General features: G+C 46.1%; 7 protein-coding genes and 3 non-coding genes across 11 annotated transcripts in view; 6 read left to right on the top strand and 4 right to left on the bottom strand.

Annotated features, from left to right (window-relative positions):
• LOC132567255 (zinc finger protein OZF-like) overlaps positions 1 to 4,684 on the bottom strand; it is an 8,667-nt gene extending 3,983 nt beyond the window's left edge. Inside the window, exons 1-2 of the mRNA XM_060232943.1 lie at positions 4,561 to 4,684; positions 3,480 to 3,599 (exon numbers count right to left, since the gene is read on the bottom strand). Of these exons, the coding sequence (XP_060088926.1) occupies positions 3,480 to 3,599; positions 4,561 to 4,594 (154 nt within the window). The 5' untranslated portion in view covers positions 4,595 to 4,684. The remainder of the gene's footprint in view (positions 1 to 3,479; positions 3,600 to 4,560) is intronic.
• A 17,084-nt stretch (positions 4,685 to 21,768) lies between these two features.
• Positions 21,769 to 34,021, bottom strand: LOC132567538 (oocyte zinc finger protein XlCOF6-like). Its single transcript, XM_060233221.1, has 7 exons — positions 33,946 to 34,021; positions 31,498 to 31,972; positions 28,865 to 28,979; positions 27,446 to 27,516; positions 27,127 to 27,253; positions 25,672 to 25,791; positions 21,769 to 25,169 (listed from the first exon to the last, which is right to left on the bottom strand). Exons 2-7 carry the CDS (start codon positions 31,918 to 31,920, stop codon positions 23,452 to 23,454), a joined length of 2,574 nt encoding a protein of 857 aa, XP_060089204.1. The 5' UTR covers positions 31,921 to 31,972; positions 33,946 to 34,021; the 3' UTR covers positions 21,769 to 23,451.
• Positions 34,022 to 34,231: 210 nt separating this feature from the next.
• LOC132566022 (zinc finger protein 420-like) lies at positions 34,232 to 51,464 on the top strand. Its single transcript, XM_060230672.1, has 7 exons — positions 34,232 to 34,333; positions 38,653 to 39,134; positions 40,805 to 40,901; positions 42,254 to 42,324; positions 42,528 to 42,654; positions 43,345 to 43,464; positions 49,050 to 51,464. The coding sequence occupies exons 2-7, from the start codon at positions 38,712 to 38,714 to the stop codon at positions 51,017 to 51,019; spliced, it is 2,808 nt and encodes a 935-aa protein (XP_060086655.1). The 5' UTR covers positions 34,232 to 34,333; positions 38,653 to 38,711; the 3' UTR covers positions 51,020 to 51,464.
• A 14,307-nt stretch (positions 51,465 to 65,771) lies between these two features.
• LOC132567254 (oocyte zinc finger protein XlCOF6-like) lies at positions 65,772 to 72,975 on the top strand. Its single transcript, XM_060232942.1, has 3 exons — positions 65,772 to 65,834; positions 66,344 to 66,470; positions 70,751 to 72,975. Exons 1-3 carry the CDS (start codon positions 65,811 to 65,813, stop codon positions 72,973 to 72,975), a joined length of 2,376 nt encoding a protein of 791 aa, XP_060088925.1. The 5' UTR covers positions 65,772 to 65,810.
• Positions 72,976 to 80,529: 7,554 nt separating this feature from the next.
• Positions 80,530 to 103,333, top strand: LOC132567253 (zinc finger protein 19-like). The gene is made up of 10 exons (XM_060232941.1): positions 80,530 to 80,624; positions 82,149 to 82,630; positions 83,870 to 83,984; positions 85,803 to 85,873; positions 86,079 to 86,205; positions 88,528 to 88,647; positions 89,147 to 89,826; positions 100,911 to 101,025; positions 101,990 to 102,060; positions 103,256 to 103,333. Exons 2-10 carry the CDS (start codon positions 82,193 to 82,195, stop codon positions 103,331 to 103,333), a joined length of 1,815 nt encoding a protein of 604 aa, XP_060088924.1. The 5' UTR covers positions 80,530 to 80,624; positions 82,149 to 82,192.
• An 83-nt stretch (positions 103,334 to 103,416) lies between these two features.
• LOC132567252 (gastrula zinc finger protein XlCGF57.1-like) lies at positions 103,417 to 105,219 on the top strand. The gene has a single exon (XM_060232940.1). It carries the CDS (start codon positions 103,417 to 103,419, stop codon positions 105,217 to 105,219), a length of 1,803 nt encoding a protein of 600 aa, XP_060088923.1.
• An 8,768-nt stretch (positions 105,220 to 113,987) lies between these two features.
• Positions 113,988 to 126,818, top strand: LOC132566021 (zinc finger protein 420-like). 2 transcript variants are annotated; one of them, XM_060230671.1, is made up of 7 exons: positions 113,988 to 114,037; positions 115,346 to 115,821; positions 119,315 to 119,384; positions 120,847 to 120,917; positions 121,124 to 121,250; positions 121,796 to 121,918; positions 124,131 to 126,818. In XM_060230671.1, the coding sequence occupies exons 2-7, from the start codon at positions 115,405 to 115,407 to the stop codon at positions 126,239 to 126,241; spliced, it is 2,919 nt and encodes a 972-aa protein (XP_060086654.1). In that variant the 5' UTR covers positions 113,988 to 114,037; positions 115,346 to 115,404; the 3' UTR covers positions 126,242 to 126,818. The 2 variants fall into 2 exon arrangements, with proteins under 2 accessions (XP_060086654.1, XP_060086653.1); XM_060230670.1 differs by having other exon boundaries at positions 124,128 to 126,818.
• A 4,289-nt stretch (positions 126,819 to 131,107) lies between these two features.
• On the bottom strand, positions 131,108 to 131,223 carry LOC132567848 (U5 spliceosomal RNA). The gene has a single exon (XR_009555121.1). It is a non-coding gene; the product is annotated as a U5 spliceosomal RNA (small nuclear RNA).
• A 1,233-nt stretch (positions 131,224 to 132,456) lies between these two features.
• LOC132567850 (U5 spliceosomal RNA) lies at positions 132,457 to 132,572 on the top strand. The gene has a single exon (XR_009555123.1). It is a non-coding gene; the product is annotated as a U5 spliceosomal RNA (small nuclear RNA).
• An 805-nt stretch (positions 132,573 to 133,377) lies between these two features.
• On the bottom strand, positions 133,378 to 133,489 carry LOC132567854 (U5 spliceosomal RNA). Its single transcript, XR_009555127.1, has one exon. It is a non-coding gene; the product is annotated as a U5 spliceosomal RNA (small nuclear RNA).
• Positions 133,490 to 140,516: the final 7,027 nt, after the last annotated feature.

Here is a 140,516-nt window from a genome sequence, read left to right as displayed (position 1 = left end):
CTACAGCTTGAAGAGCCAGGTCCAGATTTTCCGGGGTACAGTCGGACTGGCCACCCATCAATAGATAGAGCTGGGTGTCGTCTGCATATTGGTGACAACCCAGTCCTTACCTCCTGACAATCTGGGCAACGGGGCGCATATAGATGTTAAATAACATCGGGGACAGAACTGCACCCTGAGGCACACCATGTATGAGTGAGTGCCTCTGGGATGACTCCTCCCCTATCACCACCCTTTGTCCCTGATCCTGGAGAAAGGAGGTCAACCATTGTAAGGCGCACCCCTGAATCCCCAGGTCGGCAAGGCAGCCAGTCAGTAGCTGATGATCGTATCAAAAGTGGCTGACAGGTTCAATAATAGCAGCACTGCTGAGCCGCCCCAATCCAGATGTCGCAGGAGGTCATCCATGAGAGCGACCAGAACTGTCTCCGTCCTGTGACCTGGTCGAAAGCCGGACTGGAATGGATCCAGTGCAGAAGTGTCCTCCAGGAATCCCTGTATCAATCAATCAACCTTTAATGGCATGTAAAAACAGGTTAAAAGAACAATGGGTTGAAAAACAGAAAATAGGTTAAAATACTGGACATCAGGATTAAAGTACATTTACATAAGATCACAGTTAAATGGGACAACAAGACTGTTCCTTGTCTTGACGAATCATTTTGGCCCAGTACAGAAGTAAGGCAGTGTTTACAGTTATGTCAGGAGTAACATCCTTCAAAAGAAACTGGACCTTATCTGGATCAGCCAGACCCATCTTATTTAAAAGAATAGGATCCAAAAATCGACCACGAATACTTAGATAAAAAGGACAATACAGGAGAATATGTGAAATGGTTTCAATAGATCCAGACTTACATGGACATAGTCTGGCCGGGTAGGGTATGTTATGATATCTGCCATATAGAACTGCTGATGGCATAACATCAAATCTTGCCAATGAAAAGGCCCTACGCTGTTGAGGACTTTGCAAAGAATAGAGATAGGAAGCCATGTGGCCAACATCAAACGAAAACCCTAGTCTCACGGGAGAACAAGTTTTATTAGCGGCGCTGTCGAGATTTTGTAATTCAATATCCAGAATTCTGGTTTTAATCATACGAAATGCCTCCGTTTGTGAGAGCATGGATAATGACTCTAGAGATAAACCAACAGTGCTAATCTTTTTCTCGATGGAGTCTAGCCAATTAGAGTAACTAGATTCTGAGAGCATTTGAAAGATAAGACTGGAAGGATCGAAGTTATAGTGTATTCGCAACCAATATTTAACAGTTAAGAGCCATGCCCTAGTTTCAAGTGGGACCTGCCCTGATTCTAGGCATAGGGCTGCATAAGGCACGCAACATGGCATTCCCAAAATTTTACGAAGAAATTTGGCTTCTATTTGCGTTTTATCAGGGATCTGTTGATAATACCTTGTAGTGGTTCACGTAGCATCGTCTGGCTAGCTTTTATAAGCCAGGACGGGCACGGATCCAACCTATAAGTCGTAGGGCGTACAGCTAAAAGGATCCTGACAACTTCCTCCAGGCTGAGTGGACTGAAGGAATCTAGAACTGGACCAGAAGATGCACTCGGTGCCCCAAGTTCTTTCACTGTATCAATTATGGCGGGAAGGTTGCGTCGGAGCGACGAGACTTTATCTGCGAAAAAACTCACAAAAACCTCACAGCCTATTTCCAATTCTCTAATATTTTGTTTACCATGCGGTAAAATTGTTAATGACGGACTTATACTAAACAATTGTGCTGGGCGCGACGTTGCAGATGCAATCCAGGATGCAAAGTAAGTCTTCTTTGTGGCCTGGACTGCCATCTCATAGGTCCGCATAAATGACCTATAAGATGTTCTCGTAGCTTCATCGCGAGTATGTTGCCATTGTCTCTCTAGTCATCTTAATTGCTGTTTCATTGATCGCAGCTCCAGGGTATACCATGGAGCGGATCGTGAACGAGGATGAAGAGGACATCGGGGAGCGATCTCGTCGATGGCTGTGGAGAGCTGGTTGTTCCAGTTCTCCACCAGTTCATCCAACGAGTCGCCAGAGGGCCAGGGATCCCGCATAGCCGTTTGAAGCCACAAAGGGTCCATCTGGCTACGTGGGCGAGCTAAAACTTGCTCAGCACCTAATCAGGGTAGAGGTGGCGTATCCACACGAGCCCTCAGGGCATAGTGGTCAGACCATGGCACCGCCTCGGCAGAAATCTGATCCACTCCAACTCTCGCCGCAAAGATCAGGTCTAATGTATGCCCAGCCTGGTGCATGGGCGCTGTTACACATTGGGAGAGTCCGTGTTGCCATGGAAAGCACTAGGTCCGTCGCCCGAGTGGAAGCTGCGTCCTCAGCATGGGCATTGAAGTCACCCAAGACTATAAGCCGAGGGTGCTCCAATTTTATTTATATATTTATTTTATTTGTATCCCTCCCTCTCCGCCAACACAGGCGGCTCACATTAAGAGGTTACAAGACCAATATTATTAGACAAAAGATAAAAATACATCCTAATTAAAACATATGAAACAATTAAATAAAACAATAGTAGGTGCTATTAGATCAGATATATTGATGTATTAAAGATGGCGGATACTACCAACTTCATCTATGTTTAGATTTTTTTTGTTCAAGTATTTCTGCTGGATTTCCTATAAGAAAAAGATACCCGGTCACAATATGATGTTTCAGGTGGGTCAGATGGATTAGTTTCTGCCTTCCTGTTGCTGCTGATTTTAATTCAAAAATGCCTGGCAGAAGAGCGCCATTTTGCAGGCCCTGCGGAACTGTGAAAGCTCTCGCAGGGCCCTAACCTCCTTCGGCATTCCACCAGGCAGGAGCTGCAACAGAAAAGGCCCTGGTTCTGATTGTCTTGAGCCTGGCCTCTTTGATGCTAGGGATCGAGATCAGGTTTTGCGACCCCAACTGAAGCACTCTCTGGGGCACGTGTGGGGAAAGGCAGTCCCTAAGGTATGCAGGTCCCTGGCCATATAGGGCTTTAAAGGTAATAACCAGCACCTTGAAGCGAATCCTGTAAGCAATAGGTAACCAGTGCAGCACTTTCAGCATAGGTTGAATGTGTTTCCGTGAAGGAAGCCCCACTAACAACCTGGCTGCAGCATTCTGCACTAGTTAAAGCCTCCTGATTTGCGACAAGGGCAGCCCCAGGTAGAGGGCATTACAGTAGTCCAACCTCAAGGTGACCATAGCATGGATCAATGTTGCCAAGTCGTTGCGTTCGAGAAAGGGAAGCAGCTGCTTTATCAGCCAAAGGTGATAAAAGGCTGATTTGGCAGTGGCTACAAGTGAGCTAAGCCCCAGAAAGAGCTTCTGAGCCTCCACATTCCAGGCCCCAGAAGGTCTCTCTCCCTCCTTACCCACCAGGCTTGAGAATTCTACAAACCAAGAGTTGCTTAGAAGTGAAGAGCAAAGGTCCCAATGGGTATTCCTTGCCCATTCCCTTGACATAACTGTAAAGGATACCCACCTGCAGCCAGTTCATTTGGGAAGGAAATAGTCTCTTGAGATCTTCTGAAGAAACTCTGCATGCATTCCTCAGATGCAAGGCCTTTGTCTGTCTCCTCTGCAGTGTCTCTTACATTCATGGCTTCTTTGCCAGGCAGAGAAATAGAGAGAGAAATCATTCTTATATGGGGGAAGGAAAGAAACCCCAAAAGAGGAAAATTTCTTCTGGAAGGACAGAACTGTGTTCATCCAAGTCCACAATTCTAACCACACCAAGAAAGATGGATTTTTTTCCAGATTACAGTCAGAGCAGATAGTCATAATCAGGCCTCACTTGGGGCAGGAGCTCATAGCAGTGGAGCTCCCAAACCTCTAGATTTTATTGTGATCTTTCTTTCTTAAACACACCGCCCCCCCCCCCACAAACCCCCTGTGAGAATTTTGCTGAACTCTAAGATTTGACAAACTTTCTAATATTTTTCCTCACACAAAATGGGAAAATGACCAAACATAAAAGCAGATGGAAAACTTCATCATGCCACTGCAGCTACATAGGAGAAAATAATTTCTAAAATATGATGGGAGTAAGGTTTTATTATGACAATTATAATTCAAGAAACATTTTAAGGTACATGCTGAGCTGATATAATTTAGTACACCTTCTGGTGATGTCAGGGGTGTGTGGCATATGCAAATAAGTTGTGCTAATGAGCTCTGGCACATCTTTTTCTACAAAATGACACCTGGTCATAATTGTTCTGTGGTAGGGGATGTTGTCAAAGCTGACAACTAAGAAATTGGGACCTGGAGTCTTCCAAGGTCTTTCTGAGGGCCTCTCAGCCTACCTAGGCCTCAGGCCAAGATATCCTCTCTGGCTTGGGTGATGTCCATAACACTGGCCTCAGTTGCTCCTCGATCTGTGGGGTGGCTTATGTCACTCTACTTGTCCATGCTGAACATCACTTTCACAGCCCCCCAACTTCTCAAGGCACCCAGTGGCAGCCAACTAGCTGGGCACGCCACACAAATATATATTGCTGTTGATTCATGCATGATCTCAATGGCAGCAATTTGCACCTTTGGCACCGATGAAAGATCCTTACCCAGAAAAGCCACGCTCCCATAGTTCTCCAGCATGACTTCCCTGTAGAGAGCTTTTTGGCCCAGATCCAACAGGCCCCACTCTGCCACAGTGAAATGCACAGCCACCTCCTCAAAGGAAAATGGAGACTGAAAGAAAAAGCAGATTCCCTTATTAAAGATCACGCCAGACAGAGACTTGGCTCTCTCAACAAGGGTTCTTTGTCAGGGTGCAGGATATAGAGCTCGGTATGCATTTAGAGCCTCTCTTCCTCAGACAGCAGGAGCAAAAGCTTTCCTGAGAAAGGAAGGAGGGCCCTGACTATCCCCTGTTCATCCCCCCCCTACCTGGACCAGAGGCTGAGGAGGCATTTCCATTTCTCTGCAAAGGAAATGGCTCCATAAAATCTCATCACAGCCTGCAAGAGAGAAGGAATGGAAAGGAAGAAGTTTAGTCTCAAACTCCCATTTTGTTTCCTTGTTTGAATTCTGCTTAGGCATACCCATTCTTAAGGCTGTTAAACTTGTTTTCTTTATGCTCAAGAAAATTTTATTAGTAAACTATGGGAAAGGCGGAAGAGAAGCACCAGGTGTCCATGAGCCTCGGGGGGTTATAAATGCTGCCAACACATTTCAGACTTCTGTGAGACTTGAAATGTGCCTTGTGAGCCCTGGAGCTCAAATGGATGCAGCATCCCTGTTAAGCAGAACAAAAACATGACATTATTTCACCTGCTCGGCATTCATACCATCCTGGAGTCAGGAGAAAAAGGCAACCAGAAATAACGTGGCAAGACACGTCATCATCACATCTAGCCCGAAATCCATGTGATTTTATTACATCAGCTAAAACTCTAGGATACGGCCAATGTGTTTCCAGCCCCAAACCCATGTGATTTTAGCACATCAGCCAAAACTCTAGGATACTCCTAATGTATTTCCAGAGCATCTGCTGATTCTTTGACTTCACACCCAGGTGCCTGGCCAAACCAGACATGAAAATGACACCCTGTCCACCCCTTGCTCCACCTTCAAACCTCATTGGGGCACCAGGTCATGGCCTGGCATCCCTAATCTAGTATCCTCTGTTTGACTTTGGCCACCCAGAAGTCTCTGAAAAGTCTTTGAACAGGGACATAAAACCCAAACTACTGGCCTCTGGCAATGGATTTTCTGAGATATGCTGCCCCAGAACATGGTGTGTGTGTGTGTGCATCTGTGTCTATGTGAGTAAAGTGCTGTTAAGTCAAAGCTGAATTATGGTGACTCCAGTTTTCAGGCCAGAGACATTTAGATGTCATTGCCTGCCTGTGCATAGCAACCTGGAATTTCTTTGGTGGTCTCCCAATCTAAAAACTAACCCAGGCTGACCATTCTTAGCTTCTGAGATCTGATGACATTGGGCCAGTCTGAGCCATCCTTGTCAGGGAAATGTGGAGGTTCCATTGATTCACCTTGGCTCATAGCTGCACCCAGATTTGTCTTCCTTTTCTTTCTTGAGCCATACTTTCTAATGAAAGGAAGGTGATATATGCATATTTCCATTCATATATATAAGAATGGAATTGCTCTCCATGAAACTGTATACTCCCCCTTAAAGTGGCCATCATGACAGCCTAGGGCACTATTTCCCAAAACTCCGTTTTATGTTGTCTGCAAAAGTATCTCCCTTTTCTCCTATCCTGAACCTTCTGCCCAACAAATGCCCTAATGCCCTCTGGGCAGGAGGCCACCTTACCACTTGACAGGGCATCTTGGCCATGCTCATGTGCCCTCTGACCTTCTTCTGACAGAGCTCCTTTTGCCTCAGAGAACTTTGCTTCCACCTTCACAGATCCTCCCCACATCTGAAACAACAGCAAGGGAGAGGGGTAAGAGAAGGAATGAAACAGGCTGAAGAGATGGATAGTGACACACTCCTAGACTCCTGTTTTTTCCCTTCATCATCAGAACTGCTTTAACAACATGGGTAAAAACCAGGGTTGGGTTTTTTAAAAGGAAAACTGCACTGAGAACTGGGAAAAACAAATCACCAGGAGGAGGTGGAATATCAGTAAAGCAACAGAAAAGGAGACCATCAAAATCTTAACATGACTATGCTAACAAAGATGGAAAACAAAACAATGGCCCACAGACTGGAAACGTTCAGTTTACATTCCAATTCTGAAAAATGGAGACATCAAAGACTAGCAACTACCAGACCATTGCATTAATTTTGAGACAAAACAGGAACAACAAGCCAAGTCCACAGGGTCAACAGCTATATGTGTCCAATTAAGGGGCAACAAGGGTTGAAGCAGTGTTTTACAACAAGGACTGCTCAATGTTTTACAACAAGGACTGCTGTCATATATCGAAAGAGAAATGCCAGATGTTCCATTCCTGGTAGATTCACAAAAGGAATCATATTGCAAATTTATGTTGGTTAATGAAGCATAGGAGAGCATTTCAGAAGAACATCAGTTTGTGATTCACAGATTACATCAAGGCTTTTGACGGCAGGGATCAAGAAAAGCTATGGTTGGTTTTAAAAGAAATGGGTGCGCCACAACCTCTGATTGTTTTGATGCGCAACCTGTACTCTGGGCAAGAGGCCACTGTTTGGGCAGAATATGGAGAAATAGGATGGTTTCCAACTGCGAAGGGTGCCAGACTAAAATGTATTCTATTTCCCTGTCTCTTCACTCTATATGCAGAACATATCATAGGGAAGACTGGATTAGATTTAGATGAAGGTGGAATGAAAATTAACAATCTGAGATATGCAGATGACACCACTTAACTGGCAGAAAATAGTGAAGACTTGAAATAATTACTAACGAAGGCTAAAGCAGAAAATGCTAAAGGAAGATGACAGCTGAATACCAGAAAGACAAAAGTAATGGCTAGTGGAGAATTACAGAAATTTAAGGCTGATGATGAAGAAACTGAAAGTTGTTCAAGACTTTTTTTTCCTTGGCTCCAACATCAATGCAATGAAACTTGAAATACATTCCCCCCTCCGCCCCAACTAAAAGGGGGGAAGTACTGTTTGCTGCCTTCACACTTGAGGGGAGATGAATGGGGTGTCATAAAGGAATCTCAGTTAATTTCACTACCATTAGAAAATATTCTCTTAAACACTTATCTTCTATTTGGACATATTTATTGCTTCAGCCCTTGTTACCCCTTAATTGGACACATATAGCTGTTGATTCTGTGGACTTGGCTTGTTCCTGTTTTGTCTCAAAATGTCTTCACCGTGTTATATACTGATTTGCTTTTCAGCCGTCTATAAGTTTGGGTGGTTTTCTTCCATCTCATTGTATCTGAAGAAGAATTGCAGATTTATACCCCACCCCTCTCCCTGAATCAGACTCATAGCAGCTTAAAATCTCCTATGTCTTCTCCCCCCACAACAGACACCCTGTGAGGTGGGTGTGGCTGAGAGGGCTCTCACAGCAGCTGCCCTTTCAAGGACAACCTCTGCCAGAGCTATGGCTGACCCAAATGTGTTGGCACAGGAAAGGTCATACCTCGAATGAAACTTTGTTGATCTTAAAGGTGCCACTGGACTCTAACTTTATCAACCAAAAGGGAGACTGCAAAGAAGAAATGAGGAGACGGAGACTTGGAAGGGCAGCCATGAAGGAGCTAGAAAGGATTCTTCAGTGTAAGGATGTATCGCTGGTGACCAAGCTCATGCCTTAGTATTCCCCATTACTATGTGTAGGTGTGACAGTTGGACAAAGAAAGCTGACAGGAAGAAAGTTGATTCTTTGTGGTGTTGGAGGAAAGTTTCAACAGGTATCATGGATCGCCAAAAGGACACATAAGTGGGTTCTAGATCAAGCCTCAGCTCTCCCTGGAAGCTAAAATGAATCAAATGAGGCTATTGTATTTTGGTGACATTACGAGAAGACAGGAGGCACTGGAAAAGACAATAATGCTAAGAAAAGTTGAAGGCAGCAGGAAAAGAGGAAGACCAAACACATGATGGATGGACTCAATCAAGGAAGCCCTGGCCTTTAGTTTGCAAAACTTGAGCAAAACTATTAAGAAGAAGTCATTTGTTGGGTTGCCAAAGGTTGGAAGTAACTCGATGGCAGTTCTCACACACACAGAAACATCTGGCAGGAAGCTTTAGGGTAAGGTGATTGCTTGGACCAAAAGCCCCTCACCTGCTGTGCCTGCCTCTTCTCCTCCGCCTGACTCAAGAGGAAACCTTCAGCCAGGGCCACTGCCTGGGAACTGGTCTCTGGCCCGCATCCTCTCACCCAGCCCTGCACTTCCTGAGGCAGGATGGCCAGGAACTGCTCCAGGATCACCAGGTCCACCATCTCCTTCTTGGTGCGCCTCTCTGGCTCCAGCCAGTCCTTACAAAGTCCGTGGAGCCGGCTGCAAACCTCTCGGGGCCCATCTGCCTCATGGTAACAGAACTGCCGGAAGCATCGGCTGCGTACATCTGTGGTCACAGTATCCTGAACCAAGATTTCTGACACAGCTCTTTCCCAAAATTCTGCACCACTCCCTGCTTGGAGGAGATGGGGACCCTTCCTTGATGCCTTGCCAGTTCCAGGGCCTTCAGGGTCCTTCTCTTTCATCTCCTTCTCCTTTCTCTTAGGTTGCCTATGACTCTGGAAAGATATTTTTAATCTCCTGGTCATGAAAAGGGAGAGGGAAAGATATCAAAAAGGCAGGAAGAAAGCAAAAGATTAACGTCATTGATCCTAGTGAAGAAACAGCTAAGAATTACCCCGGTGGATCAGAAAGAGCATCCTTGTTGTAGTTTGCGAATCAGGATTAATAGCACTGTGCTATATCACATATCAAGTTTTTAAAGATACATTTGTTCAGTCCTTTGGGCAACAAAAACACCAGTATTTACTTTTTAAAAAATCTGTTGTGGATGTTATGAGCTTGGCTTCTGATTTCTGGGGACTGGTCTGTGTAGTGGGTTCGTCTCAATGTAACCTGGAGCCCAGGACAAAGAGACTGGTGAGTGCTAACCATTAAGAGTCCACCACTCCTTAACCACTGCACCCAACTTGTGTTTCTGAGGATGTCAGAAAGGCTCCCACACAACTGGCTTTTTGCAAACTAAGCAAGACTTAATTATTGAAGATGTGGTGGCTAAAAAGGCAAATGCAATTTTGGGCTGTATCAATAGAAGTACAGTGTCCAGATCACGTGATGTGATGGTCTGCTCTGGTAAGACCTCACCTGGAGTACTGTGTTCAGTTTTGGGCACCACATTTTAAGAAGGATATAGACAAGCTGGAACGGGTCCAGAGGAGAGCGACAAAGATGGTGAGGGGTCTGGAGACCAAGTCCTATGAGGAAAGGCTGAAGGAGCTGGGGATGTTTAGCCTGGAGAGGAGGCAGCTGAGAGGTGATATGATCGCCATCTTCAAGGACTTGAAGGGCTGTCATAGAGGATGGTGTGGAATTGTTTTCTGTGGCCCCAGAAGGTAGGACCAGAACCAATGGGTTAAAATTAAATCAAAAGAGTTTCTGGCTCAACATTAGGAAGATATTCCTGACCGTTGGAGCGATTCCTCAGTGGAATAGGCTTCCTCGGGAGGTGGTGGGCTCTCCTTCCTTGGAGGTTTTTAAACAGAGGCTAGATGGCCATCTGACAGCAATGAAGATCCTGTGAATTTAGGGGGAAGTGTTTGTGAGTTTCCTGCATTGAGCAGGGGGTTGGACTAGATGACCCTGGGGGCACCTTCCAATTTTATGATTCTATGATTCTAAACTACTGCCAACCATCTATATGTAGCTCTGCTCACTGTCCCTTATTCACTGTACCTGAATCCTTGTCTGATGAAGTGTGCTTCTAGCACACGAAAGCTTACATTCTGGATAAAACTTTGTTGGTCTTAAAGGTGCCACTGGACTCCTACTTTGTTTCCTCCCATTGTGATCACCCCACCTTAGCTGTTTCTTCAATCATATTTATATCCTGCGCCCTCTCCCCGGAACAGGGCTCCGGTCTGGAGGTGACTTTCAGCAGAGAAAATGCACTCCATCAAATACTTCAGAAGATACAAGGAAGTTTAAAAAGTATTTTAAAAAAAGCAACGAGAAATCTATCCCGGATAAACTCTTTCCACCCTCCATCAGGGTGGGATGCAGGGACGGGGTTGGCCTTCTACCAGCTGCCTGGCGGATCGCCTTGCAAGCAAGCCCTGCCTGCCCGCCCACCCCCTACTCAAGGCAGACGCCTCCGGACCCGCCAGGGCTGACAAAAGGGGACCCCCACATTGAAGAACATGACGTCTGCAAAGGATTTAAAGGCCCCCTCCCAACACGTGGCGAATGCCGAATGTCTGACTCCAAGGACCGAAGGGACTTACTGGGGAGGGAACCTACCCAGGCAAGGCACTTCCCGGCTTCTGCCTGTTTGAAGCCCCCTCGCCGCCCCAATTCTCTTTCTGTCTCCGCCCCCTCCGTTTCTCGGCATCTCTAGCATACAGCTCGGCTCTTTTAACCATTTCACGGCGGAGAAAATGCTCGCTGCCTTCATAAGAACATAAGAGAAGCCATGTTGGATCAAGCCAATGGCCCATCCAGTCCAACACTCTGTGTAGGGTTGCCAAGTCCAATTTAAGAAATATCTGGGGACTTTGGGGGTGGAGCCAGGAGACTTTGGGGGTGGAGCCAGGAGACATTAGGGGTGGAGTCAAGATCAAGGCTGTGACAAGCATAATTGAACTCCAAAGGGAGTTCTGTCCATCACATTTAAAGGGACGGCACACCTTTTCAATGCCTTCCTTCCATAGGAAATAATGAAGGATAGGGGCACCTTCTTTGGGGGCTCATAGAATTGGACCCCCTGGTCCAATCGCTTTGAAACTTGGGGTATATTTTGGGAAGAGGCACTAGATGCTGTACTGAAAATTTGGTGCCTCTACCTCATAAAACAGAGCCCCAGATACCCGCGGATCAATTCTCCATTATTTTCTATGGGAATAAATCGCCATAGGGAATAACAGAGTTCCCAGCAGACATTTCCCTCCCCTTCCCCCCCTCCCCCCCGCTTTCTGATGACCCTGAAGTGGGGGGAGGGCCTCCAAACCGGGGGATCCCCTGCCCCCACCTGGGGATTGGCAACCCTAACTCTGTGTCACATAAGAACATAAGAGAAGCCATGTTGGATCAAGCCAATGGCCCATCCAGTCCAACACTCTGTGTCACATAAGAACATAAGAGAAGCCATGTTGGATCAGTCCAATGGCCCATCCAGTCCAACACTCTGTGTCACATAAGAACATAAGAGAAGCCATGTTGGCTGAGGCCAATGGCCCATCCAGTCCAACACTCCGTGTCACACAGTGGCCACAAAAAACAAAACCCAAGTGCCATCAGGAGGTCCACAAGTGAGGCTAGAAGCCCTTCTACTGTGCCCCCCCCCCCCACAAGCACCAAGAATACAGAGCATCATTGCTCCAGAGAATTCCAACAATGCTCTGTGGCTAATAGCCACTGATGGGCCTCTGCTCCGTGTTTATCCATTCCCCTCTTGAAGCTGGTTATGCTTGTAGCCGCCACCACCTCCTGTGGCAGTGAGTTCCACATGTTAATCACCCTTTGGGTGAAGAAGTACTACTTCCTTTTATCTGTTCTAACCCGACTGCTCGGCAATTTCATTGAATGCCCACGAGTTCTTGTTTTGTGAGAAAGGGAGCAAAGTACTTCTTTCTCTACCTTCTCTATCCCATGCATAATCTTTTAAACCTCTATCATGTCACCATTCAGCTCAGCTGGAGTCAGATAAAAGCGGCTGAAGTTGCCTCCCAGTTCCTCCCTCCTCCGCCCAGTAACAAGTATTGCGAAACTCAAGGCAGGGAGGGGGTGAGACGTACTTAGGGAGGCCATGGTGGTTTTTCCACAGTGGAGCCCTGGATGAATCACCTTCTGCGATGCCCGGTGGAGGGAAAATGCCAGACCGTCAAGGCGGAGTAAGCCTAGAGTACCACAGGAAAGGGCAAACCAAAATAACAGAAAAAACTGGGAAAATAACGAACCAATATTACAAACCCCAAAATTTAAACACCCATTACACAGTACGAATGAAAAAAAAATTAGTATGATATAGTTAGCAACAATTCACTCTAAACAATATGACAAAATAGAAAATATTAAGCAATCACAATTCCTAATGAACAAAGCAGGAGTCAAGGGGCACCTTTAAGACCAACCAAGTTTTATTCAGAACCTAAGCTTTCGTGTGCTAAAAACTTCTTCAGACGAGGGGATCGCAATACCTGATCCCCTAGTCTGAAGAGGAGTGTTTTTAGGACAGAACGTAAGCTTTCGTGTGCTAAAAACATACTTCTTCAGACGGGATCACAATACCTGTTCCCCTCATCTGAAGAAGTGTGTTTTTAGCACACGAAAGCTTACGTTCTGAATAAAACTTGGTTGGTCTTAAAGGTGCTACTGGACTCCTGCTTTGTTCAACTGTTTCAGACTAACACGGCTGCCCACTTGGATCTATCTACAATGCCTTCTGTGTGAGTTCGAACTTCAAAGTTCTATACATGCATGTCAGTTTCTGACTTTGAACGCTGAACGACAATTCAAGCACTCCGGCGGATGAATTAAGGTGCCAGTGCTTGCAATGATTCAGAGTGACGTAACTTGGAATTTGAGGGAAAGATACATCAAAGAACATAAGAAGTTACGTTGCATGAAATCATTGCAACCACTGGTGCCATTAGGAATTGTGATTGCATACTATTGTTTAGAGTGTATTGTTGCTAACTATATCATACTAATATTTTTTCATTCATACTGAGTAATGGGTGATTATATTTTGGGTTTGTAATATTGGTTCGTTATTTTTCCACAGGGTTTTTTTTTTTGTGATTTTGTTTGGACCTCCGAGGCAGGCATAAAAGGGCTCGTCTTGGGAGTTTTAAATTTAAAGAATATTTTTTTGGAGGGAAGCAACAGAGCAGAGCCCTGATGCAAAAAAAAGAGGCTGGATTTGGATCCCACCCCCACCCTTCAAGCACTTCTTGTACACCCCCAGAATTAACCTTTCAGCTTAAAGGTAAAGGTAGAGGTAGTCCCCTGTGCAAGCACCAGTCATTTCTGACTCTGGGATGATGTCGTATCAAGACGTTTTCACGGCAGATTTTTTTTTTTACGAGGTGTTTTGCCATTGCCTTCCCCAATCATCTACCCTTTCCCCCCAGCAAGCTGGGTACTCATTTTACCAACCTCAGAAGAATGGAAGGCTGAGTCGACCTGGAGCTGGCTACCTGAACCCAGCTTCCGCCGGGATTGAACTCAGGTTGTGAGCAGAGTTTAGGACTGCATTACTGCAGCTTTACCACTCTGCCCCATAAAGAGAAGGAGAAAGAGGGAAACCCCTCCCTCCTCGAAAGGAGGAAAGCGGCTGGCAGAAAAAAACAGAGAGAGCTCTCCCCCCTCCTTCCCACATGCATCTAGGCGCATGTGAGGACAGGATCGGATCTACATGCTTTTTTGAGGGGGGGCAAAATTAAAAAAATGACGCCCCTTATAGATCATTCTGTCTTATGGTCCCATAGAATACAATGGACTCCATAACCAGTTTGGCTCCCCGCCTCTGTCAGCACCCGGGGCAAACACCTGCTTCCACCCCCCTAGATCCAGCCCTGTGTGGGGAGGAAGACTGTTGCTTTTTGTGTGTGGGGGGGAGTGCATCTGAAACCACAGGTTCAGGTGGGGGGATTTACGCAAGGGAGCTGCAAGGCAGAGAAGGAAAGAGTTGTGGTGCTTTAAGGCTTGGCTCAGGTATGGTTGCCAACCTCCTGGTGGGACAATACAGTAATGGGAGAAGGTTGCGCAGAGAGCAGTCACACAGTACACCAACGGCTATCGTAACCAAATAACTAAGCAAACAATATTTGAATCAAGGTTTCTAATATTTTGCAAAACTCCGAATATGAAGTATATGTCGCAATCACTTCTAATGTAAATACTCAGTCCATATCTATAGTCCAGTTTGCACTGAAAAATCCTCAGGCTTAAAGAAGAAGACTGCAGATTTGTACCCCACCCTTCTCTCTGAATCAGAGACTCAGAGCAACTTACAATCTCCTATATCTCCCCCCCCCCCAACAATAGACACCCTGTGAGGTGGGTGGGGCTGAGAGGGCTCTCACAGCAGCTGCCCTTTCAAGGACAACCTCTGCCAGAGCTATGGCTGACCCAAAGCCATTCCAACAGTTGCAAGTGGAGGAGTGGGGAATCAAACCTGGTTATCCCAGATAAGAATCCGCACACTTAACCACTATACCAAACTGGCTTTTCTACAGTCTCTCCGTGTAGATGAAGGCTCATTCCACACAATTTTCAGTCCATTTGTTCCATATAAAAAGAATTCTCAAATTGCAGATGTCTTCAAAAATCTTTCAAATCTTAAGTCACTACCTTGGACTTTGACTCTTTAAAACTGTGCCATATAATACCAGGTATCAATGTTTCAGATAGAAAAGTTTGCTTTCTTAATTTTATGCTACAAGACTAAAGGGACTGTGTTGCCTTGTGCTGTCCTAATTCTTTAATTATTTCATAAATGTCCATCTGTTTTACCAAGATTATGCAGTTTGCAGAAAGCCAAGAGAGTGGGAGTCTTCCTGACTTCTTCCAGCAGGCCATTCCTCATTGTCGGGGCCACAACAGAGAAGGCTACGTATATGGGAAGTTGTTGGTTCTGATCATGTCCCCTCAACCTCGTCTTCTCCAGCCTGAACATTCCCCTCAGCCTCTCCTTGTAGGGATTCATCTCTTGGCCCTGATCATCCTCATTGCTTTCCTCTGCACCCCCTCCATTCTGTCCACATCCTTTTTGAAGTGAGGCCTCCAGAACTGCTGCAGTACAGCAGACTATGACATCATGCGATTTGGATGTTATGCCTTTGTTGATACACCCCAAGATTGCATTAGCCTTTTTTGTCGCTGCATCACACTAACTGCTTCTATTTAACTTACAGTCCACCTGTACCCCAAACTTATTTGTAATCATTGCTACCCAGAAGTATATCCCCCATACAATATGTGTGTTGCTAATTTTTGTTACCCAGATATAGAACTCAGCCCTTATCCTTTTAAAATTGCATCTTCTTCACATCTGCCCACTCTTCCAGTGTATTCAGATCTCATTGAATTCTGTCTCTATCTTCTGGTGTGTTTACTACTCCTCCCAGTTTGGTGTCATCTGTGGATTTAATGAGTAGCCCCTCCACACGCTCATCCAGATCATTGATAAAAACATTGATATGAGGTTGGGCTGGTAGGACCTGTTGGGGACAAATTCGTGGTGAATTCCCCAGATCACCAAGTTATCTTTTAGATTTTTGCAGACTGATCCCTTTAAAATCTTCTCCAGTATCTTCCCTGGGACAGAGGTCTGTTGGTGTAATGAATCTATCTGCACCCAGTCTGACAGCTATGTTTTGACAGCTGGTGATCTAGCAAGCATGCTAGGTCACAATGACCTTATCAGCAGGCCGGTTTGAGCCGGCAGAAGCCAAGAGAAGAAACCTGCTGAGTCAGCATGACAGTGCACAGCCTTGATTGGCTAGTAGGACTATAAGTAGACTGTGTGTGGACCACACAGGTCTCTCTCCGAGAGTTGGTGTGTAGGCGGAGCATTTTGTCTGTTGGAGTAAGATATTGGACTGCACTAGTGAGCACTTATTGTATATATCTGTAAATACACTATTTTGGCACTAGTTGCAGGTGTCTGGCTGATTTCTTCCCTGGAGCCCTGTGTCGGGCAGGTCACCAAGCTCAGTCTGCTAACTCCCGCACCGACAGGGTTATGGGCCCAGGGCGGTTCCGCTGCGCGGAGGAGCACCGTGAGAGTTGAGCTGGCCGAGAGTTTGGAAAGAGCCGGAGGCGAGGAACGCCGGTTGAAAGACAAAGCAGCACCAGCTATCTCGTTTTGAGAGCCAGAGGGACGACGGCAGCCAGCTGTGTGGAGGAGTCGGCATCATGGCTCAGCAGCAGCTCGCAGTGGCCGTTGAGAAGCTCAATTCAGCCAACTACGCGGTGTGGAGCCTGAGAATGGAACACTACCTCAAGCGTGAAGGGCAATGGCTGTTTGTGAGTAATCCCCCTGCAGCGTTATCTCCTGCCGAGACTGTGTTAGCCGATAAGGCACTGGCAAACCTCGTGCTGGCTATAGGAGATGACCAGCTAGTATATGTGCGTGGGAAGAACACTCCCAAGGCTGCCTGGGACGCGCTCAGTGGGGTTCATGTTAGTACCACTGCTGGCTCCCTTATGGCCTTGACTAGGAAGATGTTTCGCACTGTTATGCCAGCTGGAGGGTGTGTGAAAGATCACATCAAGAAGCTAACGGACTGTTTCGTTGAGCTTGAGGCCAGAGGCAAGACTGTAGCTCCAGATGACAGAGTTTACATTTTACTGTCATCGTTGCCGCCTGAGTTTACTCCCCTGATAACTTCCCTGGAGACAGTGGACGTAGCGACCCTGACGATGGAGTACGTCTGTGCCCACCTGCTTGATTTCCAAGAGAGGATTGCGGCAGTGAGCTGTCCGGGGGTCGAGGAGCGTGCGGCTATCGGCTCGTCCGGGAAGACAGCCAAGAGAGAGCCAGCTTTTGCTGCTGGCAGACGGCCAAAGGCTGAGGAAGAGGAGCCGACTGCAATGGCAGTCCGACGCTGCCATGGCTGTGGGTCGCCAGAGCACCTGCTTCGAGCTTGCCTAGAGAGGGGGAAGAAGCGGCGTGGATGGAGGCAGCGAGAGCGGAGGACCACCAGCCCGTGTGAGGAAGGAGCCCGGCTGGTCATGTCTGCAGTAGAGAGCACAGAGTCTGCTTGGATTTTAGACTCTGGGGCAACGAGTCATCTCTGCTGCAAGAAGGAGTTGTTGAACAATATTGACATTCCTGAACACAGGCATGTTAGATTAGCTAACGGGACCATTGCCAAGGCTGCTTACGCAGGCAATGTGAAGTTTCCTGTGTTAAATTGCACTTTGCAAAATGTGTTATGTGTACCCACACTACAGTCAAACCTGCTAAGTGTTAGCACGCTAATTGACCAGGGATACCAGGTGAGGTTTGAAAGGACCTGCTGTAAAATCCTGGGAGGTGGGGGAAAGGTGCTTGTAACTGGAAAAAGAGAAGGTAAACTATATGTGGTCCAGAATGAATGTGCCCAGGTGGCACAGGTGTCAAATGAGCCCGTGCACAATAAGTGTATACATTTACTTCACCGGAGACTGGGGCACTGCGGGTTTAGAGCGTTGAAAAAAACCCTGGAGTTGGTGCCAAGTCTAAAAGTGAAACCTTGTAAATGTTACTTGGACTGTCAGGTCTGCAAGAAGACCAAAAGCAGGGCATGTGCTGTGTCTAAGGAAGGCACGAGAGAAAGTAAGTGTGCCCTAGAGCTAGTTTACTTAGACGTGATTGGCCCATTGCCAAAAAGTCTGTCGGGGAGGAGGTACTGCTTAGTGGCCACAGACGACCATACGAGGTACTCTTGGGTCTTTGCTATGGTGCATAAATCTGAAGTGTACAAGGTGTTCACAAAATGGGTCAAAGCAGTTGAGAGACAATTAGGTGCAAACCTCCAGGCTATTCAGACCGACAGAGGGGGGGAATTCTTATCAGATGAATTGAAATGTTGGCTGGAGAACAAGGGCATTGTCCACCGTTTAGTGGACCCAGCCACGCCCCAAGAAAATGTGAAAGAAAATGGGCTAGCAGAGCGCACAGGAGCTGTGTTGCAAACGAAGTACAGCATGCTTGAAGATGCAAGGTTGCCAATTTGTTATTGGGCAGAAGCCATGTATTGTGCTGTGTTTATTCATAATCGTGTTTGGTGTGAACCTGTAAATAATTCGCCTTACTGATTGCTGTTCAATAGAACCCCAAGTTTGAAATTTCTGAGAGTCTTTGGGACACAGGCTCGGGTTGGCATCCCCTCCGAGAGCAGCAGGGAGGGGGATGTCCGGGCAGAGAGCCTGACTTTTCTGGGCTACAAGCCAGAGGCCAGGTGTTATCGCTTCTGCGATAAGAGAAGGAAAATAATCCTCAGTGAGGCAGCCCAGTTTAACAAGCAGTCCAGCTGGCCTCGCTTACACTCTGATAAGAGAGAATTTGTACTCCTGCCAATTACTGATAATGATGCTGGAGTCCTGCCCAGGGTAATTAAGCAGGAACAACAATCTCCCGACCGGGGGTTGGCAAGCCGAGGGGCAGAGAAAGGTGAGCCCAAAGCTGGCACAGAGCCTCAGATGCAAAGTCAGGAGGCAGAGCGTGAAAGTCAGGAGGTGCAACCTCAAATCACAGGGGCAGAACAACCAGCCCAGGAGGTGGGAACAGATCAGCCTGAAGAAGATAAGGCCGGTCCTAGCACAGAGCCACGGGTGTCTGCTAGAACCACAAAAGGCAAACCTCCTGCCAGGTATAAGGTACCCTATGTCACTCTGACAGTTAAACCAGACCCCCCTGGGTTTGAAGAAATGCTGAAGGAAAAGGCTAAGAAGTGGAAGGCCTGGGTGGCAGAGTGCGAGGCAAAGAACAGGGAGGCTGAAGCCAAACGCCAGAAGGAGCTGGCTGACCAGGACAGTGATGATATTTTCTATCACCCAGACGAGTTCCTGGACTGATGATGATGAAGGTGTAAATATGGAAATGTATGTTACTGTCTGCATGTGAACATGAAGACTATGTACAGTGGTTGGGTGTACTGGGTTCAATAGATTAGGAGGTGTGTTGGTGTAATGAATCTATCTGCACCCAGTCTGACAGCTATGTTTTGACAGCTGGTGATCTAGCAAGCATGCTAGGTCACAATGACCTTATCAGCAGGCCGGTTTGAGCCGGCAGAAGCCAAGAGAAGAAACCTGCTGAGTCAGCATGACAGTGCACAGCCTTGATTGGCTAGTAGGACTATAAGTAGACTGTGTGTGGACCACACAGGTCTCTCTCCGAGAGTTGGTGTGTAGGCGGAGCATTTTGTCTGTTGGAGTAAGATATTGGACTGCACTAGTGAGCACTTATTGTATATATCTGTAAATACACTATTTTGGCACTAGTTGCAGGTGTCTGGCTGATTTCTTTCCTGGAGCCCTGTGTCGGGCAGGTCACCAAGCTCACTCTGCTAACTCCCGCACCGACAAGGTCAGACTGACTGGCCCGTAGTTTCCAGGGTCATCCCTCCTCCCTTTTTTGAAAATTGGGATAACATCTGCCCTCCTCCAGTATTGTAGCATGTCTACTGTTCTCCAAGAGGTCTGGAAGATGATGAACTAAGGCCGTGATGGACAAAGGCTCTGCAAGCTCTCTGAAAAGTTCTTTGAGCACTACTGAGTGTGTACCATCTGGCCTGGGAGATTTGTACTTATTCAGTGGTGCCAGATACTCATCAGTTAAAAAGGTAAAAGTAGTCCCCCGTGCAAGCACCAGTCATTACCACTCTGCACCACGGGGCTTTTTAAAAAAGGTAAAGGTAGTCCCCTGTGCAAGCACCAGTCATTTCCGACTCTGGGGTGACGTTGCTTTCACAATGTTTTCACGATACTTTTTACGGATGGTTTGCCATTGCCTTCCCAAGTCATCTACACTCTTCCCCCAGCAAGGTCATTTTACTGACCTCGGAAGGATGGAAAGCTGAGTCAACCATAAGCCGGCTACCTAAACCCAGCTTCTGCTGGGTTCGAACTCAGGACTGCAGCTTTACCACTCTGCGCCATGGGGCTCTTACTTCTCCTTTAAAAAGGTAAAGGTAGACTGGTGGGCAAGCACCAGTTGTTTTCGACTCTGGGGTGATGCTGTTACTCCTCTGTTAATATCAATCAGCAGCCTGCCTTACCTACCATCCATCATCTTTTTTGCTGAGCAGCCCCTTTTATTTCTTCTTTTGTTTTTCTGTGTCTCATCCAATTGAATTTAATATGTTAATATATGCTAACCCAGCCTGGGCAACCAAGGGACCAACTGAAATCTTTCTGTTAGTATGATAATGGCCAATAAAATGAATAAAAACAAATAAAATTGGTTTTAATGCGGATAAATGTAAAGTTCTGCACTTAGGGAGGAAAAATCAACTGTATAAAGATAAAATGAGGGAGACTTGTCTTGGCAGTAGTTAGTGTGAAAGGATCCAGGGGTTTTAGTGGACCATACACTGAGGTTTTTAAAGAGGCTAGATAGCCATCTGATAGCAAGGTTCATTCTGTGAACTTACGGTGTAAACGGGACCACGGAGGAAAGGCTAAGCCACAGCAAAAAGAAAGAACTCTCCGTGTAAAATGCAATTTTAACTTGTTGTGAATAATAAGTATCAAAATACAAAACAAATATTACCAGTACATATCACCAAGTTAAAACCTCGTAAGTTACTCAATGCTCCTACTGCCCTTATATGGCTAAAAGCCACCACATTACATTCAGTCCAGTTTTTTAAAATAGGTGATCCAACAGAGAACAGGTCTGCTTTGCAAGCCATTTCGGATCTCAAATCCTTCTTCTAGGGACCATTCTTATGAGTCTTGTACAGTTTTCCAGGCTCAGTAGTGCCAAATGAATTGCTAGCTTTCTCTAGTTAGCATGCATAGTAGCGGGAATGCCATAGTAAATACTATCCTTACCTACACTTTCCCCCCAAGCCAGCTGGGTACCCATTTTACTGACCTCGGAAGAATGGAAGGCTATGTCAACCTCGAGCTGGCTACCTGAAAACCCAGCTTCCGCCGGCGACTGAACTCAGGCCGTGAGCAGAGCTTAGGACTGCAGTACTGCAGCTTTAACACTCTACACCATGGGTCCACCCCGTAAAAAAGTCTGCCATGAAAACATTGTGATGCGACGTCACCCCAGAGTCGGAAACGGCTGGTGCTTTCACATGGGACTACCTTTACCTTTATATAGATTTATTTGTTATTTTGCATTTTGACATCAGTGGTTTTTTCCTTGGTTCCAGCTATAGAAACTGAGAGAGGTTTCTTGGCATTCTCTGCTTACATAAACAAGCACAAACTTCTTGGTCTTAAAAATACTTAAGCTGCTGAAGGAAAGAACATTCCCACCAGTTTCAGTGTCCGTCTTTATCTACCTGATGCATCTACTGAATCTTGTCAAGTTGCTGTTGGGAAAGGGAAGGTGTTGAGTGTTTGTGGGTGGGTGGGTGGGTGGAGCACTCGAGCAGGGGGGCTACGATAAAATTAGTTGGGAGGTTAAGATAAAATGAGAGACTTGAGACACTTTAGACTTCACAAGATTTTGTTTCATCATTTTATTTTGTAGCACATGTACCTTGCTTTTCTCCCCAAATGGGGACCCAAAGAAATTAACAAGTATCATTTTCCTCATCTAAGTTTCTGTCCTCACAACAACTTTGCATGGTACATTAGGCAGAAAGAGTAACTGGCCCAAAGTTTCCCAGCAACATCCATGGCAGAGTGGGGCTGATGAAGCTTGTCTCCCAGTTGTTAGTCCCCATGATTGAACCTCAGTACCATGGGGCGTAAATGTGTCTTCGTGGAAGGTTAGGTCTCTAAATGGGAACAAACTGCAAGGAAAGGAGTGGGACCACACTTGAATTTGGAGAGTGGATTGGTGTGCTTGAGTGAGACAAAGGTGGTGGGAGAAAAGGGCCAATTTAAAAAGAAGACTGCAGATTTATACCCCACCCTTCTCTCTGAATCAGAGACTCAGAAGAGCTTACAATCTCCTATATCTTCTCCCCCCACACAACAGACACCCTGTGAGGTGGGTGTGGCTGAGAGGGCTCTCACAGTAGCTGCCCTTTCAAGGTCAACTCCTGCCAGCTATGGCTGACCCAAGGCCATTCCAGCAGGTGCAAGTGAAGGAGTGGGGAATCAAACCCAGTTCTCCCAGATAAGAGTCCGCACACTTAACCACTACACCAAACTGGCTCTCTTTAAGAGGCAAGGTCATTGACAGGTGGCTGGTGACTCTGTGGAGGGTTCATGATTTTTGTAGTGGACTGAGCTACTGTTGAGGGCAGTAGCTCCAGTTTTTTGGAGGGATTGTATGCTATGTGTACATTTTGAGGTGACCCTCTTTAAATGGGGAAGAAACCCTGCTTCGCATACAAAAATGCTTCCAGGGTTGAAGAGAAAAAAGTTGCTGATTGAGTATAGTGAGGAAGTGTATTTTCAGAAAGGGACGATAACTACTTTTGATGAGGAGCGAGAGGAAGGAGATGGACAATAAAAGTTTCTCTAGGGTGGGAGATGCACCGAGGGTGGATTACACATAGTGAGTCAATACAGTCAACGAAACGGGACATTCACACTGCTTCCCACCTACCAATAAAAAGATGCCACAATTTGCAGGAAGGCAGGGAAGTAGTGTGACGATGTATGAAAGGATACACTTTCTAAAGTTGGCACAAGCAAAATTTACCAGTTTTGGGGTCCAACTTACCTCCAACCTAAGACTTTTACTTCTAAAATTCTGTCTTTGTTCGGCCCAATATAAGTCTGTGAACAGTTCTATTCTTGAATCAATGTCCATAAATCAAAAGTGCATTTGCAACATACACAGCAAATCACGTTCAAGAATGCTACAGCACAAAAAACTGACTCAATTTTGATTCAATAATTCAGAGCAAGAGATGTCAGTTATCAAAGACTGCTAAATAAAAGAAATACCATAAGGCTGTTAATTATTTAAACAGGTTTTAAAAATAGCGTGAAAATAATTTTAAAATAATATTGTTAATTGGGTTTGCCTATGTCCTTTCTAAAGTTTATATCTCTGGTACCTGGCGTTATATGGTATGGCACACATGACCCGGCCTGACAAAGTGACATTTATGTCAGATCCTCATAACAAATGAGTTTGATACCCCTGGGCTAAGAAGTTACATAGCTTTCTCTTATGTGGGTTCAAATATGTTGTTGAAGAAAACCATGCTGACTGAATTGCTTTCTATTCAAAACACTTTTGCACTGTGGATTCCTTTATGCACTTGAAGATGGGCATTCTGATTGAATCTCTTCCCACACTCTGAGCATACAAAGGGCTTCTCCTCTGTGTGGGTTCGTAGATGTTTTTGAAGAGTGCTACTGTCACTGAATCGCTTCCCACATTCTGAGCATCCAAAAGGCTTCTCCCCTGTGTGGGTTCTTAGATGTTTTTGAAGATTGCTACTGTCACCGAATCTCTTCCCACAGTCTGAGCATTCAAAAGGCTTCTCCCCTGTATGGATTCTTAGATGTTTTTGAAGACTGCTATTGACACTGAATCTCTTCCCACACTCTGTGCATTCAAAAGGCTGCTCGTCTGTGTGGGTTCGCAGATGTTTTTGAAGACTGCTACTGACACTGAATCTCTTCCCACAGTCTGAGCATCCAAAAGGCTTCTCCCCTGTGTGGGTTCTTAGATGTTTTTGAAGAGTGCTACTCTGACTGAACCTCTTCTCACAGTCTGAGCATCCAAAAGGCTTCTCCCCTGTGTGGGTTCTTAGATGTCTTTGAAGAATGCTACTCTGACTGAACCTCTTCCCACACTCTGAGCATCCAAAAGGCTTCTCCCCTGTGTGGGTTCTTAGATGACTTTGAAGAGTGCTACTCTGACAGAACCTCTTCCCACACTCTGAACATCCAAAAGGCTTCTCTCCTATGTGGATTCTTAGATGTTTTTGAAGAGTGCTACTGTCACTGAATCTCTTCCCACACGCTGAGCAATCAAAAGGCTTCTCTCCTGTGTGGGTTCGTAGATGACTTTGAAGATTGCCACTCCAATTGAATCTCTTCCCACACTCTGAACATTCAAAAGGCTTCTCCCCTGTGTGGGTTCTTTGATGCAGTTGAAGACTGCAACTCCAACTGAATCTCTTCCCACACTCTGAGCATTCAAAAGGCTTCTTCCCTGTGTGGGTTCTTTGAAGCTTTTGAAGATGGCCACTCAGACTGAATCTCTTCCCATACAGTGAGCTTTCAGAAGGCTTCTCTGCTGTATGGATTTTTTGATGCTGCTTAAGAAGGAAACTCTGACTGAATTTCTTTCCACACTCTGAGCACTTTAAAGGTTTCTCCCCTGTGTGGATCCTTTGGTGCACAAGGAGCTGTGATTTGTATCTGAAATACTTCCCACACCTAAAGCATTTAAATGTCTTCACTATACGGTGCTTTGAAAAATGTGTATTAGCCTTTCTTCCATCCAAGATCATTCCATTCTCTGAACAGATAAAGGGCTTCTTTCTTGAATGAATTCTTTGGTGTTGAACAAGGTCTTCTTTCTCTGAGAAGCTCTTGCAATGATCTGAGCAGCTATAAGGTTTCTCTCCTCTGTGTGTTCTTAGATGTCTAAGGAACTCTGCTCTGGGAATCATGGCCTTTTCACAGTCCAGACTATGATTGGTCTTCTTTCCACTGTGTATTCCGAAATGGACATTATATTGGGTTTGATCTGAGAAGTTCATTCCACACTCCAAGCACTTGTATGTTTCCTCCAACATGGTAATTACTTCTTGGAAATCCCCGCCTTGGGAAGAAATGGATCTATCCCTCTTCTTAACCTTGTGAGTGACTTCCTGCCTCTGAGACCTGTTTGGAATCCTGACATTTCTTCTCATATCTTCCTTCTTGACTTCATCAGGCATTAGATGATGCAGTTCCTCATCCTCCTCATTCCTCTGATCATCTCCTGCTGGAATAAAGAGAGAGAGATCTTGTTAGAATCCACACAAGGAGGTCTGATGTGCTCCTAAACTTTCATCCACGCTCCAAAGATTTCAGTGCCTTCCTCCTGTTGCACACTGAATGGTACAATAATACACACTTTGAAAGTACAGTAAGCTTCCTGCATCAGAGACACTTGGTTGAGACTCTTACCATTTTTATGGATCCCCAGCTGTGTGACTTCAATTATGTGAAGTAAGGGCTGTTTTATGATGGAAACAGTTTCTGTACTCCAAGCAATTAAACAATTGCTCTCCAAAGGGAATTATTTAGCATCTGTGAAATGACATTCGTTCTCTGCATGAAGGTCTTTGCAAATGTCACGCTTTCATTTCCCTTTTCCCTATAGTGGCTTGTCTAGTTCAGACGGAGGCCTTTGTTCCTTCTTTTGTTGGTTGACCTTTCCTCATGGACTGGGGTTTCACGGAGGACCCCTCTTCGGCACAGAATGGGATTATCCCTCCTCTTACCTGAATGGCTTTCCTCCTGCCTCTGGGGTCCATCTCTAAAGTTTTCTTTGGCATCTTCGTTCTTGACTATTTCCAAAGAGAACCCCTGGAATTCCCCAGCTGTCCCCTCTACATCTGCTGCTGGAATAAGGAAAGAGTTTCAATCAGCACCCATGCAAGAAGCAAAGAAGCACCAGTCAGGCACTCCTTTCTCTTGGGTCTGCATTTCTTTTATAAGACCTTCTTTCCTACCAAACTGAGCTACTGGTCACCGAGGGTGCAGCTATGCAATAAGTGTTCAGCAAGACCAGGGTGATGTAATGTACACATGGGGAAGCTACTTTGGCAGATCCTGAGAACAGTGCAGGGATGTCATTGTTGTCAACCCTCTTCCCTGGGGATGGCGAGAAGGTGCTAGCCAACCTTGGAGAAACCTGGGCATTGGGTGTGCTGTGTGGACAGGTATACCTGGCTTTTCTGCATGTTGTGTGTTTTTCTGTGGCAGACGCTTTCCTGCCTCAAGGGAGTGTGAGGGGATTAGGCTTTGGGAAGGAATTGTTCACTTGCCTCTTGGGGAGATGGGAGGTAGCTGCAGGGCTTTCTCCTGTTCTGTTGTGGCTCAACACATTGTGCTTCCACTGAGAACTTGTCTCCATGTTTACTGGGAATCTCTTCAATAGCCCATGACTCCACTCACTTGGGGTGAGGACTGATCCCCCTCACCACACAGAGGTTGCCTTCTGCTTTGGCTTAGTACAATTCCCTCAAGTGTTGCAGTGTTAACTGGTGGGACTACCTGATGCAGGCCACCCTTGGTGCTTGGGAGGGTCAATAGCGTGAGGACTTATGGAGCTCCTGATGGCACCTGGGTTTTTTGGCCACTGTGTGACACAGCGTATTGGACTGGATGGGCCATTGGCCTGATCCAACATGGCTTCTCTTATGTTCTTATGTACCCCTGTAAGGTGGAACAGCTCCAAAGAAAGCACTCAAACCCATTTCCAACTAATAGCAAGGCCTGAAGGCATCCATGTGAAGACTCTAGGAAAGAGTTGGTGTGCTTTTTGGCCCTCTTCTAGCAGAGCTGTTCTTAGGAAACTGCTCCTTCCCTGGAATATCCAGTAATTAACGATAGGGTGGCCACTTAGCTAGGGGATGTTGTAAAAGCTGACAACTAAGAAACTGGGATCTGGATTCTTTCAAGGTCTTTTTGAGGGCCTCTCAGCCTACCTAGATACCCAAACTGGCTTTGGTGATGGCCATAATACTGGCCTCAGTTGCCCCCTCGATCAGTGGGGTGGCTTGCATCACTCTACTTGTCCATGCTGAACACCACTTTCACAGCACCTCAACTTCTCAAGGCACCCAGTGGCAGCCAACTAGCTGGGCACGCCACACAAATATATACTCCTGTTGATTCACGCATCATCTCAATGGCAGCAATTTGCACATGTGGCTCCTATGAAAGATCCTTACCCAGAAAAGCCACACTCCCATAGTTCTCCAGCATGACTTCCCTGTAGAGAGCTTTTTGGCTCACATCCAGCAAGGCCCACTCAGACTCTGAGAAATACACAGCCACTTTCTCAAAGGAAAATGGAGACTGAAAGAAAAAGCAGATTCCCTTATCAGAGATCATGCCAGGCAGAGACTTGACACTCTCGATAAGGGTTGTTTGTGAGGGTGCAGGATATAGAGCTTGGTGTTCAGAGCCTCTCTTCCTAAGACCGCAGGAGCAAAAGCATCCTGAGAAAGGAGGGAGGGCCCTGATTATTCCCCATCCATCCCCCCCTACCTGGACCAGAGCTTGAGGAGGTGTTTCCGTTTCTCTGCAAAGAAAATGGCTCCATAAAATCTCTTCACTGCCTGCAAGAGAGACAAAATTAGAAGGAAGAAGTTTAGTCTCCAACTCCTATTTATTTATTTATTTTGCTTCTCTGAATCCTGCTTATGCATCTGCATACGCAGGGCTGAGAAACCTTGTCTTCTTTACATTCAAAAATATGTGTAATAACTTTTGTGGGAGAGGCAGAAGAGAAGCACCAGGTTCCCATGAGCTTATTTGGGGGGGGTGGGGTTTATAAATGCTGCCAACACATTTCAGACTTCTGTGAGACTTTGAATGTGCCTTGTGAGCCCTGGAGCTCAAACGGGTGCAGCTTCCCTATTAGATCAGAACAAAAACATGAAATTATTCCACCTGCTCGGCCTTCGTACCCATTCTGGAGAAAAAGGTGACCAGAAATCACATGGCATGACACGTTGTCATCACATCCAGCCCCAAACCAATGTGATTTTAGCACATCAGCTAAAACTACAGGATGCTGCCAGTGTGTTTCCAGAGCATCTGCTGATGCTCTGACTTCACACCCAGGTGCCTGGCCAAACCAGACATGAAAATGACACCCTGCCCACCTCTTCCTCCACCCTCAAACCTCATTGGGGCACCAGGTCATGGCCTGGCATTCCTAATCCAGTATCCTCTGTTTGACTTTGGCCACCCAGAAGTCCAAGAAAAGTCTTTGAGAAGGGACACAGAATCTAAATTACTGGCCTCTGGCCAGTTTTCTGAGATATGCTGCCCCAGAACATGTGTGGGTGTGTGCGCGCACGCATCTGTGTCTATGTGAGTAAAGTGCTAAGTCACAGCTGAATTATGGTGACTCCAGTTTTCAGGCAAGAGACACTTAGATGTGGTGTGTCATTGCCTGCCTCTGAATAGCAATCCAGAATTTCTTTGGTGGTCTCCCAATCTAAAAACTAACCAAGACTGACCATTCTTAGCTTCTGAGATCTGATGACCTTGGGCTAGTCTGAGCCATCTTTGTCAGGAGAACATGGAGGTTCCATTGATTCACGTTGGCTAACAGCTGCACCCAGATTTGTCTTCCTTTTATTTTCTGAGCTATGAATTTGTATACTCCCCCTTAAAGTGGCCATCATGACATCCTAGGGCAGGGGTAGCCAATGGTAGCTCTACAGATGTTTTTTTGCCTACAACTCCCATCAGCCCCAGCCATTGCCATGCTGGCAGGGCTGATAGGAGTTGTAGGCAAAAAACATCTGGAGAGCTACCATTGGCCACCCCTGTCCTAGGGCACTATTTCCCAAAACTCCATTATATGTAGTCTGCAAAAGTATCTCCCTTTTCTCCTGTCCTGAACCTTCTGCCCAACAACTGCCCCAATCCCATCTGGGCAGGAGGCCCCCTTACCACTTGATGGGGCATCTCGCGTATGCTCCTGGGTGTGCGCCCTTTGACCTTCCTCTGATGGAGCTCCTTCTGCCTCAGAGAAGGTTCCTTCCAACTTCAGGGATTCTCCCCAAATCTGAAACAACAGCAAGGGAGAGGGGTAAGAGAAGGCATGGAACAGGCTGAAGAGATGGATCTGGACCTTCACTTTACCACCACAGAGCTGCTATAACCACAGGGGCAAGAACCAGGGTTGGGTTTTTTAAAAGTAAAGCTGCACTGAGAACAACTGGGAAAAACAAATCACCAGGAGGAGGTGGAATATCAGTAGAGCCATCGCAAGCCACAGAAAAGGAGTCCATCAAAATCTTAACAAGAACATGCTAACAAATATGGAAAACGGCCCACAGGCTGGAAACTCTTAATTTATATTCCAATTCTGAAAAATGCGGACCTCAAAGATTGTAGCAACTATCGGACCATTGCATTAATTCCTCATGCAAGTCAAGCAATGCTCAACATTTTACAACAAGAACTGTTGTCATATCGAAAGAGAAATGCCAGATGTTCCATTTCAGGTGGATTCACAAAAGCAGGGGTCCCCAACCCCAGTATCGGTCCATGGCCTGTTAGCAACCAGGCCGTGAGTTGTATAATTATTTCATTATATATTACAATGTAGTAATAATAACAATAAGAAGACAACATTGGATTTATATCCTGCCCTCCACTCAAAATCTCAGAGTGGCTCACAATCTCCTTTACCTTCCTCCCCCACACCCTGTGAGGTGGGTGGGGCTGAGAGAGCTGGCCTCAGAAGCTGCCCTTTCAGGGATAATTCTGCAAGAGCTATGGCTGACCCAAGCCCATTCCAGCAGCTGCAAGTGAAGGAGTGGGAAATCAAACCTAGTTCTCCCAGATAAGAGTCCGCACACTTAATTACCACATCAAAATAAAGTGCACAGTTGTATCATCCCGAAATCATTGTGCCCCGCCCCCACCTCTGGTCCATGGAAAAATTGTCTTTCACAAAACTGGTCCCTGCTGTCAAAAAGGTTGGGGACTGCTGCACAAAAGGAAGAGGCACTTGAGATCATATTGCAAATTTATGTTGATTAATGAAACATAGGAGAGAATTTCAGAAGAACATCAGCTTGTGATTCATAGATTACATCAAGGCTTTTGATGGCAGGGATCAAGAAAAGGTATGGTTGGTTTTAAAAGAAATGGGTGTGCCACCACCTCTGATTGTTTTGATGCGTAAACTGTAGTCTGGACAGGAGGCCACTGTTTGGACAGAATATGGAGAAAGAGAAGGGTTTCCAATTGTGAAGTGTGCCAGACTATAATGTATTTTATCTCTCTGTCTCTTCACTCTACATGCAGAACATATCATAGGGAAGGCTGGATTAGATTTAGATGAAGGTGGAATGAAAACTGGTGGAAGGAACATTAACAATCTGAGATATGCAGATGACACCACTTTACTGGCAGAAAATAGTGAAGACTTGAAATAATTACTAATGAAGGCTAAAGCAAAAAGTGCTAAAGGAAGATGACAGCTGAATAACAGAAAGACAAAAGTAATGACTAGTGGAGAATTACAGAAATTTAAGGCTGCTGATGAAGAAATTGAAGTTGTTCAAGATTTTCTTTTCCTTGGTTTCAACATCAATGCAATGAAATTTAAAATATACCCCTCCCGGCCCAACTAAAAGAGGAGGGGGGAATGCTGTTTGTTACCTTCACGCTTGAGGGGAGATGAATGGGGTGTCATACAGGAATCTCAGTTAATTTCACCACAAGTAGAAAAAATTCTCTTACACACTTATCTCCTATTTGGACATATTTATTGCTTCAACCCTTGTTGTCCCTTAATTTGATCTATATAGCTGTTGACCCTGCAGACTTGGCTTGTTCTTGTTTTGTCTCAAAATGACTTCACCATGTTATATGCTAATTTGCTTTTCTGCCCTGTCTATAATTTAGGGTGGTTTTCTTCCATATCTTTTTATATGACGAAATGTGCTTGCACAGGAAAGGTTATACATTGAATGAAACCTTGTTGGTCTTAAAGGTGCCACTGGATTCTAACTTTATCAACCAAATCAGGAGACTGAGACTCAGGAGGGCAGCCAGGAAGGAGCTAGAAAAGATTCTTCAGTGTAAGGATGTGTCCCTGGTGACCAAGCTCAAGTTAATTTGTGCCTTAGTACTCCCCATTACTATGTGTGGGTGTGAAAGTTGGATAAGGAAGAAAGCTGGGAGGGAGAAAGTTGATTCTTTGTGGTGTTGGAGTTTCTAAAGCTACCATGGACCACCTAAAGGACACATTTGTTGGCTCTAGATCAAATCAAGCCTCAGCTCTTCCTGGAGCTAAAATGACCCAATTTTGGTGGCATTACAAGACAGGAGTCACAGGAAAATGCAACAGTGCTGCTAAAAAAAAGTGAAAAGCAGCAGGAAAAAGAGGAAGACCAAACATGTGATGGATTGACTCAATCAAGGAAACCACAGCCCTCAGTCTGCAAGATTTGAGCAAGGCTGTTAACGAGAGGATGTTCCTAGGATTGCCATATATTGGAAGCGACTTGATGGCACTTAACATACACACACAGAAATATATGACAGGAAGCCTTAGGATAACCCCTCACCTGCTGTGCCTGCCTCTTCTCCTCTGCCTGACTCAGGAGGAAACCTTCGGCCAGGGCCACTGCCTGGGAACTGGTCTCTGGCCCGCATCTTCTCACCCAGCCCTGCAATTCCTGAGGCAGGATGGCCAGGAACTGCTCCAGGATCACCAGGTCCACCATCTCCTTCTTGGTGCGCCTCTCTGGCTCCAGCCAGTCCTTACAAAGTACATGGAGCCGAGTGCAAACCTCTCGGGGCCCATCTGCCGCATGGTAACAGAACTGCCGGAAGCATTGGCTGCGTACATCTGTGATCACGGTGTCCTGAACCAAGATTTCTGGCACAGCTCTTTCCCAGAATTCAGCACCACTCCCTGCTTGGATGGGATGGGGACCTTTCCTTGATGCCTTGCCAGTTCCAGGGCCTTCAGGGTCCTTCTCTTCCATCTCCTTCCCCTTTCACTTGGGTTGCCTGTGACTCTGGAAATATATTCTTAATCTGGTTGTGAAAAGGGAGTGGGAAAGATATCAAAAAGGCAAGAAGAAAACAAAAGAGAATGGAGTTACATCTCTGATCTTAGTGAAGAAACACCTAAGAATTACCCTGGTGGATCAGAAAGAGCATCGTTGTAGTTTGTGAATCAGGATTAATGTGCTATATCACATATCAAGTTTTTAAAGATACATTTGTTCAGTTTTGGGCAACAAAAACACCAGTATTTACTTTTTAAAAAATCTGTTGCGGATGTTATGAGCTTGGCTTCCGAATTCTGGGGATCAGTCTGTCTAGTAGGTACATCTCAATGTAAACTGGAGCCCAGGACAAAGAGACTGGTAAGGGCTAACCATTAGAGTCCATCACTCCTTAACCACTGCACCAAGGTTGTGTTCCTGAGGAGATCAGGAAGGCTTCCACATGCCTGGCTTTTTGCAAACTAAGCAAGACTTAATTATTGAATTGGGCTTTTCTATCCAAAAGGCTTCACAAAGTCACTTGGATGAATTCTTGGGGACTGGAGTCTATATTACTGGGTCTAATTTACTGTAAGTTGTATCTTCCTATGCAGGGCTTTTTTTTGTACCAGGAGCTCCTTTGCCTATTAGGCCACACCCCCTGATGTAGCTAATCCTCCTGGAGCTTACAGTAGGCCCTGTACTAAGAGCCCTGTAAACTCTTGGAGGATTGTGAAGCTTTTTAATTATTGAATGTGAAATTTTATAATATTGTATAGATTTTAATTGTTGTTGTGGCTTTATGCTGTGAGCTGCCCTAAGCCTGCCTCGGCAGGGAGGGCTGGATATAAATCAAATCAAATCAAGTAAAGTAAAGGAGTTCTTGCTACAAAAAAGGCCCCTGGATTTTACAGTGTGGACTGACAAAATCCAGTTGGAAAGTAAAATCAAAGTGCATTATTTAGTGTGTGTGATCGCAGGGGAGGTGTCTTTCAGCAGAAAAAATGCACCTGATAAAACAGTACAAAAGATTTAAGCCTCTTTAAAAAGACAAAACCATTAACAATCTATCCCGGATGAAATCTATCCGCCTTCGAGAAGGGTCGGATGCAGGGATGCTGCTTGGCCTGCCTCCTCTTCCCAATCACCCCCCCTGCCCAGTGGGTCCCGATTCCCAGAGGCGGACTGGGTCTAAAAATATTGGTTGCCTGGAGATATAGGGGGCCCACCCACAGCTATAAGGTTATCATTTAATCTTTACAATAAATAAATACAATTTTCAAAAAATACATGTTGAAAAAAGGTACAATTAAAACTTTTGTGAAATAAATATATATATTAGCAATTACAGTGTACAGACATTGTACATATCACTGGCAGTGTACAGTATAATAACTAAATGTAAATACAGACTGCATTTTCCCCAGGGGAACTGATCTCTGCCAGCTGGAGACCAGTTGTAAAAGCGGGCGATCCCCAGGCCACACCTGGAGGCTGGCAACCCTAAATACAACATAAATTTTAGTTGCATTACAGTAAGAACACTGGAACTTCTATTATATTTTCAAGCTACTAAAAAGTCATTAACATTTTGCCTAATGTTTAAAGGAGCCCACTTGCCATCCGGCAAGCTGACACCCCAGCCCAGGGGTAGGGAACAATGGCTCTCCAGATGTTTTTTGCCTACAACTCCCATCAGCCCCAGCCATTGGCCATGCTGGCTGGGGCTGATGGAAGTTGTAGGGGAAAAAACATCTGAAGAGCCACTGTTCCCTACCCCTGCCCTAGCCAGTCCCCCACTGCCGATTCCCCCCAGAGGCCGCCCGGGAAAGAGCCGCCTTGCAAGCCCAGCAGATACCACCCTTCCCGCACCGCACCGCACCTCCAGACCACCGGGGATGACAAAGGGAACTAGATACACATAAGGTCATCACGGTTTAAGAGGATTTAAACGCTCCCCCCTCCCCCAAACACGTGGCGGTTGCAGAACGTCTGCCTTCCAAGACTGAAACCACTTACTGGAGAGTAAATATTCTCAGGGTCCAGCCGCAGTGTGCATGCACACGAAAGCTTCTCCCTTCAATAGATAGTCTTCAAGGCATCCCTGTTCTGAAGCTCCTCCCTCTCCGTTCCCCACCCCCCCTCCCTTTTCGGCCTCTCTAGCAACCAGCTCGGCTATTTGCACCCTTTCTGGGCTGCAAATGCAAAAACGTCGCTGACTGCAGACAGCTGAAGTCCAGTCCCCGGAGAGGGGGCGGGGTTGCAGCCGTGAAAGGGATAAAAAATCCGAGCTGCTTGCTAGAAAGGCCTAGATAGGGAAGGGGAAAGAGAAGGGGGACGTTTTGGACAATGCTAAAGCCAAGGGAGGAAAGGCTGGCAGTCAGAGCACGGGAAGGCTCCCTCCCCCGTAAGTCTTCCTAGTTCTTGCAATGTGTTTCGTGGGGAGAGGGTCGGGGACTTTTACATCCTTTTCAAACGTGATATTCTTCCCGGGGGTCCGGAGGTGCCCACCTGAGAGGAGGATGTGGGGGGGAGGTCCGCAGCACTTGCGAGGCGGCTCTTTCCCGGGCGGCCTCTGGGGGATCGGGACCCGCCAGGCAGTGGGTGAGGAAGGGGAGGGGGGGGGAGGCCAGCCCCAGTCCTGCACCCTACCCTGCTGGAGGGTGGGTGGAGTCTCTCCGGGAGGGATAGCTTGTGAATCGTTTTTTATTTTTAAAGATTCCTTATTGCAGGGGACATTTTGTAGAAAAATAGGTGGTGGAGCTCGTCCAGGGATTGTTATGCAGCTGCACATACTATTCATTGGACAAGGAAGTGGAAATCTCAAAAGGAGGAGGTGGAACTCTCAGAAAGGTTCAGGAGCTGTGCTCCTGTGAGCTCCCACTGAATCTGAGGCCCCCCTTATTGTATTTTTGGTACTGTGCTATTGGGTGTATTTTATCTGTTGGAAGTCATCTCGAGTCCCGTTCTGGGTAGGGGGGAGGAGAAGATATTATTATATTATTATTATGTTTATATCCTGCCCTATACTCTGAATCTCAGAGCGGTCACAATCTCCTCTACCTCCCCTCCCCTCACATGCAACAGACACCCTGTGAGGTGGGTGGGGCTGAGAGAGCTCTCCCAGAAGCTGCCTTTTCAAAAACAACCTCTGCCAGAGCTAAGGCTGACCCAAGGCCATTCAGCAGCTACAAGTGGAGGCGTGGGGAATCAAACTGAGTTCTCCCAGGTAAGAGTTTGTGCACTTAACCACTACACGAAAGTGGGAGAAGGAGCAGGATATAAATATGTGCATGGCTTTTTTTGTGCAGAAACCCCAGCAGGAAGTCATTTGCATATTAGGCCACACACCCCATGACATCATTTCACACAGGGCTTTTTGTAGAAAAAACCCTGCAGGAGCTCATTTGCATTTTAGGCCCCACCCCTGATGTCAAGCCAGCTGGAACCGCGTTCCTGCTAAAAAAAAAAAGATCCTGAATATGTGATTGAATAAATAGTCACCAAGGGCTGAAAGGTGGAATCTGACTTTTGTAAACCAGAATACATTCTGAGCCAAGGAGGGCTGTGAGGTATCCGGTCCGAGGCTTACTCGGGAGGGCGACCACCTTAAATTTCTCCCCGGTCACCTTCCCTCAGTCAGACTCTCAAAGATTGGCACCAGATGCTTTTTAAGTCACAAAGCACACAAATATTTATTAGGTAACAAAAGGCAAGGGAGAGGGATAAAATAATAAGAACATAAGAGAAGCCACGTTAGATCAGGCCATTGGCCCATCCAGTCCAACACTCTGTGTCACACAGTGGCAAAAAATTTATATGTATATACACACACACACACACACTGTGGCTAATAGCCACTGATGGACCTCTGCTCCATATTTTTATCTAAACCCCTCTTGAAGGTGGCTATGCTTGTGGCCGCCACTACCTCCTGTGGCAGTGAATTCCACATGTTAATCACCCTTTGGGTGAAGAAGTACTACCTTTTATCCGTTTTAACCTGTCTGCTCAGCAATTTCATCAAATGCCCACGAGTTCTTGTATTGTGAGAAAGGGAGAAAAGTACTTCTTTCTCTACTTTCTCCATCCCATGCATTATCTTGTAAACCTCTATCATGTCACCCCGCAGTTGATGTTTCTCCAAGCTAAAGAGTCCCAAGCGTTTCAACCTTTCTTCATAGGGAAAGTGTTCCAGCCCTTTAATCATTCTAGTTGCCCTTTTCTGGACTTTCTCCAATGCTATAATATCTTTTTTGAGGTGCGGCGACCAGAACTGCACACAGTACTCCAAATGAGACCACACCATCAATTTATACAGGGGCATTATGATACTGGCTGATTTGTTTTCAATTCCCTTCCTAATAATTCCCAGCATGGCGTTGGCCTTTTTTATTGCAAACGCACACTGTCTTGACATTTTCAGTGAGTTATCTACCACGACCCCAAGATCTCTCTCTTGGTCAGTCTCTGCCAGTTCACACCCATCAACTTGTATTTGTAGCTGGGATTCTTGGCCCCAATGTGCATTATTTTGCACTTGGCCACATTGAACCGCATCTGCCACATTGACGCCCACTCACCCAGCCTCAACAGATCCCTTTGGAGTTCCTCACAATCCTCTCTGGTTCTCACCACCCTGAACAATTTAGTGTCATCCGCAAACTTGGCCACTTCACTGCTCACACCCAACTCTAAATCATTTATGAACATGTTAAAGAGCATGGGACCCAGTACCAAGCCCTGCGGCACCCCACTGCTTACCGTCCTCCACTGTGAAGACTGCCCATTTATACTCTCTCTCTGCTTCCTATTACTCAGCCAGTTTTTGATCCACAAGAAGACCTGTCCTTTTACTCCATGACTCTCAAGCTTTCTAAGGAGCCTTTGATGAGGAACTTTATCAAAAGCTTTCTGGAAGTCAAGGTAAACAACATCTATCGGGTCTCCTTTGTCCACATGTTTGTTCACCCCCTCAAAGAAATGTAACAGGTTAGTGAGGCAAGATCTTCCCTTACAGAACCCATGCTGAGTCTTCCTCAATAACCCGTGTCCATCAATGTGCCTACTCATTCTGTCCTTGATAATGGTTTCTACCAACTTTCCCGGTATTGAAGTCAGACTGACTGGCCTGTAATTTCCCAGATCTCCTCTGGAACCCTTTTTAAAGATGGGGGTGACATTTGCTACCTTCCAGTCCTCAGGAACGGAGGCAGATTTCAATGAAAGATTACAGATTTTTGTTAGAAGATCCACAAGTTCAACTTTGAGTTCTTTCAGAACTCTCGGATGTATGCCTTCTGGACCCAGTGACTTATTAGATTTTAATTCGTCTATCAGTTGTAGGACCTCCTCTTTTGTCACCTCAATCTGACTCAGGTCTTTCAACACCCCTTCCAATATTAGTGGTTCTGGGGCGGGCAAAAAGGTCTCATCTTCCACAGTGAAGACGGAGGCAAAAAATTCATTCAGCTTCTCAGCCATTTCCCTATTCTCCTTCAGTAATCCTTTTACCCCATGGTCATCCAAGGGCCCCTAACTTTGGCAGTGCCAAATCATAAAAATATTGATTATAACTGTTCAGTATTAAAAAGGCAAATCAGTTGGCAGATGGTTGGCAGAATAATCAGTTACAGAGAGTAGAGATTTTATCAGGCTGAGGTAAGAATCTAACAAATACTTTGGCAGAAGATCTTTAAAATAACAATAAACAAGCAGGCTTCAGAATCGTACTAGATTCTGTTTTACACAAGCTATGCCTTCTGGGCACTCAGAATGCTGTTATTTCAGATGTTTAGCCCTAACTTTGGCAGTGCCAAATCATAAAAATAACAAACTACAATCACTCTTTCACACACACGCAGATAACGCCTGACTGGTGTCAGTATATTCTCCCTCACAGACCCTCTCAAACAAGCTATCTTCCAGGACTCGCACCCCTCAATACTGATGCGTCTCAGCCCCACAGCTAGTTCTCTGGTCTGTCTTGGGTAACCCTGCTGACCACCAGAATCCAGTTCTCCCCTCAGTGTGTCTTTGTGTGATTTAGTTTGTACACGGAGATTGCCTGCTGTGCTGGTTAAGTGTGCAGACTCTTATCTGGGATAAGTGGGTTTGATTCCCCACTCCTCCATTTGCACCTGCTAGAATGGCCTTGGGTAAGCCATAGCTTTCATAGGAGTTGTCCTTGAAAGGGCAGCTGCTGTAAGAGCTCTCCTAGCTCCACCTACTTCACAGGGTGTCTGTTGTGGAGGGGGGGGGGAAGGTAAAGGAGATTGTGATCGCTCTGAGATTCAGAGTATAGGGTGGGATATAAATCCAATATCTTGTCAGCCACACCAGCTTGGTCTAGTCATTAAGGAGTGGTAGACTCTAATGGTTAAACCCTTACCAGTTTCTTTGTCCTGGACTTCAGTATACCTTGAGTTGTACCCACTAGACAGACTGATCCCCAGAAATCAGAAGCCAAGGTCATAACACCCCCAACAGATTTTTTAGAAAAGTAAACACTGGTGGTTTTGTTGCCTGGAGGACCAAACAGGCATATTTTTAAAAACTTGATATGTAATATACCACGGTGACATTAATCCTCATCAGCAAACTACAAAGATACACTTTCTGATCCACTAAGGTAATCCTTAGGTGATTCTTCACCAGGGTCAGTGATGTAACTCCATTTTCTTTTCTTTCTGCCTTACTAATATCTTTCCTTTACCCCCCTCACAGACATGTGAATAAGAGTGTCTTTCCAGAGTCAGAGGGAACCCAAGAGAAAGAGGAAGGAGATGGAAGAGAAGGACCCTGAAGGCCCTGGAACTGGCAAGGCATCAAGGAAAGGTCCCCATTCCCTCCAAGCAGGGAGTGGTGCTGAATTCTGGGAAACAGCTGTGCCAGAGATCTTGGTTCAGGACGCTGTGACCACAGATGTACGCAGCCGATGCTTCCGGCAGTTCTGTTACCGTGAGGCAGATGGGCCCCGAGAGGTTTGCACTCAGCTCCATGGACTTTGTAAGGACTGGCTGGAGCCAGAGAGGCGCACCAAGAAGGAGATGGTGGACCTGGTGATCCTGGAGCAGTTCCTGGCCATCCTGCCCCAGGAAGTGCAGGGCTGGGTGAGAGGATGTGGGCCAGAGACCAGTTCCCAGGCAGTGGCCCTGGCCGAAGGTTTCCTCCTGAGTCAGGCAGAGGAGAAGAGGCAGGCACAGCAGGTGAGGCATTGTCCCAAGGCTTCCTGCCAGCTATTTCTGTGTGTGTGTTAACCAAGTTGCTTCTGATTTATGGCAACTCTAGGAACATCCTATTGTTAACTGCCTTGCTGAGGTCTTGATTGAGTCAATCTATCGCATCTCCTGCTGCTTTCTACTTTTCTTAGCATTATTTGATCCAGAACCCACTTATTTGTCTTTTTGGCAGTCCAGTGTTTGTAGAAATGTTAAACTCTCCTCCAACGCCACAAAGAATCAATTTTTTCCATGTTACCTTTTTTTCTTTTCCGACTTTCACACCTTCATATAGAAATGCGGTATATTATCACACAAATTAACTTTCTTCTGGTTACCAATGACACATCCTTAGTACACTGAAGAATCTTTTCTAGCTTCTTCCTGGCTGCCCTTCTGAGTCTTAGTCTCCTGGTTTCTTGTTTGTAATATCCTTTTTTGGTTCATGATGGAGCCAAGGAATGGAAAATCTTGAATAATGTCAGTTTCTTCATCATCAGCCTTAAGTTTCTATAATTCCCCAGTAATCATTATTTTCGTCTTCCTGATGTTCAGCAGTAATCTTTCTTTAGCATGTTCTGCTTTGGCCTTCATTAGTAATTATTTCAAATTTTCTTTCTGCCAGTAATGTAGTGTCATCTGCATCTCACAGATTGTTAATGTTGCTTCTGCCAATTTTCACTCCACCTTCATCTAAATGTAATCCAGCTTTCCCTGGAATATGTTCTTCTTATAGATTGAAGAGATAGGGAAATAAAATACATTTTAGTCTGGCATCCTTGCCAACTGGAAGCCATTCCGTTTCTCCATATTCTGCCTTAACAGTGGCCATCTGCCCAGAGTACAGGTTTCACATTAAAACAATTGGTTCTTGTGGCACACCCGTTTCTTTAAACACCAGCTATAGCTTTTTTTGATTCCCCACAGTCAAAATCTTGGATGGAAGCTATGAATCACAAGCTGTTTTTCTTCTGAGATTCTCTTATGCTCCATTAACGAACCTAAATTTGCAATATAATCTCAACTGCTTTTTTTGTGTGAATCCACCTGGAACGGAACATCTGGCGTTTCTCTTTCAGTATATGCTAACAATGCTTGTTGTAAAATGTTGAGCATTGCTTGACTTGCATGAGGAATTAATGCAATGGTGTGATAGTTGCTACAGTTTTTGATGTCTCCATTTTTCGGAATTGGAATATAAATTGAGGGTTTCCACTCTGTGGGTAGTAGTTTTGTTTTCCATCTTTTTTATCATATTCTGGTTAAGATTTTGATGGACTCCTTTTCAGTGGCTTGGAATAGATCTACTGATATTCCAATCTACTCCTGGTGATTTCTTTCTCCCAATTGTTCTATAGTGCAGCTTTACTTTCTAAAATTCTTCCTTTTTCTTCAAAAGTTTTTTCTTGAAAGGAATTTGTTCTCCTTTCATCTCTTTTTTATAATGCCTCAGTGTATTGTTCCTATCTTTTCTTAGATAATTCTACCTCTAGCTATTTCATTAGGCTGGGAAGAAAACCCAACCCTGGTTCTTGTCCCTGTGGTTATAGCAGCCCGGGTGGTGGAGTCAGTGATGAGGAGTCTGGGAGTTGGTCAGGATCCATCTCTCCTCCCTGTTCCATTCCTTCTCTTACCCCTCTCCCTTGCTGTTGTTTCAGATGTGGGGAAGATCTGTGAAGGTGGAAGCAAAGTTCTCTGAGGCAGAAGGAGCTCCGTCAGAGGAAGGTCAGAGGGCCCAAGATGCCCTGTCAAATGGTAAGGGGGCCTCCTGCCCAGAAGGACAGTTGTTGGGCAGAAGGTACAGAACAGGAGACTATGTAGAATGGAGTTCTGGGAAATAGTACCCTAGAACAGGGGTGGCCAACGGTAGCTCTCCAGATGTTTTTGCCTACAATTCCCATCAGCCCCAGCCAGCATGGCCAATGGCTGGGACTGATGGGAGTTGTAGGCAAAAAAAATATCTGGAGAGCTACCGTTGGCCACCTCTGCCCTAGGATGTTGTGGTGGTCACTCCTCTTTAAGAGAAGTATACAGATTCATGGAGAGCAATTCCATTCTTATTTACATTGAAAGATACACCTCACCATACATGAGAAGGACTCAAGGTGGTTCAAAAAAGAAAAGGAAGACTAATCTGGGTGCAGCTGTTAGCCAGGTGAATAAATGGAACCGTCATGTTCTCCTGACCAGCATGGCCCAGACTATCCAATGACATCAGATCTCAGAAGCTGAGAATGGTCTGCCCTGGTTAATTTTTGGATTGGGAGACCATCAAACAAATTCCAGGTTGCTATGCAAAGACAGGCAATGTCATACCACCTCTGAATATCTTTTGCCTCAAATAACTGGAGTCACCATAAGTCAGCTGTGATACACACACCCTGTTTTGGAGGCAGGATAGCTCAGAAAACCCCTTCCCAGGGGCCAGTAATATGGGTTCTGTGTCCCTTCTTAAAGACATTTCAGGGGCATCTGGGTGACAGTGAATTAGAGCAGTAGATTAGGGAGGGCAGGCCATAGCCTGCCCCCCAATGAGCTTTGGGTATGGGGTGGACATGGTGTCATTTTCATGTTTCACCCAGCCAAATGCCTGGATGTGAATTCAGAGCATCAGCAGATGCTCTGAAAACACATTAGCAGTACCCTAGAGTTTTAGCTGATGTACTAAAATCACATGGCTTAGGACTGGATGTGATGACTCTGTGTCATGTCACAGGATTTCTGATCACCTGTTTTTCTCCTGCCAGTCCAGACTCCAGGAAGGATAAGAATGCCCAGCAGGTGAGAGAATGTCACACCGGGGCTTTTGGTCTGATCTAGCAGAGATGCTGCAATCATTTGAGCACCAGGCCTCACAGGGCACATTTCAAGTTTCACAGACATTTCCAATGTGTTATCAGCATTTATAACCCCCTGAGGGTCATGGGTACCTGTTGCTTCTTTTCTCCCTCTCCTATGGTATACTAAAAATTACAAATTTTCTTGAGCATAAAGAGGACAAGGTTTCACAACCCTGGGAATTGTGATGCATAAGCAAGTTTGAGAAAAGCAAACAAAATAGGAATTTGAGGCTAAAATTCTTCCTTCTCATTCTGTCTCCCTTTCAGGCAGTGAAGAGATGTTATCAAGCTGCTTTCTTTGCAGAGAAGTGGCAATGCCTCCTCATCCTCTGGTCCAGGTAGGGGGGAATAAAAGCAGATAGTCAGCGCCCTCCCTCCTTTCTCATGGAAGATTTTGCTCCTGCTGTCCGAGGAAGAGAGGCTTGGAACAGCGCTGCCTTTACACATACTGAACCCTGTTTCCTGCACCATCACAAAATACCTCTGTCAAGAGTGTCTGCCTGGCATGATCTGTAATGAGGGAATCTGCTTTTTCTTTCAGTTTCCATTTTCCTTTGAGGAGGTGGCTGTGTATTTCCCCAAGGCAGAGTGGGCCTTGCTGGATCTGGGGCAAAAAGCTCTCTACAAGGAAGTCATGCTGGAGAACTATGAGAGCGTGGCTTTTCTGGGTAAGGATCTTTTGTAGGGGTCAAAGGTGCAGATTGCTGCCGTTGGGATGATGCATAAATCAAAATATTGAATGGCGATGTTCAATTTTTGAGGTCTGCCCAGTGACTTGGCTGCCACTGGGTGCCTTGAGAAGCTGGATTGGCCATGAAAGTGAGGCTCAGTGTGACTGAGTAGAGCAGTACAAGCCACCTTTCAATCCAGGGGCAGCTGAGGCCACTGTTGTGGCCATCACACCAGCTAGAGAGGGTGTCTCTGAATCGACTGGAATATGTGTGATATAAATTGGTAGCTATTTTTGTATATTAGATTCTGCCTATATGTATATTTTATTATGTTGTACCCCGCCCTGAGCCTGTTTGCAGGAAGGGTGGGTAAAAATCGAACAAATCAAATCAAATCTGAGGCCAAGGTGGGGCTGAGAGGCCCTCAGAAAGACTCTGGAAGGAGCCAAATCCCAATTCCTCTGTTGTCAGCCTTTACAACATCTCCTTCTGCAGATGGGATTTTGGCCACCCACTCTGTCTGCAATCTGGAAAAGATCCACCCCCCATCCTTAGAGTGGCTAGCTTTGTGGGCTTTGATCTAGAGCATGGGTCCATCCTTCCAGAAGAAATTTTTCTCTTCCTTGGATTTCTTTCTTTCTCTGTATAAGAATGGTTGCTTCTGTCTCTCTCTCTCTGCCAAAAAAGCCAGGAATGAAAGAGACCCTATGGTGGATATGGACAAAGGTCTTGCATCTGAAAAATGGCTGAAGAGTTTTTCCAGAAGATCTCAAGAGACTGTTTCCTTCCCAAATGAACTGGCTGCAGGTGGGTATCATTTACAGTTATGTCAAGGAATCCCCATGGGGTCTTTTCATTTCTAAGCAACACTTGGTTTGATAGAATTACCAAGCCTCCAGAGCAAGGGGAGAAAGAGGCCTTTTGGGCCTGGAATCTGGAGGCTCAGAAGCTCCTTATGCTGACTTGTTTGGTGTAATGGTTAAGTGTGCGGACTCTTATCTGGGAAAACCGGGTTTGATTCCCCACTCCTCCACTTGCAGCTGCTGGAATGGCCTTGGGTCAGCCATAGCTTTTGTAGTTGTTGTCCTTGAAAGGGCAGCTGCTGTGAGAGTCCTCTCAGCCCCACCCACTGTACAGGGTGTCTGTTGGGGGGCGGGGAAGGTAAAGGAGATTGTGACCACTCGGAGACTCGAGTATAGGGCGGGATATAAATCCAATATCTTCTTGTGGCTATTGAGTGGCTGCACTATCCTTAAATACTGGATATTCCAGGGAAGAGGTGGCTTACCTAAGAACAGCCCTGCTAGGTGAGGCCAAAGGGACATCAACCCTTTCCTAGAGTTTTCACATGGATGCCTTCAGGCTTTGTTATTAGGTGGAGATAAGTGTGAGGGCTTTCTTTGGAGCTGTTCTACCCTGCAGCAAGTAGTCCCAACAGTTAACATTGCCACCCAAGGGAAACTGCCGTAAGCCAAACCACATGGCATCCTCTCTTGCACTGTGGAAGATCAGTCCTCACCCCAAGGGGGTGGAATTGTGTGCTATTGAGGAGATTCCCAGTAAACACAGAGACAAGTTCTCAGTTTGTTGAGCTGCAACAGGATACAGAAAGCACTGCAGCAGCCTCCCATCTCCCCAAGAGGCAAGCAGCCAACTTCTTCTGCTCCCCAACATCGAAGAAAGTGAGTGCTGATAAACTGGAGATTTCCCACTGAGAGGGGTAGAGCCTAAAGTGTGCAGGCCAGACTTGCCATCTCAAGAGGTATGTTGTCTACCAGGTGTAATGATCCAGGATGTGACAGAAATGGTAGGAAGACTCATCCAGCCCCTGGTTTATTAACCCTTTTTGCTCATCCATATAGGGACAAGTGATACGGCTTGGCACAGCCCAGAACATATTAAAAAGGTGACGAACCTGAGAGCACAGCTTGTGTTTTTGTCAGTTCTTCCAGTTGAAGGTCGTGGCTTAGGAAGTGAAAGAAAAATACTGCAAATAAATGACTCGCTATGTAGATGGTGTCATCAAGAAAGGTTTGGGTTTTTTGGGCCTTGGTTTACGCTTTCAAGGTGAAGCTCTTCTATCAGGAAATGGTTTGCACCTCATGAGGGTAGGGGAAAATGTGTTCAGGAAGAGCCTTGCAAACCTGGCAAGGAGGGTGTTAAACAAAATCCTACGGGGCAGGGCAGCGCTGGTGCTAAAAAGCCTGTGCAAGGCCCCCTCCACCCCTTGCCTCCTCGGTGAGGGTGAGCTCAGAGGCAGCCACCATAGGACTTACGGGCTCAGTGTATGTACAGACGCTGGCTCTCCATCCCTCACATCTGTGTGTGGAAGCAAGCTGTCACGACTCAGGGGGGGTCTTACCAATTGCTGCCACCACTCTGGGTTAAAGGTCTCCCTTGAGAAGGCCCAGAGTACCCTCCCAAGCTCTTCCAAGCCTTCCTTAGCTTAGGCCAAATAATGGACATGAGGACCAGGCAGAGTTAACAAGGGGAGGGGGGAGGATTATTTAAAAGGTCAGTGCGATATAACAAACAAGGTGCCTAAAAAAGTAAAAAGGTGAAAGAAAAAATAACCAAGTGCCCTAACATGTCTAAACTTACTGTCCCTAAACTGTCAGTCGGACCTGGGCCTACTCACCCTTCCTCACAGGGCAAGGGTCTCTTCCTGGCAGCAGCTCTTCCTCAGCTCTGCCTCCTGGGAAAAGAACACCCCTTCCTGGGCTTGGCCCTTTTATCTTCTCCCAGGCCCCAACCCTCTCTGGGCCAGTTTCCCTCCAAAACCCTTGCCACCCAATCAGAGGGATAGAGGGGATCCTGGGAAATGTAGGCTCTTCTCAGTACTCCTAAGCAGGCTTCCCTGAGACCTGCAGGCCTCACTAGGCACAGGATCATGACACAAGCGGTGAGGAACGTGCATGCTGAGGCCAGTGTCAGTAGCCACTGAGCTTGCTATTTCTCTTGCCTTGGAGGCAAGGGCAGTCAGGAGGGCCTAACCAGTGCCCTCCCTCCAGAGGCATCTGCTCCAGGCAGATGCCTCATGCTGCGTAATGGACGTGCCAGCTCTGGGGGAGGGAGACAAAAATTCAAGGCCTAGTACAATGCTGATAACTGGAGGTAAGAACACTAAAGATTTGCAGGAAAACATTAACACATATGGAAGGAAATATTAATTTGCTGGTAAGTACAGAAATGAAAACCTCAGCACACATAAATGGTGGATTCCATTGACTCTACACTAATGCACAGAGTATGGGGAACAAGCGGGAGGAACTGGAAGTCCTAATACAGGAAGGAAACTATGAACTAAAAGGCATTACTAAAACTTGGTGGGATAACACTCACAATTGAAATATTAGGATTCAGGGGTACACTTTGTTTACAAGGGACAAACAAAGGAAGAAGGACAAAGGAGTAGCATTTTATGTAAAGGAATTATATACTTGTGAGGAAATACATGAATCTGAGCATGGAAGTTCAGCTGAGAGCCTCTGAGTAAAAATAAAAGGAGAAAGAAATAATAGTGATATTATGGTGGGGGTCTGCTCTAGACCACCAGGCAGAAGACTTGGATGAGACCCTCCTAGAACAAAGTTCTCAAAGAGATAGGACACGGTGGTCATGACCTGGGAGGTTTCAGTTACCCACATATTTGTTGGAAGTCCATCTCTGTTAAAAAGGAAAGGTCAAATAAATTCCTGACTTGTCTTGCTGACAACTTCCTTTTCCAGATAGTGGTGAAGGAAACAAAGGGATCTGCTATCTTAGACTTGATTCTCACCAACAGGGAAGAACTGATTGATGAGGTGAAAGTAGTGGGCACTCTGGGTAGTAGTGACCACATAATTTTGGAATTTACAGTCTTGAGGAAGGGAAAAGGTGTACATACTCAGATATGTAAGTTGGACTTCAGGAAAACAAATTTTGACAAACTTAAAAGCGATACTGAGTAGATTCAGAAATACTTAAGAAGGCAGTTTAAGAGTGTTGAGAGTTCCTCAAAAGTGAATATTGAAGGCACAATCACAAACAATTCCTATGAGAAGGGAAAATGGGAGGAGCCTAAAGAAGCGAAGTTGGCTCCATAAACAGCTTTCAAAAGTTTTGAGAAATAAAAAGACTCATTTAGGAAATGAAAGGAGGCCTTATAACCAAAGATGAAATGGGTCTAGGGGTCTTAGTAGGCCATACACTGAACATGAGTCAGTATGTAAAAAGGCAAATGCAGATTTGGGTTATATGAACAGACGTATAGTGTCTAAATCACGCAAAGTGACAGTATCACTTTACTTTGCTCAGGTTAGACCTCACCTAGAGTATTGTGTTCAGTTATAGGCACCGCTAAGAAGGATATTGATTTTAAAAGAAGGATATTGATAAGCTGGAATGTGTCCAGAGGAGGTTATTGAAGATGAAGAGGGGTCTAGAGAAAAGGCTGAAGGAGCTCCGTATGTTTACCTTGGAGAGGAGACGACTGAGAGGTGATATGATCACCATCTTCAAGTACTTGAAGGGCTATCATATAGAGCAGCAGTCCCCAACCTTTTTGGCACCAGGGACCGGTTTTATGGAAGATAATTTCACCATGGACTGTGGGGGGGGGGGGGCGATGGTTTTGGGATGATACAATTGTGCACTTTATTTCTAAAGTGTTTGGTGTGGTGGTTAAGTGTGCAGAATCTTATCTGGGAGAACTGGGTTTGATTCCCCACTCTTCCACTTGCAGCTGCTGGAACGGCCTTGGGTCAGCCATAGCTTCTCACAGAGTTGTCCTTGAAAGGGCAGCTTTTGGGAGAGCTCTCTCAGCCCCACCTACCTCACAGGGTGTTTGTTGTGGGGGAGGAAGGTAAAGGAGATTGCGAGCTACTCTGACACTCTGAAATTTAGAGTGGAGGGCAGAATATAAATCCAATGTCGTCTTATTACTACTACATTGTAATATATAATGAAATAATTATACAACTCACGGCCTGGTTGCTAACAGGCCACGGACTGGTACTGGTCCACAGACCAGGAATTGGAGACCCCTGATATAAAGGATGTATGGAGTTGTTTTCTGTTGCCACAAAAGCTCAGACCAGAACCAGTAGGTTGAAATTAAATCAAAAGAGTTTTTGGCTACACATTAAGAACTTCCTAACAGTTAAAGTGGTTCCTCAGTGGAACATGCTTCCTTGGGAGGTGGTGGGCTCTCCTTCTTTGGAGGTTTTTAAGCCGAGGCTAGATGGCCACCTGACAGGAGTGCTGATTCTGTGAACTTAGGCAGCTCATGAGAGGGAGGGCAGGATGGGTTGCATCAGTGCTTCCTTCTCATGGCCCTTTCTTATACACCCTGGGAAATTCTGTTCACCATCTTGGGGCCAAGAAGCACTTTTTTCCAGGCTGTTAGCAAAATGGGTTCTTCTGACTGGCCAAGCCAGTTATGACTAATGCACTCCACAATGAGAACCTGGAGTAGTAGCAAGGGATAACTTTAATTCCAGAATGAAAGGGAACACACCTTAGCAGTCCAAAGGCACACTGTTCAAAGCATTTCTTGGGTGAGACAAATTTTTATACCACATCCCTTGTCAATCATATTTTATGGCAGTGTAACACAACTCTGTCTACCTTGATACATGCACACTTCTGCAGTTACATAGTGCTGACTCTGCTATTTCATTAGTCTAAAACTACTTTTCCTCCATTGCCTGGGTTTCTCCAAGGACCACAGAGGCAGGAGGGAAGCCAAGCAGATAAGAGGAGGAATAAGCCCAGAGGTGGAATTCTAGCGGGAGCTCCTTTGCATATTAGGCCACACCCCCTGATGTAGCCAATCCCCCAAGAGCTTACCAAAAAGAGCCTTGTAAGCTCTTGGAAGATAAGCTACATCAGTGGTGTGTGGCCTAATATGCAAAGGAGCTCCTGCTAGAATTCCTTCCCTGAATAAGAACATTTCTTGCCAAGGAGGATGTTTCCATGAAATCTCAGTCCAAGGTCATCCAAAAAAAGATGGAATGAAGGTCTCCATCTTAACCAGAGAACTCTACCCAGGGAAAATGAAAATGGAAGTGTGGCCTTTGCAAAGATCTTCAGTCATAGAATAAATGTCATTTTGGGGATGCAAATTCCCTAAGGAGAGAAACTGTATAATGCCTTACAGTGCAGAAAGAGCATAATTTGGGGGAGGGGGGACATCAAAGAAGTCACACAGGTGGGGAGCCATATAAATAGAGTCCAAACCAAGCATATCTGATGCAGGAGGCTTAATGTACTTTGAAAGTGTATTTGATTCTACATTTCAGTGTACAGGAAGAAGAAACCACTGAAATATTTGGGAGTGTGGCTGGAATTTCAGGGGCAGATCAGACCTCCTTGTGTGGATTCTAACAGGATCTTTCTCTTTATTCCAGCAGAGGATAATCATTGGGATGAGGGGGATGAGGAACTGCATCCTCTATCACCAAATGAAGTCAAGAATGAAGATGTGAGAAGAAACATCAGGATTCAAGGCAGGCCTCAGAGACAGAAAGTCAGGTGCAGAGTAAAGACGAGGGATAAATCCGTTCCTTGCCAAGGGGGGGATTTCCAAGAAGTAATTCACATGTTGGAGGAAACATACAAGTGCTGGGAGTGTGGAATGAACTTCTCAGATCAAACCCAATATAATGTCCATTTGGGAATGCACAGTGGAAAGGAAACATATCAATATCTGAAGTGTGGAAAGGCCATGATTCACAGAGCAGAGTTCTTTAGACATTTAAGAACAGATACAGGAGTGAAACCTTACAGCTTCTCAGATCATTGCAAGAGCTCAGAGAAATCAGAACTTGTTCAACACCAAAGAATAAATTCAGGAGAGAAGCTCTTTATCTGTTCAGAGAGTGGAATGATCTTGGATGGAAGAAAGAGTAATGTACATTTTTCAAAGCACAGTATAATGAAGGAATGTAAATGTTATCGGTGTGGGAAGTACTTCAGATACAGGTCACAGCTCCTTGTACACCAAAGGATCCACACAGGGGAGAAACCTTTTGAGTGCTCAGTGTGTGAAAAGAAATTCAGTCACAGTAACTTTCTTCAAAAACATCTAAGGACCCACACAAGGGAGAAGCCTTTTGAATGCTCAGAGTGTGGAAAGAGATTCAGTCAGAGTGGCCATCTTCAATGTCATCTAAGAATCCACAGAGGGGAGAAGTTGTTGGAATGCTTAGAGTGTGGGAAGAGATTCAGTCAGAATTGCGCTCTTCAAAGTCACCTAAGAACCCACACAGGGGAGAAGCCTTTTAAATGCTCAGAATGTGGGAGGAGGTTCAGCCACAGTGGCAATCTTCAAAGTCATCTACGAACCCACACAGGGGAGAAGCCTTTTGAATGCTCAGAGTGTGGGAAGAGATTCAATGAAATAGGCACTCTTCAACAGCATCAGAGAACCCACACAGGGGAGAAACCATTTGAATGCTCAGACTGTGGGAAAAGATTCAGTCAGAGTAGCACTCTTCAACAGCATCAAAGAACCCACAAAGGGGAGAAGCCTTTTGAATGTTCTGAGTGTAAGAAGAGATTCAGTGAGAGAAGAACTCTTCAAAATCATCTAAGAATCCACACAGGGGAGAAGCCTTTTGAATGCTCAGAATGTGGGAAGAGATTCCGTCACAGCAGCACTCTTCAGAATCATCTAAAAACCCACACAGGGGAGAAGCCTTTTGAATGCTCAGAATGTGGGAAGAGATTCCGTCACAGCAGCACTCTTCAGAATCATCTAAGAACCCACACAGGGGTGAAGCCTTTTGAATGCTCAGAATGTGGGAAGAAATTCAGTCGGAGTAGCCATATTCAAAATCATTTCAGAATCCATACAGGGGAGAAGCCTTTTGAATGCTCAGAGTGTGGGAAGAGATTCATTGACAGTAGAAGGCTTCAAAGTCATCTAAGAACCCACACAGGGGAGAAGCCTTTTGAATGCTCAGAGTGTGGGAGGAGGTTCAGCCACAGTGGCAATCTTCAAAGTCATCTACGAACCCACACAGGGGAGAAGCCTTTTGAATGCTCAGAGTGTGGGAAGAGATTCAGGAACAGTAGTGCTCTTCAAAGACATCGACAAACTCACACAGGGGAGAAGCCTTTTGAATGCTCAAAGTGTGGTAAGAGATTCAATGACAGTGGTACTCTTAAAAAGCATCAAAGAACCCACACAGGTGAGAAGCCTTTTGAATGCTCAGATTGTAGGAAAAGATTCAATCAGAGTGGCCATCTTCAAAAACATCAAAGGACCCACACAGGTGAGAAGCCTTTTGAATGCTCAGAGTGTCAGAAGAGGTTCAGTCAGAGTGGCCATCTTCAACGGCATCAGCATATCCATAGGTGGCAGAAACCTTTTAAATAGAGATTCAGTCAGTGTGGCCACCTTCAACAGCATCTAGAAACCCACACAAGGAGAAGCCACGTAACTTTTTAACCCTGCAGTATTGCTTGTTGCGTGGATCTTACAAAGATATAATTTTGTTGGGTCAGGCTTTGTGTTCCATACATTGTAATGCCAGGTACCAAAAATACACACTTTAGAAAGGGCATAGGCAAATCCAATTAATGATATTGTTTATAATTCAATATACAAACGTGCTTAAATAATTAACAGCCTTACAGTATTTCCTTTATTTAACAGCCTTTGATAACTGACATCTCTTGCTCTGAATTATTGTATCGATATCTGGAGTCATTGTTTTAGCTATAGGAATCTTGAGTGTGCTGGTTAGGTGTGTACCTGTAAGCAGAGGATGTACATTTGATTTATGGATATTTATTGAAGAATAAAGCTGTTCACAGACATACATTGTCCCAAACATAGATTTTTAGAAGCAAAAATCTTAAGTTGGGGGCCATTTGGACCCCAGAACTGTTAAAATTTGCAATTTGCTCCCCCACCTACCTGCAATTTGTGGCATCTTTTCATTGGTAGGTGGGGAGCAGTGAACATCCCTGACTCATCATGTGTAATCCATCTTTCGCCTTAGATAAACTTTTCCTGTCCACCCCCGCCCTGGCTGCTCAGCAGAAGTCGTCCTTATCCCTCTCGAAAATATACTTCTTCACTACACTCGATCAGCAACTTTTTTCTCTACAACCCCGGAAACATTTTGCATGTGAACCAGGATTCATCCCACATTTAAAGAGGTTTTCCCCAAAATGTACACATAGAATAGAAACTCTCCATGGATCTGAAGCTGCTGTTCTCAATACTAGCTCGTTCCACCACAGAAATTATGAACCTTCAAAAGATTCATCAGCCATCTGTCAATAAACAAACTTCCTATCTGGGAGAACCGGGTTTGATTCTCCACTCCTCCACTTGCAGCTGCTGGAATGGCCTTGGGTCAGCCATAGCTATCACAGAAGTTGTCCTTGAAAGGGCAGCTGCTGTGAGAGCCCTTTCAGCCCCACCCACCTCACAGGGTGTCTGTTTGTGGGGGGAGAAGATATCGGAGGTTGTAAGCCGCTCTGAGTTTCTGATTCAGAGAGAAGGGCGGGGTATAAATCAACAGTATTCTTCTTCCAAAGAAGGCTTCCAATGTAGTCAGAAAGTTGGCTTTATGGGTGCATAGAAACAGTAGCAATACACGTCTCTGTCAGAACTGGCTCACCTTTGGGGGTGGCCAGTACTTATACCTTATCTGGGGCTGTTATGCAGCCCTTCAAACGTACAGTGCAAAAAACCCCATGCAAAGCATAACAAACTGGTTCCCACCAACACCTTTCATTCCCTAAACATGAGGCAGCGGCTTCACCCTTTTCCCAGGGCAGAAATGGATACTTGCAATTGTTACAATGGACAGAGCAAAGCCAGCGTGAAGCAGGCATTATGCACACTCCTCCATTATTTAGACGCAAAGTTATTTTCAGCATAGAAATATAAAAATGGCAAGGCCCCTTGACAGTGTGACTCATCCACTCCAATCCACTCTCTTCCAAATTCAAGTCTGCTCCCACTCCTTTCCTTGAAGTTCATTCCCATGTAGAGACTTGACCTTCCATGAAGACACTCATACACCGCATGGTGCTGAGGTTCGAGCATGGAAACTTAACAGCTGGGAGACCGAAATTCAAAAGCCCAACAAAGCGAGGTATGGATGCCTAGAAAAAAATGATGCAACCAAATCTTGTGAAATCTTCAAGTTGGCTCATGGCTCCTGTTTTATTTTAGCTTCCAACTACACCCATACTTTGCATGCCCCCCACCGCAAACACTCAGCGCCTTCCCTCACCCCAATGCCTCAATTTCTTCTCCTTTGCCTTGGTTTTCCAGCAGAATTGTTTCCAATTGGCAAAGATGTCAAAGGATGCAGTTTACCTCTCTATCTGTTCAATCTGTATGCAGACCATATCATAAGGAAAAATTGATTAGTTTCAGATGTAGGTGGAGTTAAAATTGGTGGAAGATAGTTTTAGATATGCATATGGCACCACATGATTGGCAGAAAACAGACTTGAAATAAATACTGCAGAAGTTAAAACGGAACGTGTCAAAGTAGGATTATAGCTGGATATCAAGAAATAAAAATTAATGACTGCTAGGGAATTACATTAAGGTTACACAACATTAAGTTGCACAATGAAGAAAGTGAAAATGTTTAAGATATTCTATTCCTTGGTTTGACTAAACCGATCAAAAGGGAGATTGCGCCCAAGAAGTCAGAAAGAGATTGGAAGTTGAATGGTTGCTATGTAATGGTTGGAAAATGTTAATTCAGAGGGTCGCCATAAGTCAGAAGCGACTTGATGCACTCAACACACGCAGCAAGTGAATAAGAAAGGACACTGGAACTTGTGAGAATGTTCCTTCCTTCAGCAACTTAAGTGTCTTTGAGAGCAAGAAGCTTATACTTGTTTATGTAAGCAGAGAATGCCAGCTTTGTAAAGACTTCTCTGAACAGCAGTAACATCTGTTTGTTTATAACAAAGTATCTGATGTCAGGGCTTTTTTACTGGAAAAAGAGGTGCTGGAACTCTATAAAGGGAAATGGAGAAACATATGGGTGCTCTTCATGAACTTTTAAGCATTTTTTAAGAGTTTTGTTTCTATGAAGAGGTTCCAGAACTCCATTCCACCACATCGCCCAGGAAAAAAAGGGCTTGCTGCTGTTTATAAAGTTACCTCATTCCTGAGCCTGTTCACCTCATAAGTTCTAAACCTGAATCTTACCTGACCATTCCCCTTAAAAGTTAAATAAAACAGTGAAACAAAACAAAACAAATTGTTGGTTTTGGCTTACCATCCCATCTCCTGTACCATTATCAAATTAAGACAAAAGCTGGATTTTAGTCAGTCCCTTGGTTGCCTAGGCTGGGTCAGCATATATCAATATACATCTAAAACGATGGGACAGGCCACACGCTCCTGATGTAGCCAGTCCTCTTGGAGCTTACAGTAGGCCTTGTAGTAAAAGCCTTGTAAGCTCTTGGAGGATTGGCTACATGGGGGGGTGGGGTGGCCTAATATGCAAAGGAGTTCTTGCTACAAAAAAAGCCTGGTGTGAAACTAACTGGAACTTGAAAAGAATTGAGCTGAGAGGTTCAGGTGTATCGCCAGTATTGAAAAACATGTGCAGCCAAGGAGCCCCAAAAAAATAACTGATGGTTCCAAACACTACAAGGAAACTGAGAAGAGAGGTGAACAGCCCAGGCTTGCCTCCAAAAAGCAGACTTACTGATTGATTTTGAGTTCGCTATGGAGATGGCCCCAGCAAGCCTTGCCTCTGCCTGAAATGGCGCCTGTGGTGAAAAAGACCAGGGGTTAGTGCTGAGACTGCTGCAGTTTTTTCAGGTGTCTGCAGCCGTGAAAGGATTAAAAGCAGTGGAGCTGTTTGCTAGAGAGGCCGAGAAAGGAGTGGCAAAGAGAACAGGAAGCAAGGGAGAGCACCTTTTTTCCTTTCTCAGAAGAGCTTCAGAGTCGCAAAGAGGGGGGGAGGGGAGTGGGGACAGGGCTGGATTAACAATTAGGCCAAGTAGGCACTGGCCTATGGGCCCCCACACATTTAGGGGCCCTGGGCCGGCTTTTCTCCCTGGTTCCCCCCCTGCTTGCAGCCCTTGGAAGCCTGCACGTGCAGCCAGCAACTAAGCCGCTCTTTGCCTGATTTGCCCAGTGAGGCTGCTGCTAGCATTGTTGCCAAGTTTGCCTCTCTCTGCCTCTCCCCTGCAGCTTTTGTGAAAGTGCCTGCAGGCTGCAGCAGGGGCCATAGGCGGTAGGGCAGGCGCTCCGACTCTGAGATAATTTGCAAGGGCCTCCTGAGATTTTGACTGCCTAGGGGCCTCCACAGGGTTTAATCTGGCACTGAGTGGGGAGCCCCTTGCAAAGGTTCCCTCCTCCCCAGTAAGTCCTTTCAAGTCTTGGAAGGCTGAAATTCAACCTTCACGTATTTGGGGGAGGGGGGCGTTTAAAACCTGATGTTCTTCTATGTCAGGGGTTCCCTTTCACAGCCTGGGGGGGGGGGGCGCCTGCCACAGGGGGTGTCTGCAGAGCTTGCAAGGGGATCCCCCTCTTTCCTGGGGGGATCGAGACCCGTCAGCAGGGGAGAAGGGTGAGGATTGGGGGTGACCCCCAGGCCAGCAGCATCACTGCATTTTGCCCTGCTGGAGGGTGGAAAGATATTATCAGGGATACATTGCTAATTGTTTTATATTTTTTAAAGTTTCTTGTAGCTTTGCTACTGTTTTATCATGTGTATTATATCTGTTGAAAGTCACCTCGACTCCCAAGGAGGGAGCAGGCTATAAATTTGATTAAATAAACTGCCATCATGGTGTCCTGGGGTGATCACATGGGAAGAATCATTTGTGCTGATTGGCTGCCCAAAAGACCACACATTTGGACCAGTGCTACCCCCCCCCTACAGTTTCAGAAGGAGGGTATTTTATTTATATGCATTAATTAGAACAAAGGTTAAGTCCAGTGGCATTTTTAAGACAAAGTTTTATTCAAGGTAAAAGCTTCTGTGTGCAAGCAAACTTCTTCAGAATACTCTGGGTTCTGAATTTTGTAAGAGAGAAAATAGGAGCCCTGTAGCACAGAGCGGTAAAGCTGCAGTACTGCAGTCCAAACTCTCTGTTCAATCCCGGTGGAAGGCTGGGTTCAGGTAGCCGGCTCAAGGTTGACTCAGCCTTCCATCCTTCCGAGGTCGGTAAAATGAGTACCCAGCTTGCTGGGGGGAAAGTGTAGAGGACTGGGAAAGACAATGGCAAACCACCCCGTAAAAACTGCTGTGAAAACGTCGTGATGTACATAAGAACATAAGAGAAGCCATACTGGATCAGGCCAATTGCCCATCCAGTCCAACACTCTGTGGCACACAGTGGCAAAAAAACCCCAAGTACTAACAGGAGGTCCACCAGTGTGACCTCGCCCCAGAGTCCGAAATGACTGGTGCTTGCACAGGGGACTACCTTTACCTTTTTTTAAAAAAAGAGAAAATATCAGTGACCTCACCTGTACAAGTTTCTTTGTAAGATTGATGGAGTCCCATTCCACATGGCTTAATGTGGTGTCTTCCATGAAGATAGATTCAGGTGGGTAGCCATGCTTGCACATGAAAGTTTGTTGGCCTTAAAGGTGCCGCTGGGCTCAAATGTTGTTCTGCTGCTTCAGACCAACACAGCTACCCACCTATATCTACATTAATCATGGTCTGCCGTTTAATGGAACTTGATGCTATCAATAGGATGGTACTTTCAATAACTTATGAAATAGAATTTGGGTTATAGAAATCTGAAAAACAGTATTGAAGGAAAGCATAACATGACCCAATAAACGATGCAAAAATTACACAGCAGGATACATCTTGCAGCAAATTTGGCCCAGTGATATAGACTGCAGTTCCCAGTGATTCATCCAAGTGACTTTATGTAAAGGAATTTTATGTCTAGGAATTTTAAGTCTATATAAAAAGGTGACTGAGCAGAGGATAGACATTATAGAGGTTTTAAAATTACGCCGGGAGTTGAGAAAGTGGATAGAGATACCTTTTCTCCCTTTCCCATAATACTCAACTCGGGTATCCAGTAAAACGGGTGGGGAACCTTTTTTCTGCCAAGGGCCATATGGATATTTATGACATCATTCACGGGCCATACAAAATTATCAACTTAAACAAAAGTGCTCTGCGGAGGGAGAATGATTCAGGCTGACAAAATAAATGCAAATAAATGTGGGGAGAGCCTAATCTAGCACGCAACACACACATGGCCCGCTGCCCTAGGCAAATGCTTGGGTCCAGGGCTTTTTTGTAGAAAAAACATTCTGAGTCACTGACCACCAGCTATGTGTGGCTTTGCTCACTGTACTGGATTCCTCGTCTGACGAAGTGTGCTTAGAGAGCACATGAAAGCTTACGTTCTAAATAAAACTGTTGGTCTTAAAGGTGAAACTTGACTCCTATTTTGTTCTATTACTTCAGACCAACACAGCTGACTACTTGGAGTCAAAAAGCCTTTGAAACCCAATGTTTGGAAGCAGCAAATGGTCTTTGCCTCTATGCCGTGTTTGTTGGCCACCCAGGGCAGTTGGTTGGCTACTGTGTGAAACAAGATTCTGGACTACATGGACCACTGGACTTATGCACCCCTCTGGAATTAACTTTGGGAAATTATTCCAATAAAAAGAGACCACCCCAATATATGGAGCTTTCTCAGTGACAGATTTGAGCACTTAGAAAGTTAAAGGCAGAGACACAGCATTAAAGATGATCACTTAACATTTTCTTGCACAACTTTATATACATTTGTGTCAAAAGAAACAGATGGATAAAACTGGCAAGGTCTGTCCATGCAAGGGGAGGGGAGAACTGACAATCAGCGCTTATATTGGATAACGAAAAACTACAATTTACACAAGGGGTTCTGCACACCCTTGGGCCGAGCCCCCGCAAGCTCCCTCTGAAAATCACTGAACGCGTACAGGCAGCATGAGGAACTCACTGCCGCAAGAGGTGGTGGAGACTACAAGCACAGCCAGCTTCAAGAGGGGATTGGATAAAAATATGGAGCAGAGGTCCATCAGTGGCTATTAGCCACAGCGTATTGTTAGAACTGTCTGCGGCAGGGATGCTCTGGATTCTTGGTGCTTGGGGGGGACGGGCAAAGTAGAAGGGCTTCTACCCCCAGTTGTGAACTGGGTTGAAAGTGGCTGAGTGGTGCCTTCCCATTGCACTGATGAACACAATGGGAAGGTGGCTGGGCACCGCTAAAACAGGGCACTCTTTGGAGACTTCCAAGTAAGTCTCCAAAGAGCGTACTGCTCTGTGTAGTGCTCCTCTGATCTAGCCTTCAATGTAGGCTCGGAGGAGCACTCTGCATGGGCAAGGGGGAGTAAGGGGGCACCTCGCAATGCCCCCAGGGCAGGGTAGTGCTCTAGGCAGCCACCTACCTTGCCTGCTCCCACTCGCTGGCCCTGTGTACAAGGACTGAGGAACTCAATGGGAGGTGGGTATAGACATGATTAGATTACGCTGTTTGTTTGAACAGGGCCGGATCTAGGAGGGGGCGCTTGCTCTGGGCATCACCTGAGAGGGGGCAAATTGGAGATGGAGTCCATTCTATTCTATGGGCCCATAAGACAGAATGGGCCCATAAGGGGGCATCATTTTTTAATCCTCCACCCCAAAAAACATGTAGATCCAGTCCTGTGTTTGAAGGGGTGGGGGTCCAAATTAATTCAGCCTCCTTTCTTGGCATCAGATAGATCCCAGTAAATAAATTTTTTTTAAAAAAACTAAATAAAACGTAGTTGGTCTTAAAGGTGCACTTGTCTACTGCTTTGTTCTATTTCTTGGCATCAGGCAGGGCTCTGCTCTGTCGCTTCCCTTCAATAAATATTTTTAAAAACTGGGTCTGGATAACATCCCACCTTTAGTTTTTCCCTTAAAAAAACAACCCAGATGGGCCCTTTTCAGCCTGCCTTTGAGATCTGGCGTTTTCTCTGCACGGGGCCAAAAGTTATTAATCCAGGCTGTAGTATTGCAAAAAGAAAAGGAAAAAAAAGCGCAGCCTAAGCATGTCTCCCCCATTGAGTTTCCCAGTACTTATTATTGGGCGGAGGAGGAAGAAACTGGGAACCAGCTTCTGCCCCCCTTTTCTGAAACGGCTGTGACTCCCGAGCAGCCCTACTGAGCCGCACTAGAGGGCTTTCGCTGAACGAAGCGCGGTCTTTACAGGGAAGGCATGGGGCTTTTCTTGCTGGGCTCTGCAGCTACGAAAGGGTTAAAGGAGCCGAGCTGTTTGCTAGAGAGGCGGGGGGGGGGGGCGGGGATGGCGGCGTTGGCTCGAGACAGGCCAAAGCGGGAAGAGCCCTGCAGCCGGAGCCCGGGAAAGTCCCCTCCCCAGTAAGTCCTTGCATTCTCAGAAGGGAGAAATCCGGCTCTCGTCACGTGCGGGGGGAAGAAGGGGTGTTTAAATCCCTTGCAAAAGTGATGTTCTTCTGTCGGGGTTTCCCTTTGTCTTGCCTTGGCGAGTGGGGGTGGAGTGTCCGCAGGGCTTGCTTGCGAGGTTTGGAAAAGAGTGGAGGGGTGGGAGTCCAGACTCCAGGCCACCCGCGTTCCTGAATGCAGCCCTCTTGGTGGAAAGATATTATCTGGGATAGATTGCTCATTGTTTTAATTTTCTTTTCAATGTATTGGATCTTCTGTCTGTACCGTTCTATCGAGTGTCTCTTACATGTTGGAAGTCACCTCGAGTCCCATTCCGGGGTGAGGGGTGGGTAGGAAGCAGGATACACATTTGATCAAATAAATAGCCACCATGATGTCCCAGGGATGATCACATGAGAGGAATCATTCAAAGTACTGCGCCAGCAGTGGCCAAACTTGCTCATTGTAAGAGCCCACATAGAATAAACGTCAGATGTTTTGAGAGCTGCAAGACATGAACATCACATGTTTGAGAGCCACAAAACTGGGTTGAAGGCAAATAAATGGAGGAAGAGAGAGGGAGGGAGAGGTGGAAAGAAGGCAGCATTAACTTTAAACGCATTCTTCAAGCCACCAGCTGGCCTGGCTTGGAGAAGTGATTTAAAGAGACAGATATCTTCTTCAGGCTGGGAGGGATGATGGCTCAGTGGTAGAGCATCTGCTTGGTAAGCAGAAGGTCCCAGGTTCAGTCCCCGGCATCTCCAACTAAAAAGGGTCCAGGCAAATAGGCGTGAAAAACCTCAGCTTGAGACCCTGGAGAGCCACTGCCAGTCTGAGTAGACAATACTGACTTTGATGGACCAAGGGTCTGATTCAGTAGAAGGCAGCTTCATATGTTCATATAGTAGTCAGTGGGGTGGGGGGCTTTGAGAGCCATACAATATGTATGAAAGAACCGCATGTGGCTCTGAGCCACAGTTTGGCCACCCCTGCACTGCACATTTGGGCCAGTGCTCCCCCAATCTGCAGTTTTCGGGGTGTGTCTGTTTTATTTAGTTGCATAATTATAGAACGAAGTGTGACCCCAGTGGCACCTTTAAGACAAATGAAGTTTTATTCAAGGTATAACGTTTTGGGTACAAGCACACTTCTTCAGAAAAGTCCAGGTTTTTGCATTTTGTAAGAAAGGGAATATCAGGCTGTAACTGTGCAACAGTGCGAGTTTCTTTGTAAGGTTGATAGAGTTTCATTCCTCATAGCTTCACGTGGTGTGTTCCATGAAGATAGATTCAGGTGGGTAGCTTATATACCTTGAATAAAACCTTTTTTGGGGTCTTAAAGGTGCCACTGGACTCAGACTTTGTTCTTCCGCTTCAAACCAATACAACTACCCACCTAAATGTACATTAATTATAGTCTGCCATTTAATAGTACTCAATGCAATTGATAGGATGGTATGCTCAATAAACTGTGAAATAGAATTTGGGTAGTAGAACCAACCAGGAGTCCAAAAAACAGTATTGAAGGAAAGCATAAATGTTAATGGCACCCAATAAATAATGCAAAATTACATAGCGGGATACAACTTATAGCAAACTATACACAGGAGTATAGACTCTAGTCCCCAATAATTCATTCATCCAGCTAACTCTGTGAAGCCTTTTTGTACCATGCTACCCTATTGCTTTGGTAGAAAAGCCCTCTTGAATAAGTAAGCCTTGCTTAGTTTGTGGAAACCCAAGGAGAGTGGGTAACTTGCTGACCTCCTCAGGCACACCAGCTTGGTGTAGTAGTTAGAGTGGTGGACTCTAATGGTTCAGCCCTCACCAGTCACTTTGTCCTGGGCTCCAGTTTACCTTGAGATGTACCCACTAGGCAGACTGAGCTCCAGGAATCAGAAGCCAAGCTCATGACATCCACAACAGATTTTTTAAAAAGGAAATACTGGTGGTCTTGTTGCCTGAAAGACCAAACAGGCATATCTTTAAAAGCTTGAAGTGTAATATAGCAGAGTGACTTTAATCCTTGTCAGCAAACTACAAGGACGTTCCTTCTGATCCACTGCGGTTATCTTTAGGTGATTCTTCCCCAGGGTCAGTGATGTAACCCCATTTTATTTTCTTTCCACCTTTCTGATATCTTTCCCTCCCCTTTTGACAGCTAAATGAATATGAGTGTCTTTCCAGAGTGAGGCAACCCAAGAGAAAAGGGAAGGAGATGGAAGAGAAGGATACTGAAGGCCCTGGAACTGGCAAGAAATCAAAGAAAGATCCCCATCCCATCCAAGCAGGGAGTGGTGCTGAATTCTGGGAAAGAGCTGGGCCAGAGATCTTGGTTCAGGACACTGTGACTGCAGATGTACGTAGCCGATGCTTCCGGCAGTTCTGTTACCACAAGGTTGATGGGCCCCGTGAGGTTTGCAGCCGTCTCCATGGACTTTGTAAGGACTGGCTGGAGCCTGAGAGGCACACCAAGAAGGAGATTGTGGACCTGGTAATCCTGGAGCAGTTCCTGGCCATCCTGCCCCAGGAAGTGCAGGGCTGGGTGAGAGGATGTGGGCCGGAGACCAGTTCCCAGGCAGTGGCCTTGGCTGAAGGTTTCCTCCTGAGTCAGGCAGAGGAGAAGAGGCAGGCACAGCAGGTGAGGGGCTTTCAGTCACTCCCTTCAAGCATGAGCTGCTCTTAAGGCTTCTTGACAGCTATTTCTGTGTGTGTCTGTTAAGTGTCATCAAGTCACTTCTGAATGGCAACCCTGTGAATGCCCTCTTGTTAATTATGTTGATCAGGTCTTGTGGACTGAGGGCTGTGGCTTCCTTGGCTGAGTCGCATTTTTGGTCTCCCTCTTTTCCTGCTGCCTTCAACTTTTCTTAGCATTATTGTCTTTTCCAGTGGCTTCTGTGTTATCGTAATGTCACCAAAATACAATAGCCTCATTTGAGTCATTTTAGCTTCCAGGGAGATTGAGGCTTGATTTGACCTCTTAAAAAGGTAGTCCCCTGTGCAAACACAGAGTTGTTACCGACTCATGGGGTGACTTCACATCATGATATTTTCTTAGCAGACTTTTTATGGGGTGGTTTGCCATTGCCTTCCCTAGTCATCTACACATTCCCCCCCAGCAAGCTGGGTACTCATTTTACCAGCCTCAGAAGGATGGAAGGCTGAGTCAACCTTGAGCCGGCTATCCGAACTCAGCTTGCACCGGAATCAAACTCTGGTCGTGAGCAGAGTTTGGACTGCTTCTGAGTTCGGTAAAATGAGTACTCAGCTCGCTGGGGGGAAACTGTAGATGACTGGGGAAGGCAATGGCAAACCACCCCATAAAAAGTCTGCTGTGAAAACGTTGTGAAAGCAACATTACCTTAGAGTCGAAAATGACTGGTGCTTTCACAGGGGACTACCTTTACCTTTTTACCTTTACTGCATCTTACTGCTCTCTGCTATGGGGCTCCCTGATTTGATCTCTAGAACCTACTTATTTATCTTTTTGGCTGTCCTGTAGAAACTGTAAACTCTCCTTCATCAACACAGAAAATCAATTTTCTTCCTGTCAACAAAGCAGGAGTCAAGTTTCACCTTCAAGGCCAACCAATTTTTATTTAGAACGTAAGTTTTCGTGTGCTCTTAAGCACATTTCATCAGACGAGGAATCCAGCACAGTGAGCAAAACCATACATAGCTGAGCAGAGCCATACACAGCTGGTAGGCAGTGGCCCAGAATGCAACATGGCCACTGCCTACCAGCTGTGTATGGCTCTGCTCAGCTATGTATGGCTTTGCTTACTGTGCTAGATTCCTCGTCTGATAAAGTGTGCTTAAGAGCACACGAAAGCTTACGTTCTAAATAAAAACTGGTTGGTCTTAAAGGTTATACTTGACTCCTGCTTTGTTCAACTGCTTCAGACCAACACGGCTGCCCGCTTGGATCTTTCTTCCTGTCAGTTTTCTTCATTGTCCAACTTTCTCTAACACGCATATAGTAATGGGGAATACTGTGGGTTGAATTAACTTGACGTTGGTCACCAGTGGCTTGCAATCCTTACACAGAAGAATCTTTTCTAGCTCCTTCCTGGCTGCCCTCCCCAGTCTCAGCCTCCTAATTTCTTGTTTCTCCCAATTCTCAGTGCAGCTTTACTTTCTAAAACTCTGCCTTCTTGTTCAAAAGATTCTTCCTGAAAGGATTTTGTCCTCCTTTCATCTCTTATTTATCCTATCTATATATGGAGATCATGAACTGCTTTTATCTTGCCATTCCACACGTAGCACTTTATAGTGTTTTTACTGTTTCAGATTGCTTTATGGTAAACTGTGTCGGTTTGGCTCTTGTAAGCTGCCCTGAGCCTGCCTCAGCAGAGAGGGCGGGGTATAAATTAAACTAATAAATAAAACGAAAATAATGTTTCACTGTATTGTTCCTATAAATTCTTAGATATTTTTACCTCTAGATGATTCGCTAGGCTGGGAAGAAAACCCAAGCCTGGTTCTTGCCCCTGTGGTTATAGCAGCTATGGTGTTGAAGTCAGGGATGAGGAGTCTGGGATGAGTCCAGATCCATTTCTCCCCCTGTTCCATTCCTTCTCTTACCCTTCTCCCTTGCTGTTGTTTCAGGTGTGGGGAGAATCTGTGAAGGTGGAAGAAAAGTTATCTGAGGCAGGAGTTCCGTCAGAGGAGGGTCAGAGGGCGCAGGCCCAGGAGCGTGCCCGAGAGGCCCTGTCAAATGGTAAGGTGGCTTCTCGCTCAGAGGGCAGGAGTTTGGCAGAAGTTTCAGATGAGGAGAAAAGGGAAATATTTCTCCAGGCTACATAGAATGGAGTTCTGGGAAACAGTACCATAGGATGTCATGATGGCTGCTCCACTTTAAGGGGGAGTATACAAATTCAAGGAGAGTACGGTAATTCCATTTGTATTTACATTCATGGAAATATGCATATCTCACCTGCCTTCCATTAGAAAGACTCGAGGTGGCTCAAAAAAGAAAAGGGAGACAAATCTGGGTGTAGCTATGAGCTAAAGTGAATCAATGGAACCTCCACATTCCCCTGACCAGCATGGCCCAGACTAACCAGTCATCAGATCTCAGAAGCTAAGAACTGGTCAGCCCTGGTTAGTTTTTGGATTGGGAGACCACCAAAGAAATTCAGGGTTGCTGTGCAAAGGTATGCTGCCTCTGAATGTCTCTTGCCTTGGAGAACTGAGTAACTATGAGTCCGGGTGTGATTTGACAGCACTTTACACACACACACACACACACACACACACACACACCCATATCCTATTCTGGGGCAGCAAATCTAGGAAAGCCCATTGCCAGAGGCCAGTAATTTGGGCTCTGTGTCCCAGCTTAAATACTTTTCAGGGGCATCTGGGTGGCAACACTCAGAAAGAGGACACTGGATTAAGGAAGCCAGGCTTCTCATGAGGATGGAGGGCTGGCCTCCCATGAGGGTGGAGGAAGGGGTGGACACTTTGCCATTTTTATGTCTTGCTCGGCCAAATACCTGAATGTGAATTCAGAGCATCAGTAGATGCTCTGGAAACATGTTGGCAGCACCCTAGAGTTTTAGCTGATGTGCTAAAATCAGATGGGTTCAGGACTGCATGCGATGGCTGTGTGTCCTGTCACATGATTTCTGGTCACCTGTTTTCCTCCTGCTAGTCTGGACTCCAGGATGGGTACCTGCAACGGTCACCTCGAGACTAGACTACTGCAATGCTCTCTACACGGGGCTGCCCATGTCCCGGATCCGGAAACTGCAGCTGGTGCAGAATGCGGCAGCCAGGCTGCTACTGGGTTTCTCTATATGGGAGCACATACAGCCGGGGCTGTGGAGACTGCACTGGCTGCCAATAGTATTCCGGATTCGCTACAAGGTGCTGGTTATTACCTTTAAAGCCCTGTATGGCTGAGGACCTGTCTACCTTAGGGACTGTCTCTCCCCACATGTTCCCCAGAGGGTACCTAGATCTGGATCGCAGAATCTATTGTCAATCCCCGGGCTGAGGGAGGCAAGACTTAAGGCTAGCAGCAAAAGAGCCTTCTCAATTGCGGCCCCCCACTGGCGGAACCAACTCCCAGAAGATGTAAGGGCCTTGTGGGACCTTACCCAGTTGTGCAAGGCCTGCAAAACAACTTTATTCCAACTGGCCTATATAGTTAAACTATATAGATGCCCAATATCACTGAATGTATTGTACCAACCTTAGCACCAAAAATTGTTTTTAAAATTGTCTTAATAATTTTAAACTGTTTTAAATTGTTTTAACTGCTTAATCGACAACTGATTACTATTGTAATTGCTTGCTTACTGTTTTTATTGTTTGATGTGAAAATGTTGTTAGCCACTCTGAGCCTGCCTTGGCGGGGAGGGCAGGATATGAAAAATAAATAAATAAATAAAAAATAAGTTGGCTCAGGAGGCAGGAGAATGTCATGCTTGGGCTTTTGGTCTCATCTAGCAGGGATTCTGAAGCCATTTTTTGCTCACAGGGCTTCAAGCCTCCCAGAAGTCTAAAATCAAGTATTGGCAGCATTCATAACCTCTGATGTTCATGTATACTTGGGGCTTCTGTTCCACCTCTCCCATAGTTCACTAAAAGTTATTACCAGTTTTCTTGAGCATAAAGAAGACAAGGTTTCACAGCCCTGGGAATTGGGATGTGTAAGCAAGACTGAGACAAGCAAACAAAATAGGCATTGGAGGTTAAAATTCTTCCTTCCCGTTTTGTCTCCCTTGCAGGCAGTGAAGAGACGTTACTGAACCCTTTTCTTTGTGGAGAAGTGGAAATGCCTCCTCGACCTCTGGTCCAGGTGTGTGTGGGGGACGAATGGAAGATAGTTAGGGACCTAGCTTCTTTCTCAAGGAAGCTTAGAACATAAGAACATAAGAGAAGCCATGTTGGATCAGGCCAACGGCCCATCAAGTCCAACACTCTGTGTCACACAGTGGCAAAAAATGTTATATACACACATACACTGTGGCTAATAGCCACTGATGGACCTGTGCTCCATATTTTTATCTAAACCCCTCTTGAAGGTGGCTATACTTGTGGCCGCCACCACCTCCTGTGGCAGTGAATTCCACATGTTAATCACCCTTTGGGTGAAGAAGTACTTCCTTTTATCCGTTTTAACCTGTCTGCTCAGCAATTTCATCGAATGCCCACGAGCTTTTGGTCCTGCTGTCTGAAGAAGAGAGGCTCTGAACAGCAATGCCTTTATGCATATTGAGCTCTGCATCCTGCACCCTCACCCCTGTCAGGAGTGTCAAGTCTATGTCTGACATGATCTTTAATGATGGAATCTGCATTTTCTTTCAGTCTCCATTTTCCTTTGAGGAGGTGGCCGTGTATTTCACTGTGGCGGAGTGGGGCCTGCTGGATCTGGGCCAAAAAGCGCTCTACAGGGAAGTCATGCTGGAGAACTATGGGAGTGTGGCTTTTCTGGGTAAGGATCTTTCATAGGTGCTAAAGGTGTGAATTGCTGCCATTGGGATGATGCATGAATCAGCAGCAATATATCTTTGTGAAGCCAGTGCAGCTAATTGGCCAGTACTGCGTGCTTTAAGAAGTTGAGATGGGCATGAAAGTGATGTTCAGCATGGCCCAGGTAGAGCAATACAAGCCACCCCATTGGTCCAGGGGCAGCTGAGGCCAGTGTTATGGCTGTCAACCAAGCCAGAGAGGGTGCCATGGCCCAAGGCCAAGGCAGGGCTGAGAGGCCCTCAGAAAGACTCTGGAAGGAGCCAGATCCTGATTTCTCAGTTGTCAGCCTTTACAACATCCCTTGTAAAGAGGCCATCCACTCTGATTGTAACCTGGAAAAGATCCATCCCCCTTAGAGTGGTTAGCCTTGTAAAGCTTTGATCTAGACCATGGGTATCGAACACATTTGCTATGAGGGCCGAATATGACGTAAATGAGACCTTGTTGGGCCAGGCCATATTGGGCTGGGCCATGTGTGTACCTATTTAAGATTAGGTAGCAGAGATATAAACTTTATAAAGGACACAGACAAACACAATTAAAAACTTTTATTTAAAAAAACGTAAAACATTAGCACTCATTAGTCTTAAAGGTACTTTCCTTGTATTTTTCCATGGGATCTAGGGAACTGGGCAAAGGAAACTCTGACTCTTTCCCTCCCTCCCCAGGGGACCAGGAGGGAGGGAGCCTCAGCCAATAGAAGGAAGAGAGGCTTGGCTCAGTAGCTCTGCTGTGCAATTGAGAGAGCCTAGCAAAGCAAGCTCTGCCTCTCCCCCTTCCTCCCCAAGGGAGAAGCCTCAGCCAAGGGAGAAAATAGAGGTTTTTCTCTGTAGCTCCTGTGCAATTTAGCAAGCCTTGCAAAGCAAGCTGATATGCAGAAGGAAGCAAGAGAGGGTGAGAAGGAAGTAGATGACAACTAGTTGCTTGGGGGCCTGATAAGAGCCCTCTGGGGGCCTGATTGTGCCCCTGGGCCGCATGTTTAACACCCCTGATCTAGACCACATTTCCGTCCTTCCCTCTTTCTTGGATTTCTTTGCTTCCCCATATAAAAATGATCTATCGCCTCCTCCCTTCCCTCCCAGAAAGCAGGAATGTAAGAGATCCGACGCTGGAGACAGACCAAGGCCTTGCATCAGAAGACTGGATGCAGAGGTTTTCTGGAAGACCTCAAGAGACTATTTCCTTCCCAAATGAACTGTCAGCAAGTGGGTATCCTTTACAGTTATGTCAATGGAATGGGCAAGGAATATCCCTGGGACCTTTCCTCTTCACTTCTAAGCAACGCTTGGCTTGGTGGAATTCCAAGTATGCTGAGTAAGGAGAGAGAGAGGCCTTCTCGGGCCTGGAATCTGGAGGCTCAGAAGCTCCTTCTGGGGCTGAGCTCACGTGGCTGTTGAGTGGCCACACTAGCCTTAAATACTAGCTATTCCAGAGAAAGCTGGGATTTACCTAAGAACAGCCCAGCTAGATGAGGCTGAAGGCACATCAGCCCTTTCCTTCATTCTTCACATGGATGCCTTCTTATTCGTTGGAGATGGGTTTGAGTGCTTCCTTAGTAGCAGTTCTACCTTGCAGGGGTGTTCTGCAGCAAGTAGTCCCACCAGTTAACACTGCAAACCAAGGGTAAATAGCTTAAGCCAAACCATAGAGCAACCTCTGTGGCCATGCGGTGGATCATTCTTCACCTAAGAGGGTGGAATCCTGTGTTGTTGAAGAGATTCAGTAGCCCAGTAAACAGAGAGACAAGTTCTCAGTTGAAGCACAGTTGGTTGATCCATAAAAGGACAGAGAAAGTGCTGCAGCAACCTCCCATCTCCTTAAGAGGCAAGCAAACAATTCCTACACAAAGGCTAAGTCCCTCTCACTCCCTTGAGGTAGAAAATCATCTGCCACACAAAAACATGCAGACAGAGAAAAGCCAGTTATGCGTGTCTGCTCAGCGTGCCCCGATCCTTGGGGTTCTCCAAAGCTGGCTGGCACCATCTCCTCCATCCCCAGGGAAGAGGGCTGACAACAGTGACACCCCTGTGCTGCTCCAAGGGTTTGCCAAACTAGCTTTCCCACATTTCCATTACAGCACCCTGGTCATGCTGTGCATGTATTGTGTATCTGCACATTCGGTGCGTGTTCCCTGCATCTTACAGGTCTTTTGGGAAGATGGAACAGGACAGACTCTTCTGAGGCCTTATCTGGGCTTTTCATCATTGCATATTCCTCTAGGATGGGCTTCCAGAGGCACTTACTCTACTGTAACAAGTGAATGACTTTGAGGCCCCATAAGCCAGTTTTCTGGCTATTTCTTGTTGACAGTAAGATAACACTCCATTCCGGAGAGACAGGCTGACTCAGTGCTTCTAGGAAAGGCAGAAATGCCTGGATGATTCAGAAACTGCTACGCATTAGACATGGGCCCAGCTAAGCTGTAGAGAATGGCTCAGAAATAGCAAGAGAATGGCTCAGAAATAGCAAGAGAAAGGTGGCCCTACACTGCAGGGCTGGTTTTCTCATTGGTCATTACCTGTTCCCCTAACAAATATCACCTCTTCCAAAAACCATAGGGGTCTCCCTCTGCGCCGCGGCGTTCACTCAGGGCTGGTGTGTCCCAGTATGCCAGGTAGGTGGACACCTAGGGTGCTAGCTGGCCTCAGGGCCAGCCAGAGAGGGCACCCTCCTTGTGCATGCCCCACTACCCCCAGTGCCCCTTCCTCGCTGCACTCGCCTTTGCGGCTGCTCCTCCACCTCTCTAGGGGCAGTAGTGACAGGGACGGGGCACCAAGGTCGGCTGGGTGGCAGTGGAGGCACTGCCATGCTTACCCCGCTCAGCCTTCCTGGGACCCGAATACACATTTTCTGTGGATCTAACCAGGATCTCATCAAGTGAACCCAGGGTTTTTGGTGCCCTAGACCTCTAGCCCTCACGGTGGTGAGGGCGAGCGCAGCGGTGGCAGGTGGCATGCAGCGACTGCTTCCGATTGCATCTACAGCTGGGCTGACCCCTTTCAGCTTTCCCAAGACCTGAGAAGGCTAAGCAGGGTCGGTGGTGCACCTCCGAGCATATGCTTCATCCCGCAGTGTCAGGCTCCAAGTGCCTGTGAGCACACCCATCGTCCTGCCATGCCTGCTCAGGCTTCCCAGGTTTGTGTTTCCAGTGGAGGGGGGCCGGAGCCTAGGGCACCAGAAACCCTCGGACTGGCCCTGGTTTCACTTTGTGAGATCCTGGTTAGATCCACAGAAAATGTGTATTTGGGGGAGACTGGAAACCAGCTCCTCCTGGCTGTCTTCACAACTAGAAGGAAACTCTCAGTGCAGTTGCAGGACTAGATTTCATGATGACTTCTTGTATTTAATCGTCAAGAACAGAGAGCCAAAACAGCTGTACGGCACGTCAAATGGGAGCAGTGGAGGAATCATTTTTTTGCCACCTTCCCCCTTAAAATACTACAGGAGGTTTGGGAAGAGGAGGGATGGGACAGAATATAAAAACAGCTCTACGAGAGGGCTATAAGGTGTAAGCAGTGGCTCAGTTCGGTAGGAAAGAAGATTGTATAAGAAAAAATGCAGACCCAAGAAAGAGGAGTGTCTGACTGGTGGCTTGGCTTCTTTCATGTGTGCTGATTGAAATTATTTCCTTATTCCAGCAGCAGATGTAGAGGAGACAGCTGGAGAATTCCACGAGTTCTCTTTGGAAACAGTCAAGAATGAAGATGCTGAAGAAAACTTTGGAGATGGGGGTCGACCACAGAGGCAGGAGGGAAGCCACGCAGGTAAGAGGAGAAGTAAGACCATTCCTTGCCAAAGAGAAGTCCTCCCAGAAACCTCAGTCCATGAAGAAAGGTCAGTCCACAATAGAAGGAAGAAAGGCCTTCATGTGAACCAGAGAATTTGCTGCAGAGAAAAGGAAAATGAAAGTGTGGCAGTCAGAGAATGAATGTCATGTTGCAGACTCTTAATTCCTTTAGGAGAGCAATTGTATAATTGCTTGGAGTATAGAAACAGCTTCCATCATAAAACAGCCCTTGCTTCACAACAAAGAAGTCAAACAGGTGGGGAGCCATAAAAATTGTAAGAGTCCCAACCAAGTGTCTCTGATGCAGGAATCTTACTGTACTTTCAAAGTGTATATTATTGTACCGTTCCGTGTACAACAGGAGGAAGGCACTGAAATATTTAGAGTGTGGATGAAACTTCAGGAGCATATCCAACCTCCTTGCATGGATTCTAATAGATCTCTCTTTATTCCAGCAGGAGATAATCAGAGGAATGAGGAGGATGAGGAACTGGATCATTTATTGCCAGATGAAGTCAAGAATGAAGATGTGAGAAGAAACATCAGTATTAAAAGCAGGTCTCAGAGGCAGAAAGTCAGGATGAAGAAGAGGGATAAATCCGTTCCATGCCAAGGGGGGGATTTCCAAGAAGTAATTCACATGTTGGAGGAAACTTTCAAGTGTTTGGAGTGTGGAATGAACTTCTTAGATCAAACCCAATATAATGTACATTTTTCAAAGCACAGTACAATGAAGGCATGTAAATGCTTTCGGTGTGGAAAGTACTTCAGATACAAATCACAACTTCTTGTGCACCAAAGGATCCACGCAGTGGAGAAACATTTTGAATGCTCCGAGTGTGGAAAGAAATTCGGACATAGCTCCCTTCTTAAGCAGCATCAAAGAACCCACCCAGAGAAAAAGCCTTTTAAATGTTCAGAGTGTGGGAAGAGATTCAGTCAAAGCGGCGCTCTTAAACAGCATCAAAGAACACACACAGGGGAGAAGCCTTTTGAATGCTCAGAGTGTGGGAAGAGATTCATTGACAGTAGCAGTCTTCAAAAGCATCGAAGAACCCACACAGGGCAGAAGCCTTTTGAATGCTCTGAGTGTGGGAAGAGATTCAGTCAGAGTGGCAATCTTCAAATTCATGTAAGAGCCCACACAGGGGAGAAGCCTTTTGAATGCTCAGAGTGTGGAAAGAGATTCAGTCACAGTGGCAATCTTCAAAGTCATCTACGAACCCACATAAAAGACAAGCATTTTGAATGTTTAGAGTGTGGGAAGAGATTCAGTCATAGTAGCAGTCTTCGACAACATAAAAAAACCCACATAGGAGAGAAACCTTTTGAATGCTCGGAGTGTGGAAAGAGATTCAGTCACAGTAGCAGTCTTCAGCAGCATCAACGAACTCACATAGGAGAGAAACCTTTTGAATGTTCGGAGTGTGGGAAGAGATTCAGGGTCAGTGGCAGTCTTCAAACTCATCTAAGAACCCACACAGGGGAAAAGCCTTTTGAATGCTCAGAGTGTGGGAAGAGATTCAATGACAATAGAAGTCTTCAAAGTCATCTACGAACCCACACAGGGGAGAAGCCTTTTGAATGTTCAGAGTGTGGGAAGAGATTCAGTCAGAGTGGCCATCTTCAAAGTCATCTACAAACCCACACAGGGGAGAAGCCTTTTGAATGCTCAGAGTGTGGGAAGAAATTCAGGGACAGTAGCAGTCTTCAAAGTCATCTAAGAACCCACACAGGAGAGAAGCCTTTTGAATGCTCAGAGTGTGGGAAGAGATTCAGTCGTAGTGGCTATCTTCAACAGCATAAAAGAACACACACAGGAGAGAAGCCTTTTGAATGCTCAGAGTGTGGGAAGAGATTCAGGGACAGTAGCAGTCTTCAAATTCATCTACGAACCCACACAGGGGAAAAGCCTTTTGAATGTTCAGAGTGTGGGAAGAGATTCAATGAAAGTCGTAGTCTTCAAAGTCATTTAAGAACCCACACAGGGGAGAAGCCTTTTGAGTGTTCTGAGTGTGGGAAGAGATTCAGTTGGAGTGGTGATCTTCAAAGTCATCTACGAACCCACACAGGGGATAAGCCTTTTGAATGCTCAGAGTGTGGGAAAAGATTCAGCCGTAGTTGCTATCTTCAACAGCATCAAAGAATGCATACGGGGGAGAAGCCTTTTAAATGCTCAGAGTGTGGGAAGAGTTTCAGCTGCAGCGGCTATCTTCAAAAGCATCAAAGAACCCACACTGGGGAAAAGCCTTTTCAATGCTCAAAGTGTGGGAAGAGATTCAGTCAGAGTGGCAATCTTCAAAGTCATCTACGAACCCACACAGGAGAGAAGCCTTTTGAATGCTCAGAGTGTGGGAAGAGATTCAGTCAGAGTAACAATCTTCAACAGCATCAAAGAACCCACACAGGGGAGAAGCCTTTTGAGTGCTCAGAATGTGGGAAGAGATTCGGGGATAGTAGCAGTGTTCAAAGTCATCTACGAACTCACACAGGAGAGAAGCCTTTTGAATGCTCAGAGTGTGGGAAGAGATTCAGTAGGAGTGGAAATCTTCAACAGCATCAACGAACCCACACAGGGGAGAAGCCTTTTGAATGCTCAGAATGTGGGAAGAGATTCAGCCACAGTAGCCATCTTCAAAGGCATCAGGGTATCCACATAGAGCAAAAAGTTTTGGAATAGAAAGAGATTCAGTCAGTGTGGTTGTCTTCAACAACATCTAAGAACCCACACAGGGGAAAAACTATGTCACTTCTTTGCCTAGGGGTGTTGAACTCATTTTTTTTTTACAACAATCTGACAGAAATATCACTTCATTGGGCCGGGCCATGTGTGCCATACAGTATAATGCCAGGTACCAGAGATATAAACTTTAGAAAGGACTTAGGCAAACCCAATTAACAATACTATTTTTTACTCAGTGTACAAACATACTTAAAGAATTATCAGCCTTACAGTATTTTCTTTATTTAGTGGTCTACAATAACTGACATCTCTTTATTTGAATTACTGCATCACAATCTGGAGTCAGTGTCTGTGCTGTAGCAATTGAGTGTGCTGATTAGGTGTGTATCTGTAAGCTGAGAATGTACTTTTGATTTATGGACATTTATTCTGGAATAGAGCTTTTCACAGATTTATGTTGTTCCAAAATACACAGAATTTTAGAAGCAAAGTCTTCAGGTCAGTGTAGTTTGGACCCAAAAAACTGATAAAATTTACTAATACCAACTTCAGAAAGCTTATCTCTCCATACAGCATCTTTACTCCCCCACCTTCTTGCAATTCATAGCATCTTTTGATTTGTAGGTGAGGAGCAGTGTGAGTGTCCCATTTCCCTGACTGTACTGACTCACAATGCATAATCTACCTTCAGAATGCTTCCAGCCTTAGATAAACTTCTCCTGTTCACCTCCCTTCCCCCGCTTCTCAGCATAAGTAGTTCTCTTCCCACTCTGAAAATACATTTCCTCACTACACTTGATCAGCAACTTTTATCTTCTCCACCCTGGAAGCATTATTGCTTGTGAAGCAGGGTTTGTTCCCCATTTAGAGAGGTTCACTGAAAATCGTACAGATAGAATATAATCTCTCCAAGGAACTCAACAGTAGCTGAATCGACCAAAAAAATCATGAACCTTCCACAGATTCATCAGCCACCTGTCAATGACCAGACCTCCTCAATCTGCCTTTTTCTCCCACCTCCACAGTGTGATTCATCCACACCAATCCACTCTCCTCCAAATTCAAGACTGCTCCCACTCCTTTTCTTGCACTTAATTCCCATGTAGAGACCTGATCTTCTGTCATGATCTGAGGCCTAGTGTGGTCTAAAGGGCAGGGAGAAGCCTGTGTAGGAGTAGATACAGGGGCGTACATTTCCCACGATTCCTGATGTCCCTCTGATTGGGTGGCAGAATTTTTGAGGGAAAACTAGCCTAAAAGGGGGTGAGACCTGAGGGGAAAACATAAATAGGCTTGGCTGGAAAGGGAAATTGTTCTCTCTGCTGAGGCTGGTCTGGGGTAGGTTGCAGCTGTAGAGAAATCCCTCACCCTAAGGAGGTGGTGAGTTTTGGTATTAGAGGAAGGGGACATATAGATTATCATTTTAGAGCTGTTTATTTCTTTGCACCGACTTTTACTGTTTCACTAAAAGTCTTTACTACCCACTTGTTGTTTGAGCACTTATAATAAATCTGTTGTTAAACTACCTGGTCCTCATGTCTCCTTGGTCATGGTTAATAAGGAAAAGACAGGGGTTGGGTGGAACAGACAGAAAAAGAAGAAAGAAAAGTGGGCTGCCTAGCAAAAAAGGCAACAGAATCTTGAGGATGGATGAAATCATCATACCATGTCAAAGTATTTGTCCCATGGGGCACCTGTTTTAAGTAGAAACATAAGATGACCTTGAAAAACATTGAGCATAAAGATTATCTATACCCCATCGTACTCTCCATTAGGGATTCAAAGGGGATTGTGACATTTTTACACTTTTCCTTTCCATTCACACGATAGCCTTGTGAGGCAGGTCAGCTTGAATGAATGCAATGGGCCCGAAGTGACAATCCAGTTTCCATACAGAAAGGCATTTGAACCTGAGTATCCCAGATTCTAGCCCAGGGACTGCAGGCTGGATCCGTACCCTGCAGGCCTTAGATCCTTAGGAGCAACTGGCTCTCTCTCGCTCCCTTTGCTGGGGCTGCTGCTGCTGCTACCGCTTTTGCCCAAATAAAATAAAAACCAATGATATAAAACCAAGCAATTTAAACAAAAAAGATGGCATTAAAACTAGGGTTGCCAATCCCCAGGTGGGAGCAGGGGATCTCCCAGTTTGGAGGACCTCTCCCCGCTTCAGGGTTATCAGAAAACGGGGCGGGGGGGGATGTCTGCCGAGCACTCTATTCTCTATGGAGACTGATTGCCATAGGGTATAATGGAGAATTGATCTGGGGCTCGGGGGGGGGGGGCTGTTTTTTTAGGTAGAGGTACCAAATTTTTAGCATTGCATCCAGTGCCTCTCCTCAAAACACGCCCCCCCCCCAAGGTTTCAAAAAGAAGGTGCCCCTATCCTTTATTATTTCCAAATGGAGGGAAGACATTTAAAATGTGTGTGGTCCCTTTAAATGTGATTGCCAGAACTCCCTTTGGAGTCTAGTCCTGCTTGTCACACTCTTTGTTCCCAGCTGCACCCCCAAAGTCCCAAGGTATTTATTGTGTCAGACCTGGCAACCCTACGCTAAAACATAAAAAATCTAACGTCTCCTGTGATGTTTCAGCAGACGATGGAAGTTGGCCTGAATTATAGCAGTTCTCATCAGATGGTGGGAGGTACCTAGAATATAGTGCCCCAAAGATAATGGGTGGGTGGATGGACACAAATCTGGCAGGTGCTACCCAAATAAGAAGCCATAATTATTGTGGTACTGTCTATGTCTCTCAGCATAAGGACTTTCATTAGACAATGGACTGTAGTACCGGCTTGTAAAATTTATGGAAAAGACTATAATTTTGATTTATTTATGAATTTTGAAAACAACTTTGATTTGTGAAGAAAATACATTCATAATACATACAAAAGAAATTTGTTAAGCATATGTTTGCAACGTATAATCACACAGTGGTTTTTTTCAAGTTGTTACTAATCCGTACGCTGTGGTTTCCGTTTTGCCCACCTGGGGACTGCCAACCATACATAAACAGGTTCCTATACAAAGACTCTGAAAATAATGCAAAACAAGCACAGAGACACACACCCTCTTACTGGCTCTACAAAGACTTCTCTGCGTGCTTTCTTTCTCTTTCTCTCTCTTTCATACACACACACTTAACTGTCTCTGGTGCCTCCACAGGTATGAAAAGTACAGGGGCTATGCTGCTCTCTTTTACACAGACACTTACTTGCTCTGAAACGAAAGCAAAACAAATGGAGGGGCGAGGTCTGCTACTTACCCTTCCCCATGAAGTACTTTCTACTTAACTTTACACAAATTTTAAAACCGGATCTGTTTGCAGGTTTCTAAATCTGCCAGAGATCTACAGGTACATAGTGGCTGTGGGGGAGGGGCTTCCCCCGCCAGCTAGCTGGCTGGGGGTGGGGGGGAAGCCTGTAAAACCAGGGGATCTGCCGCTGGGACCTGGAAATTGGGAAGCCTACCCGTGGCAGCAGACCAACAACATTTTATTCCAGGTATAAACTTTTGTGTGCAAGCACATTTTTTCAGAGAGAGAGAAAAAGGAAGCCGGGAGGGAATGCCTGAGAGAGAGACCCCCTTACAGTTTCTTACGGATGTGGGGGGGGGACCTAACAGCACAGCTTGTGTTCTTTATTAGTGGAAGGCAACAAAGGTCCAGCAGTATCTTAAAGACTTACAAAATTTGTGGCAGGGCATGAGCTTTCATGAATCACTGTTCGCTTCTTCAGATACAGCTGGAATGTGAATCCATCTGTCCTTATATCTTGGAGAGTGAAGTGATTTCAGATGCCAAATGACAATAGCAGATTAGCAGGCATTGGTAATGAGAGAAGAAACCTAGGTTTCAATTAAGTCCTGGAGGATGCACTGCCTTGAGTTTCATTAGCAGTTGCAATTCAGAAGTCCTTTTAATCTCCCATTGAAATTCCTTTGTAAGAGAACTGCTACTCTTTGGTCAGCAATTGAATGTCCTGGAAGGTGAAAATGTTCCCCCACTGGTTTTTGAATGTTGTGGTTTCTAATAGCAGGAGAAAAGAGCACCTTAAAGGCTAACAACTATTGTGGTAGGGTGTGTGCTTTCTTCGTTTATTTCCATTTATTCTTTGCATTCTCCTGGACTGAATCCTCCAGTACCAAATCGAGACCTTGGTGTCCTGTCTCATTACGAATGCTGATATTTCCATGCCCTCTGCACGTCACACCTAATCCGGTTAAGCCTGCTATTGCCATTTGGCTTCTGAAATCATCTTTATAAAGTTTATATCTCTTCTCTGGTACCTTCTGTTACATTTGATGGCACTAATGGCCCAGCCCAACAAATACAGTGATGTCAAATCCTTCCCTTGTAACAAATCATTTTTGCACTCCTGTGTTTTATTTTGTTTCAATGTAAAAATCATATGAATTCATGAGATTGGGGTTTTAAATAATCTTGATCCAACTTTTACCCAGTTCCCCTTTGCTTTAACCCCTCCCCCGCCTCTTGCTTGTGCATCTCTAGCCAGCTGCCTAGGGTTGCCAACTCCTGGTTGGGAAATACCTGGAGATTTGGAGGGATGGAGGGGTTTGAGGGATGGTGGCTCAGTGGCAGAGCATCTGCTTGGGAAGCAGAAGGTCCCAGGTTCAATCCCCAGCATCTCCAACTAAAAAGGATCCAGGCAAATAGGCGTGAAAAACCTCAGCTTGAGACCTTGGAGAGCCACTGCCAGTCTGAGTAGACAATACCAGGGGTCTGACAATACTGGACACTACTGATTTTGATGGACAGAGGGCAGGGCTGGCCCTAGACAATCTGGCACCCTAGGCAAGACTAACTTCTGGCGCCCCCTCCCCCGATAACCATTTTTCAAAAACAGATGAATTGTGAGGAAAATTTAAAGCACAAAACTTGAAATTGCTCCTTGACCTGGATAGCCCAGGTCACTGAGTCACGTGGGGGGGGGGGATGCCCAATTTGGCACCCCAGAAGGCTGGTGCCCTAGGGAATTGCCTAGTTTGCCTAGTGGCAAAGCCGACCCTGACAGAGGGTCTGATTCAGTATACTGTATAAGGCAGCTTCATATGTTCAGGAGTGGGACCTCCCACTGTGTCTAATGGGGTCCACCCTGCCAAGTAGCCATTTTCTGCCACCTGGAGATCAGTTGGAAATAACTCTGGGAGATCTGGCAACCCCACTTGAGCCCTCCCTTGAAGCACCGCAGCCCTTTCCTTCTCTGCTTTGTGGCTCCCTTGCAAACACTGCGTCTCCCTGTCCTTATGACTAGGTGGTTGCAGAAGGAACTACAAGACCATGCAAGGAAGGGACTGGGGGCCACTTTTTCGTGGGAAAAAGACTCAGGGCCAATCCAGCTGGGTGCAGCCCTGTGCGGAGTGACTCCCGAGCAGCCCCACTGAGCCACATTAGAGGGCTTCGCTGACTGCGGCTGGGCTGAAGCCCCATCCTGCAGGAGGGAGGTCTTTATGGGGAGGGAAGGGAGCTTTTTTTGTGGGTCTACTGCATCATGGCAGATGGTGACTGTAGCCATGAAATCCAAAGACGTTTGCTCCTTGGGAGGACAGATATGGCGAACCTAGGCAGTGTAATAAAAAGGAGAGACATCACCCTGCCAGCAAAAGTCCATATAGTCAAAGCGATGGTATTCCCCGTAGTAATGTATGGCTGTGAGAGCTGGACCATAAGGAAGGCTGAACGCAGAAGAATAGATGCTTTTGAGCTGTGGTGCTGGAGAAGTAGGGTTGCCAATCCCCAGGTGGGGGCAGGGGATCCTCCTGTTTGGAGAGCCTCCCCCCACTTCAGGGTAATCAGAAAGCAGGGAGAGGGGGAGGAAATGTCTGCTGGCAACTCTATTATTCCCTATGGAGACTCATTCCCATAGGAAATAATGGAGAATTGATTCGCGGGTATCTGGGGCTCTGGGGGGACTGTTTTTTGAGGTAGAGGCACCATATGTTCAGTATAGCATCCAGTGCCTCTCCTCAAAATACCCCCCCAAGTTTCAAAAATATTGTACCAGGGGGTCCAATTCTATGAGTCCCTAAAGATGGTGCCCCTATCCATTATTTCCTACGGAATGAAGGCATTTAAAAAGATGTGCAGTCTCTTTAAATGTGATGGCCCTTTGGAGTTCAATTATGCTTGTCACAACCTTGCTCCTGGCTCCACCCCCCCAATGTCTCCTGACTCCATCCCCAAAGTCCCCAGATATTTCTTGAATTGGACTTGGCAACCCTATGGAGAAGACTCTTGAGAGTCCCTTGAACTGTAAGAAGATTAAATCAGTCAGTCCTAAGGGAAATCAACCCAGATTGTTCCTTGGAAGGTCAGACGCTGAAGCTGAAGCTCCAATACTTTGGCCACCGAATGAGAAGGGAGCACTCACTGGAGAAGACCCTGATGCTGGGAAAGACAGAAGGCAAAAGGAGGGGATGGCAAACGATGAGATGGCTGGACAGAGTTACTGATGTAACTAACACGAATTTGAGCAGACTTCGGAGGGTGGTGGAAGACAGGAGGGCCTGGCTTGACTTGGTTCATGGGTCGCAAAGAGTCGTACTCGTCTGTGCGAATGAACAACAAGCCGTGAAAGGGTTAAAAGAGCGGAGCTGTTTGCTAGAGAGGCCGAGGGGTAGGGGCCGCGGAAGGAGGAGAGACGGTGGGGGTTGGTTTCCAGACGGGCCAAAGCCGGGAAGAGGCTAGCTGGTGGAGCCCGGGAAGGTTCCCTCCCTAGTAAGTCCTTTCGGTCTTGCAAGACACAAATTCGGCTCTGGTGTGTTGGGGGGCGTTTAAATCCTTTGCAAACAATGATTGTTCTTCTCTGTCGGGATTTCCCTTTGTCAGCCCTGGGGTAGTCCAGAGGCTCCTGCCTGGCGGAGTGGAAGTTTGCAGGGCGGCTCTTTCCCGGGCGGCCTCTGGGGGATCGGGACCAGCCAGGCAGCGGGGTGTGTGTGTGAGGAGGGGGGCGCCCCCAGGCCAGCAACATCCCTGCATCCTGCCCTGCTTGAGGGTGGATTGAGTCTCTCCGGGAGGGATAGATGGCTAATTGTTTTATGGTTTGTTTGTTTGTTTGCAGTTTCTTGGATCTTTTACACTGTTTTATCGGGTATATTTTATCTGTTGGAAGTCACCTCGAGTCCCATTCCGCGGAGAGGGAGCAGGATATAAATTTGGTTAAATAAATAGCTACCAAGGTATCCCAGGGGTGACCGCAATAGGAGGAATCATTGGTGCTGATTGGCTACCCTAAAGACCACACATTTGGGTCAATGCTGCCCCCATCTGCAATTTGGTGGTGGTGGTGGGGGGGAACGATAGGACAAAATTTAAATCCAGTGGCACCTTTAAGATAAAGTTTTATTCAAGGTATAAGCTTTCACATGCAAACACACCTCCTAAGAATCATCCGGATTTTTACATTTTGTAAGAAAAGCAATATCAGTCTGTACCTAGAATCATAAAATAATAGAGGTGGGAAGGACCTCCAGAGTCATCAACCCCCTGCACAATGCAGGAAACTCACAAATACCTCTCCCTAAATTCACAGGATGTCAGATGGCCATCTAGCCTGTTTAAAAACCTCCAAGGAAGAAGAGCCCACCACCTCCCGGGGAAGCGTGTTCCACTGAGGAACCACTCTAACGGTCAGCAAGTTCTTCCTAATGTTTAGCCAGAAACTCTTTTGATTTAATTTCAATCAATTGGTTCTGGTCCTACCTTCTGGGGCCACAGAGAACAATTCCATACCATCCTCTATATAGCAGCCCTTCAAGTACTTGAAGATGGTGATCATATCACCTCTCATATCACCTGTGAAAGCTTCTTTGTAAGGTTGATAGGCAGGGCTTTTTTTGTAGCAGGAACTCCTTTGCCTATTATGCCACATGCCCCTGATGTAGCCAATCTTCCAAGAGTTTACAGGGCTCTTAATACAAGGCCTACTGTAAGCTCCAGGAGGGTTGGCTACATGGGGGAGGGGCTAATATGCAAAGGAGTTCTTGCTACAAAAAAGCCCTGTTGATAGGCATTCCATTCCTTAAAGCTTAATATGATGACCTCCATGAAGATAGATTCAGGTGGGTAGCTGTGCTTGCACATGAAAGCTTCTACCTTGAATAAAACTTCTTTGGACTCAAACTTTGTTCTGCTGCTTCAGACCAACACAACTACCCACCTGAATCTACATTAATTATAGAAGAAGAAGGCTGCAGATTTATACCCCGCCCTTCTCTCTGAATCAGAGTCTCAGAGAGGCTTACAATCTCCTATATCTTCACCCCCCACAACAAACACCCTGTGAGGTGGGTGGGGCTGAGAGAGCTCTTACTTCAGCTGCCCTTTCAAGGACAACTCCTGCAATAGCTATGGCTAATCCAAGGCCATTCCAGCAGCTGTAAGTGGAGGAGTGGGAAATCAAACCCGTTTCTCCCAGATAAGAGTCCGCACACTTAACCACTACACCAAAATGACATTTATTGGGACTCAGTGCAATCAATAGGGTGGTACTTTCAATAAACTATGAAATAGAATTTGGGTTGTAGAAATCTGAAAAACAGTATTGAAGGAAAGCATAACTGTTAATGTGACCCAATATATAAGGCAAAATAAAACAGCAAACTATACACAGGAATATAGTCTCCAGTCCCCTATAATTCATCCAAGTAACTTTGTGAAGACTTTTGTACAGTGCTACCCTATGGCTTTGGTAGAGAAGCCCTTTTGTATAATTATGTTTTACTTAGTTTGGGGAAAGGCAGGGGAGTGGGTGCATTCCTGACCTCCTTAGGCACACCAGCTTGGTGTAGTAGGTAAGGCCTCTAATGGTTAAGTCCTTACCAATGCCTTTGTTCTGGGCTCCAGTTTACCTTGAGATGTACCCACTTGATAGACTGATCCTCAGGAACTGGAAACCACGCTCATAACATCCACAACAGATTTTTAAAAAAATACGTTTTGTTGCCTGAAAGACTAAACAGGCATATCTTTAAAAGTTTTATATGGAATATACCAAGGTGACAAACTACAAGGACGCTTTTTCTGATCCACTGGGGTAATCCTTAGGATGGTGATTCTTCACCAGGGTCAGCGATACAGCTCTGTGATGTGATGTTGAGATGAGATTCTTTTCTTTCTGCCTATCTGATATCTTTCCCTCACCCTCTTCACAGCCAAGTGAATAAGAGTGTCTTTCAAGAGTAAGAGGCAACCCAAGATGAAGGTGGAGGAGATGGAAGAAAAGGACCCCGAAGGCCCTGGAACTGGGAAGATATCGAGGAAAGGTTCCCATTCCCTCCAAGCAGGGAGTGGTGCTGAATTCTGGGAAAAAGCTGTGCCAGAGATTGTGGTTCAGGACACTGTGACCGCAGATGTACGCAGCCAATGTTTCCGGCGGTTCTGTTACCACAAAGCTGATGGGCCCCGAGAGGTCTGCAGCCGTCTCCATGGACTTTGTAAGGACTGGCTGGAGCCAGAGAGGCGCACCAAGAAGGAGATGGTGGACCTGGTGATCCTGGAGCAGTTCCTGGCCATCCTGCCGCAGGAAGTGCAGGGCTGGGTGAGAGGATGCGGGCCAGAGACCAGTTCCCAGGCAGTGGCCCTGGCCGAAGGTTTCCTCCTGAGTCAGGCAGAGGAGAAGAGGCAGGCACAGCAGGTGAGGGGCTTTCAGTCACTCCGTTCAAGCAATGAGCTTCTCCTAAGGCTTCCTGCCAGCTATTTCTGTGTGTGTCTCAGTGCCATCAAGTGCTTCTGACTTAGGGCAATCCTAGAAACGTCCTCTCGTTAACAGCCTTGCTCAGGTCTTGCAGACTGAGGGCCCTTGTGGCTACCTTGATTTAATCAATCCATCACATGCTTGATCTTCCTCTTTTCTTGCTGCCTTCCACTTCTCTTAGCATTATTGTCTTTTCCAGTGGCTTCTGTCATATCGTAATGTCACCAAAGTACGATAGCCTCATTTGAGTCATTTTGACTTCCAGGGAGAGTTGAGGCTTCATTTGATCTCTTGGTTTGATCCTAGTCTGGCAACCTTGCCAATTGGAAACCATTCTGTTTCTCCATATTCTGTCCTAACAGTGGCCTCTTGCCCAGAGTACAGGTTGTGCATTAAAACAATCAGGTGTTGTGGCACACCTGTTTCTCTAAACACCAACCATACCTTTTCTTGAACACCGCAGTCAAAAGCATTGATGTGGTCTATGAATCACAAGCTGGTTTGATTCTGAAATTCTTTCCTGCGCTCCATTAACTGTAAATTTGCAGTATGATCTCAACTGCCTCTTCCTTTTGTGACGCCACATGGAACATCTGGCATTTCTCTTTCGCTATATGATAACAGTTGTAAAATGTTGAGCATCACTTGACTTATGGGAGGAATCAATGCAGTGGTCCAATAGTTGCTACAGTCTTTGACATCTCCAGTTTTCAGACATAGAAAGTAAAGTGAGTGATTCTGGTCTGTGGGCCATAGTTTTGTCTCCATCTTTGTTTGCATGTTCTTGTTAAGATTTTGATGGACTCTTAACTATTGTTTGAAGTAGCTCTACTGATTTCCCATCTCCTCCTGGTGATTTCTTTCTCCAGTTGTTCTCAGTGGAGTTTTACTTTCTAAAACTCTTACTTTATTGTTCGAAAGGTTCTTCTTGAAAGGATTATGTCCTCCATTCATCTCTTAATTATAATGCTTCAGTGTATTGTTCCTATCTTTTCTTAGATATTTCTAGCTCTAGACGATTCATTGGCTGTGAAGAAAACCCAACCCTGGTTCTTGCCCCTGTGGTTATAGCAGCTCTGATGGTGGAGTCAGGGATGAGGAGTCTGGGAATCGGTCAGGATCCATCTCTTCAGCCTGTTCCATTCCTTCTCTTACCCCTCTCCCTTGCTGTTGTTTCAGATGTGTGGACGATCTGTGAAGGCGGAAGCAAAGTTCTCTGAGGCAGAAGGAGCTCTGTCAGAGGAAGGTCAGAGGACGCAGGCACAGGAGCATGCCCGAGAGGCCCTGTCAAGTGGTAAGGGGGCCTCCTGCCCAGGGGGGATTGGGACACGTAGTGAAGTTGTTGGGCAGAAAGTTCAGGACAGGAGAAAAGGGAAATACTTTTACATAGACCACAAAGAATAGAACCCCGTGGTGCAGAGTGGTAAAGCTGCAGTACTGCAGTTGGAGCCCTCTGCTCACAACCTGAGTTCAATCCCATCGAAAGCTGGTTCAGGTAGCTGGCTTGAGGTTGACTCAGCCTTCCATCCTAACGAGGTCAGTAAAATGAGTACCCAGCTTGCTGGGGAGCAAGTGTAGATGACTGGAGAAGGCAATGGCAAACCACCCTGTAAAAAGTCTGCCGTGAAAGCGTTGTGAAAGCAACATCACCCCAGAGTCGAAAATGACAGGTGCTTGCCTTTAGAGCACATAGAATAGAGTTTTGGGAAACAGTGCTGTAGGGTGTCGTGATGGTCACTCTACTTTAATGGGAAGTATACAGATTCATGGAGAACAATTCAGTTTGTATTTACATTAGTGGAAGTATGCATATCTCACCTTCCTTCCATTAGAAAGACTTAGGAAAGGAAAGGAAAGGAAAGGAAAGGAAAGGAAAGGAAAGGAAAGGAAAGGAAAGGAAAGGTCCCCTGTGCAAGCACCAGTCGTTTCTGACTCTGGGGTGACGTTGCTTTCACGTTTTCACGGCGGACTTTTTACGGGGTGGTTTGCCATTGCCTTCCCCAGTCTTTTACACTTTCCCCCCAGCAAGCTGGGTACTCAATTAAACGACTTCAGGAGGATGGAAGGCTGAGTCAACCTTGGGCCGGCTACCTGAATCCAGCATCTTCCGGAATCAAACTCAGGTCCTGAGCAGAGAGTCCAGACCACAGTACTGCTGCTTTACCACTCTGTACCATGGGACCACTTTCAGTTACTTTTAGAAAGACTTAAGGTGACTTTAAAAAAGAAAAGGAAGACAAATCTGGGTGCAGCTATTAGCTGGGTGAATCAATGGAACCTCCACGTTCTCCTAACCTGGGTGGCCCATACTAGTTCGATGTCATCAGATCTCAGAAGCTAAGAATGGTCAGCCCTGGTTAGTTTTTGGATTGGGAGGCCACCAAAGAAATTCAGGGCTGCTATGCAGAGGCACACTGCCTCTAAATGTCTCTTGCCTTGAATATCTGGAGTCACCATGAGTCCGCTGTGACTTGGCAGTACTTCATACACACACATACACCCTGTTCTGGGGCAGCAAATCTCAGAATACCCATTGCCAGAGGCCAGTAATTTGGGCACTGTGTCCCATCTTAAAAACTTTTCATGGCCTGGCCCCCCTATGAGGTTTGCGGGTGGAGCATGGGGTGGACACGGTGTCATTTTCATGCCTCTTCCAGCCAAATACATGGATGTGAAGTCTAGAAACATGTTGGCACACCTTAGAGTTTTAGCTGATGTACGAAAATCACATGGCTTTAGGAATGCATGCAATGGCTTTGTGTCCTGTCACATGATTTCCAGTCACCTGTTTTTCTCCTGCCGGTCTAGACTCCAGGATGGGTAAGAAGGCCCAGGAGGTGGGAGAATGTCAAGCCTGGGCTTTTGGTGTGATCTAGCAGGGATACTGGAGCCATTTATGCTCCCGGGCTCACAGGGCACATTTGAAGCCTTTTAGAAGTCTGAAATGTTTGTTGGCAGTGTTTATAATCCTCTGTTCATGAGTATCTCAGGCTTCTCTTCCACCTTTCCCACAGTTTACTAAGATGTGGGATGTGTAAGCAAGATTGAGACGAGCAAAGAAAACAGGAATCTGAGGCTAAAATCCTTCCTTCCCATTTTGTCTCCCTTGCAGGCAGTGAAGAGACATTATCGAGCCGTTTTCTTTGCAGAGAAGTGGAAACGCCTCCTCGACCTCTGGTCCAGGTAGGATGGGTGGGAATAAACAGAGGATAGTTAGGGACCTAGGTTGTGTCTCAGGGAAGCTGTTGCTCCTGCTCTCTGAGGAACAGAGGCTCTGAACATCACTACCTTTACACATATTGAACTTTGCATCCTCCTGTCAAGCTACTCCTGTCAAGAGTGTCTGCCCGGCACGATCTGTGATGAAGGAATCTGCTTCTTCTTTCAGTCTCCATTTTCCTTTGAGGAGGTGGCCGTGTATTTCACCGTGGGAGAGTGGGCCCTGCTGGATCCGAGCCAAAAAGCTCTCTACAGGGAAGTCATGCTGGAGAACTATGGAAATGTGGCTTTTCTGGGTAAGGATCTTTCATAGGTGCTAAAGGTGCGAATCGCTGCCATTGGGATGATGAACGAATCAACAGCAATATTTCTTTGTGAGGCCAGTGCAGCTAATTGGCCAGCACTGGGTGCTATGAATGTGATGTTCAGCAGGGCCCCCTGGTAGAGTGATACAAGCCACCCCACTGATCCGGGGCAGCAGAGCCCAGTGTTATGGCCATCACTGAAGCCAGAGAGGGTGTCATGGCCTGAGGCCAAGGCAGGGCTGAGAGGCCCTCAGAAAGACTCTGGAAGGAGCCAGATCTCAGTTCCTCAGTTGTCAGTATTTACCACATCCCCTTCCCCAGATGGGATTTCGGCCATCCACTTTGACTGTAATCTGGAAAGAAGAAGAAGATATTGGATTTATATCCTGCCCTCCACTCCAAAGAGTCTCAGAGCGGCTCACAATCTCCTTTACCTTCCTCCCCCACCACAGGCACCCTGTGAGGTGGGTGGGGCTGAGGGGGCTCTCACAGCAGCTGCCCTTTCAAGGACAACCTCTGCCAGAGCTATGGTTGACCCAAGGCCATTCCAGCAGGTGCAAGTGGAGGAGTGGGGAATCAAACCCGGTTCTCCCAGATAAGAGTCGGCACACTTAACCACTACACCAAACTGGCTCTCCATTCATTCCCTCCTTAGAGTGATTCATCTTGTGGGCTTTGACCTAGAGCACGGTTCTGTCATTCCAGAATAAATTTTCCTTTCTTGAATTTCTTTCTTTCCCCATATAAAAATAATGGGGGTTATGTAAGAACAGCCCTGCTAGATTTGGCCAAAGGCACATCAGCCCTTTCCTTCATTCTTCACATGGAAGCCTTCAGGCCTTCCTAATAGTTGGAGATGGGTCTGAGTGCTTTCTTTGGAGGTGTTCTACCTTTCAGGGGTGTTCTGTGGCAAGTATTCTCACCAGAAGGGCTTTTTTTTGTAGCAGGAACTCCTTTGCATATTAGGCCGCAATGATGTAGCCAATCCTCCTGGAGCTTACAGTAGACCCTGTAAGAAGAGCCCTGTAAGCTCTTGGAGGATTGGCTACATCAGGGGTGTGTGGCCTAATAGGCAAAGGAGTTCCTGCTACAAAAAAAAAAAAAGCCCTGCCCACCAGTTAACATTGCAACCCCAGAGGAAGTGGCTTAAGCCAAATCACACAAGAACCTCTGTTGTTATGATACATATCAGTCCTCACCCCAAGAGGGTAGAAACGTGTGTTGTTGTTGAAGAGATGCAATAATCCTGTAAACAGAGAGACCTTCTCAGTAGAAGCACGGTTGACTGATCCACAGCATGATAGAGAAAACACTGCAGCAACCTCTAATCTCCCCAAGAGGCAAGCAGCCAACTCCTTCCCAAAGGCTAAGTCCCTCCCACCCCCTTGAGGCAGGAAAGTGTCTGCAACAGAAAAACACAAAGACACAGAAAACCCAGATATACCTGTCCACTCAGTGCTCCCTGAGACTCTTCTGAGGCCTTATCTGGCCCTTTCTGCACTGCATGTTTCTCTGGGATGGACTTCAGGAGGCTCTTACTCTGCTGTAACAGGTTAATGACCTTGAGGCCCCATAAGCCTGTCTTCTAGCCATCTCTTGCTGACAATAAGATACACTCCTTTCCGGAGACAGGCTGACTTGGTTCTTCTAGGAAAGGCAGAAATGCCTGGATCATTCAGAAATTGCAGCACATTAGACAAGAGGCCCAGCTAAGTTCTAGAAAATGGCTCAGAAATAACAAGAGAATGCTTCTAACCTTGAGAAAGGTGGCCCTGCACTGCAGGGCTGGTTTTCTCATTGGTCATTACCTGCCCCCCTAACAAATGGCACCTCTTCCAAAAACCGTAGGGGTCCCCCTCTGAACTGTGGGGTTCACTTGCTTAAGATCGTGGTTAGATCCACAGAAAATGTGTATTTGGGGAAGGCTGAAACCCAGCTCCTCCTGGCTCTCTTCACAACTAGAAGGAAACTCTCAGTGCAGTTGCAGGACTAGATATCATGATAACTTCTTGTATTTAATTGTCAAGGGTCAAAATAGCTGCAAGGCAAGTCAAATGGGAGCAGCAGTGGGGAAATCATTCTTTGCTACCTTCCCCCTTAAAATACATATAGGGAGTTTGGGGAGATGAGGGACGGGCAGAATACAAAAAAAAGCTCTACGGGTGGGCCTGGTAGGGATAAGGTGTGACCAGCAGCTCAGTTTGGAAGGAAAGAACCTCTTATAAAAGAAATGCAGACCCAAGAGTGAGGAGTGCCTGACTGGTGGCTTGTCTTCTCGCATGGGTGCTGATTGAAATTCTTTCCTTATTCCAGCAGCAGATGGAGAAGAGACAGCTGGGGAATTCCAGGGGTTCTCTTTGGAAACAGTCAAGATTGAAGATGCTGAAGAAAACTTTGGAGATGAACCCCAGAGGCAGGAGGAAAGCCACGCAGGTAAGAGGAGGGATAAGCCCATTCTGTGCCAAAGAGGGGTCCTCCCTGACACCCCAGTCTGTGAGGAAAGGCCAGTCAACAAAAGAAGGAACAAAGGCCTCCGTGTGAACCAGAGAATCCACTGCATGGAAAAGGGAAATGAAAGTGTGGCCTTTGCAAAGATCTTCAATCAGAGAATGAACATCATTTCTCAGATGCTAATTCCCTTAAGAGAGCAATTGTATAATTGCTTGGAGTACAGAAACAGCTTCCATCATAAAACAGCCCTATCTATACATCAAAGAACTCACAGAGCTGGGGATAAATAAAAATGATAAGAGTCCCAACCAAGTGTGTTTGATGCAGGAAGCTTACTGTACTTTCAAAGTGTATATTATAGTACACTTCAGTGTACAACAGGAGGAAGGCACTGAAATATTTGGAGCGTGGATAAAACTTCTAGAGAACATTAGACCTCCTTGTGTGGATTCTAACAGGATCTCTCTCTTCTTTATTCCAGCAGGAGATGTTCAGAGGAATGAGGAGGATGGGGAACTGCATCATCTCTCACCAGCTGAAATCAAGAAAGAAGACAGGAGAAGAAACATCAGGATTCAAAGCAGACCTCAGAGGCAGGAAGTCAGTCACAGGGTGAAGAAGAGGGATAAATTCGTTCCTTGCCAAGGGGGGGATTTCCAAGAAGTAATTCAGATGTTGGAGGAAACATACAAGTGCTTGAACTTCTCAGATCAAACCCAATATAATGTCCAATCGGGAATGCACAGTGGAAAGAAGGCCCATCCATGCCTGAAGCGTGGAAAGGCCATGATTACCAGAGCAGAGTTCCTTAGACAACTAAGAAGACATACAGGAAAGAAACCTTATCGCTGCTCAGGCTGCAGCAAGAGCTTCTCAGAGAAATCAGACCTTGTTCAACACCAAAGAATTCATTCTGGAGTGAAGCCCTTTATCTGTTCAGAGAATGGAATGATGTTCTTGGATGGAAGAAAGGGTACTATACATTTTTCAAAGGACAATATAATGAGGCCATATAAATGCTATCGGTGTGGAAAGTACCTCAGATACAAATCACAGCTCCTTGTGCACCAGAGGACCCACATACCTTTTGAGTGCTCAGAGTGTGGGAAGAGATTCAGTCACAATTTGCTTCTTAAACTGCACGAAAGAAGACACAGAGCGGTGAAGCCTTTTGAATGCTCAGAGTGTGGGAAGAGATTCAGTCAGAAAGGCCATCTTCAATGTCATCTAAGAACCCACACAGGGGAGAAGCCTTTTGAATGCTCAGAGTGTGGGAAGAGATTCAGCCACAGTGGCAATCTTCGAACTCATGTAAGAACTCACACAGGGGAGAAGCCTTTTGAATGCTCGGAGTGTGGGAAGAGATTCAGCCACAGGTACAGTCTTCAGGGTCATCTAAGAAGCCACACAGGGGAGAAGCCTTTTGAATGCTCAGAGTGTGGGAAGAGATTCTGTCACAGTAGCGGTCGTCAAAAACATCTAAGAACCCACAGAGGGGAGAAGCCTTTTGAATGCTCAGAGTGTGGGAAGAGATTCAGTCAGAATAGTCATCTTAAACAGCATCTAACAACCCACACAGGGGAGAAGCCTTTTGATTGCTCAGAGTGTGGGAAGAGATTCCGTGACAGAAGAAATCTTCAGCAGCATCAAGGGATCCACAGAGGGCCAAAAGTTTTGGAATAGAAAGAATATCAGTGTGGTTGTCTTCAACAACATCTAAGAATCCACACAAGGAAAAACCATGTAACATCTTAGCCCAGAGATGTGACAGAAATTACACTTTGTTGGCCAGGCCATGTGTTCCATACAGTGTAATAATGTCAGGTACCAGAGATATATACGTACTTTAGAAAGGACATAGGCCAACCCAATTGACAATATTACTTTTTTACTCAGCATACATACATACTTAAAGAATGAACAGCCTTACAGTATTTCCTTTATTTAGCAGGAGAACAAAGCAGAAGTCAAGTTTTACCTTTAAGAGCAACAAAGTTTTACTCAGAATGTAAGCTTTCGTGTGCTAGAAGCACACTTAACCAGACAATAGTATGGGAAGGCAAGCAGTCCTAAATATAGAGAATGTGGACAGTGAGTATGCAAAGTCATGGAAATGTTTTTTAGCAAATTAAAAGAGTTGGTGTCTGGTGTTTGTTAGTTTCTGTTGACTGGGCTGAAACAACAAAGAAGGGCAATATAAAGTCAGAATAGCAGATTGATGCCTATGTCATTAAGTATCCTGGGTGTGAAATGCAATAAGTGAGAGTCTGTTGTCATGTTAGCTCTAGGTTAAAATGAGGGCATAGGTTTCTCAGAGGTTTGATGAAGTGTGCTTCTAGCACATGAAAGCTTACATTCTGAATAAAACTTGGTTGGTTGGACTTGACTCCTGCTTTGTTCTACTGCTTCAGACCAACACAGCTGGCCACCTGGATCTATCCTTTGTTTAGCAGTCTTTTATAATTGACCTCTCTAATATAGAATGGGATTTTATCTCCCTATCTCTTCAATCTGTATGCAGAACATATTATAAAGATTAGTTTCAGATAAAGATGGGAGTGAAAATTGGTAGAGCAGAGGTCCCCAATCACTGGGCCACGACTGGTACAGGTCCGTGGCCTGTTAGCAACCAGGCTTCACCCCCCCACCTTTTGCCCACTCGGGACCCAGGTGGACAAAAGAGGCAGCATGGCCTTGCTCCAAAGTTGCCTTCCCTTGCAGGGGAGTCAGCCTCGGAGCAAGGCCACACTACCTCTTTTGTCGGCCTGGTCCCAGGTAGACAGAAGGGGCAGCATGGCAGCAACCTTCCCCTACCCGTTATTTAAAGACTCCCACTGATCAGCTGATCGGCGGGGGTGTTTAAATGGGATGGGAGGCAGATTTACCTGCTTCTGCCCCTTGCTGCCTAGCAGTAAGGTGGCAGAAGTAGCCTCAGGCTCTCTCCCCGCCCAGTTTACAGACCCCATGGGGGGTAGGGATAGGGGTGCGGGCGGCCTGGGGCAGCAAAAACCCCCACGCTTCTCCCCACCCTGGTCCCTAAATAAATTGTCTCCCAGGAAATCAGTCTCTGGTGCCAAAAAGGTTGGGAACATCTGTGGTAGAGGATTAACAATGTTATTGTGGGGGTATTGTTTTGTATTTTTTATGTGTGTGCATGTGGAAGTCATGCCAACCTCTGGTGACTGTGCCTACTGGGGGCATGGAGGATACTCAGAGAGGTAGCTGAATAAAGAACATTTTGGGAAATGTCAATTCAGAGAGTCAGTGTAAATCAGAAGCTACATCACAGCAACAACACATACAGCATGTGGCTAAGAAAGGACACTGGAACTTGTGAGTATGTTCCTTCTTCACCATCTTAAGTGTCTTTGAGACCAAGAAGCTGGTGCTTGTTGATGTAAGAAACCTCTCTCCTCAATTTGCAAAGACTTGTTTGAATAGCAGGAAGAGCTAGTTTGTGACAAACTATCTGGGGTTTATATTCCTACAACGTTACCTCATTCATGTGCCTGTTCACTTCATAAGTCCTAAACCTGAATCCTACCTTACTATTGTCCTTAAAAGTGAAATAAAACAGTTTTTTTATTTTGATTTACCATCTTCCTCTTGTGTGCCATTATCAAACTAACAGCCGGGTGGGACAGACAGAAAAACAAAAAAGAAACAGGGCGGCTCAGCAAAGAAGACAGAATCCTGAGGATGGGTGAAATCATCATAGCATGTCAAAGACTTTGTCCCATGGGGCCCCTGCTTCAGGTAGAAAACTAAAATATCCTTTAAAAACCATGAATATGAAGCTTATCTGTACCCCATCTTACTCCCCAGCAGGGGCTCAAAGGGGATAGTGACATTTTTCATTTCCATGCGCACCATAGTCTTGTGAGGCAGGTCAGCTTGAGTGAATGCAGTGGGCCCAAATGGAGAGGTTGTGAGCAGGGTTGGATATAGAGATGCCTCCCCTCTGGGGAGTCTGGTGGTTGTCTCCTTCTCAGTCCCGGTTTGCATATATGAGAACTATTGATGCCAATGAAGTTTAGCATATTGCTGGTGTGAGCTGGAGCCTTGAACACTGGTTCCCATTGATAACTGTGGCCAAAAGATTTCTTTATAGAAACCTGCTTTAGAGCTTAGGGTGCATGTTGCCACATATTGCTAGAAAAAAATAAATGGATCTTTTCAGCACACTGTGAGTGAAGGAAATTTGCTACTACTTTATTCATTACCCACATCATTTGGATTTGCCTAAGATTGCTGCTCACAAGCCCTGTGGTGTAGAGTGATCAGCTGTAGTACTGCAGTCCAAGCTCTGCTCATGATCTGAGTTTGATCCCAGCGGAAGCTGGGTTCAAGGTAGCCGGCTCAAGGTTGACTCAGCCTTCCATCCTTCCGAGGTCGGTCAAATGAGTACCCAGCTTACTAGGGGGAAAGTGTAGATGACTGGGGAAGGCAATGGCAAACTACCCTGTAAAAAGTCTGCTGTGAAAACATGAAAGCAACATCACCCCAGAGTTGGAATAACTGGTGCTAGCACAGGGGACTACCTTTACCCTTTAATGACTGCTGCAATCAACATCAAGCATTGAGCGGGTTGGTGATTGGAAGGATGTTTGTATGTTGTGTATTATGGACTGTGCTTACAAGGAACGCACATATAGAAGACTATAAGTGATACTGTAAAAATATATGGATCTGTTGCTTTAAGTGGTATATAAAAATTGAAAGAAGAGATTGTACTCAAATTTGTTGAAGTTTGTTGATGTAGAGATGGTTGTAACACTGTGGTTTCCTCTGTTGCATACCCATAGGGAGGGTGGCTACCGTACCTGAACCCAGCCTTAAAGCATCACTTGAGGGGGAGGAGAGGTCATTCTCTTAGGGTTGCCAGATTCAGGGTGGGAAATTCCTGGAGAGATTTGGGGATGGTGCCTGCAGTGGACAGGAAACTCAGCAGAGGGCAATGCCTGGAGTCCACACCCCAAAGCACCCATTCTCCAAGGGCACTGATCTCTGTAGCCTGGAGAGGTAATTCTGGAGGATCCCCAGGCCCCACCTGGAGACTGGCATCCCTAGCTCTCCGTCCATTTCCTCTTCCCCGTTTTTCCTTCTAAGGGGGAGGGCTTTCCCCTTCTCTCTGTGGGGCTGAAAGTGGGGGGGGGGGAGTTCAGTTCTGGGGGCGCAGAGAACAAACGTTTGAAAGGGGAGGGAGGGATCCACATTCAGCCTCCTTTCTTTGGCATCAGCTCTGTCGCTTCCCTCCAAATAATATGCTTCAAAACTCCCCAGACGGGCCCTTTTCTGCCTGCCTTGGAGATCTGTCATTTTCTCTTCACGGGGCCATAGAAAGTTACTAATCCAGGCTCCGCTATGGAAAAACCAGCGCAGCCTAAGCATCTCTCACACCCGCCCCCCCCTCCTATTGAGTTTCCCAGTCTCTTCTTACTGGGCGGAGGAGGAAGGAACTGGGAGCTACTTTCTCAGCCTCCTTTTTCTGAGATGGCAGTGCAAGGTGACCCCCGAGCAGCCCCACTGAGCCACACTAGAGGGCGTCGCTGGCCGCAGCCGGGCTGAATGAAGCCCAGTCCCGCGGGGAGGGGGGTGTTTTTTGCAGGGAGGGCAGAAAAAGGTCAAGGTAGTCCCCCGTGCAAGCTGAGGACTCTGAGGTGAGGTTGCTTTCACAACGTTTAGCAGACTTTTTTTACGGGGTGGTTTGCCATTGCCTTCCCCAGGCCTCTACACTTTCCCCCCAGCAAGCTGGGTACTCATTTGACCGACCTCGGAAAGATGGAAGGCTGAGTCAACCTCGAGCCGGCTACCTGAACCCAGCTTCTGCCGGGATCCGACTCAGGTCGTGAGCAGGGAGCTCTGACTGCAGTACTGCAGCATTACCACTGGGCAAGGAGATTTTATTCTGGGCTCTGTAGCCCTGAAAGGGTTAAAAGAGCCGAGCTGTTTGCTAGAGAGGCCGACAAAGGGAGGGAGCGGAGCCAGAAAGAGAATTGGGGGTGGGGGGCTCTGACACGCAGAACCCGGGAAGAGCCTGGGAAAGTTCCCTCCCCTGTAAGTCCTTTTGGTCTCCAAAGACAGGAATTCGGATCTGGCCACTTGTTTGAGGAGGGAGGCATTTAAATCTTTGCAGACAGGGATGTTGTTTTTTGTCAGTAGTGCCGCATTCAACCCTGTGGAGGCCCCTAGGCTGTCGAAATCTTGGGGACCCCCTGGCAAGTTAACTCAGCCTCTGAGCACCTGCCCCACCGCCCATGGCCTTCGCTGCAGCCATCTTCTTAAAAGCCCCTTTGACTAAGCTGTAGGGGAGAGGCAGAGAGAGGCAAACTTGGCCACTACGCCAGCGGCAGCTGCACCAGGCAAGTTGAGCAAAGAGCAGCAAAATTGCTGGTTGTGCATGCAGGCTGGGAGGGCTGCAAGCAGGAGGGAAACTGGGGGGGGGGTCAATGGGGGGAGCCGGCCGGGGTCCCTAAAGACATGGGTCCATAGGCTAGTGCAGGGGTGTCAAACATGCAGCCCGGGGGCTGAATCAGGCCCCCCCACAGGGCTCCTATCAGGCCCTTGTCTGCTTTCTTCTCCCTCTTTCACTTCCTTCTGCATCTCAGCTCGTACAGAAGCTACAGAGCAAAACCTCTATTTCCTCCATCGGTTGAGGCTTCTCTGCCATTTGGTCCCCTGGGGAGGGAGGGAAAGAGCCAGAGCTTCCTTTGTCCAGTTACCTGGATTGCATGGGAGAAATACAAAGAAAGCACCTTTAAGACCAACAAGTGTTAATGTTTTAAGCATATTTTATTTTTATTTTAAAAAAATCTTTAATTGTGTTTGTCTGTGCCCTTCACAAAGTTTATATCTCTACTACCTAACCTTAAATCAGTACACACATGGCCTGGCCCAACACGGTATGGCCCAACAAGATCTCATTGATGTCAGATCTGGCCCTCATAACAAATGAGTTTGACACCTCTAGGCTAGTGCCTATTTGGCCTAATTGTTAATCTGCCTTTGTCTGTGGGAGTCTCCCTTTCACAACCCCGGGGGGGGGGGGAGGTGTCCAGAGGTGCCTGCCTGGGGGGGGGGTGGTCTGCAGGGCTTGCAAGGCTGCTGTAACTGCTCAGCATCTACCTTAAAATGCTTCTTGAATTATAATTGTCGTCATAAAACCTTACTCCCATCATACATTTTAGATTACCTTCTCCTACATGGCCACAGTAGCATGACGATTTTCATCTGTCATAACCCGAAAAGGCACCTGTACCGGCCAATCTGGAGGAACTGCAGCACAGCAGTAATATCTCTGCTCCATCCAGCTCCTGATAAGAGCTGAGGTGTGGGGTTCTACATCAGCTGGTAGAGGTTCTGAATTGGTTTTGTGGGGAGACCAATGCACAGTGCATTGAACTCATCTACTCTTGATGTCACCATGACATGGATCCTGGTGCCCAGATGTGATGTATCAAGGGAAAGTGCTATTATTTGGAGCAAGGCTGAGCTGGGAGAGCTGAGTTTTGCGACCACATCAACTTGCTTCTCCAGCAATAATGTTGGGTCCAGTATAACATCAAAGCTCTTAACTGAGTCGGCGATGGTTAGCTGAACCCTATCAAAAGCGGGGAACATAATGGCCTTTAAAACTTCTGCCTTTTCAAACAACATTATCTTCGTCTTTCCCGGACTGACTTTCAGATGATTCACAGCATTTAACCACAGTAGCCAGGAAGAAGGGGGTTGAACTAGATGGCCTGTTTGGCCCCTTCCAACTCCGGGATTCTATGATTCTAGGAAGCAGCTGAGGAACTCTGCCACATCATTGCTGCCTCCTCCTGCTCCTGTTCACCCAGCAGCCCCTGGCCCCTAAACTGGAGAGGTTTGACTCCCCTCTGCCCTTTCCCCGCTGCCATTGCCCACCCTTCCAGCCTATTAAGGAGCCTTCTGCAATGCGTCACCAGTTGCTTTGTCCTGGGCTCCAGTTTACCCACGTGAGAAGTAGCCACTAGACAGACTGATTCCCAGAAACTGGAAGCCACGCTGATAACATCCGCAACAGATTTTTAAAAAGGCAAATAGTGGTGGTTTTGTTGCCCAAAGGACCAAGCAGACGTATCTTAAAAAGCTTGATATGTAGGATAGCGCAGTGGCATTAATCCTGATCTGCAAACTACAACAAGGACACTCCTTCTAACGCACCAAGGTAATCCTTAGGTGTCTCTTCACCAGGGTCGGTGATGTAGTTCCGTTCTCTTTTGTTTTCTTCTTGCCTTTTTGATATTTTTCCCTTTTCACAGCCAAGTGAAGGAGAGTGTCTTTCCAGAGTCAGAGGCAACCCAAGAGAAAGGGGAAGGAGATGGAAGAAAAGGGCGCAGAAAGCCCTGGAAGTGGCAAGATATTGAAGAAAGGTCCCCATCCATTCCAAGCAGGGAGTGGTGTTGAATTCTGGGAAACAGCTGTGCCAGAGATCTTGGTTCAGGACGCTGTGACCACAGATGTCCGCAGCCAATGCTTCCGGCAGTTCTGTTACCAGGAGGCTGATGGGCCCCGAGAGGTTTGCAGCCGGCTTTATGGACTTTGTAAGGACTGGCTGGAGCCAGAGAGGCGCACCAAGAAGGAGATGGTGGACCTGGTGATCCTGGAGCAGTTCCTGGCCATTCTGCCACATGAAGTGCAGGGCTGGGTGAGAGGATGCAGGCCAGAGACCAGTTCGCAGGCAGTGGCCCTGGCCGAAGGCTTCCTCCTGAGTCAGGCAGAGGAGAAGAGGCAGGCACAGCAGGTGAGGGGTTTTGGTTCACTCTTTTCAAGCAATGAGCTTATCTTAAGGCTTCCTGCCAGCTATTTCTCTGTGTGTGTGTTAACTACCATCGTTGCTTCCAACTTATGGCAATCCTAAGAACATCCTCTTGTTAACAGCCTTGATCAGGTCTTGCAGACTGAGGGCTGTGGCTTCTTTGATTGAGTCAATCCATCATGTGTTTGGTCTTCCTCTTTTCCTGTTACTTTCCACCTTTCTTAGTATTATTGCCTTTTCCAGTGATTCTTGTCTTCTCATAAATTGGCCAAAGTACGATAGCCTCAGTTGAGTCATTTTAGCTTCCAGGGAGAGTTGAGTCTTGATTTGATCTAGAATCCACTTGCTTGTCTTTTTGGCGGTCCATGGTATCTGTAGAAGATGTAAACTCTCCTTCATCACAGAAAATCAACTGTCTTTCTTCATTGTCCAGCTTTCTCTCATGCAGATATAGTAATGGAGAACATAAGAACATAAGAGAAGCCATGTTGGATCAGGCCAATGGCCCATCCAGTCCAACACTCTGTGTCACAAAGTGGCCAAAAAAAAAGGGAGGTTCACAAGTGGGGCTAGAAGCCCTTCCACTTTGCCCCACCCCCAAACACCAAGAATAGAACATCACTGCCCCAGACAGTTCCAATAATATGCTGTGACTAATAGCCACTGATGGACCTCTGCTCCATATTTTTATCCAAACCCCTCTTGAAGCTGGCTGTGCTTGTAGCCACCACCACCTCCTGTGGCAGTGAATTCCACATGTTAATCACTCTTTGGGTGAAGAAGTACTTCCTTTTATCTGTTCTAACCCTACTGCTTAGCAATTTCATTGAATGCCCACGAGTTCTTCTATTGTGAGAAAGGGAGAAAAGTACTTCTTTCTCTACTTTCTCCATCCCATGCATAATCTTGTAAACCTCTGTCATGTCACCCCGCAGTCGACGTTTCTCCAAGCTAAAGAGCCCCAAGCGTTTTAACCTTTCTTCATAGGGAAAGTGTTCCAAACCTTTTATCATTCTAGTTGCCCTTTTCTGCACTTTTTCCGATGCTATAATATCCTTTTTGAGGTGCGGTGACCAGATTTGTACACAGTATTCCAAATGAGACCGCACCATCGATTTATACAGGGGCGTTGCATTATACATTACATTATACAGAGAATACTAAAGCACAAATTAACTTGATCTTGGTTATCAGTGACACATCTTTACACTGAAGAATCTTTTTCAGCTCCCCCATGGAGGGGGCCAGCCCCAGACCCTTTGGCATCCTAGGCAAGGCTAACTACTTGTGCCTCCCCCCTTCCTCTGGGGTTGCTGTGGCCAGATCTCTCCATTCTATCCTGTGATCCCATAGGATAGAAAGGAGAGATCTGGCTGCTACTGTGGCACAACCCCAGATAAGGGGTTTAAAGTTTAAAACCCCTTCTGTAGTGGAGTGCCGCAGTGGCAGCAGCCCAATCCCTCCATTCTATCCTATGAGCCCATGAGATAGAATGGATTCCATTCTATCCTATAGGAGGAAGTTCCTGCCATTGCAGAGAGGTGCAGGGGGACTCGGAGGGGCAGCCACTGGGCAGCTACCTCTCCAAGTCACGTGTGGGATGCCCCAGAAATCCAGCGCCTTAGGGAAATGCCTAGTTTGCCTAGTGGCAGGCCGGCCCTGCTTATAGCAACCCTTTCCAGTCTCCTGGTTTCTTGTTTGTGGTCTTCCTTTTGGTTGATAAATGGACACAAGAACAGAACATCTTGAATGATTCATTCGGTTCGTCCTCAACCTTAAATTTCTGTAATTCCACACAAGTCATGACTTCCAGATCTTCAGCTGTCATCTTCCTTTAGCACTTTTTGCTTTAACCTTCATGAGTAATTATTTCAAGTATTCACTACTTTCTACCACTAATGTGTTGTCAACTGCATATCTCAGATTGTGAAGTTCCTTCCTTCAATTTTCACTCCAGCTTCATCTAAATGTAATCCAGCTTTCCTCATGATATGTTCTGCATATAGACCAGGGGTGTCAAACATGCAGTCTGGGGGTCGAATCAGACCCCCGGAAGGCTCCTATCAGGCCCCCAAGCCAACTGGCTCCTTCTGCTTCCTTCTCCCTCTCTCTTGCTTCCTTCTGCATAACAGCTTGCTTTCCAAGGTTTGCTCAATTGCACAGGAACTACAGAACAAAGCCTGCATTTTCTCCTTTGGCTGAGGCTTCTCCCTTGGGGGGGAAGGGGAGAGGGAGAGCTTGCTTTTCCGGGCTCTCTCAATTACACAGTGGAGCTACTGAGCCAAGCCTCTCTTCCTTCTATTGGCTGAGGCTCCCCTCCCCCCCCCCCCAGTCACCTGGGGAAGAAAGGAAAGAGCCAGAACTTCCTTTGGCCACTTCCCTGAATCCCATGGGAGAAATATAAAGAAACCATCTTTAAGACCAATGAATACTAACATTTTAAGCATGTTTTAAGTTTTTTAAAAATATATATTTTTGTTTGTTCTTTATCAAATTTATATCTCTGCTACCTAATCTTAAATAGGTACACACATGGCCCAGCCCGACATGGCTTGGCTCATTCCAACACGGTCTGGCCCAACAAGGTCTCATTTATGTCAGATGCGTCCCACATAACAAATGAATTCGACACCCCTGAATAGACTGAAGAGACAGGGAGATAAAATACATATTTGTCTGGCACCCTTCCCAATTGGAAACCATTCTATTTCTCCATATTCTGTCCAAAGTGGCCTCTTGCCCAGAGTATGTTATGTGCATCAAAACAGATGGATTTGGGGGAATCCCCATTTCTTTTCAAACCCAACCATAGCTTTCTTTGATCCTTACAGTCAAAAGCTTTGATGTGAGCTATGAATCACTATCTTATTTTCTTCTGAATTTTGTCCATGAACCAACATAACTTGGCAGTATGACCTCAAGTGCCTCTTCCTTTTGTGAATCCACGTTTCTCTTTCAATATATGACAACAGTCCTTGAGCATCACTTGACTTGCATGAGGAATTAATGCAATGGTCCAATAGTTGCTACAGACCTTGCTTTGTTTTTATCTTTGTTAACATGTTCTTGTTAAGACGTTGCTGGCCTCCTTTACTATGACTTAGGGTACCTCTACTGATATTCCACCTCCTTTGGGGGATTTGTTTCTCCAAGTTGCCCTCAGTACAGCTTTACTTTCTAAAACTCTTCATTCTTCTTCAAAAGATACTTCTTGAAAGGAATCTGCCCTTCTTTCATCTCTTTTTTATAATCCTTCAGTGTATTGTTCCCATCTTTTCTTAGATATTTTTACCTCTGGATAATTCACTAGGCTGGGAAGAAAACCCAACACTGGTTCATGTCCCTGTGGTTATAGCAGCTCTGGTGGTGAAGTCAGGGATGAGGAGTCTGGGAGAGGGTCAGGATCCATCTCTGCCTCCGGTTCCATTCCTTCTCATACCCCTCTCCCTTGCTGTTGTTTCAGATGTGGGGAGGATCCATGAAAGAGGAAGCAAAGTTCACTGAGGCAGAAGGAGCTCCATCAGAGGAAGGTCAGAGGGTACAGGCCCAGGAATGTGTCCAAGATGCCCTGTCAAGTGGTAAGTGGGCCTCCTGCCCAGAGGGAATCCAGGAATATAATGAAGTTGTTGGCAGAAAGTTCAGGACAGGAGAAAAAGGAAATTACTTCTGTAGACTATGTAGAATGGAGTTCTAGGAAATAGTGCCATAGGATGCCATGATAGCCACTCCACTTTAAGGGGGAGTATACAGATTCATGGAGAGCAATTCCATTCTTATTTACATCAATAGAAATATGTATATCTCACCTTCCTTCTATTAGAAAGACTCAAGGTGGCTCTGTAATGGACTAAAGCAGTTAGCCTGGGTGAGCAGGGAACAGCTCACTCTGATTGGCTGAGTCACATCCATGGATATGGAATGTGTTGATTGGAAGGAGGTTATCAGTGGGGGAAATCATCTCACAGTGGAGTTTTGAAGGAGTTCAGATGTCAATGGACACAAAGAACAGAACGTCCTTCAGGAGTTCAGTTGTCAATATCAACTGAGAAGGAGCTGAGAACAGCCTGTTGGCTGAGTTCCTTGTGACAGAACTGATTTTGAGTTTCAATCTGAGAGAGAGAGTTTTAATTTGGAAGAAGGGGCAAAACCACACTCTTTCTGTGAGGAAACGCTCTGAGTGGAGGCACACTGTGTCATTCTAGAGCAGAGGAAAACTGAAGGCTCTGCTGAGGAGATCTGTCAGTGCTTCAGGGCAGACTCCTGGTTCAGATAAGAACACACAAACACACTGGGAGAGACTAGGTTCTTGTGGCTGTGAAGTAATCCCAGGAGACAGACAGGGATACTAGCTAACTGGAGTAACTGAAGTATCTCTTCAACATCTCCCACTGTTTATTAGAAGTTTATACAAATTTTCTTGAGTGTAAAGAAGACAAAGTTTCATAATCTTGGGAATGGGGATGTGTGAGCAAGATTCAGACAAGCAAACAAAATAGGGATTTGAGGCTAAAATTCTTCCTTCGCATTTTGTCTCCCTTGCAGGCAGTAAAGAGACATTATCGAGCCCTTTTCTTTCCAGAGAGGTGGCAAAGGCTGCTCAACCTCTGGTCCAGGTAGGGGAGGATGAACGGGAGACAGTCAGGGCCCTCCCTCCCACTCAGGGATGCTTTTCCTCCAGCTACCTGAGGAAGAGAGGCTTTGAAGCACACTGCCTTACAAAAACTGAGCTCTGTGTCCTGCATTCTCACAAACTACCCCCCCCCCCTTGCGAGTATCTGCCTGCCATGATCTCTGATAAGGGAATCTGCTTTTTCTTTCAGTTTCCATTTTCCTTTGAGGAGGTGGCCGTGTATTTCACTGTGGCAGAGTGGGCCCTGCTGGATCCAGGCCAAAAAGCTCTCCACAGGGAAGTCATGCTGGAGAACTATGAGAGCATGGCTTTTCTGGGTAAGGATTTCTCATAGGTGTCAAAGGTGCAAATTGCTGCCATTGGGATGATGCATTAATCAAAATGTTGAACACTGATATGTTTGTGAGACTGGCCCAGCTACTTGGCCACCAGTGAGTGTCTCAAAAGGCTGGGGTGGCTGTGAAAGTGATGTTCATCATGGCCAAGTAGAGCAACATAAGCCGTCCCAGTGATCCCCAGGCAACTGAGGCCAGTTTTGTGGCCATCATCCAATCTAGAGACGATAAGAACATAAGAGAAGCCATGTTGGATCAGGCCACTGGCCCATCCAGTCCAACACTCTCGGTCACACAGTGGCCAAAAACAACCCAACCAGGCACCATCAGGAGGTCCATCAGTGGGGCCAGGACACTAGAAGTTCTCCTACTGTTGCTCCCCCAAGCACCAAGAATATGGAGCATCACTGCTCCAGACAGAGAGTTCCAACAATACGCTGTGGCTAATAGCCACTAATAGACCTCTGCTCTACATGTTTATCCAATGTCCTGACATGGGGCCAAGGTGGGGCTAGGAGGCCCTCAGAAAGAAGGAGCCAGATTCCAATTTCTCAGTTGTCAGCCTTTAGCACATTCCCTTCCCCAGATAGGATTTTGGCCACCCACTCTGACCATAATCTCGACAAAATCCATTCTCCCATGGCATGGTTAGGGACTGGGGCTTTGATGTCCATGGTGATCCTTCCAGGATAAATTTTCCTCTTCCTTGGATTTCTTTCCTATCCCATATAAGAATAATCACTTTCTCTCTCCCTCTGAACAATTTGGAAGGTGGAAGGGACTTAGGTGCAGATCAGACCTTCTTGTGTGGATTCTGACTTTTCACTCTCTTTATTCCAGTAGGGGATGATCAGAGGAATGAGGGGGATGAGGAACTACATCATCTATTGCCAGATGGAGTCAAAATTCAAGGCAGGGTGAAGAGGCAGACAGTAAGCCGCAGGGGGAATGAGAAGAATAAATCCATTCCCTGTCTAGAGGGGGATTTCCAAAAAACAAGTCACATGTTGGAGGAAAGATACAAGTGCTTAGAGTGTGGAATGAACTTCTCAGATCTAACACGATGTACTGTTCATGTTGGAATGCACACTGGAAAGAAGAATGATCAATGGCTGGAATGTGGAAAGACCATGATTGGCAGAGCAGAGTCCCTTAGACATATAAGAACGAATACAGGAGAGAAACTTTATAGTGGCTCAGACTATGACAAAAGATTCTCAGAGAAATCAGACCTCATTCAACACCAAAGAATTCATTCTGGAGAGAAGCCCTTTATCTGTTCCCAGAGTGTAATTATGTTTTTGGATGGGAAAAAGTGTAATATTCATTTTCCAAAGCAGCACATAATGAAGGCATATAAATGCTTTCAGTGTGGGAAGTACTTCAGATACAAATCGCAGTGCCTTGTGCACCAAAGGATCCACACAGCGGGGAAATCTTTTGAATACTCAGTGTCTGGGAAGAGATTCAGTCAGAGTGACCAAAGTAATCAAAGAACCCACACAGGGGAGAAGCCTTTTGAATGCTCAGAATGTGGGAAGAGATTCAGTCAAAGTGGTGATCTTCAAAAACATCTACGAATCCACACAAGGGAGAAGCCTTTTGAATGCTCAGAGTGTGGGAAGAGATTCAGTCAAAGTGGCCATCGTCAAAGACATCTAAGAATCCACACAGGGGAGAAGCCTTTTCGATGCTCAGAGTGTGGTAAGAAGTTCAGTCAGAGTGGCAGTCTTCAATGGCATCAAAGAACCCACTTAGGAGAGAAGCCTTTTGAATGCTCAGAGTGTGGAAAGAGATTCATTCACAGTGGCGATCTTCAAAAACATCACAGAACCCACACAGGGGAGAAGCCTTTTGAATGCTCAGAGTGTGGGAAGAGATTCAATCAGAGTGGCGATCTTCAAAAACATCTAAGAATCCACACAGGGCAGAAACCTTTTGAGTGCTCAGAGTGTGGGAAGAGATTCAGTCAGACTAGCAATCTTCAACAGCATCAAAGAACCCACACAGGGGAAAAGCCTTTTGAATGCTCAGAGTGTGGGAAGAGATTCAATCACAATGGCCATCTTCAACAGCATCAAAGAACCCACACAGGGGAAAAGCCTTTTGAATGCTCAGAGTGTGGGAAAAGATTCAGTTACAATTGCAGTCTTGTACAACACCTAGGAATCCACACAGGAGAGAAGCCTTTTAAATGCTCAGAATGTGGAAAGAGATTCATTCACACTAGCACTCTTCAACAGCATCTAAGAACTCACACAGAGGAGAAGCCTTTTGAATGCTATGAATGTGGGAAGAGATTCAGTGACAGTAGCAGTCTTCAAAAACATCAAAGAACGCACACAGGGGAGAAGCCTTTTGAATGCTCAGAGTGTGGAAAGAAATTCAGTCAGAGTGGCAGTCTTCAGCAGCATCGAAGAACCCACACAGGGGAGAAGCCTTTTGAATGCTCAGAATGTGGAAAGAGATTCATTCAGAGTGGCCATCTTCAGCAGCATCAAAGAACCCACACAGGAGAGAAGCCCTTTGAATGCTCAGAGTGTCGGAAGAGATTCAGTCACAATGGTGATCTTCAAAAACATCTAAGAACCCACACAGGGGAGAAGCCTTTTGAATGCTTAGAGTGTGGAAAGAGATTCATTCACAGTGGCAATCTTCAACAGCATCAAAGAACCCATACAGGGGAGAAGCCTTTTGAATGTTCAGAGTGTGGGAAGAGATTTAGTCAGAGTAGCAATCTTCAGAGTCATCTGAGAACCCACACAGAGAAGAAGCCTTTGAATGCTCAGAGTGTAGGAAATGACTGAGGGACAGAAGCACTCTTCAAACACATCTAAGAATCCACACAGGGGAGAAGCCAGTTTGTTATAATTTACTATCCCCCTCTCATGTGCCATTATCAAAGTAAGACAAAAGAAGGATTTTAGTAGGCTTCTTGGTTGCCTTGGCTTTGTCAGCATATAGCAATATACATTTAAAACAGCTTGGTTAATTGCTTTCAGGCATAGGTGCCTAGCTGCCAGTAAAAGTGATCTAAGACAAATGACTACTTTTCTTTCTAGACATGTGTTGAGACATGTGTTGTGTGTCAGTATTGTTATCTTCCACTTGCTGAGCTGTATATAATGAGGGAGTGAGCCAGTTCCTTTTACTAGAAGCATGTGCAAAGCCTTCATTTCATTGCTGGCCAAAACACTCCATGCGTACTGGATCCAAGCACTGGGGCTTCATGAAGGAATTACCCATTGTTGCAATGTATTTTTCTATATGGTGCAAGCCAATTATATCTTTTTTATCTGGTTGCAAACCTTCAGTTTTAAAGTTGACAATGATGCTCTCCAGTTGCAAGCAATTCAGCAATGAGACAAAATTTGTATAAAGAGTAAGTCCTTCTTCATTTTGTGAAGCGTTTTCTTCTTATTGTTAGCCAAAAGGCTCTTTTGAAAATGGTTTGTTTCTTACGGTTGTTACTGTGAATTTGTGTGTCAAAGATATTTGGAATTTTAAAAGTATATAAATTCAAAATAATTATATAAAAAAAGTAAGGTAGCCTATTTACATCACAGACATCTTGTTTTTTTGTAATGTATCTTCACTGAGAAATCTATGTTGACATTTAGCTCTTTTCAAGTATCTGAAGAAGTGAGCGGTGACTCATGAAAGCGCATACCTTGAATAAAACTTGGTTGAGCTTGAAGGTGCCACTGGACTTTAACTTTATTCTGTTGCTTCAGGCCAACACGGCTGCCCACCTGGATCTATCTTCATATTTTGCCATTGTGCATTTGAGCTACATTGCTTTCTGGTTTGATCCGCTTTGAGACATTTGGCAACTGCATGACATGAGAAAGAAGAACCACGTTGCAGTACTGTCACTGAAATATTTCCTGCCTCTGTGAGCAAGTATTAGTAAGCATATATTGCCGTTGTGCATTTGATTTGTTATTGTGCACCTGGGAGTCATGGTTGAATTGTGTACGGGAGCCGACTCCCACAACTTGGAGACTTTAACTGAGATTGCATATCTGAATATATATCTGAGATTGCATATCTGAATATATATCTGACTATTACTGTTGAACTTTTCAAGAGAAGAAATTCCTATAGTCTGGAGCAGGGGTGGCCAAACTTGCTTAACATAAGAGCCACATAAAATAATGTTTGAGAGCCACAAGACAGGGAGGGAAAGCAAATAGATGAGGGAGGAGGGAGGGAGAGGTGGAAACAAAGCAACTTTAACTTCAAATGCATTCTCCAAGCTGCCAACTGGTTTGGTTTGGAGAACTAATTTAAAGAGACAAATGCCTTCTTCAAGCCAGCTGATGGGGCGGTGGGGGCTTCGAGAGCCACACAATATGTGTGAATGAGCCACATGTGGCTCCCAAGCCACAGTTTGGCCACCCCTGATCTGGAGTCTGCATAGTGCTATTGTATGTGCTGGGGGAACTTGGTGGAATGGAGTTCTGGAATGTCTTTGTGGAAACAAAATTCTCAAAAAATGTTTAAAAATTCAGGAGTGGTGACTGTGTGCTTCTCCTTCATTTCCCTCTTGAATATTCCAGCATCTCCAGAAAAAATGCTCTTTGTATATGTATACATACTTAGTCTTGCATATGTATACATACTTACAGTCAGACACATTTGGTCCTTGACCACAGACCACTTAACGATATTTTAAAATAACAATACAGATTATATTTGCACTTCATTGGGGAGTACAGAGACATCTGTTATGGGCTCTTGGTTGATGGTTCAGTGTAATTTCTTGCTTTGTTCCTTTAACATCGAATACTCAAATTTGTTGTTCCCAACTGGGGATTGGCAACCCAATGGGTAATAGCCCCGCTTGGCCACACCCACTTAAAAAAAAAACATGGCAGGCAACATGGTGCTCACGGGACCACATTGGCAACCCCTGTCCTAGATGGTCTGAAGATATAGGATACTTGCTGAAGCTAAACAGGTATGGGTATGTTAGTGGCTAGATGGGGGGGGGGGGGGGAGGAAAACCCCATGAAGAATGAGGTTGGACTAGATAACCCCCAAAGTTCCTTCCACCTCTAGCCCCCCTTTGAGATGATAGTCATGTGGCTTCCTAGTTGTGATAGTGGTACAATCCTTCATCATGACCCACCAGTATCTCAGAATCACAGAGCTAGAAAGGACCTCCAGGGTCATCAATCCCCTACACACATCCCCATTGACACCTGCTCCATGCACAGAAGATGGCAAAACCCCTCCGTGATCCCTGGTCACACTGGCCTGGATAAAATTGCTTCTTGACCCCAAAGTGACAATCAGCATTTCCCTGGGCATGTAAGAAAGGGCCACAAGAACTAAACCCTGATGCAACCCTTCCTGCCCTTCCTCTCATGATCTGTAAAGACCTACGTTCATTATGAATTTACTTTTGGAGTTTTCTGTGTTTTGAATGTTTGGTTTTGAAGTCATCTCTTGAATGTTGAGCTCATAAAAGACAGTCTGTGACTGCTTCTACATAAGGGGTCTGGAGCCTGGGGGCACCTTTTGAATTCAGAGGTGGGGTGGCGGGTACAACAACGAAATGGCAGCCCTGGGAGTGCAGAGCCAGGGAGTGAGATCATGCATACCTCCGATAGTAATGCTCCAACAGTTCAGGCAGAAATTCTGTTTAACAGGATGGCTTTTAAAATGGACATCATGTTTAGAAATATTTACACACGGGTGGAATTTTAGCAGGAGTTCTTTTGCATATTAGGCCGCACACCTCTGATGCAGCCAGTCCTCCAAGAACTTACAAAAAAGAGCCTAGGGCTTCCAGGCCATGTTAGCTTCAGGGTCAGAAGCAGCTTACCGAGTGCCTCCCGGCAGCTCTTCTGAACTGTGTGAATGGAGGGGATCCTTCAAGGGGGCTCTACCGGAGACCCGGTAAGGATCTCTGGCACCAAGAGGCGCGATGATGGTGCAGAATTCCGACAAGTGCGGGATTCATAGCACCTTCTTTGCCTCCGGCTCCATCGTGCAGTCGCCATTTTCGCAATGGCACTAGAAGTGAACCGCTTGTTAGTCCAAGAGCAATGAAGATTAAATAGCGATATTCTACACTGAATGAAACATCTACAAGTAAGACACTGAAGTATTGCAAGAAAGAAAACCCCATTCGCTATTTTGAATTGGGGGGGAAAGTCAAGAAAAGGAGGGGAGGAGTGACGTCATTAGTCCCCCTCAAACCCTCCCCCCTTCTCAGTGTTAAAAGACTTAAAAATCTAAAATGGGGCTTGAGAGTGAAGAAAAATAAAAATCCTTTTTGGTGACTGGAGGAAAAATAAAGTGGAACATTGGATTTTGATTGGAGAATATAAAGTGGACTGATTTAAAGACTTAAACTGAAATAAAAGTGAAAAGTGGAAATATTGTAAAAGAGAAGAATTGGCAGAAGGTTCTTGGATTGGCACAAACCTTCACAGCTCCTTTTCTTTATTGAATGGACATGAAGGGGTCGAAGGTAGAATCGGATTGGGATATAAATGTGGCTCTAGAAATTCTTCAGGACAATTTCATGAATGGGATGCAAACTCTGCAAAAGTCTTTGCATGAATGCCTCAATCTGATACGTGACCCAACAGCTTATACTACTGAGAGTATAAATGAGCCACAGGATGTAACAAACCAGATAATATCAGAAGACCAGAAGACAGAGATGATGGGAAAAAAAGAAGCCCAGCAATATGAGAATTATTTTAAAAATGGAGTTGATGGTGAAGGAGAAAAGAGAAAGAACACCTTATCAGAGAGGAGGAGCAGCAGCGTCCCTCAAAGATCCCAAAAGAGAAAGAGAAACACAACAGCCCAGGAAATTTTAACAGACGTATGTTATTAGGACTGGCTAAAAACTGGAAGACCTTTTTTAAAAAAGAGAGACAAAAATTTTTTGAATTGTCAGAAATGGAGAAGAAATTAATATAGCCTTGGACTTTGTGAGAAATGGATTATTAGAGATGCAGTTAAAATCTGTAAACTTTGGTTAAAAATTTGACAGTTTGGAGAAAGAAAAGATTGTGATATTGGGAGGGATTTATTTAGATTATTTGGCTGGTGGTGAGGGGAAAATATATAAAAGGGTGCTTAAAATAAGAAAGGAATGAATAACAAAGATATTGGTGGGGTAGAATTGTTGGAATGGTAGAAAAGAAGAATTTGAAATCCTTAGAGGTATTATTGGGAAGAGGCTCAGATTAAAATTGTAGGGTTAAGAAATAAATGTTGGATTGAAATCTCGGTGATAGGAGGTACAAAAATTAAATATGGAGAAAGTTTAAATTTATTGGGAGATAGGTATGTAATAGATTTATTGAAAAAAATATTTGTGAGATATTTCTGGGGTGATTGTTAGAATGTGCATAGCTTGATGAAGATATTTAGTAAATAGTTTAAAGTGATAAATATATTGAATCAATAAGATCAAGATAAGAATAGGATTTATTAGACTTAAAGAAAAGAAGTAATACTTTATTATTGAATTATTTTTAAGGACCAGAATGCCTAGATTTTACAATAAAAAGTCTGTAACAGAAATAAAACATATATTGATTGAAAAAAATTTTGAGGTCCAGAAGAAATATTAGAATTTGAGATAGAGATGTTTTACTAAATATTGAAAATGTATCCAAAATTAATAATGATATGTTTAAGACTTACTGGTGATGATTTTAAGAGAAAAGATAATTATATGTAGAATTTATAATGCTCTTGTCCTATCCTGTATCCCACAACCCTTTCCCCTTACGGTGTGCAGTATGTAGAAAAAATTAATAAAACTTGTTATTAAAAAAACAAAAACAAAAAAGAGCCTTGTAAGCTCTTGGAGGACTGGCTACATCAGGGGTGTGTGGCCTAATATGCAAAGGAGCTCTGCTAGAATTCTACCCCTGGGCGTATGCACAAAAAACATGTATACATATTGAGCTATCTAACAGCCATCCGGCAGCACTTGTCTTCAGTTTTGGGGCATCTAAATTCCTTTTACATGAGCTGGGGGAAAGGTAAGGTAAGGTAAAATTTTATTTGTATCCCGCCCTCCCCCGCCGAAGCGGGCTCAGGGCGGCTAACACCAACAAAAGTTCCACCTGACCCCTCCTATTTTCTAAGACGACTCAGCAGGTGTCCTGGTGCCTCGTCTGCCTTGCGGGAGTGTCCTAAGAATTATTGTGAGATTATTGATATCTGGTAAAAGCCGTTTTTTGTCTGTGGGAGTGGCATCCTGATAAATTGAAAATCCAGACAGGAAAGCCAAAAAATGCTACATTTTAAAAATATGACGGGGGTTTTCTCTCACAGGGCAGATATGTTTGTGCTTCTGAGACTTCTCCTCCCTCTTTTCTGTTTTCTTCCAAAGAGCTCTGTGTCACAGGACTGCTAAGCTCCTTTGGCAGCTGGCTTTTCTTATCAGCAAATTGTGTAAACATCAAAGAAATGGACTCTTTCAAGTCACTATCTGTACTCTGTAAGTCTCTGTAAGAGGATAACAAACTGTGCCCAGCTAGAGACCTGAATATATTCTGGGTCTTCTCAGGACACTGAATGGGTACACTAATCATAATAATGCAATATGCACTGCATTTGACAGAGACATAATTTCCCACTAGACAGTGCGCAGTTGCTTCTAGTGTCTATTATGCATGCAAACAAATGGCCTTTTCTGGCTATTTAGATACCTGGAAATACATCAAAGGCAATTCTCACCCCCACTGGAAGGTCTCTGGAAAAGCAGCGTATATTTTTTCTAAAACTGCTGTCACCACTGCCGCCGCCGCCGCCACCACTACCACCACCACTACTACTATTACATGGCATTGTGTGTAGAATAACCAGGAGATCCTAAGATTGTCTGGTAGTCAAAAGTTCTAGATCTTTTAGTGTTATGTGCCACTAGATGGCAAACTAGACTTGTTTTTAAGACAAGAGACGTTTCAAAGGTGGGTTTGCTATTGACTGCCTCTGCGTTACCCCCCTGGTATTCCTTGGAGGTCGTCCTTCCAAATACCAGCCAAGGCTGACCCTGCTTAGCTTCTGAGATCTGACCGAATCGGGCTAGCTGGGGCTATCCAGGCCAGGGCATCGATACAATGATGAGATGCACATGAACACGTGAAGTTGCAAAAAGGGACGCATGGGAATCTCCACATTCAGAGGCAATCAATCTCTGAATCCCGGAGCCAGAAGGCAACATCAGGGAAAGGCCTTGGCTCCGATGCCCTGTCATTGGTCCTCCAGGGAAACTGGTTGGCCACTGTGTGAGACATGATGCTGGACTAGATGGACCACTGGTCTGATCCAGCAGGGCTTGTCTGATGTTCTTATGCCTTAAGCTGAAACAAACCTTTCATCCACCTGGAGATCAATTGTAATAGCGTGGGATCTTGGCACCACCTGGAGGCTGGCAACCATAATGGAACTTGGGACCTTCTGCATGCCAAGCGGATGCAGATAGCCAGTTTGGTGTAGTGGTTAAGTGTGTGGACTCTTATCTGGGAGAACCGGGTTTGATTCCCCACTCCTCCACTTACAGCTGCTGGAATGGCCTTGGGTCAGCCATAGCTTTCAAAGAGGTTGTCCTTGAAAGGGCAGCTGCTGTGAGAGTCTTCTCAGCCCCGCCCACCTCACAAGGGGGAGGAAGATAAAGGAGATTGTGAGCCACTCTGAGATTCTAAGTGGAGGGCAGGATATAAATCCAATGTCGTCGTCATCTTCAACCACTGAGCCATAGCCCCTCTGAGTCCCATGGCAGGTCCACATACTCCTGATCAATGCTCCCTCTAAGCTGTGGAGTCTTGTGAGCAAACATTCGACTTTATAAGCTACTGGCATTAAAGTTGTGAGCAAGCAATTTTTCTGCTGCATAAATTAGTTTGCTCTGGAGCCATCCTCTCTGAGCTAAGACAAAAATGTGTGAGCCGGAAGCTAAAAAACTGTGAGTTAGCTCACACTAACTCGACTTAGAGGGAACACTGCTCCACTGTTCCCAGTGCCAAGATGGAGGAATTGATGAGAGATAAGCCAGGGTCTATAGTGGGGCACTGCTACAGCACCAATCCTAAATCAGACTTTTCCCTGCAGCCACTGTGGCCGGACCTGCCTGTCCCGCATTGGTCTTGTCAGCCACCAGCGAGCCTGCAGCAGACGTGGACTATTGCACCCTTCTTAAATCTTCGTTCGCGAAGCCAAGCTGAGAGAGAGAGAGAGAGAGAGAGAGGTATAGACTAATCTGGCAAACATATCTAAAGTTATGCCAGATGTGTGTGAATCTAACCTAAGAGCGCAGGTCAGGTGGCAGTTCTGGTCTCTGAGCAGAAGAAGCAAAAAACCAAAAAAATTCTCAATCACATTGCCTGATCTACATCTAGGTAACAAAAATGTGAAGCATGCACACTGGATGGGGGATATACTTCTGAATAGCAGTGTGTGTGAACAAGACCTTGGGGTACAGGTGGACTGTAAGCAAAATATGAGCAGTCAGTGTGATGCAGCATCAAAAAAATCTAATGCAGTCTTAGAGTGTATCAGCAGAGGCATAACAGTCCCTCTGTACACTGCATCTGTCAGGCCACACCTGGAGTCCTGTGTGCAGCCCTGGAGGTCTCACTTCTAGAAGGATGTGGACAGAATGGAGCAGGTAGAGAAGAGAGCAACAAGGGTGATCGGAAGCCTGAGCAGGGGGTTGGACAAGACGGCCTTTATGGCCCCTTCTAACTTGATATGACGCTGTGACCATCTGACCACACGGACCTTCATAGAGCGCTCTTCTGATTGTGTGCCTTCCCTTAAATGTATGCGATTTGCTATGGCTCAAACACAGCCGTAGAACCAGAATTATGGACCTGACTAGTTTATGCCCAGAAACTCCTTGGTGAACATCAGGATTTTCCGAGTAGAAGCTTTTGAGAGTCAGCGCTCCCTTCGCCAGATGACGTTGTGAGTCGCGCACTGCGTCCTCTGATCCATCAGCCCTGCACCAGATGTGAATGCAGACATGATTCCCACAACTCAGGGGAGCTTCAGCCCCACAGAAGGGATTTGGGGCAGCAACAACCCCCAGGGGTGCTTTTGAAACAGCAACACAACATCCCCAAAATGGCCAAGCCACACTGTTTCATCATGTGACCACAGCCAGTTTGCACTCTTAAACAACAAACTGCATGTATTTCAGCCCACAATACCCGATCCCCTCGTCTGATGAAGAGTGCTTAGAGAGCACACGAAAGCTTACGTTCTCAACAAAACTTGGTTGGTCTTAAAGGTGCCACTTGACTCCTGCTTTGTTCAACAACACCCCCCCCCCCCCCCAGTGGTGCACCGACTCCCTAGAGAGCTAATGTGATGAAGTGGTTAGAATGTTGGACTGGGATTGGGAAAACCCAGGTTTGAACCCCTACTTGTGCCATGGGCTGAATGAAGCCCAGTCCAGGGGTGCTTTACGGGGAGGGCGGGGAGCTTTTTAGAGAGCTCTGCAGCCGTGAAAGGGTTAAAAGAGCCGCGCTGCTGGCTAGAGAGGCCGAGAGGGGAGGGTGGAGACAGAAAAAGAAGGAGGCGGGGCTTCAGACAGGTCGAAGCCGGAAGAGCCCGGCAGCCGGACAGGTTCCCTTTCCAGTAAGTACATCCTTTGCAAGCAAGGATGTTGTTCTCTGCAGGGGTTTCCCATTCATAGCCCGGGGGGAGGGTGGCGTCTGGAGGTGCCTGCCGGGGGAGCGGGGGGGGGGGGGTCTGCAGGGCTTGCAAGGCGGCTCTTTCCCGTGCGGCCTCTGGGGGATTGGGACCCGCCAAACAGCGAGGAGGTGAGGCGGGGGGAGCTCCCCAAGCCAGCCCCATCCCTGCATCCTGCCCTGCTGGAGGGTGGATGAAGTCTCTCCGGGAAAGATTTGCTAATCGTATGGTATTCACCCCGCAGCCCCTGTGCCCTAATTTGGAAAGGCTTGACTCCCCTCTGCTATTGCCCAACCCTTCCAGTCTATTAAGAAGCCTTCTGCAATGATTAAGCCCTCACCAGTTGCTTTGTCCAGGGCTCCAGTTGACCCATGTGAGAAGTGCACACTAGACAGACTGATCCCCAGAAATCGGAAGCCATGCTGATAACATCCACAATAGATTTTTAAAAATGCAAATAGTAGTGGTTTTGTCCCCTAAGGAAAAGGAAAGGAAAGGTCCCGTATGCAAGCACCAGTCGTTTCCGACTCTGGGGTGACGTTGCTTTCACAACGTTTTTATGGGGTGGTTTGCCATTGCCTTCCCCAGTCATCTACGCTTTCTCCCAGCAAGCTGGGGACTCATTTTACCGACCTTGGAAGGATGGAAGGCTGAGTCAACCTTGGGCCGGCTACCTGAATCCAGCTTCCGCCGGAATTGAACTCAGGTCATGAGCAGAGAGTTCAGACCACAGTACTGCAGTACTGCTACTTTACCACTCTGCGCCCCAAAGGACCAAACAAAAGTATCTTTAAAAGCTTGATATGTAGCATAGCACAGCACTATCAATCCAGATCTGCAAACTACAACAAGGACGCTCGCACTAATCCTTAAGGTTTGGAGCCCCGTGGCGCAGAGTGGTAAAGCTGCAGTACTGCAGTCTGAGCTCTTTGCTCACGACCTGAGTTCGATCCTGGTGGAAGCTGGGTTCAGGTAGCCGGCTCAAGGTTGACTCGGCCTGCCGAGGTCAGTAAAATGAATCCCCAGCTTGCTGGGGGAAAGTGTAGATGACTGGGGAAGGCAATGGCAAACCACCCCGTTAAAAGCCTGCCATGAAAACGTGATGCGATGCCATCCCAAAGTCAGAAACAGCTGGTGCTTGCACAGGGGACTACCTTTACCTTTTTAAAGTCTTCACTAGGGTCAGAGATGTAACTCCGTTCTCTTTTGTTTTCGTCTTGCCTTATTGATATCTTTCCCTTACCCTTTTTACAGCCAAGTGAAGGAGAGTGTCTTTCCAGAGTCAGAGGCAACGCAAGAGAAAGGGGAAGGAGATGGAAGAGAAGGACTCAGAAAGCCCTGGTGAAATATCAAAGAAATATCCCCATCCTATCCAAGCAGGGAGTGAGGCTGAATTTTGGGAAAGAGCTGTGCCGGAGATCTTGGTTCAAGACGCTGTGACCGCAGATGTACGTAGCCAGCGCTTCCGGCAGTTCTGCTACGATGAGACTGATGGGCCCCGAAAGGTTTGCAGCCAGCTCCATGGACTTTGCAACCACTGGCTGGAGCCCGAGAGGCATACCAAGAAGGAGATTGTTGACCTGGTGATCCTGGAGCAGTTTCTGGCCATCCTGCCCCAGGAAGTACAGGGCTGGGTGAGAGGATGCGGGCCCGAGACCAGTTCCCAGGCAGTGGCCCTGGCTGAAGGTTTCCTCCTGAGTCAGACAGAGGAGAAGAGGCTGGCACAGCAGGTGAGGGGCCTTCAGTTGCTCCCTTAAAGCAATGAGCTTATCTTAAGTCTTCTTGCGAGCTATTTCTGTGTGGGTTTTAACTGCCATCCAGTCGCTTCTGACTTAGGGCAACCCTAGGAACATCCTCTCGTTAACAGTCCTGCTCAGGTCTTGCAGACTGAGGGCTGTGGCTTCTTTGACTGAGTCAATCCATTATGTGTTTGGTCTTCCTCTTTTCCTGTTACTTTCCACTTTTCTTAGCATCATTTGTCTTTCCCAGTGACTCTTGTCTTCTTGGAATGTCATCAAAATACGATAGCCTCATTTGAGTTGTTTTAGCTTCCAGGCTGAGCTGAGGCTTGAATTGATCTAAAAGCCACTTATTCATATTTTTGGCAGTCTTAAGTATCCGTAGAAACTGTAACCTGTCCATCAGCACAGAAAATCAACAGTATTCCTGTCAGCTTTCTTCATTGCCAGCTTTCTCTCACGCACATGGAGAATACCAAGGCACAAATTAGCTTGATCTTGGTCACCAGGGACACATCCTTACACTTAAGAATCTTTTCTAGCTCCCTCATGGTGAGGGCCAGCCCCAGACCCTTTGGCATCCTAGGCAAGGCTAACTACTTGTGCCCCCCCCCCCCTCCTTCTCTGGGGTAGCTGTGGCCAGATCTCTCCAATCTATCCTGTGGGCCCACAGGACAGAATGAAGGGATTGGGCCACTGCTGTGGCGCAGCACTAGAGAAAGGGGTTTAAATTTTAAACCCCTTCTCTGGGGTTGTGCCACGGAGGCAACCTAATCCCTCCATTCTACCTTATGGGCCCTTAGGACAGAATGGACTCCATTCCATCCTATAGGCCCATGCAATAGAATGGAGGGGGCCACATTGATCCCAGAGAAGGGATTGCCCAGTGGTCGCTGCCTCTCAAAGGCTCCCAAGAGGCTGGGGGGGGGATCCTCTCTCTGTGTTTGCACCCCATGGGTGCAAAAGCAGGGAGAAGCCCCCACCGCCCACGCACCTCATGAGTCTCCTGAGAGGCGGTGGGGGGGGAGATCTTCTCCTCACTTTTGCACCTCAGGGGTGCAAAACCATGGAGAAACTCTGCCACTGCAGTGAGGCACAGTGGGGGGACTCTGAGAGGCAGCCACTGGGCAGTACCGCTCCAAGTCACATCTGGCATGCCCAATTTGGTACCCCCAGAAGGCCGGCACCCTAGGCAAATGCCTAATTTGCCCTGTATTATATCATAGTTTATTACAGTCTCAGGACCAGAATACAGTGTAAACATAATATGAAAAAGTAAAAACAGACATAGCATACAAAAATAGAGATCTATGTTTAAGAACTTTTAACATGCAATTCCCGCAGTCTAAGAATTAATGCACAAAACTCAGCAACTGAATGTGTAATCTCTGGATTCTTATCTGATAAGATCCAATGAAGTCTTGCTTTGTTTGTATTAATATAACCAGGTATCCTATTGACTAATGGAGTAATAATTCTAAAACGAGCCTTGCTATAGTATGGGCAACTGAAAAACATATGCTCTACAGATTCAACCTCGCTTAAAGGGCATGAGCACAGCCTTTCTGAGTAGGGGGTTTTATTGTACCTGCCTTGCATAACTGCAGATGGAAGGGCAGAACATCTAGCCAGAGCAAATGTCCTTCTAAAATTTAATCTTTCCACTGAGGTCAGATATGATGCCGGCTTAATAGTGCTTTAGATATTTAACAACACCCCGAGTTTTGATGCACAAGAGATGTCAGACTGTCGCTCTATATCCTCAATTCTGTGTTTAATTAGCCCTTTAGCTTGTCCATAAGATAAAAGTAGCTGAGGTGAAAAGCCAGTTTTGTGAATATGGCTGTAAACTGCCTTGAGCCAACTGGATTTGCCCAGTAGCAGGGCTGCTCATGGCTACCCTTCCCAGTCTCAGTCTCCTGGTTTCTTGTTTTCAGTCTCCCTTTTGGTTGATAAATGGGCACGAGGAACAGAAAATCTTGAATGATTTCTGTTTCTTCATCATCAGCCTTAAATTTCTGTAATTCCACACCAGTCATAACTTTTGTCTTCCTGATCTGCGGCTGTCATCTTCCTTTAGCACTTTTTGCTTTAACCTTCATGAGTAATGATTTCAAGTCTTCACTACTTTCTGCCAGTGAGGTGGTGTCGTCTGCATATCTCAGACTTTTTATATTCCTTCCTCCAGTTTTCAGTCCGTCATCTAAATCTAATCCACCTTTCCTAATGGTATGTTCTGCTTATAGGCTGAAGAGACAGGATGATAAAATGCATCATAGTCTGGCATCCTTGCCAATTGGAAACCATTCTGTTTCTCTGTCCAAACAGTGGCCTCTTTCCCAGAGAATGCAGGATGTGCATCAAAACTGTCAGATTTTATGACCTCCCCTTTTCTTTTCAAATCCAGCCATAGCTTTTTATCATCACTACAGTCAAAAGCTTTGATGTAAGCTGTGAATCACTAGCTTTTTTCCTTCTGAAATTCTCTTCTGTTCTCCATTAAGCAACATAAATTAGCAATATGATCTCAAGTGCCTCTTCCTTTTGTGAATCCACCTGGACCTTCGGGCATTTCTCTTTCGATATATGATAACAGTCCTGGAGCATCACTTGGCTTGCATGAGGAATTAATAAAATGGTCCAATAGTTGCTACGGACCTTGACATCTCCATTTTTTTGGAACTGGAATGTAAAGTGAACGTTTCCAGTCTGTAGGCCACTGTTTTGTTTCCATCTTAGTTAACATGTTTTTATTGTATTTATTTGTTATTCAATTTTTAGCCCGCCCTTCCTGTAGAACAGGCTCAGGGTGGGTTACATCACAAAGGCTAGATGGCCATCTGACAGCGATGAGGATCCTGTGAATTTGGGGTAGGTATTTGTGGGTTTCCTGCATTGTGCAGGGGGTTGGACTAGATGACCCTGGAGGTCCCTTCCAACTCTGTGATTCTATAAAAACAATCAACAATAAAAAAAAACAATTTAAAATATATAAAATCTAAAATTACAGAGAACAATAGGTACTAAATGGCAAATTCTGCCTCACAGACATGGATGGCCTGTTGTCCAGCAGGTCTTATAGCACTGGGATGGAACGTTCTTGTTAAGTTGTTGCTGGACTCCTTTACTGTGACTTAGGATACTTCTACCGATATCCCACCTACTTCTGGGGATTTGTTTCCCCCTGTTGTCCTCAGTGCAGCTTTACTTTCTAAAACCCTTCATTTTTCTTGAAAGGAATCTGTCTTCCTTTCATCTCTTTTTTTTATAACGTTTCAACGTATTGTTCCCATCTTTTCTTAGATATTTCTACTTCTAGATAATTCACTAAGCTGGGAAGGAAACCCAATCCTGGTTCCTGCCCTTATGGTTGTAGCCGCCCTGGTGGTGAAGTCAGGGATGAGGAATCTGGGAGAGGGTCAGGATCCATCTCTTCAGCCTGTTCCATTCCTTCTCTTACCCCTCTCCCTTGCTGTTGTTTCAGACGTGGGGAGGATCCATGAAAGAGGAAGCAAAGTTCTCTGAGGTCCATGCCCAGGATGCCTTGTCAAATGGTAAGGGGGCCTCCTGCCCAGAGGGGATATGTGCATGTAATGAAGTTGTTGAGCAGGAGGTTCAGGACAGGAGAAAAGGAAATATTTCTGCAGAGTATGTAGCATGGAGTTATGGGAAATAGTGCCACACGATGTTGTGATAGCGACTCCACTTTGAGGTGGAGTATATAGTTTCATGGAGAGTAATTTCATTCTTTATTTACATTGAAATATATGTATCTCAGCCAATGTTCCCTCTAAGCTGCAGAGTCTTGTGAGCAAAAATTCTGCTTTGTGAGCTACTGGCATTAAAGTTGTGAGCTACTGCATAAATTAGTGTGCTCTGGGGCCATCCTTCCTGAACTAAAACAAAAATTTGTGAGCTGGAGGCTAAAAATCTGTGAGCTAGCTCACACTAACTCAGATTAGAAGGAACACTGATCACAGCTTTCTTCTGTTAGAAAGACTTGAAGTGGCTTTTAAAAAGAAAAGGAAGACAAATCTGGGTGAGTTTACTGGCCAGGGGAATCAATGGAACTTCCATGTTCTCCTGACCTAGATTGCTCAGACTAGCCCAATGTCCTCAGATCTCAGAAGCTAAAAATGGTCAGCTCTGGTTAGTTTTTGGATTGGGAGACCACCAAAGAAATTCAGGGTTGCTATGCAGAGGCACACTGCCTCCGAATGTCTCTTACCTAGAATAACTGGAGTCGCTGTAAGTCAGCTGTGACTTCACAGTACTTTATAAGCACTCCCCCCCTCTGCAATTTGGGTTCTGTGTCTCTGCTTCAAAACAGAGTGTCTCTGTGTCTCTGCTTCAAAACAGGGGCCCACAGTCAGAAAGAGGATGCTGGATTAGGGATGCCCGGCCATGGCCTAGTGCTCCTCTGAGGTTTAAGGGTGGAGCAGGGGCTTGAGGGTGGATAGGGTGTCATTTTGTCAGGCCGTGTACCTGAATGTGAAGTCAGAACATCAGCCGATGCTGTGGAAACACATTCAATACATTGGTAGTACCCTAGAATTCCTTGAGCGTCAGCTGATGTGTTAAGATCACATGACTTTGGGGCTGGATATGCTGGCGATATGTCATGCCACATAACTTCCAGTTGCCTCTTTTTCTCCTGCCAGTGTGGGCTCCTGGATGGGTAAGAAGGTCCAGCGGGTGGAAGAATGTCATGCCCGGGCTTTTGGTCTGACCTAGCAGGGATGTTGCAACCATTTGAGCTCCACAGGGCCCATTTGAAGTCTCACAGAAGTCTGATATATGTAGGCAGTGTTTATAACCCCCCAAGGCTCATGGATAACTGGAGCTTCTCTTCTACCTCTCCCACGGTTTATTAGAAGTTATACAAATTTCCTTGAGTGTAAAGAAGACCAGGTTTCAGAATCTTGGGAATGGGGATGTATGAGCAAGATTGAGACAAGCAAAGAAAATAGGAATTGGAGGCTAAAATTCTTCTTTCCCATTTTGTCTCCCTTGCAGGCAGTGAAGAGACGTTATGGAGCCCACTTCTTTGCAGAGAAGTGGGAACAGCTGCTCGACCTCTGGTCCAGGTGTGCATGGGGGGGAATGAACGGGGGATAGTCAGGGCCCTCCCTTCCACTCAGGGATGTGTGTGCTCCTGCTGTCTGAGGAAGAGAGCCTCTGAAGCACATTGCCTTTATAAATGCTGAGCTCTGTGTCCTGCACCACAAACTACCCCTGTTGAGAGTCTCTTCCTGCCATGATATCTAATGAGGGAATCTGCTTTTTCTTTCAGTCTCCATTTTCTTTTGAGGAGGTGGCCGTGTATTTCACCATGATGGAGTGGGCCCTGCTGGATCCAGGCCAAAAAGCTCTCTACAGGGATGTCATGCTGGAGAACTATGAGAGCGTGGCTTTTCTGGGTAAGGGTCTTTCATAGGTGTGAAAGGTGCACGTAGCTGTATCTTGAATGATGCATTAATCAAAATATTGAACACCGGTATATGTTTGAGTGACTGCCCAGTGACTTAGCTGCCAGTGAGTGCTTTGAGCAGTTGGGGTGGCCGTGAAAGGGATGTTCATCATCCCAGGTTGAATGTTACAAGCCACCCCACTTCTCCAGCGGCAACTTAGGCCAGGTTTGTGGCCATCACCCAAGCCGGAGAGGATGTCTTGACATGAGGCCAAGGCGGGGCTAGGAGGGTTTCAGAAAGATTCTCGAAGGAGCCAGATCCCAATTTCCCAGTTGTCAGCCTTTGCAAATTCCCTTCCCCAGACAGGATTTTGTCAATGCACTCTGACTGTAATCTGGAAAAAAAATCTATTCTCCTATAGCGTGGTTAGGGTTTGGGGCTTTGATTTGTCCCCATGGTTCCGCCCTTCCAGAAGAAATGTTCCTCTTACTGGGATTTCTTTCCTTCCCCATATAAGAATGATCACTTTCTCTCTCCCTCTCTCTCCACTAAAGAAGCCAGGAATGTAAGAGACACTGTAGTGGAGACAGACAAAGGCCTCGCATCGGAAGAATGGCTGCAAAGTGTCTCCGGAAGACCTCAAGAGACTATTTCCTTCCCAAGTGAACTGACTGCAAGTGGGTATCCATTTCAGTTATGTCAAGGGAATGGACAAGGAATCCCCATGGGACCAGTGCTCCCTCTGAGTTAGCATGAGCTAGCTCACAGAATTTTAGTCTCTAGCTCACACAATTTTTTCTTAGCTCAGGAAGGATGATTTATGCAGCAGCTCACAAGTTTAATGCCAGGAGTTCACAAAGTAGAATTTTTGCTCACAAGACTCTGCAGCTTAGAGGGAGCATTGCATGGGACCTTTCTCCTTCACTTCTAAACAACTGTTGGGTCTGGTAGAATCCCCAAGCCTGCTGAGTAAGGAGGAAGAGAGGCCTTCTGGGGCCTGGAATCTGGAGGCTCAGAAGCTCATCTGGGTCTTAGCTCAGTTATGTCTGTTGAGTGATTGCACTATCCTTAAATACTGGAGATTCCAGGGAAGGGGGGGGGGGGTTAGATAAGAACATTCATGCTAGATGAGGCCAAAGGCACATCAACCCTTTCCTACAATGTTTGCGTGGATGCCTTTAGGCCTTGCCAGTAGGTGGAGATGGGTCTAAGTGCTTTCTTGGGAGCTGTTCTACCTTGCAGCGGAGGCCTGCATCAGTTAACATTGCCACCCAAGGGAAACTGGCTCGAGCCAAACGACACAGCAACCTCATTTGTGGAGACGGGAATCAGTTCTCACTCTCCCCAAGAGGGTAAAATCATATGCTATTGATGATATTCCCGCTGACCCAGTGAGTAGAGAGACAAGTTCTCAGTTGAAGCACTGTCTGTTGAGCCGCACCAGGATAGGGAAAGCACTGCAGCAACCTCTCCTTTTCCCCAGAGGTAAGCAGACAACTCCTTCCCAAAGGCTGTCCCACCCACCCACTTGAGGCAGGAAAGCATCTGCCATGGCAAAACACACACACAGCAAGAGAAAAGCGAGGTATACCTGTCTCATCGGCATGCTCCGATGCCCAGGTTTCTCCGAGGACCACAAAGGCAGGAGGGAAGTCATGTAGGTAAGAGAAAGGAAAGGCACGTTCCTTGCCAAGGAGGGGACCTCCCTGAAACTCCAGTCCATGAAGAAAGGTCAGTCAACAAAAGAAGGAAAAAAGACCTCCATGTGAACCAGAGAATGCACTGCAAGGAAAAGGAACACGAAAGTGTGGTGTTTGCAATCAGAGAACGAATGTCATTTTGCAGACACTAATTCCCTTAGGGGAGAAACAGCATAATTGGTTGGTGTGCCTCAACCAGGGCCAGGACTGGAAAAGCCCTTTTTCAGCCCTGGCCCCTACTTGGTAGAATCAGCTCATGGAGATCCAGACCCAACCTGAGCTACTGCCATTTCGTAAGGCAAGCAAGACCGAGCTATTCCGCCAGGCTTATGGCTGAGGCAGCAGGTGTCCTATTCCAGCTGCTATTCCATCAGTAGGTCTCCCTTGTGGTGACATTGTGCCTACCGCAGTGCTATCCTGCTACTACTACCATAATTTAGTCTGGACCTGTAATTGTTTACCTTGTATGGTGTGCCCTTCCCACTTGTGGTGCACTCTATTTACTGTTTTATTGTTTTTACTTGTTTAATCTTAATGTAGTGTTTTAACTTTGAACAATAGGTTTTTAAATTGTTATTATTGTATGTTGTGATCTGCCCTGAGCTTGTTTACAGGAAAGGGCAGAATATAAGCCTACTAATTCTCCAGTTTGGTGTAGTTGTTAAGAGTCAGTTTGGTGTAGTGGTTAAATGTGCGGACTCTTATCTGGGAGAACCGGGTTTGATTCCCCACTCCTCCACTTGCACCTGCTGGAATGGCCTTGGGTCAGCCATAGCTCTTGCAGGCGTTGTCCTTGAAAGGGCAGCTGCTGTGAGAGCCCTCTCAGCCCCACCCACCTCACAGGGTTTCTGTTGGGGGGGGGGGGAGAAGATATAGGAGATTGTAAGCTGCTCTGAGTCTTTGATTCAGAGAGAAGGGCGGAGTATAAATCTGCAATCATCATAAACAAATAAATAAGTGCCAGAAAAAGCTTCAGTTGGAAAAGAGCCCTTTCTTTACATCAAAGAAACCAGACAGGTGGGCACTGGGGAGCTGTATAAGTGGAGTCCAAACCAACTATATGATGCAGGAGAATTAATATACTTTGAAGCCACTGAACTATTTGGAAGGTGGATGGAACTTCAGGTGCAAATCAGACCTCCTTGCGTGGATTATAACAGGGTCACTCTCTTTCTCTTTATTCCAGCAGGGCATGATCAGAGAAATGAGGAGGATAAGGAACTGTATCATCTATCACCAGATGAGGTCAAGATTCAAGGCAGGCTGAAGAGGCAGAAAGTCAGCCATAGGGGGAAGGAGAAGAATAAATCCATTCCTTGCCGAGAGGGGGATTTCCAAGAAGCAATTCACATGTTGGAGGAAACATACAAGTGCTTGGAGTGTGGAATGAACTTCTCAAATCTAACCCAATATAATGTCCATGTCCAAGTACACATTGGAAATAAGAACTATCAATGTCAGAAGTGTGGAAAAGTTATGATATGCAAAACAGAGTTCCTTAGACATCTAAGGACACATACAGGAGAGAAATTTTATAGTGGCTCAGGCTGTTGCAAGAATTTCTCAGAGAAATCGGACCACCTTCAACACCAAAGAATTCATTCTGGAGAGAAGCCCTTTATTTGTTCTGAGAGTGTAATTATGTATTTCGGTGGGAAAAAGTGTAACATTCATTTTCCAGAGCACCACATAATGAAGGCATATAAATGCTTTCAGTGTGGGAAGTACTTCAAATACAAATCCCAGCGCCTTGTTCACCAAAGGATCCACACAGCTGGGAAACCTTTTGAATACTCAGAGTCTGGGAAGAGATTCATTCCGAGTAACCAAAGTCATCTAAGAATCCGCACAGCGGAGAAGCCTTTTGAATGCTCAGAGTGTGGAATGAGATTCAGTCACAGTAGCACTCTTGAGGAACATCAAAGAATCCACGCAGGGGAGAAGCCTTTTGAATGCTCAGAGTGTTGGAAGAGATTCAGTCACAGTAGCACTCTTGAGGAACATCAAAGAATCCACACAGGGGAGAAGCCTTTTGAATGCTCAGAATGTGGAATGAGATTCAGTCACAGTAGCACTCTTGAAGAATATCAAAGAATCCACACAGGGGAGAAGCCTTTTGAATGCTCAGAGTATGGGAAGAGATTCAATCATAGTAGCACTCTTGAGGAACATCAAATAATCTGCACAGGGGAGAAGCCTTTTGAAAGCTCAGAGTGTGGGAAGAGATTCAATCATAGTAGCACTCTTGAGGAACATCAAAGAATCCACGCAGGGGAGAAGCCTTTTGAATGCTCAGAGAGTGAGAAGCGATTCAGTCACAGTAGCACTCTTGAGGAACATCAAAGAATCCACGCAGGGGAGAAGCCTTTTGAATGCTCAGAGTGTGGGAAGAGATTCAGTCAGAGTGGCGATCTTCAAAAACATCTAAGAACCCACACCGTGGAGAAGCCTTTTGAATGCTCAGAGTGTGGAAAGAGATTCAGTCACAGTAGCACTCTTGAGGAACATCAAAGAATCCACACAGGAGAGAAACCTTTTGAATGCTCAGAATGTGGGAAGAGATTCAGTCAGAGTGGTGATCTTCAAAAACATCTAAGAACCCACACAGGAGAGAAGCCTTTTGAATGCTTAGTGTGTGGTAAGAGATTCAGTCAGAGTGGCCATCTTCAAAGACATCTAAGAATCCACACAGGGGAGAAGCCTTTTGAATGCTCAGAGTGTGGTAAACGATTCAGTCAGAGTGGTGATCTTCAAAAACATCACAGAGCCCACACAGGGGAGAAGCCTTTTGAATGCTCAGAGTGTGGGAAGAAATTCAGTCAGAGTAGCAATCTTCAACAGCATCAGAGAACTCACACAGGGGAGAAACCTTTTGAATGCTCAGTGTGTGGAAAGAGATTCAGTCACAATGGCCATCTTCAACAGCATCAAAGAACCCACACAGGGGAGAAGCCTTTTGAATGCTCAGAGTGTGGGAAGAGATTCAGTCATAGTTGCAGTCTTGTACAACATCTAGGAATCCACACAGGGGAGAAGCCTTTTAAATGCTTAGAGTGTGGAAAGAGATTCAGTCACAGTAGCACTCTTCAACAGCATCTAAGAACCCACACAGGGGAGAAGCCTTTTGAATGCTCAGAGTGTGGGAAGAGATTCAGGGACAGTTGCAGTCTTGTACAACATCTAGGAATCCACACAGGGGAGAAGCCTTTTAAATGCTTAGAGTGTGGAAAGAGATTCAGTCACACTAGCACTCTTCAACAGCATCTAAGAACCCACACAGGGGAGAAGCCTTTTGAATGATATAAATGTGGGGAGAGATTCAGTCACAGTAGCAGTCTTCAAAGTCATCTATAAACCCACACAGGGGAGGTGTCTTGAATGCTCTCAGAGTGTGGGAAGTGATTAAGAGAAGCACTCTTCAAAAACATCTAAGAATCCACATAGAGGAGAAGCCTTTTGAATGCTCAGAGTTTTGAAAGGGATTCATTTACAGTAACAGTTTTGAAAAGCATCAAAGAACCCACAAAGGGGAGAAGCCTTTTGAATTCTCACACTGTGAGAAGAGATTCATTCAAAGTGCCCATCTTGAACAGCGTGAAGGAATCCACAGATGGCAAAAATCTTTTGAATACAAAAGAGATTGAGTCAGCAGCATCTAAGAACCCACACAAGGAAAAGCCATGTAACTTCTTAGCCTAGGGATATCAGACTTATTTGTTATGAGGATCTGAATTAACGCCACTTTGTTGGGTTGGGCCATGTGTGCCATACAATGTAACCTCAGGTACCAGAGATACAAATTTTAGAAAGTACAAAGGCAAACCCAATTAATGTTATTTTCTACTCTGATTATAAACATATTAAAGAATTAACAGCCCCACAGTATTCCCTTTATTTAGCAGTCTTTGATAATTGATAACTTTGATAATTTCCTCAAAATCTGGAGTCAGTGTCTGTGCTGTAGCAATCATGAGTATGCTGCTTAGGTGCGTATGTATACATTGAGAGTGCCCTTTTGATAGATGGACACATTCCAGAATAGAGCTGTTCACGGACATATGTTGTCGCAAACACAGACAGAATTTTAGAAGTATATGGGGGGTAGTTTGTGTTGGGATAAAAAAATGCACGAAGGGGACAGATTGTTATTTTCAATGGAAGCTCTTTATCTTACTACTATAGAAGGAAGGGAAATAACTTTGGGAGGTAGAATAAAATAACAAACAGTTAAAAGGCTACATACAGTCTACATTAAGGTTACATAAAACAGGGCGGCAACTGCTGCAACAAACATACAAGCCAGAAGCCAGGCAGTTAGCCAGGTGGAGGCAGGTGTGAGGTGGAAACCCATCTGTACAACCTCACACCTGGTGCACGCCAACCACAACATTGTTAAAATAAAACCACCCAACTTTATCAGGCACACCAATTAACACAGGATTGGCTTGGGCCAGATTATCCTTCCAGGTCAGGTCTCTTAGAATGAAAACAAACCCCATAATGGCTAAATGACTAAATTAGATCTTGCTATATCCCAACGGTTTGGACCCCCAACTTTGGATAATTTGCTATTGCTGACTTCAGAAAGCTTAGCCTTCCACACCGCTCCCCTACCTACCTTTAACATGTGCTATCTTTTGATTGGTAGTGTTAGGCATTTTGCCCTAAAAATAGGGTTTTGGGGAATTTAGCGCAGAGGGCAATCAGCCTTTCAGCGAGATCTAAAACCTATTTATACAGAGGGCGTCTGCTTTGGAAGTTACCCAATAATGAGGCAATATAATATAATAATTAAGGGGTTTTATTATAAAATAGAGGCAAACATACAAGGGTATAAAATCACACAACATACATACAGTCCTAATACAGATAGGGTTGAAATAGATGGGTAAACACAAGGGTTGACAAACAGGGTAATAATTACCTATCGTAGTCTTCGAGGAAGGCCCCAATGGTGATAAAAAAGGAGATGGGGGAAGGACCCTCAACTGATCAGGTATCGGGGGAATATCTTAACAGTGGAGTATGTGGTACTGTCAGATGCACACGTGTGGGATGTAGGGTCAGCACTTATAAGATCTTCCTTAAGCCCTTAGGAGGTAGGAGGGAAAAAGGATTATGACGCTGGGTCAGATGGGGCATGATGTGGTGTCACATGGTGTATTTCCTCAGGAAAAGGGGCTCCAGAATGACAGGGCATGGCAGGAGTGAAGGTATTTGGTGGAGGTGATTAAACGAGCTATCCAAACTTATCTAAAGGTGACAATAGAGAGCCAAATTGGTACCTAAGGTGACATCCAATTTATACAAAGAACTCTAGGTGAAGCTGGTCTTCCTCTTCTGCTCTTCTGGCTAGCACCATCCATTGTCTAAAGTTCCATTAGACAAAGACTTGGGCGGTCTGGCAGGATCCACGCCTAAGCTAAGCTTGATTGCCTTATGTAGATGTAACAGCTGTTGAGTATGTGAGCCTCTCGCTTCTCTGTCATGGAGTTTGGCACTGCAGGAAGATGGTCGCTGATGATGTTAGCCTACCAACATGGCTTTCATGGTCAAGGCTGGAAACTGCTTGCCCGGACAGTTCCTGGTGATGCGACTTCTTCCACTGCAACGGCTGAGATGGTGCACGCACGGAGTGGCTGGAAACCCATCTGTACTCCTGGCTAGCACTATTCCAGAGATATAGAGTGCTGTTGTAACTCTGAGGCTGTTAGTATTCACATAAGTCTCTTATAACATGATCGATAAAACCCACGTCTCACAGCAGATGTGTGTGAGTTGATTCTCCAGGCACCCTGGCAACCAAACGGGTGATTACGATGTCCGTATATAACAAGTTGGGGGTCTCTTGCTCACAGTAGGGGAGGAGCAGTGCGAATGTTCCCTTTTCTCACCTGTCCTGACTCATGTGAAATCTACATTCAGTATGCCTCCTACCTTAGAGAAACTTCTCTCCATCTTTCTCTCTCCACTCCTTGGCAGAAGTAGTCCTCTTTCCTCTCTGAAAATACATTTTCTCAGTACACTCAATCTACAACTTTTTTTATCCACAACCCAGATAATGCAAATGTAATTGATATTTCAGTTTGATTCCGGTCACTGTAAACCTCCTCCTCCTCCATTGGGGGCTGAGGCTTTTAAAAAGACCTCCAATGAATCTGAACCGAGTCTTTCCACAAGCGACTAAGAAGAGGGATTTGTGGGCGGGGGTGGGAGGCAGGAACACCAATTTCCCAGGGACGGTGAAACAGCTCTCAGCATTCCTTCCTCAAACTACAATTCCCAGGGTGCTTTGTGGAAAGTTTCCCAAGCGGAGTCTTTGCCCCAATCAGCTTGGTGCCCGGGCATAGCTTGCTTTGCAGACTGAGTGGGAACTGACCCAATGCCCGTAGGTCGGAGTGGGGGGCTCTTTTGCTGATGGAGACTTTTTTTTAAAATTCGTGTGGAGCGTGACTTGCTATTAGCCACAAGATATGGAGGGAACTGCTCTGTCTGGGGCAGCGATGCTCTGTACTATTGGTGCTGGGGGGGGGGGGCAACACTGGGGGAGGGTTCTGGAGTACTTGTCCTGCCAGTGACCTCCTGATGGCACCCAGGTTTTGGCCATTGCATGACACAAAGTGTTGGACTGGATGAGCCATTGGCCTGATCCAACATGGCTTCTCTTATGTTCTTACTCCTGGGGCAGTGATACTTTGTATTCTTGGTGCTTGTGAGGGGGGGGGAGTGGGAGGGCTTCTGGAGTTCTGGCCCTGCTGGTGGACCTCCTGATAGCACCTGAGTTTTGACAATTATGTAACACAGAGTGTTGGACTGGATGGGCCATTGGCCTGATTCAACGTGGATTCTGTAAGGTTCTTAACACTTTGTCTGGGGCAGTGATGCTCTGTATTCTTGGTGCTTGGGGGACAACGCTGAGAGGGCTTGCGGAGTTCAGGCTCTTCTGGTGGACCTCCTGATGGCCCCTGGGTTTGGGTTATTATGTGACAGAGCGCTGGACGTGGCTGGGCCATTGGCATCTGATCCAGCATGTCTTCTCTTAGTGGTTCTATAAATCAAAAGAGTTTCCGGCTCAACATTAGGAAGAACCTCCTGACCGTTAGAGCGATTCCTCAGTGGAACAGGCTTCCTTGGGAGGTGGCGGGCTCTCCTTCCTTGGAGGTTTTTAAACAGAGGCTAGATGGCCATCTGACAGCAATGGATCCTGTGAATTTAGGGGGAGGTGTTTGTGAGTTTCCTGCATTGTGCAGGGGGTTGGACTAGACGACCCTGGACATCCCTTCCAACTCTATGATTCTATGTGTGAGCAGCCTTGTTTCAAGGACCGGCCAAAGAGATTTGAGGGAACAAAGGAGTATTTGAGCGAGAGGAGAGCTGTAAGGTTGTAAAAGAGCATGGTTAATGCTAACAGATTTCTTGAAACAGAACTATAAGGCTGCAGTACCTTAAAACAGATGTACACAAAGAGGCTGTGATCACACATGCCAAATAATGCAGTTTCAATCCACAGTTTCAATCCACTTTCAATGCACTTTCCAACTGGATTTCACTGTGTAAACCTGGGGTGGCCAAACTGTGGCTCAGGAGCTACCTGTGGCTCTTTCACACATATTGTGTGGCTCTCAAAATCACCTGCCCCCCTCACCCCCATTGCATGGCTTGGAGAAGACATTTCTCTCTTTAAATCACTTCTGCAAGCCAAGCCAGCCAGCAGCTTGGAGAATGCATTTAAAGTTGCTTTCTTTCCACTTCTCTCTCCCACCATCTGCTTGCCTTCCTGTCTTGCAGCTCTCCAACATTTGACGTTCATGTCTCATGGCTCTCAAACATCTGACATGTATTCTATGTGGCTCTTGGATTAAGCAAGTTTGGCCAACCATGGTGTAAACTGACCAGCTTGAAAGTGGGTTGAAACTGCATTACTTAGCATGTGTAATTGCAGCCTGCAAGTGAAAAGGAAAGGAAAGGTCCCCTGTGCAAGCACCAGTCTTTTCCAACACAATGTTTTCTTGGACCAGCTACCTGAATCCAGCTTCCGCTGGAATCAAACTCAGGTTGTGAACAGAAAGTTCAGACCACAGTGCTATGGAGCCACTGGAAATGATAACCAAGCTTACAAAATGAGCAACACAAGCATTGTATCTGTTTTTTAACCAAAGTAAAGGTAGCTCTACCGAAGTAGAGCCTCAAAAAATTCACGAAACACTCATAAATGTTCCTCTCCACGGAAATCTTTAGTAAAAGGCGAAAGATTTATGCGATCTGAAGAGAAACCAGAGTATGCTTTTGCTCAGCGACCATGCAACAGCACAGCGGCCGCAGTAGGCTCTGAGGTTGCAGTGGCCACCCGAACAGCGCATGAACTTTCGCCACCCGGCGCGCCAGTCGATGTCGCTACGGTTCTGCTCCAGTTCGGGCCCGCCGTCAGAACCGCGCTGCGGGAAACAGCTTCGGCGGCTCCGGAGAAACCCGGTCTCCTGCGCAATGCATGATGGTCGCCTCCAAATGCAAATAAGCTCTCCCGGACACCGCCCGCCTCCCAGCCTTGCCTTCACAGGGCCGACGGAAGCCTGGCAGGGGGATCCTGCGCCCTCTAGAGGCGCTGCACAATTCCCAAAATTGTTTGGGGATGCAACTTCAAACGCACGGGAGGAGCAGGCGTCGAGCTCATTTCTTTTGGCAACTGAATAACAACAGAAGCCCCCGAAAGGGCCTGGATTAGAGTGGCATGAAAGGGCTCGGGTTCGTTTTCAGGATGCAAAGGCGAGAATTCCCAGCTCAGAGATCTGGAACGGCGCCTTCCTTTCTTTGCAGATAGATCCAAGTGGGCAGCCGTGCTGGTCTGAAGCAGTTGAACAAAGCAGGAGTCAAGTTTCACCTTTAAGACCAACCAAGTTTTATTTAGAACGTCAGCTTTCGTGTGCTCTTAAGCACACTTCATCAGACGAGGAATCCAGCGCACTGACCAAAGCCATACATAGCTAGTAGGCAGTGGCCCAGAATGCAACATGGTACAGATTTAAGAACCAATGACAGTGAAGTAAAATTATCTGGTAGGCAGTGGTTTAGAATGTAAAATGGTACAATGGCAGAATAGTGAAATTAACAAATTGAGCAAACCTTTGATCTGAGTTGGTCTGGTACCACTTGAGTCCTGCTTTGTTCAATTCCTTTCTTTGCATTAACCCGGTTTGGTGCGTGCAGAGGAGGGCTGCAATTCACGGTGCGACGTCCAGAGGGCGCAGGATCTCCTGCAAAGGCGGAGCGGGGAGGCGGGCGGTGTCCGGGAGAGTTCATTTGCATTTGGAGGCGAGCGTTATGCATTGTGCTGGAGACCGGGCTTCTCCGGAGGCGCCAGAGCTTATTCACGCGGCGCGGTTCTGAGTGTAGGACCGAACCGGAGCGACGTCGTCTGGTGCGCCGGGTGGCGAAAGTTCACGCGCTATGCGGGTGGCCACTGTAACCTCAGAGCCCACCGCCGCCGCTGTGCAGTTGCACGGTTGCTTGGAAGAAGTATACTCTGGTTTCTCTTCAGATCGCATAAATCTTTCGCCTTTTACTAAAGATTTCCGTGGAGAGGAACATTTATGAGTGTTTCGTGAATTTTTTGAGGCTCTGCTTCGGCAGAGCTCCCTTTGCTTCTGTTTAAAAGTAGATTTGGTTCCTTTATTATTTTGAGTATCAGGTTTCCTCCTCTTATTGGTAATTTCGGTTTCAGGAGGTTATACTCTTAGGCCGCGGTGGGTGGCGTTGTTGGTGTAAGGCATTGGGGCGGAGGGGAAGGTTGTTTTGCTAGAAGCCGCAATTTGTCCCTGGAAGGATTGCGGTTGCTTCAGCGAAGCACACTTCTTCAGAGAACTGTGCACGCACACGAAAGTTTATACCCAGATCCAGGGCCTTTTTTTTTTTTTTTAGCAGGAACACACAGGAACGCAGTTCCTGCTGGTTTAGCATCTACAAAAAAGCCCTACGTGAAACGATGATGATATCAGGGGGTGTGGCCTAATATGAGAATGAGTTCCTGCTGGGCTTTTTCTACCAAAAAAGCCCTGCCCAAAATAAAACGTTTGTGGTCTTAAAGCTACCATGCAGTGGGGGGGTTTGTAGGAAAAGCCCAGCAGGAACTCATTTGCATATTAGGCCACAACCCCTGGCACAAAGCAGACTGCAATGGCGTTCCTGCTCAAAAAAAGCCCTGGTGCCACTGGACTCAAACTTTGTTCTTCATCCAGGTTAACTCTGTAATGGCGGGACTGAACAGGCATTCGGTGGCACTTCAAAGCCAAAGAGCATCGTTCCCAGTAGAAGCTCTGGTGAGCAAAAGCACGCTTCCTCAAAGGCAGGCGTTAACACACCTGGGGTTTGAATACCTAAAATACACACATACGCATTTAAGGAAAGAACACGAAATCTGTTTTTAAGCTTAGAAAGAATCCAGTCAACACTTGTAGAGCTTCAAAAATTAATGAAAAACCCAAATGTTCCTCTCTGCGGGAATATTTAGTAAAAAGTCAAAGATTTATACGGCCTGAGGAGAAACCAGAGCTGATTTAGGATGTAAGAGAAGCCATGTTGGATCATGTCAATGGCCCATCCAGTCCAACACTGTGTCACACAGTAGCCAAAACCCACATGATACCCAGGGCCAGAACTTTAGAAATGCTCCCACTGTTGCCCCCCAAGCACCAAGAATACAGAGCATCACTTCCCCAGACAGAGTCTTCCATTTATACCTTCCAGGGAATGGCCACTGATGGACCTCTCTGCACCATATACATAAGAATATAACATGAATGTTTCACACAGAACACAGCAGAAGATGCGTTGGGACTATGCTCTTTGGTTTCGGAGCCAAACCACAAGAGTATCAAATTAAAAGTACGGCAGTGCCTACAGAAAAAAATGATCTCTGTCTTCTGTGCAATGCACCATGGTTGCGGCGAAATGGAAATAAGCTCAGTTTTACCCAAAGTGTTAGTTCAATCATCACCTGCCCAACAAACATGAATAAACAACTTAGATGTGTTGTGAAATCATGTATCCCCTACTGTCAATGTCTGGTATTGCAGCAGATGGCACCAGCCCTTAGCAATGAAGGGAGCTCAGAGGAAAGCAGGATTCTTCCACGCCTTTGAGCTGCATTTTTTTTTAAAAAAAGAATCCTTTGATGTAACTTTAATTGCAGCTACTTTTGCATTGACTTATGCAAAAGTAGCAGCCAAAAGAATGCACACCGCACATGCTCAGAAAGACCCTGTTCTTTAGTGAGAGAGCTAGTTTGGTGTACGTGAACAAAGCAGGAGCCAAGTGGCACCTTTAAGACCAACCAAGTTTTATTCAGAACGTAAGCTTTTGTGTGCTCTCTAAGCACACTTCATCAGACGAGGGGATCAGGACTGAAATGCAAGCAGTTTGTTGATTAAGTATGCAGACTGGTCACATGGTAAACCAGTGTGGGTTGGCCATTTGGTCTGGATAGTCATAAAACGTAATAAAGTCCTCTGCCAATGGGTGTTTCTGTAAATCTAGGTGAATCACAAAAGGACGTGTATTTCCTACTACAACTAGGAGATACACGTCCTTTTGTGATTCACCTAGATTTACAGAAACACCAACTGGCAGAGGACTTTATTACCTTTTATGGCTATCCAGACCAAATGGCCAAGCCAAGCCACACTGGTTTACCACGTGATCGGACTGCACACTTAATCAACAAACTGCTTGTATTTCAGTCCACGATACCTGATTCCCTCGTCTGATGAAGCGTGCTTAGAGAGCACACGAAAGCTTACGTTCTGAATAAAACTTGGTTGGTCTTAAAGGTGCCACTTGGCTCCTGCTTTGTTCAACTACTTCAGACCAACACAGCTGCCCACTTGGATCTATCTAGTTTGGTGTAGTGGTTAAGTGTGTGAACTCTTATCTAGGAGAACCAGGTTTGATTCCCCTCTCCTCCACTTACAGCTGCTGGAATGGCCTTGGGTCAGCAATAGCTCTCGTAGGAGATGTCCTTGAAAGGGCAGTTTCTGTAGGAGCTCTCTCAGCCCCACCTACCTTGCAGGGTGTTTGTTGTGGGGGAGAAAGGTAAAGGAGATTGTGACCGCTCTGAGACTCTGAGATTGGGAGTGGAAGGTAGAATATAAATCCAGTATCATCATCTTGCATACATCAAAGGCAGTTATCATTCAAATACCCATGTCCTCATCTGCAAGGGCCAAATCACTCCATCTCTGCACCAGTTCTGCTTGTGTTAACAGTGAGTGTGTGTGAGGACAAAGTCCTTTTGTACACCCAAAGTGGGAACAGCATGTGTAGGAACAGGGAAGTCTTGTATGACGGTGACACTGGTCACTGGTTGGGTCTGATCCCTGTGCTGTGAACTCCATCCTTGTAGAAATAATTTCTTGGCTGAAGTAAGGTTACGTTTTCAGAAGTCTGGAAGGTACATTTCTCAAAGTGCATCACAGCGGTAGAAAGTTTGTAAGTAACTACAGATAATGTTTTAATCCAGTTTTGTCCTGGAGCACATACCTAGTGCTGCTTCATAGAGCCAGCTTGGTGTAGTGGCTAAGTATGTGGACTCTAATCTGGGAGAAGCGGGTTTGATTCCCCACTCCTCCACTTGCAGCTGCTGCAATGGCCTTGGGTCAGCCATAACTCTGGCAGAGGTTGTCCTTGAAAGGGCAGCTGCTGCAAGAGTCCTCTCAGCCCCACCCACCTCATAGGATGTCTGTTGTGGGAGGAGAAGATATAGGAGAGTGTAAGCCGCTCTGAGTCTCTGATTCAGAGAAAAGGGGTCAATATTGTCTACTCAGATCAGCAGTGGCTCTCCCGGGTCTCAGGCAGAGGTCTTTCACATCACTTGCCACCTGATCCTTTGAACTGGAGAGGCCAGGAATTGAACGTGGGAACTTCTGCCTGCCAGGCAAATGCTCTACCACTGAGCCCCAGCTGACATGAATGTCTCAGGGTCATCCAATGAGCTTTTGGCTTACTGGGGGATCTGAACTCCAGTCTGCTAAGTCCTGTCTGAGGCTGCATTCAGCCAATTTTGGCTGATACAGGAATTCCCCATTCTGGATTAAAAAGGCATGTTAAAACGTGCACATCTGGGTCCCACCTCACTCTCGCCCTTACCTTGTTGCTCTGCCGCTTCAAAAAACTATCAGGTAGTAAGTGGTAGCAAATCTCAGAAGCGTTTCCCTGTCACCTTTCCCGGCTGTCTGAACGGCCGGGGAGTGCCAGGAAAGCATCTCTCATGGGCTTGAGTGGTGTGACCACTCCTCCAGGGCACGCACAGCCCGTCCTTGTTCTGGCAGCGGTCCACACACTGTCTGACTGCCCCAGGGCCCTTTCAACTATGCCGGCTTCTGTGACAGGAGGCTGCTGCCTAGAGTTACCAAGTCCAATTTTAAGAAATATCTGGAGACTTTGGGAGTGGAGCCAGGAGACTTTGGGGGTGGAGCCTGGAGCAAGGGTGTGACAAGCATAATTGAACTCCAAAAGGAGTTCTGGCCATCACCATTTAAAGGGACTGCACACCATTTAAATGCTTTCCCTCAATTGGAAATAATGAAGGATAGAGGCACCTTCTTCTGGGGCTCATAGAATTGGACCCCATGGTCCAATCCTTTTGAAACTTGCTGGGTATTTTGGGCAGAGGCACTGAATGCTATGCTGAAAATTTGGTGCCTCTACTTCAACCCCACCCCCTCCGAACCCCATATACCTGCAGATCAATTCTTCATTATACACTATGGGAATTGGTCTCCATAGGGAATAATGAGTGCCCAGCAGACATTTCCCGCCCCCGCCCCCAGATTTCTGATTACCCTGAAGTGGGGGAGGGCCTCCAAACCAGGGGATCTCCTGCCCCCACCTGGGGATTGGCAACCCTACTGCTGCCTCAAGGTACTGGTGTGAATCCAGCCTGACAGTCTGACCACTAACCACACTCTGGTTAGTGTCTTGATTTGGTCTGGTCTGGCTGGTTCTCCAAATGAATGGGGAACATTTGCTTAACCAAACTGGTGGTTTGGCTCATCAGAAGCGGTCTGTTAACCAATGGGTCATCATGCTCTGATTTGTGTATTTGAACCCTTCCTTTTTTGTTGAGGTTGCCAGCTCCCAAATGAGAAGTTCCTGGAGATTTGGGGATGGAGTCTAGGGGTGGCTGGGGTTTATGGAAGGAAGGAACCTCAACAGTGTATAATACCAGAGAGTTAGGATTGCCAGGTCCAATACTCCCTCTAATTCTACTTTGTGAGCTACTGGCATTAAAGTTGTGTGCTACTGCATATATTAAATTGCTCTGGGGCCATCCTTCCTGAGCTGAGACAAAAACGTGTGAGCCAGAGCGAAAGCTAAAAAACTGTGAGCTAGTTCAAACTAACTCAGCTTAGAGGGAACACTGGTCAGATCTCTCCTGGTAACAGGTGAGAGGGATGGGGGGGGGGGTGGGCTTACAGGGAACAGGGAATTTCATCTGATGATTCTGCAACATGCCCACACGACTTCCAAAGTGACCCAGAAGTGATTTAGGCACATCGGAGACGTTAGAGTGATACTCTGTTTTTTTGAGCAAAAATCTCTATGGTAGAATTAGCTTTTACCATAGAATTTTTGCCCCGAACCCAGAGCAAAACCCAATGTGCCTACTTCACTCCCCAATTTGCCCAAAACTCAGTGTGCCCAAAACCCAATGTGCCTACTTCACTCCCCAATTTGCCCCAAACTCAGTGTGCCCAAAACCCAATGTTCCTACTTTGGTTCCAGGTAACACTGAAGTCATGTAGGCATGTTGCTAAAACGTCAGATGTTCCTCCCTTTTTTGGAGGGGGGGGGGTAAGTCCCCTGCCTGCCAGCTGAAAAAGGGGACTGTCAGTGGGGGACCCCCACCTGGTGGTCTGGCAACCCTTCAGAGAGTCTACCCTCCAAAGCAGCCGTTTTCTCCAGGGGAATTGATCTCTGTAATCTGGCGGCCAGTTGTAATTCTGGGAGGCTTCCAGGTCTCCCCTGGAGGCTGGCAACCCTAATAGCTCACAAGAGCCACAGGTGGCATGTGATGTCAGAGAACCACAGGTGGCTCCTGAACCTCTGTGTGGGTGTTACTGCACTAAGCACTACAGCACACCAGCGTAGTGGGGGCTGTGGCTCAGTGGCAGAGCATTTCCTTGGTATGCAGAAGGTCCTGGATTCGATCCCCGGCATCTCCAGGTAAAAGAATCTGGCAGCCGGTGATATGAAAGACTTTTCTCTGCCTGTGACCCTGGAGAGCTGCTGCTGGTCTGAGCAGGCAATACTGACTGTCATGGACAAGTGGTTTGACTCAGTAGAAGGCAGCTTTTTATATCCTTATGCCCATTGGGCTGACATTTATATATACAGGGGAAAGGCGTTATTAAATAGTGGGTTTGATGCATGAGGAAGCTTTAGTTGCAGTTGATCACAGCTCTTTATTAGTGATTACAGCATTGTAATAGGCAGACTAACCCTGGGGAACTGGGCTGGCTATATACACTCCAAAATTCCTGCGCTAGAAGGTCATTGGGTCATTTGAACCAGCAGGAGGCTGGCGATTGGTCCAGGGAAGCAGAGATTTGGATCCTGCTACACATTGTTCCCATGTCCCCAAGCTCAAGCCTAAAGGCTCCAATGAGCCAGGCAGGAACTAATACCCGGCATTAAACACAAAGTCCACACAACAGACGTAAACAGAGTCCAAAGACTATGAAATACAAATACAGGGGTGACCAAACTTGCTTAACGTAAGAGCCACGTAGAATAAATGTCAGATGTTTGAGAGCCACAAGACATGAATGTCAGATGTTTGAGGGAGGCAGGGAAGGAAGGACGAAAAATAGATGGGGAAGGGAGGAGAGAGAGGGGGGTGGAAAGAAAGCAACTTTAACTTTAGATGCATTCTCCAAGCCACTGACTGGCTTGGCTTGGAGAAGTGATTTAGAGCAGGGGTGGCCAATGGTAGCTCTCCAGATGTTTTTTGCCTACAACTCCCATCAGCCCCAGCCATTGGCCATGCTGGCTGGGGTTGATGGGAGTTGTAGGCAAAAAACATCTGGAGAGCTACCGTTGGCCACTCCTGATTTAGAGAGACAAACTGGACAATGGGGCAGTAGGGGCTTCGAGAGCCACACAATAAGAGCCACAGTTTGGCCACCCCTGTGCAAATAGTACAAAGTGAGATGTAATTAGGTAAAATGCCAATGTAATAAAAAGTTCAGAGACCGTTCATAGTAGCAATAATCCAGGAGAGTGCCATTTCTCCCAGTTTTGCTACCTTATCTTTATTCTTACTGTTGTAGGGGGAATACAGGAAATGCTTTAAGGCGTATCAGGCTCAAACTAGTTAGGCTGGTACTTCTGGTATTGAAATGAACACAAGCATTTGAGTTAGAAGCCCAGGACCCTCACTGTATGATGACGGGCATGCCATGGCAGTTGTTTTGTGGCTGGCCCCGCCTCCTGCAGTAGCCATATTGTGGCAGTGCCCACCATATTGGATCAGAATTCCAAAGGTGCCTGTGGAGTCAAAAAGGTTGGGGACCCCTGTCACAGATCCATGCCATAGGGGTGACAGGTCTGGGTTGGGAAATACCTGGAGGTTGGGGGGGGGGTACAGTTTGGAGATGGAAGGGTTTGGGGAGGGGAAGGACCTCAGTGGGGTATAATGCCATAGGGCAGGGGTGGCCAACGGTAGCTCTCCAGATGTTTTTTGCCTACAACTCTCATCAGCCCCAGCCATTGGCCATGCTGTCTGGGGCTGATGGGAGTTGTAGGCAAAAAACATCTGGAGAGTTACCGTTGGCCACCCCTGCCATAGAGTCCACCCTCCAAAGCAGGAGAACTTAACCAGGAGAACTTAATTTGGCCATCTGGCTATTAGTTGTAGCAACTGGAGGTCTCCACCTGCTCTTTAGAGGTTGGAGACGCTGTCTGTATTCATGCTGCGCAGTTGTGCCTAAAAAGCAAGAGGAAGGAAGGAAGGAAGGAAGGAAGGAAGGAAGGAAGGAAGGAAGGAAGGAAGGAAGGAAGGAAGGAAGGAAGGAAGGAAGGAAGGAAGGAAGGAAGGAAGAGCAACCACAGCAGTCAAATCCAAGCTAGAATTTCTGGAGTATCTCCTGTCAAACAAAACAGAATGCTACAGTTCCTTCGTATCAGCACTTCTCCTTTTGATTATGTTATGCATTATTTGAATACCATTGCACAATGTCTGGTTTCCCAAATGCTCACATTTCAGAATGTCAAAATTCCCTGTCGAGTGACATCACACCAAAACTTTCCCTTCCTTCACAGAAACTAGATTGCAAACACTGATTTGGGGCATGAGAATGCACAGAGTCGTCCCTGAACATATGAAGATATGAAGAGCCAGTTTGGTGTAGTGGTTAAGTGCGGACTCTTATCTGGGAGAACCGGGTTTGATTCCCCACTCCTCCACTTGCAGCTGCTGGAATGGCCTTGGATCAGCCATAGCTCTCACAGAGCTGTCCTTGAAATGGGAAGAGTTCTCTCAGTCCCACCTTCCTCACAGGGTGTCTGTTGTGGGGGAGGAAGG

This window comes from Heteronotia binoei, chromosome 2 (assembly GCF_032191835.1).
Source record: "Heteronotia binoei isolate CCM8104 ecotype False Entrance Well chromosome 2, APGP_CSIRO_Hbin_v1, whole genome shotgun sequence".
Classification (NCBI taxonomy): domain Eukaryota; kingdom Metazoa; phylum Chordata; class Lepidosauria; order Squamata; family Gekkonidae; genus Heteronotia; species Heteronotia binoei.
The sequence above is the reverse complement of the archived record's forward strand: the minus strand, read 5'-3'. Positions and strand labels throughout refer to the sequence as shown.

Bases quoted from the DNA above. Each gene is read 5' to 3' on its own strand.
- LOC132567538 (XM_060233221.1), bottom strand. From the start codon at position 31,920: ATGGAAGAGAAGGACCCTGAAGGCCCTGGAACTGGCAAGGCATCAAGG. The intron at 28,980-31,497 runs GTGAGGGGTTAT...CTGTTGTTTCAG, and splicing joins AGAAGAGGCAGGCACAGCAG to ATTTGGGGAGAATCCCTGAA. The intron at 27,517-28,864 runs GTAAGGGGGCCT...TCTCTCTTGCAG, and splicing joins GCGAGATGCCCCATCAAGTG to GCAGTGAAGAGATTTTATGG.
- LOC132567253 (XM_060232941.1), top strand. From the start codon at position 82,193: ATGAAGGTGGAGGAGATGGAAGAAAAGGACCCCGAAGGCCCTGGAACT. The intron at 83,985-85,802 runs GTAAGGGGGCCT...TCTCCCTTGCAG, and splicing joins CCGAGAGGCCCTGTCAAGTG to GCAGTGAAGAGACATTATCG. The intron at 85,874-86,078 runs GTAGGATGGGTG...TTCTTCTTTCAG, and splicing joins CTCCTCGACCTCTGGTCCAG to TCTCCATTTTCCTTTGAGGA.
- LOC132567254 (XM_060232942.1), top strand. From the start codon at position 65,811: ATGCCTCCTCGACCTCTGGTCCAG. The intron at 65,835-66,343 runs GTGTGTGTGGGG...ATTTTCTTTCAG, and splicing joins CTCCTCGACCTCTGGTCCAG to TCTCCATTTTCCTTTGAGGA. The intron at 66,471-70,750 runs GTAAGGATCTTT...TCTTTATTCCAG, and splicing joins TGGGAGTGTGGCTTTTCTGG to CAGGAGATAATCAGAGGAAT.
- LOC132567252 (XM_060232940.1), top strand. From the start codon at position 103,417: ATGTTGGAGGAAAGATACAAGTGCTTAGAGTGTGGAATGAACTTCTCA.
- LOC132566022 (XM_060230672.1), top strand. From the start codon at position 38,712: ATGGAAGAGAAGGACCCTGAAGGCCCTGGAACTGGCAAGGCATCAAGG. The intron at 39,135-40,804 runs GTGAGGCATTGT...CTGTTGTTTCAG, and splicing joins AGAAGAGGCAGGCACAGCAG to ATGTGGGGAAGATCTGTGAA. The intron at 40,902-42,253 runs GTAAGGGGGCCT...TCTCCCTTTCAG, and splicing joins CCAAGATGCCCTGTCAAATG to GCAGTGAAGAGATGTTATCA.
- LOC132566021 (XM_060230670.1), top strand. From the start codon at position 115,405: ATGGAAGAGAAGGACTCAGAAAGCCCTGGTGAAATATCAAAGAAATAT. The intron at 115,822-119,314 runs GTGAGGGGCCTT...CTGTTGTTTCAG, and splicing joins AGAAGAGGCTGGCACAGCAG to ACGTGGGGAGGATCCATGAA. The intron at 120,918-121,123 runs GTGTGCATGGGG...TTTTTCTTTCAG, and splicing joins CTGCTCGACCTCTGGTCCAG to TCTCCATTTTCTTTTGAGGA.